Source organism: Triturus cristatus, chromosome 7, assembly GCF_964204655.1.
Source record: "Triturus cristatus chromosome 7, aTriCri1.1, whole genome shotgun sequence".
NCBI lineage: Eukaryota > Metazoa > Chordata > Amphibia > Caudata > Salamandridae > Triturus > Triturus cristatus.
This window is the reverse complement of record NC_140590.1, coordinates 785555119-785699297: the sequence shown is the minus strand read 5'-3', so window position 1 is coordinate 785699297 and position 144179 is coordinate 785555119. Positions and strand designations below refer to the sequence as shown.

General features: G+C 47.4%; 1 protein-coding gene across 3 annotated transcripts; it reads left to right on the top strand.

Annotated features, from left to right (window-relative positions):
* Positions 1-74732: 74732 nt before the first annotated feature.
* On the top strand, positions 74733-133496 carry THG1L (tRNA-histidine guanylyltransferase 1 like). 3 transcript variants are annotated; one of them, XM_085617600.1, is made up of 6 exons: positions 74733-74943; positions 93174-93350; positions 94160-94329; positions 94746-94834; positions 95583-95690; positions 133233-133496. In XM_085617600.1, the coding sequence occupies exons 1-6, from the start codon at positions 74759-74761 to the stop codon at positions 133332-133334; spliced, it is 831 nt and encodes a 276-aa protein (XP_085473726.1). In that variant the 5' UTR covers positions 74733-74758; the 3' UTR covers positions 133335-133496. The 3 variants fall into 3 exon arrangements, with proteins under 3 accessions (XP_085473726.1, XP_085473725.1, XP_085473727.1); XM_085617599.1 differs by lacking the exon at positions 133233-133496 and adding an exon at positions 99877-101026 and having other exon boundaries at positions 74735-74943; XM_085617601.1 differs by lacking the exons at positions 74733-74943; positions 133233-133496 and adding exons at positions 75672-78784; positions 99877-101026.
* Positions 133497-144179: the final 10683 nt, after the last annotated feature.

Sequence of the window (144179 nt, the reverse complement as noted above, 5' to 3'; positions counted from 1 at the left end):
AGACAGGTAGTTTGCCTTTGTATTAATTTGTCAAGATTGTTGTCCTACCAGCAAGCCCCAGAACGCAAATATTTGGAGGTAAATAAAACACATGGTAGCATGTGTGTATACAGTCCAATGGGCAAGGCTGCACTTTCAATCTCTGTTTGGCATTTTCGTAAGTACTGATATCAAAAGACTCACTCAATGGATGTTTCAATTCCGGTGACAGAGGAGAACTTATCACAGCACCAACAATGGGTGATTACAGAGAAGCTCTCTAATGGAGTAAGGATGCACCTTGATTCACTGAGAGTTTTAACTATGGATTGCATTTCGTTGGGTTCGGAGCAACTCTGGATTCTCTTATTGGTGTAAGCTAAGTGGTCCCTGGCAGAAACGTTGAGATCATCGAACTGGAGGGTACACAGTGTAGTGTTTCAAGCCTTGTGCCACTTCCGGAGTTAAGTTCATCAACGCAATGTGTTGGTAAGATCAGACAATATAGTGGCCATGGCATACAGTACTTGCTGGAGATCCTTGGATGACGTAGTAGACACTCTAGGGAGATGGGCAGAGAATAATCTACATGGAATCTCCGCAATTCACATAAAGGGTCTAAATTAAGTGAAAGCAGTCAAGTTAAGCAGAATCTTTTTTCCAACTCAGGAAATGTCATTATCCTAGATAGTGTTTCTGAAGGTGTGCAAGACGTTTTGTAGCCCTTACCTGGATCTGTATGTGTCCAAGAACAACTCTCTACTTCCCTGATTTTGCTTCTGTTTTCTGGAGAAGGGAGCATAGGGATGGATGCTCTATTGATCAGATGACAAAAGAGACTATTGTTTGCATTCCCTCCATTTCCTTTGATTTGAAAGATGCTTCTGAAGATTAAGGAGGAGGAATCAGAGGTGACAGTAGTGGTTCTTTATGGGCCACACAGATCATGGTTCCATATTCTGAAATCTCTTGCAGTGTCTCCTCCTTGGATCGTTACTCTACTTCCTTCTCCTCTGAAACCATTCAACCTTCCTCTTCCTCTTAGGTCAGACACTGGTCATCTTTTAATAAATGGTGTTTATCAAGTTTGGTATCTCCTTCTACTTGTCTTCCTTCTTTGGTGTTACAATTACATTGGTATGGGTTTGTTTTGTTTAAGTTTGTCGCTTTCTACTCCTAAAACCCTTTGCCATAAAAGCTTTCCACAAATTTGGTGCCACTTTTAAAGAAGTAGCTTCTTTGCTATCATGACTGCTTATGAGCTTTTCCAGGACAGTCAAATTTGACATCTTGTTCTAGACACTGGTCATCTTTCATAAATGATTTTCATCACATTTGGTATCTCCTTCTGCTTGTCTGCTTTCTTTAGTGTTGCAATTCGTATGGTATGGGATTCAGGTAAGTATGTCCCTTTCTACTTCTAAAGCACTATGCAATAAAAACTTTCCACAAATTTAATGACACTTTAAACAAAGTAGCTTCTTTGGTATCATGACTGTTTATGAGTTTTTCCATCTCCAGGTTCATTTCTCATTCTCGGACACCACCTTGGGATCTTCGATTGCTGTTAAAATCTTTACCCAAAAAACAAGAACGGTGCCAATGCTGCCCTTAACTCTAATAGGGATTGGACCATGAACTGAATAAAACAGTTTCACTAGCAACCACTTTTTCCGTTGGGTTTAATCCAAAATATTTTCATACAATACATTTATCTTTTTTCTATTAGCAAAACATGATTTCAATATGAAAATTTTAACATATTCCAACCATAATGGCGCCGCACGCCCGGAATGAGGAGTTATGATTTTTCACGATCTTCTCGAGAGTCTACATAAATAATTATAAAGATCAAACCTTGCACCAAAGGCTCGGTGATTGCTGGACTGGCAACACAGCAGTTTCAAGACTTTTCAGACTCTGACGCCATAGAAGTAAACCAGTATTTCGACACCACAACAGCTTGACAAGTCATTTGACGGTTTTAGAAATAATTTTGAAAGTCTCCCTTGCAAACATTCAGTCGCAGCAAGTGTTGGTCCTGATGAGAATCCCCACATGTGAAGGGATTCGAAACGCGTAGACCTTTTTCGCTTCTGGCCAATCATTTATTAACAATAGAATACAGTGTATCATAACTGCGTTAATCTATGCTTGTTGATGGCCCCATGTCCATTCACTGCATTTAATTATTTTCTCTGTCATAAACAATGTCTACTGAGCACGTTTGATGAGTGTGTTTGATGAGTATGTATGAGTGATTGTTGTATGTAAGTGGTGGTGTCGCGTTAATGTTCAAAAATCAGTATATATAAATGTGGATATTAATGTTGTATTGTTTTTTCCTCTCTTTCGATATGTTAAAATTGTCATACTGAAATCATGTTTTGCTAATAGAAAAAAGATAAATGTATTGTATGAAAATATTTTGGATTAAACCCAACGGAAAAAGTGGTTGCTAGTGAAACTGTTTTATTCAGTTCATGGTCCAATCCCTATTAGAGTTAAGTGCAGCATTGGCACCGTTCTTGTTTTTTGGATAATATGAGGCTTGGCCTTGCTGCCATATAGCCAAAACCAGAGTTTGTTCTTCAAGTTAAAATCTTTACAGCGCACTCCCTTGGAGCCATTTGTGTACAGATTTGACATTTTGTTCCCACAAAGTCACCTTTCTGGTGATAATCATTTCAGCATGAGGAGTCTGTGTGTTTTCTGTGTTGCTTTGTTGTCTACGATTTTTGGTGGCAAGAGTGATTCTGAAACCTCATCTTGCCTTTATTCCCAGCGTCAGCTATTCCTTTCATGTTTCACAAGAGTTTATTCTCCCTCTTCTTTCACCCCGCCTTCTTCAGATTAGGAAAGATTAATGCACTGCCTGAATGTTAAAAAAACATTGTTATTTTATCTTGAGAGATCCAACTCATTCATAAAGTCATACAGTCTTTTTGTCACTTTTGTTAGTGCTGAAATCAAATAAGCATCTAAGTTAACTCTGAGCAGATGGATTCAAGTGATACTTTGTTGGCCTATGAAGAGCAAAAGAAGAAGCTCTAAAGAATGTACAGGCAAGATTGTTACTGGGGGTCTCTGCATCTTGGGCTGAGATTCAGAGAATTTCCCTCCATGAAATTTGTACAAACATTTATAAGGCATTATTGACTCCAAAGTATCTGTAATATGGAAGAAAACTTTGGTTCTGGTGTTTTGCACTCTGCAACAGTTTAATTGTATGATATTTTTCTTTATGTTTATCTAAAATATGTTTTCTGCTTTTGGGGGGATTTGTTGTTCACTTTTATGTATTAAATCAACAAGTGTTGCATTATTTTGTGAAATCATACTTTAAAAACAAGCCGATCTTGCTTTGACATAACTCATGAAGTAATGACTGGGATGAAGATGAAGGATATACAAGTACTGGCCATATTACTTACCAGTAATATTCACTACTTTAGTCCTACTCGTTCTCATCCCAGTTGTTATGCCCCACCATACCTCTTAGATTCCATGCCTTTCACAGGATTACAAAAATATATATATTCTGTTTATTGAAGATATAGTTCAATACACTATGACAGCAGCAATAGTACAATAACATCTTGGTATTGTTCAAAGAGAATGAGCGCCTTAAATTTTCTGGATCGGATCTTCAATTGCCAAAACACTATATCAACGCAGAACATGTATAAAAGGCAATTCTATTAACTCCACGACTCAAAAACTAGGAGAGGGAAAAGGAAGATAGCAGTCAATAGGGGAAGAAAGAAGGGGTGACATAGAGCCTCCTCAAACTGCATCAAGTGCAAAAGGTGTCATCAATGTCAAACATCACTCATTCTGGTAGCAGGTCATCGCTCATGGGGGGCGGGGACTGCGTCCCATCCTGCATCCACAACCGCAGGTAGGTCTGACGTGGGCCCCAGATATCTCTGGGTCGTGCCTGAGCGGGCATTAAATCCCATATGCCCCTAGCTGGCTATGGCAATATGCTGCGTCCTTAAGCCAGTACTCTAGACGAGTGATCCAGCGAAGGCCCCAGCACATCACCATCTTCTGCTTGCCAAGCAGTAGAAGCAACAAGATTAACTTTCTGCCGTCCAAGGGCACTTCCTTAACATACCTGTTAGATTTGGGGGTCTCTAGTTGGCAGAGGTAGGTACCTTTGACCAAATAGGGACCCTTGCAGTCTCTCTCTCTGGTTCCTCTCCTCAGCAAAGGTTCTTCTTGTTTCCCAGAAGTGATCTAAAGTCTTGGGGTCTGGGTCCCAGTATTTATACTCATATTGTCTTTGTTCTCTGAAGGCAGAGAGGCCTCTGCCTAGTCCAAACCAGTTCTGGTCCGTCCTGGAGCTCTTTGTTGACAAGACTCCTTCTTTCTTTTGACAGTGTGGGCCAGGGACATCAGACGCACCACAGGAGGTGGAGCCAGCATTGTGGAAGGCAGGCACAGCCCTATTCAGACCCAGGTGCAACACCTCCCACCCATCTACATGCAGATAGCTCTATTCAGCCCTGTGCTGACTCACCCTGTCTCCTGGAATTTCCTCAGCCCCTGTCACTCAAACTCCAGACAAGGAATACACAACCTAGCAGAGGCAGGCTTGGATAGTTGGGCAAGAAAATACCTACTTTCTAAAAGTGGTATTTTCAAACACAGAATTTTAAAACCAACTTCATTAAAAGATGTATTTTATCATTCTGAGTTCAGGCATACTAAACTCGAATTTCTACCATGTTCCCTGGGTCAGTTAGGATTATAGGATGTTATAATCAAACTGCCCATTCAGGCCTATGGGGAACAGGTAGCCTAGCAATAGTGAAAAACGAAAATGGCTGTAATTCACTATCAGGACATGCCACACACATCAGGGCATGTCCTACCTTATACTTACAATGCACCCTGCCCGTGGGCCTACCATAGGGGTGTCTGATATGAAGAAAAGGGAAGGTTTAGGGACTGGCAAGGGGGTGCACTTGCCCAGTCAGCATGGCAGTCACAGACTACACACAGGCCCTGCAATGGCTGGCCCGAGACACACTTTACAAGCTGCTTCTGTGGGTGGCACAACCAGTGCTGCAAGCCCACCAGCAGCATTTGATTTGCAAGCCCTGGGCACACGCAGTGCACTGTACTAGGGTCTGACAGGTAAACCAAATAAGCCAATCATGGAGTCACAAATCCATACACCAATTTACCATAGGGTGAGCATTTGCACTTTAGCACTGATCAGCAGTGGCAAAGTGCCCAGAGTCATAAAACAGCCAACAACAGGTCAGAAAAAGTACAGGAGGAAGGCAAAAAGTTCAGGGATGACCCTGCAAAAAGGGCCAAGTCCAACACAACCCCCTTCCAGCCAAAACGCAGGGTAGACCAATCACTACCTTGATGGGCTTTCCTGCTGTGGGCGATAGAACATGTATCCTGGCCCGCAACAGCAGGGACATATTCCAGTTCTACGCCAATCTGACCCCATTTGGATCCCTCTGTCCATACTCTCAGGGCCCACCACGCTAACCCATGGGGAACCCTTCTCCTCACCTGTGGACACCACCTGTGCAGCACCTAACCTTATCTTGCTCACAGGTGTGTCCCAACAGACAGACAGCAAGCCACAGTGCCACTGACAGTAGTCAGTGATGAGACCCAGGCCTTATGCCTCGCAGGGCTCTCAAACCTCAGTGGCGCCAGAGAGCGGAGGGCACCCTTTGTCCACTCTCCCTCCTGTCAGGTCAGGTATGACATCCTGATGCTGACCTACCAGCCCCGGGCCTGTACCCGGCAGCTGGACAGGAGACTGGGGTGGGCTTTCCCACACCCGGTCCTCCTCCTCCTTGGGGCTCTCTACCCTCCCACTTGGAGTGGTACCCCCTTCCAGAATTGTCAGGGTGCCTGTAGCAGGTGTCCTGAACAATTCACCCACCAGTTCAGGGGTCCTATCCTGCAACTGGGCTTCCAAGGCAGGGGGGACACCCTGAACCTGGCCCTCCAACCTAGGGTCTTCTAAACCCTCCAGTTGAACCAGGGTCAGAGGCTAGTACTCCCTCCCTCTGCAACCCCTTCCAGAGTACTGCATCCTCCCATCAGGAGCAGTACCCCCAGAAGACAAACCGGTCAGGACACTGTTTACAGTTGTCCCACCCTCCAGGTCAGACAACACCTGAACCTGGCTTCCCAAACCAGGGACCAACCCCTGCGGTTGTGCACTTGCCCGGCGCACCAGGACTTCATTGGGAGCACATATGCCCCCCCGAGCACATATGCCCCCCCCCCGAGCGTGATACACAACTCATGTGTCATGTGACAGTCTGCCTGGCGCAGGTATCCCGACCCCTGTCCATCTGACAGCGGGTGAAGATCCCCCAGGACAGAAGTGGTGTCACCATAGTCATTCATCGGTGACTCAGCCCTTCTGGCTGGCCCCTGACCCACTGGTTCTTCCACTGGGGACTCTCTTCCCCTCTCACCCCTCACTTTGGACTTCTGCACCCTCCACTTAGGAGTGGCACTGCCAGACACCAGAACTGATGGAGGCCTGTTTACAGACACTCCCAGTTCACTAGAAACTAGGGGATCCCCCTCAACGGGCGGCCCCTCAGGACAGACTAGGTTCCCCACCTGGCATCCCTTAAAGAACCATCCAGGCTCTGAGACTAGGTTTCAGGCACCTTGGGACACGCAGCCCCACACTCACTCTTTCTCCATTGAGACAGGACGTGAGTCTCTACACCCCTACCACTACACTGAGACCTAGCCGGGCTACCCTGAACCTCTTCCCCCACTCTGGGTTGGAAGATACCTGAGCCACTCCCCTTAGGGTCATTCCCCAATGCCTCTTCAGACCCTCTGGAAATCTACCAAAAGGTCTGCTTCCAATGTGATCTCCGTGGGGTCAGTGAATTCACTCTCTAACAGTTGTTGGCATAGCTCTGGAAAACAGGGACTTACAATATGTTCTCCCACAATTGGATCACACAGCCCCCTGCAAGCGTTAACCAAACTATCCTTCACCTCACCATCCAGTGCCTCGCACACGTATTCCACACCACTAGCCTGAGATTGGCAAGACAGTATCTGACTGTCTCTGTCAGTCAACCCACACTCTTCTGGGTGGTCTTCACACTCACACACCAGGACTTCAACCATGGGGGAACCCCTCTCCCTGCACTTCTCATCTAGAGTCAGTAGAGTGTCCCTCCCACCACTAGGACCATGACCTCCTGGGCCAGTTCCCCAATCTATCTCAGGGACACTGTGCACTACCGGAGTTACCTCACGTCCTTGAACCTCCTGGTGTAAATCAACCACCTCCAAGTCAGGTGCCACATCTCTGGGTGTGTGCACTACTCCCTCAGCACTAGATAACTCAATATTGCTGCCACCATCTCAGCTGGATTCCAACTCAGCAAAACTCACTCTCTGAGATACACACATTCCTTGTTGCTGGGCTGAGACACTCATGGCCTCAAACCTCTCGAGCTTCAAATCAAGCTCCCTCATTCTCAACTCATGCTCCATTTGCATCCTCTTTTCCTCTAGGGCCAATTTCCTAGTTTGTAACTCCAATTCTAACTGCCCACTCAACTTGAGCTTGGTTCAGCTCCCTCTCATGCATCCTACACTTCTCTCTGTCCTCCAGCTTTCCTGGGGGGACAAAAGTAGGAAATCCCAGGAAAAACAATCTACCAAAATTTATGTGTTTGCGTTTGGTCTGCACTAACTAGTAGTGTCCACCAATCACTGTATATGAGTCACAAATGCAAGTCCAGACTCCTCACCGCTGACCACCAATGTTAGATTTGGGGGCCTCTAGTTGGCAGAGCTAGGTACCTTTGACCAAATAGGGACCCTTGCTTCTAGTCAGGGTAAGGGGGAACACTCCTAAAATAACCCCTGCTCACCCCCTTGGTAGCTTGGCACGAGCAGACAGTCTTATCTTATATGTGTAAAGCATTTCTGAACACATACAGTAATATAGTGACAACACTACAAAGGGACGCCACACAGGTTGTATTATAAAAATAGGTATTTTTATATAGATTTAACACAAGACCATAAACAACAAAAATCTACAATACTATACTTTAAAAATGGTAGAAATAGCTTAGTTCTCTTAAGATGGTATATGCGACACTTTATGTTCAATGTACCCTTGGATGCGTAACGCTATACAACAAAAGAGTTGCAGGGAAGGTGATGCATTGGTTCCTTACACTCAAGAATGGGGATGCGTTGGTTCCTTACTCCGGGGGAGGTGATGCGTCGGTTCCCTACTGCTGCATAGGGGACGGTGATGCGTCGGTTCCTTACCAGATGGGAGGTGATGCGTCGTTTTTTTTCTGCGCAGTGAGGTGATGCGTCGGTTTCTTACTGCACTTCTGTGGCGATGCGGCTAGCAACGCTGTGATGCAATGAAGATCCGGTTCAATGCAACAAAGATGGCGTCTTCTTGATGTTGCAACAACGAAGGGGTGATGTGTGCACGCACGACTCGGTGAATCTTCTTGAGCCGTGACAGGCCCTGCGACACGCTTCTCTGGCGATGCGACGGCGTCTGCTACGACGGCAACACTCTTCTCCAGGGATGCGGGGCACCTCGGTGATGCGATGCAACAGCGGCGGCACCCTTCCTCAGCAATGCAACGACAGCGGCTGCGGCAGCGACACGCTTCTCTGGTGATGCGACGGTGTCTGCTACGATGGCGACACTCTTCTCCGGTAATGCGCGGCGCTTCGGGCGATGCAATGGCGACAGCGGGGGCACGCTTCTCCGGTGATGAGACAGCATCTGCTGCGACGGCGACACTCTTCTCCGGTGATGCGACGACAACTGCTGCGGCGGTGACCCGCTTCTTCGTCTTGAGTCGCGTTTCCAGTTACCAGCGACACGCAGTCTCTCAGAAGGCCCAGCTCAACAGCAGGCACTTCAATTCCCAGCAAGGGAAGACAGGGGAAGTCTGGTGGGTGAAGTCTGTTGTCCCCGAGACTTCAGCAGGAGGCAAGCTCTAGTTCAAGCCCTTGGAGATCTTCCTACAAGTTGATGAAAGTAGCACAAAGTCCTTTCTCCTTTCTTTGGCAATCAGGTAACCACTGCAGCCCAATCCTCAAACAGCACACAGCATAGGGATAGTCTCCTTCTGCAGTCTCTCTCTGGTTCCTCTCCTCTGCAAAGATTCTTCTTGTTTCCCAGAAGTGATCTAAAGTCTTGAGAGACCTTTGCCTAGTCCAAACCAGCTCCTGTCAGTCCTGGAGCACTTTGTTGACAAGACTCCTTCTTTCCTTTGACAGTGTGGGCCAGGGACATCAGACGCACCACAGGAGGTGAAGCCATCATTGTGGAAGGCAGACACAGCTATATTCAGACCCAGGTGCAACTCCTCCCACCCATCTACATGCAGATAGCTCTATTCAGCCCTGTGCTGACTCACCCTGTCTCTAGAATTTCCCCAGTCCCTGTCACTCAAACTCCAGACAAGAAATACACAACCTAGCAGAGGCAGGCTTGGATAGTTGGGCAAGAAAATACCTACTTTCTAAAAGTGGTATTTTCAAACACAGAATGTTAAAACCAACTTCACTAAAATATGTATTTTATCATTCTGAGTTCAGGCATACTAAACTCGAATTTCTACCATGTTCCCTGGGTCAGTTAGGATTATAGGATGTTATAATCAAACTGCCCATTCTGGCCTATGGGGAACAGGTAGCTTTGCAATAGGGAAAAACGAAAATGGCTGTAATTCACTATCAGGACATGCCACACACATCAGGGCATGTCCTACCTTATACTTACAATGCACCCTGCCCTTGGGCCTACCATAGGGGTGTCTGATATGAAGAAAAGGGAAGGTTTAGTAACTGGCAAGGGGGTGCACTTGCCCAGTCAGCATGGCAGTCACAGACTGCACACAGGCCCTGCAATCGCTGGCCTGAGACACACTTTACAAGCTGCTTCTGTGGGTGGCACAACCAGTGCTGCAAGCCCACCAGCAGCATTTGATTTACAAGCCCTGGGCACACGCAGTGCACTGTACTAGAGTCTGACAAGTAAACCAAATAAGCCAATCATGGAGTCACGAATCCATACACCAATTTACCATTGGGAGAGCATATGCACTTTAGCACTGATCAGCAGTGGTAAAGTGCCCAGAGTCATAAAACAGCCAACAACAGGTCAGAAAAAATATAGGAGGAAGGCAAAAAGTTCAGGGATGACCCTGAAAAAAGGGCCAAGTCCAACAATACCCCAGTAATGCAGTTAAAGGGGAGCAATCTAACCGTAAGTCTGCCATTTCCTCTATGGCATCAAAGACAGCCCCCCAATATCGACTTATTTCGGGGCATTCCCAAGACAGGTGCAGGAAATCTACACAGGGAGCCATGCATCAGACGCAGAGCGCATCTTTGAGCAAGCCCGCTTTAGGCAACCATTCCGGCATCCGATACAGTCTACACAGACATTAAAAGTGCATTAGGCGCAGCCTGTTATTAGGTGACATTTCTCTGGCCTGGGCGCAGTAGAAAGTCTACTTCTCCTCTAGTATCAATATGCCCAGCTGGACCTCCCACTCATGCCGTGCATTAGGTACGCGCTTCGGAGTACAGCTGCGTTATCAATTTACATGGGGAAGGAGTCTTCAGAAAGCTCTCCAGCGCCTGTAATGTGGGCAGTGATGCGGGGAACAAGGTAAAGCTAGAGTGCAGGCAGCCCAAAGCTGATAGCAAGTGAATCTTTCAAGTACATTGGACTGCGCATTTCCCAGGGCCTGCTGAGGCCTGATAGACGAACCCTCCAGGAAAACAGTACCCATTGTGGTGAAGCAGAGTTTTCACAATCAATCGCAAGTACCTGCATCTTGGGAAAAGGGCAGGGCGGGGTGTTTGATTAGTGGTATAGAGGGAGCAAACAATACATCCAGTTGAGTCCTCCAGCGCAGCCCGTACCAAGCCCATACAGTGCAGCTAATAGTGTCCACTTTGGCCAGCGGCCTAGTTTGCAGCCTATACAGCACCATATCCAGCGGATAAGGCACAGCATGGTCATGTTCCGGAGCAGTGTGGGCCATGAACTGCGTAGGTTATATATCCAATAAAACCCAAATTGCGCCGGTAAAGAACTGTAATAAAGGTCCATGTCTGGCGCAAACAATCCGCCTTGCTCAAAGGAAAGCCTCAGAATCTCCCAAGCAATTCTGGGCTGTTTCTCAGCCCATGTCAATGATCGAAGTCTAGCCTGAAGCTACTAGCGAGAGGAAGATTGATGAACAGATAAAAGAAATTTGGGCAGAATAACCATTTTAGCAATGGCCAAGTGCCCCACCAAGGATAGCGGGAGCCGCGCCCATCGTTTCAGGCGGCTCTCCAGCGACTTCATCAGTCGGCCATAGTTCGATCTCCAAAGAGTATCAGCGTCCTGACTCAGCCATATACCCAGATATCTCACCGGTTCCCCTGTCCAGTGAAAGGAACTCCAAGCGGAACTGCGCAGTAGCCTCCATGAGTGAGAAAATCACCAACTTTGCCCAGTTAACGTATATGCCTGATAATCTGCCAATTCGAATGAATTCCCTGATCAGCGGATCTAGGTTCACGGCCGGGTTTAACATATACAGTAATATCATCCGCATACAGGGAAACCAGTACCACCCAGGGCGTGAAAGCCAAGCCTCAGTGGGAATGGTGCTGCTTGAGGCGTGCTGCCAAGGGCTCCATGGCCACGATGAAAAGGATGGGAGAGAGCGGGCATCCTTGCTTCGTCCCTCAGGAGACTTGAAATGGGGGGGGAGATCACACTATTAATCTGGAGCCTTGAAGTGGGCTTTGGGCAGAGGAGATTGGTCAATTGAATGAATTTAGGACTTATCCCCAGACGAGCTACCAACTTAGATAGATACGGCCATTCAAGGGAATCAAATGCCTTGGTGGCATCAAGAAAAATTGCAGCCTCCTCCAGCGAAGGGTTTATCTCCTGGAGTGTGGCAAAAAAGGTACGCAGGTTGTGTGTTATGGCTCTACCGGGAACAAAACCAGATTGATCTGGCCACATTATGAGGGGCAGTAAGGGAACGAGCCGTGAAGCAATTTGTTTGGCCAAGTTCTTTTTTTTTTAATAACAGATTTTATTTGTCAAGTAAACAATATAATGCAGAGCTCTGTACACCAGAAGACTTCTGCCACAATAAACTGACATGGTCATGACTTTGACATTTAGATTATACGTTCAAGAAGAAAAGAAAGGAAATATAAACAAAAGAACCACAACATGTGATACCCCTCCCATTGCACTATAACCTTCCCGTAGCCTGCTCGACACTCCTACATCTGCCCCAGAATATAAAATATATTGCCACACCTTTAGTTCCTTGTTGCATGTGGTTGAGTAGTCAACCTGGGTCCGTGGCACCTGTAGTAGATGAGGGCTCCAACTGCAGGCCCCAATAGTCTGCCCATTGTTTCCAAATTTTGAAATGTTTTTGTGGGCATCCCCTTGCCGTGAAGATTGGGATTTCCAACCCCGTACAGAAGTCCAGGCCATTCTTCCAAGCGGACAGAGAAGGCGCAATAGATGCTTTCCATAACCTTGCAATGTCTTTTTTCACCAGTGTAAATCCCAATAACATGAAATAGAGTTTTAGAAATGTTGCCCCCAACCCCATCCATAATATGTAAGAGTACCAGTTGTGGTGAAGAAGGGAGGTCCCAGCCCAATACTTCTGTGAGACAAGCCATAACGCCTCTCCAAAACTTTGCAAGGGTGGAGCAGTGCCATATCATGTGCATTAGATTTCCCTCTTCCCACTTGCACCGTAGGCATACAGGAGAGGCCACAAGGCCAGCTTTCCAGAGCCTGACTATAATATAATATACACGATGGAGGTACTTGAACTGAATGAGGGGCAGGCGCACCGCAATTGCAGCCTCCCGCGGGAAGGCCAACGCCTCTGTCCAGTCCTCCTTCTCCAATGGGCCTAGATCCCCCTCCCAAGCTTCTCTGAGTTTTTGGAGCATGGTGGAGCTATGTGTAACCAGTGATTGATACATTTTGGAGATTTTATGATCTTAGAGAGTTCCCATAAACACTTTAGCCTTGGCTGGGCTGAATTCAGGAAGGGGGTCCAATCCTGTTAGACTGGGGGAGATAGCATGCCGGAATTGAAGGTATCTGTAAAATTGAAAGGACTTCAGGACTGTACCCCGCATTACATCTCCCAGCATAGAGATACCAGATTCCGTGAAAAGCACATCTAGGAAATGCCAGTGCCCATCCCCAAGCCAGAGCAGCAGAATTGAGTTGAAAAAGAAATCAAGATCTGGAGGGACATGCAGCTGCGTTGCAATATAAAGGAAGGAAAAGAAGGAGATCATTTCCTCCTGCACTGCTGCCTAGGTCAAGGCTGGCTTGTTCTCAGACGTGCGGAGTTCCGCAATGTAATCACTTGCCCAGGGTTTTCTAAGTAGGCCTGCCAGGGTTTTGCCTGTCGGCTCTCCCTCCCCATGCCACCTGGCGCATGCCTCTATGCCAAGATAGTGTGTCTACCTCAAAGCTGCTTCTTCAAAGTCACCTATCTTGCCTCGTATGCAGCTCCGCACTTCTACACAGCCGGTGTAAAAAATGTGCGTTCAAGATCATGTAGCTCTTCTTCGATATGATTTAATTCTCTTCTGAATGTTCACAATACTCCTGCCTGCTTTGCTATGCACTCTCCCTTTATTACCGGCTTGAATGCTGCCCACAAGACAGAGAAGGATTCAACTGTGTCTGCATTAAGCTCAAAATACTCCACTATTGCAGCCCTGATGGCCTACCGAAAACACCTGGTCCCGCAGTACCCCGGGCGGCAGCTACCTCCTAAGCGCCCGACTCGGGCACTCTGGTATGGAAAGCTCAATCGGGTGGAATGGTCCGAGATAAGTCTTGGCAGATGGGTGGCAGTGGAGACCCAAGCATCCTCCTCCCAGGAAGCAAGCCAATAATCAATCCTCGACCAAGAGGGACCAGTAGCGGGTACGCATTACCCTCCTCCTTGTCTCCATTCCTACTCCTCCAAATATATCGACCATTCCATTATCTGCTATAACGGAACGGAGCTGCTCCGCTGCCCTGGGATGGGGGTGTCGGGGGGCCACCCAACCTGTCCCTCCGGGGGTCAAGGATCACATTATAATCCCCCCCCAAAGAATCGCGCCAGGCCCCAAAGTGTCTTATCAATCTTCTCCAAATCTCTGCAATAAAATCTGGGTCATCCATGTTGGGACCATAGATGGATGCAAGTCTGAGGGGGTGCCCCCCTCCCCAGTGTGCCAGCTAACATCATATATCTGCCTTGTTTATCACAGAGGGTCGCACTTATGCGCCAGGGCAATACTTTCTTAATAAGGATAGCAAACCCGTGGGCATAATTTGAGTAGCATGCCACGTGTTTTTCACCAATCCACTCCACCCGCAAGCGCATACTGGTATGTTGAGTCAAATGCAGTTCTTATAAAAGGCAGACATCTGCGCCATGCCGAGTCAGATGAGAGGCAACCAATCTCGCTTTGCGTCTGTCATTCAAGCCGCAAATGTTCTAGGTAATCACCTTCAATTGTGCCATAACTGGAACTCATACAGCCAAGCATGTTGCCTCAGGTCACACCTTGCACTCAAGAGCCCCCCGATGACTACAAAGGGGAGGAGGTGGTCAGGGAAGATAGAAGGAAGAGAGTCGGTGATAGAAAGAAGAAGAGTGAGCTTGTCAAAGTAACCAACCCAGAAGAGTGAGCTTGTCAAAGTAACCAACCCCAACATCCACCATGCACCCACTAGAGCCCCCAATCAGGCTGGGTAAATACTCCCCAACCCATACAAATCCTTTATGGGCTAACAGCATAACATGTTCGGGGAATCATCCCTGTGGGGAGACACTAGTTACCCAGCACTTCCCAGCTCAGGGTAAGCTGGGTTGCTGAAACAAAACATACAGCCAGCAGGTTCCGACCAACTATGGAGCAGGGACATCCACATCTAAATAGTCCAGAATAAGGAAGTTCCCTTTGGTCCCCCACTTCACCATTTCCTTTTGGACGGTCAAGAGTGTAGAACCCTGCCATGCTCCCCACCAGTAAACTGTTACATCAGTCATTGTCACTGATGCAGCTGGTTTAATTAGGTTCCTGTGCCGATCGGATTCCGACTTGGCTGGTCGAATGCCCTTCACAAGCCTTAGGTCAGTAAAATAGGAAGTTTTGCCAGTATAGAAGATACGCATCTTTGCAGGATAAAGCAAGGAATATTTAGAGTCAGTCTTTTGAAGAGATCTTTTCACCGGCAAGAAGTTGCTCCTCACAGCTTTTACGGCTAGTGTGAAGTCAGGATAAAATGACAAATTATTCCCTTGGTATAACAGTGTTTGCTGAGCCCGCACCAGCCTAAGCACAGTATCTTTCTCTCTGTAATTTAGGAGACGTGCAATAATGGGCCTGGCGGTAGTGCTCGGTGGAGGGCGAGGTCCCATCAATCTATGCGCCTGCTCCACAATGCAGACGTTTGACGACAAATCCCTGAACAGGGCTAGCAACATCTCCTCCACATAATCTTCGACGCGGTTCATTGCAGTGGACTCCGATAATGCTGATGTTGTTCCGCCTGGATGTAGCTTCTAGGTCCTCATTTTTGTTGGGGATTAGTTCAAGCACTTCTTCTATTTGGAGCAGTATCTACTAAGCAATGTTCCTTTTGTCCTCCATTGACGATGTTCGCTTTTCCAACTGCCCCAGCCTTTCATCATGACCGGCAGGGCTGGACTGGTCATTGCGGGCACCAGGCATTTTCCCAGTGAGGCTGAGGCCAGCTTTGTGCCCCTGGGGGCCAGTATTGTCACAGGGGGCCGGTTTTGAAGCAGTGCTGCAATATCAGCCCCCTGTAATAAAAGCGGGAGCTGTGTTTCTTACTAGACCCCCCTCCCTCCCGCTCCAAGGGCCGGTCAAGCAGCAATCTGCCAAATCTGGTTGCTGTTCTCAGTCCAGCCCTGATGACAGGACACATTTTCTTTTAGGCGATCAAACCTAACTGCCAGGGAGTAAATTTTACTGTCAATCGCCGTAAGGGACTGCTTAAGATCTATGAATATTTTCCTGATGTCGGGTTCCTGAGAGGATGCCCCGCTCATTTCGAATTCCTGCTGCGCCTCTTCTGGTGGGATCACTGATCCCAAGGTTGGCTTGCGCTAGTCAAAGACCAACATGGATTGACGGGTGTCAGTTTACCCCATCTTGACGGGAACCATATGGGATCCCCCATAGCAGTTGTTCTCTCCTTCTAGCAGAACCAATTCAGAAACAATGGGAGGGGACCTCCTTGTGGGATCTGTTGCGCTGGATATGCAAGGGTTCAGTAAGATGGCTGCCTACCAAGCCTTTGACTTCCCCTACACTATGCTGCACCCCAGCTCTGGGCAATTACTCATGCAATCGGTCCCCACTTCTTTGAGTACCAGCAGAGGGGGGCCGATGTCACACCTCATTTTACCTGCAGTTCTCTTTTGTCTGTTCAGCTCGCTGCTGTTTATGATGGTTTGACCTATTGAGCAGGACCCGCCAGATTCACACTTCTACTCTATGCTTGAATCCCACTCAGTTGTGCCAGACCTTACACAGGGCTTAATTCCTGCTCTGCCGGGGCCGGCTCACCTGTCTATCTCTGCCTATCCAGACGAATGACGCACACCACCCTGTATACCGCCGGGCCGCCCGCTGTCTTCAACTAGGCTTCAGGGAAGCCGCAGACTTCACCACCACTTCTAGCCCGGCCTCGGCCTCCTCTGCCATCTCCAGGCCTCTCACCAACAGACAGCCGGCTTGTCGTCGCCAGCCGCAGGGTCCGCTCTGCTCAGTGACTCCCTCCAGCTAGGCCTCAGACGCCACCTCCAGACACCCCGCGTATATTTTATGGTCAGCTGCCGCAGCGGGGGCAGCTCCTCTCGTTGGGCCCCCCTGCACCAGCCTCCTATGCTCTTCACTCTTCCGGCACCACTGCCAGTAGGGAACGCCTCAGTTCTCATGGAGCGCCACGCTCGGCTCATGGCATCAGGCTGTGATGGCAGCCGCGATCTGCCTCACCAAATCCTCCGCCCACGCTATCACTTAGTGGGCTCCACCTGTGTCCCTGCTTCGGGGTCACCTCAGCTAGCCGTCCCTCACCAATGCCGCCCATGGAGGCAAATAAATGATAGATATTCGTTCCAGCCTGCAGAGCCTCATCGGGTGGTGGCCATCTTGCGGCCGGGCTCTCTAGCGCCCCCCCATGCCTTTCACAGGACTTACAGATACTGGAAGAGGCTGGAATACTGTTGTTATAGTGCCTAGCTAAGCATGGGTGGGATATATTGTTAGTATTTCTGCTTTGTTTCCTGTCCTCAAAGTTGGGATTTACCTTATGAAATAATGACTGAGGCAAGGGCAAGTAGTATTAAGAGTAATGAAGATGACTGGTGAGTAATTGAGCCAATACCACATTATGGTTACTGTAAACTATACTAATTATTTTGTAGCTGAAGATCTAATTCTATGTCAGGCTCAGAGGTGAGGATTATGCCTTCTTTTCTTTATTTTGCATACTAAGCATCCATTTATTCACAAGAAAAGTATAAAAAGAACACAAGGACTGCATGCCTTATGCGTCTTCAGTAAAGCATAACACAACATTCCAGCCAAGAAGGACGTGGTGAGGTTCATAAAGACACGCTTTGCTAACCAATAGTCCTCTTTTTCCAACCACTCAGCAGGAAAAATAAGTATCCATCTTTATTTTTAAGTTAATCTTGTATGATGCGTGTACAGTCTTGTGCATTATTTACTGGTGACTGGGGCACCTTGTATTGTTTCTGAAGGTGGTGTGCTTCTTTTCCTCAGAGGCTGTCTCCCTCTCTTGTGACCCTGCTGTGTTACAGGTAGGTTTCCTGTTTCTGCCCTGAACTATTCAGCCCGTCTTCTTATCATTTGTAAGACACTGAAGGTGTGTGGGGCCACCATAGCCACTGCCGGTCTCTAACTCCACCTGGCACCATGAACACCAGTTTAAAATTATGCAGGGGACGGAGGAGTGGAATCTAGCAGAAGCAGGAGGCTTCTTGTGCACTGCCACACGTTGAAGGTCTTCTATTATACGCCTTCGGCGTGTGATGCAAAGGCTGTAAAATGCATTTAGCAACTTTGATGCAAGAAACAACAAGCTCCCCTAATCTACTATAGAATAGGCCTTAGTTCTTTTTTCAAGTGCTGGCATCCTTCACTGAGGAGCATCAGGCAGCAACCCCACAATCCAAAGGTGTGTTCAAGTCAACATCTGCCCTCTTTTATGGTGACTGCAGGCATAGTGGTTGTAAGGAGTTCCTCCTTACCTGAGTATTGTTCTGCTGCATGACAGGGACCGGGGCATCAGCTTCCATCAGGAAGCTTCCGTCTGCGGCCTCCACGCTTCCCCACTTCCTTCTTACCAGCATGGCTCGGCATCTCTGCCGAAGCTTGCCGTAAAGATTATAGGGTGAGTTTGCTTCCTTGCATGCGGAGTCTCTGTAACGCTGCATGCCAATGGATATTTGGAGTAAGATCTATAGCATCTCAGTGATCAGATAATATTACTATTCTATTTTTGTTTCTAGAAAGTTTTGGAGCCTTTATAATTATTTACAAGACATTCTTTTAAGTAATGGGAGCCTTTATAATCCAGGATGCAGGCTTAATTTCTTCCTGATTTCTTCCTAGGTCACATCCTGCAACTGCACTATATAAGAGAGCCCATTTTGAGTCTAGTTGCGTGCAATTGTGCTTTGTCTGAATGCTCGCTGGTTGGGCTCATCTGAAATGTCCTTGTTCTTTCTTTCCCTACTTCCACTCCTTACTTCTCACCTTGTTGTTTGGTCTGGACAGTAGGAGGGTTTTTCTGGAGTTTAGACTGGACTGGAGTTTCCCTTCCTGCTGTGGATTATTTCAGAAATAATATTAAGTGAATAGTGTAATCCTTGAGTCTGACGTTGCTTCTGGAGATAACAACCCATATCTACACAGAAAGAAGGTCCTTCACACCTCGCCAAGACCACCTGTTATTGACAGTTGTACCTTACAAGTAATCTCACACCATGAACAGTCCCTACCCAGCCTCTAGTGTGCATTTCTGAACATGACTTTCAGAGCAGGCTTTAATATATTGCAAAGTGGGATTGTGGAGGGAGAACATAACTACTTCATGGATAAGCACCTATCTGAAGTTATAAATTCCTCTGTCCAAGCCTCCATCGTCAAGGCTCTCTCCGCAACCCTGAAACAGTTCAGGGTTATCTCAGGCCTATTTACTAGTTCCCACATATTTTACCCATGAGGCAATCATTAGGTTTGACAACTCCTGCAGGTGCTGGCAGGCCGAAGGACCTGAGACCCATAAGCACCTCAAAGAAATCCAATCACCTGGTGCATTCGGAGGCTTATGGCAAAATAAGGGCAGCCTTCATGGCGAAGTCCAAAGAACTATTCCCAAATAACATATGTTCATCGGAGCTAGAGTAGAATGACTCCGAGATAGCTCCTTTGATGATTACTCAGATGAAGGGGCTTAGCATTCCGAAGCTCATATAACCTGGGGTCCGACAACAACTCAGGCAGGTATTGGCGGTTATCTCCATCAGAACCACATGGTTAGTGACCTTTGGACAAGGGGATAGATGTAGGTGCAAAATATTCTGGTGATACGACCAAGCATGAACTTTTACAGATAAAACAGGTGTTACAGATGTTTTCACCTGAAGATTTGCAGCATTTCAAATCTGTAGACAGGACTCTCTTCCCTAGAAAAGCACTGTACATATAATCTCGATTCGGAAAGGTCCTAGACAAGGGTGTCAGAATAAAGCTACAAGCGCAATAGCCTGGGTCATCTATGTTTACCAGGAAAAGGGGCAGGAACACTGGACATAAACTCACAGATGTCTACTGTTAGACCTGTCAGCCCTAGGGTGGTCTTTCCCTGTATTTTTGCCCTTGCCTAATTTTTTCCACCCTCTTTTTCGTTGGCCTTAGGTCTCCAAGCGCCTTTCGATTGCTAATCAGTGTTAAGGTGCAGGTGCTCTCTTCCCCCAATATGGCTGCCACAGGCCCCTGCTACTGCGGAGTGGCCTTTTTAGTAGCACCCTAGTTGCCAGGAGCTGGCTGGGACCCTACAACATTGTTGCGACACCAGCCCGCCTTTTTGTCCTATAGCTAGAGTGGGGAAGCTCCTGGAACTTGCTGGAACCTTCTAGAAGAAGGGTGGGGTTTACTTTTGCCGCCTTAGAGGGTGGTCACCTGACCTAGGGATACTTAAGGAAAGGAGGGACCATTTTTAGTCAGTTGGAGCGACGCAGACCTGGGGGAACCTACGCAGGAGTTTTAGGCGGGAGGGCCTAGTCAGGAACCTATGCCACTGAAAGTGACAGGGCTTAGGTGCTGCCTTTTAAGTTGAGTGAGGGATCCTGAACTAGCCCACTGATCTGGCCCAGCGGGAGGGGAACCCAGGGGCAACCTACCAAGCCTGACTGAGAACTCCCTTCAGTCACCAACTTGTCCTACCCCCCCACCCCAAGGAACCAAACTGCTTAGGGCGCCAGATCCAACCAGTGCCAAGAAACTTACCAAAGAACTACCAAAGAACTTACCACAGAAACTTACCACAAAACTGCTGGGGGATCGACCAGGTACCTGCGCTGTGCCACTCCTGCGCTCTCTGACTTAACCTGGGCCCCTCCCTAGCTTGTTCTGCCACTGGCGTGTGGCCTGCCACCTCCCAGCCTATCTGCCCTGAGCTGGGGCGTCTCTGGGGGGAAAACAGGGCGCCGGGCGCCAAACCCATCGCCACCCCCCAAGCTGCAGGCCACCTCTTAATTTCTCCCACCCCCGTTGGGATCCCGAGAAGGGAACACTCACCGCTGCGGCCTGAGGCATCTCCAGGGCCCGCGGGGAAGACCGGGGCCCCGTCGCTGTTGTCGCCGACCCTGCGACGCGGCCCTCCGCAAGGAGAGGGCCGCCAGAATCCCCGGGAAGGCCTCGTGAGGCCGAGCCATTCGATCGGGGCCGCGTAGGCCTGAAGCCGAGGCCTGCACCACCTGACTGGGGCGGACTGCCAAACGCCGCCCCCGCCGCTGTACTATTTGTCGAGTGGGCCGCGCCCCCGCAGGCCGCGCTGTCATTGGCGGCTGCGGGCGCGAGCCTCTGAAGCCGAGGCCTACACCACCTGACGGGGGCGGACTGCCAAACGCCGCCCCCGCCGCTTTGCTATTCACCGAGTGGGCCGCGCCCCCGCAGTCCGCGCTGTCATCGGCGGCTTCGGGTGCGCCGGGCCCTGACCTCCGGCGGAAGAATTCCCTGAACCACAGGCAGCCTTCGGCCCGGACACCGCCGGGCGGCGCGCGCGGCTGGCGGGAGATGCTCTAGAGCAAGTGAGCCCCCGCACCGCCGAGGATCGTCGAAAGTGACCCGCGAGGGGTCGTAGACCAAGGTAACCCCTGGGAAAGGCGGGCGGCCAGCCGAGGAGAGGCCCTAGACTCGCCCCTCCCCCGGGGAATTCTATCGTCGGGCCCGCTTGGCCCTCCAACTACCCCGGAGAGGGGACTGGGCCGGCTCATGGCCCCCCCCTTGACTCGCGCCCGGTAAAGGGCTAAGGATTGCCTGAGGGACAGGATATTTTGGGAGACACAGGTTAACTTATACTCCTGGATGACGGGGTAGTGCTCCAAGTGAGGGCCATATCAGAAGCACTTTTGATTTACCAAGTGCAACGCTATGCTTGAGGGCCCTATCTGAAGCGCTTTGGAGTTGCTATGTGCAGCGCTATGTTAAATGCCCTGTTTTAAAGCGCTATTGAATTGCTATGTGCAGCGCTATGTTAAATGCCCTGTTTTAAAGCGCTATTGAATTGCTATATGCAGCGCTATGTTAAATGCCATGTTTGAAAGCGCTATTGAATTGCTATGTGCAGCGCTATGTTTACATGCCAAGTTTGAAGCGCTAATGAATTGCTATGTGCAGCGCTTTGCGTAAAGGCTGTGTTTGACGCTCCCCAGGATCACCAGGTGTCGTGCTTTGATTCAATGCCAGGTTTTGATGTTTTAATGAACTGCCAATCTATTCCTAATGAAATGCTTTTGATCCTAATGTTGATCTAGATAAAACTGATTGGTTTTATTCAACCTACTGTCTGGTGTCAATTATTGTGTGCGTTTCCTGTCTCAGTGGATGTGTGTGCTGTATGGTCACTTTACACGTAAGCCCTTGGATGCCTACCTGCTCGCGCCACTCTACCCCCATAGGGCCTGGTGACCCCCGGTCCTACATTGTTGGCCAGCGGTGGAATAAGGACCTGTGACTATAAAGCAACCTCCAGTGAGACGGAGGGCACCGCAATTAGACGCCTATTGTGTATTTTAGCTCTGCATCTTTTATTGCTGCATTAATTGACCCCCACTGTCTAGACTGAGTGTGTGGAGTCCTGGTTAGCCCAACACTGTTACTCACATCCTAGTATTTTTCTTGCCTTGATGTCTGGGTCCCCACCTGTCACAATGGAGTTCCAGTTAGCCAACCTTGAAGGGTATACAGTAAGGCAGCTGAGAGAATTCGGGCAGGGGATGGGGGTGCCAGGGGTGCGGAGAGCCAAAGGACCGGAACTCCGTGCAGCCTTGAGGGCATGGGTAGAGGCCCATCTAGAGGGTAGAGGGGATGGGGGACAGGAGGGGCAGGGTGCACCTCAGGAGGAGAGCACGCAGGAGGAGCTAGACCTGCTCAATATTGATGTATCTGAAAACTTGCCACCAGGGAGACGTTCCGGGGCAAGCAGTAGTGCAGGGTCTAGGAGGAGTGCGTCGCCAGAAGAGTATGAGGACATGAGGGAGGAAAGGCAGTTGAAGTGGGAGCTTGCCAAGCTAGAACACGAAAGGGAAAATAGACGACTAGCGATGGAAGAGAAGAAGCTGGCCCACAAGCTTCAGCTTAAAGAGTTGGAGCTGCGAGCTCTACAGTTGAATGCGTCAGGTAATGATAATGGTGGCAGCGTACCAAAGGCTCATCAGGAGCCAAAATGCTATCTACCCAAGGATGTGATTGCCAGTTACACGGTGGGGGATGACATCGCCAAATGGCTGGAGGCGTATGAGGTGGCCTTGACAGCCCATGGGGTACCTGAAAGCAACTGGGGGGGTGGCCTGTATTGCTACATACCTCCTAATGTCAGGGAGACCCTTTTGTACCTAGCAAAGGCGGATCAGGTCAGGTATGCCCCCATGAAAGAGGCGTTACTTAAGAAATTTGGCCTCAACCCTGAAAGGTATCGGCAGAAGTTCCGTGGCAGCCATAAGCTGTCCACGCAGAATTGGGTGGATTTCTTTGATTATGCCCGTAAGGCGCTAGATGGTTGGGGGCGTGGCAGCGAGGTGCAGGATTACGAGGGCTTGTATAATCTGTTTTTAAGAGAGCACCATTTGGATAAGTGTTTTCCGGAGCTGCGCCAACATCTGGTGGACCGCAAGTTGACTGATCCCCATGAGCTTGCGGAGGAGGCGGACATTTGGGTTAGCATCCGGGTGTCTCACAAGGGCCCCGGGGGAGATGGCCCGAAAGGCGGACCGGGTTTCCCCCAGAAGAAAGAGGGGGGAGATAAAAAGGTGAAGTTCTCCAGAGGCCCACAAACTAGACAGTTTGGGAAAGGAGTAGGGACCCCACCTCCGTCCAATTCCCCAAAGCCCACTTACCCTGACAAGAGTCAGCAGCCAAGGATTGTGCGGTGCTATGAATGTGGGGAGATTGGACACTACAAGGGCGATCCTAAGTGTCGCAAGAGACCCCCAGCCCCAACGGGCGGGAAGAGCCCCGGGGTGGCTAGTGTAGCGCTTGGGGTGGAGCTGCCCCTAGATAGGGAAGGGGAGTGGACAGGCCTGACCCTGGTTTCACTCGGGGATAGAGAGATGGTTCCAGTGGTGTCCCTACCCCCGAACACTGCTAAGTACCAGCAGAGGGTGAGAGTTAACGGGAGGAGGTGGAGGCTCTGAGGGACACAGGTGCCAGCATGACCACCGTAGTGAGGCGGCTGGTGTCCCCTGAGCAGGTGATCCCTGAGGAGTTCCATCCGGCCGTGTTGGCTAACGGCAGTGTGAGTCACTATCCAAGGGCTCAAGTTCCCTTTGAGTGGGGAGGAGTCAAAGGCCTATTGAGAGTTGCGGTGAGCCCTGCCTTGCCTGTGGAGTGCTTACTAGGGAACGATCTAGAGCACACCGACTGGAAAGATGTGGAATTTCGAGCCCATACTGAGATGCTGGGGTTACCAGGATGGACTTGCGTAGTCACGCGGTCCATGGCTGCCCGGCATGGAACTCAACCCGGGTTGGAGCCTGGGATAATGGCCCAACCCAACGCCGATTTTGGAGAGGAGAATGTGGTGGAGGACACGCCCCGTGTGATGGATGGGGAGCCCGCGGAGGTACCCCCGGAGTCCGAGGAGGTGGATGTCATTCCTGTGGGGGCTTGCCGACCCTTGCCGACTGGCATGTGGAAGGAGGGCCTACCCGGGAGGAATTTTGTCAGACGCAGAGGGAGTGCCCCATGCTTGATGGCATGCGGCGGCAGGCCGAAGCCCAAGCGGCCAATCAGGAGACTGGAGGTTATCACGTGTATTGGGAGGATGGCCTCCTTTACAGTGAGCCTAAGGTTCCGGTGCATGGATCTTCGAGGGCCTTAGTGGTCCCCCAATGCTACCGGGCCTTCCTGTTGGAGTTGGCGCATGAGACACCCTTAGCCGGACACCTGGGCCAGGACAAAACCTTTGCGCGGTTGATCCCACATTTTTATTGGCCCAGGATGAGAGTTGCCTCGGACACCTATTGTAAGACCTGTAAGTCGTGCCAGGCAACTGGCAAGACTGGGACTAAACTGAAGGTCCCTTGGGAACCGCTCCCGGTGGTTGGGACCCCTTTTGAGCGGGTCGGAATCGACATTGTTGGGCCGTTGGACCCTCCGACTTCAGCGGGACACCGGTTCATTTTGGTATTAGTGGACCACGCCACTCGGTACCCGGAGGCTATTCCTCTGAGGATCATCACTGCACCGGTGGTGGCGCGGGCCCTGTTGGGGATTTTTACCCGAGTGGGATTCCCCAAGGTCGTGGTGTCAGACAGGGGCACAAATTTCATGTCGGCCTACATGCAGGCCATGTGGAAGGAGTGTGGGGTGACCTATTGGTTCTCCACTCCTTACCACCCCCAGACTAACGGGCTCTTAGAGCGCTTTAACAAAGCCTTAAAGGGGATGATCCGGAGCCTGCCAGAGGACTTGAGGCGGAAGTGGGAAGTCCTCCTCCCTTGCCTGCTGTTCTCCTACCGTGAGGTGCCGCAGAAGGGAGTCGGGTTCAGCCCTTTTGAGCTGCTCTATGGCCATCCCGTTAGGGGGCCCCTCAGCCTAGTGAAGGAGGGGTGGGAGAAGACTTCGAAGAAGCTTCCCCATGATGTTGTCAGCTACATGCTGGCATTCCGCAGCCAGATGGCCAAGCTGTGGAAGGCAGCCTCAGAGAATCTGGAGGCTAGCCAAGCCGTCATGAAGGAGTGGTATGACCGCAACGCTCGGATGGTAGAGTTGGACGCTGGACAGAAGGTGTGGGTCATGGAGCCTGGGGAGCTTAGCGCCCTCCATGACCGGTGGACTGGTCCGTACGAAATTGTGGAGCGACGAGGCCAGACTACCTATGTCGTTGACTTGAAGACCCCCCGTCAGCCCCATCGGGTGCTCCACGTCTACCGCCTGAAGCCGCACCATGAGCGATCTGAGCTTGCTCTCCTCATGGAGACGGATGGGAGCGAGGAGGAAGAGAGTGAGACTCTTCCTGACCTTCTGGCGGCCCAGGAGAAGGATGGATCGGTGGAGGGCATGATCCTCTCCCCATCCTTGATCCCAGAGCAACAGAGGGACTGCCGCCAGGTGTTGGGGCAGTACGCCTCGTTGTTCTCCCTCACGCCTGGAATCACTCATTTGTGTACCCATGATGTGGACACAGGAGACAGCCCACCGGTAAAGAACAAGTCTTATCTGCTATCGGACAGAGTGAAGAACAGCATCCAGAGTGAGGTGGCAAAAATGTTGGAGCTGGGGGTGATCGAACCTTCCAGCAGCCCGTGGGCTAGTCCGGTGGTGTTGGTGCCGAAAGCGGCCCCACCGGGCACCACACCAGAACTGCGGTTCTGTGTGGACTACAGGGGATTGAACTCTGTCATGAAGACAGACGCTCATCCGATCCCACGAGCAGACGAGCTGGTGGACCGGCTGGGAGCAGCCCGGTACCTCAGCACCATCGATTTACGTCTGGGTACTGGCAAATTGCCATGGCCGATGGAGCAAGGGAGAAAACAGCGTTCTCCACCCCCGAGGGCCACTTCCAGTTTAGAGTGATGCCCTTCGGGCTCAAGAATGCTCTGGCCACTTTCCAGCGGTTGGTGAACCAGGTGCTGTCTGGCCTGGAGTCCTTCTCAGCGGCATATCTGGATGACATAACTGTCTTCAGTAGCACCTGGGAGGACCATCTGCTGCACCTCCAGGAGGTACTGCAGGCTCTGCAACGTGCTGGACTAACTATCAAGGCCAGCAAGTGCCAGATTGGACAGGGATCTGTCGTTTACCTGGGACACCTGGTGGGCGGGGTAAGGTGCAACCCCTCCAGGCCAAAATTGAAACCATCATGGCCTGGGAGCCCCCAAAGACCCAAACTGAGGTCTGAGCTTTCCTCTGCCTCACTGGGTATTACCGCCGGTTTGTCAAGGGATAGGGTACCATCGTAGCCCCCTTGACAGAATTGACGTCCAAGAAGCAGCCACGAAAAGTAATCTGGACGGCTGCTTGCCAGGAGGCATTCGAGACTCTGAAACATGCGATGTGTACCGCTCCGGTGCTTGCGACACCGAACTTCGCAAAGGAATTCATTGTACAGACGGATGCCTCAGAGCACGGCATAGGTGCGGTGCTTTCGCAACTCAACACCGAAGGCCAAGACCAACCTGTGGCCTTTATCTCCAGAAGACTCCTCCCTCGGGAACAACGGTGGAGCACCATCGAGCGAGAAGCCTTCATGGTGGTCTGGGCTCTGAAGAAGTTGAGGCCATACCTCTTTGGCTCTCACTTCCTGATTCAGACGGACCACCGCCCCCTTTGCTGGCTCATGCAGATGAGAGGCGAAAACCCCAAGTTGCTAAGGTGGTCCATTTCCCTACAGGGGATGGACTTTCGGGTGGAACATCGGCCCGGAGTTGACCACGCCAATGCTGACGGTCTCTCCCGGTTTTTCCGCCTTAGCGATGAGAACTCCCTAGAGGTTGGGTAGCTCTCCCCTCTTTCGGCTGGGGGGGACGCGTGTTAGACCTGTCAGCCCTAGGGTGGTCTTTCCCTGTATTTTTGCCCTTGCATAATTTTTTCCACCCTCTTTGTCGTTGGCCTTAGGTCTCCGAGCGCCTTTCCATTGCTAATCAGTGTTAAGGTGCAGGTGCTCTCTTCCCCCAATATGGCTGCCACAGGCCCCTGCTACTGCGGAGTGGCCTTTTTAGTAGCACCCTAGTTGCCAGGAGCTGGCTGGGACCCTACAACATTGTTGCGACACCAGCCCGCCTTTTTGTCCTATAGCTAGAGTGGGGAAGCTCCTGGAACTTGCTGGAACCTTCTAGAAGAAGGGTGGGGTTTACTTTTGCCGCCTTAGAGGGTGGTCACCTGACCTAGGGATACTTAAGGAAAGGAGAGAACATTTTTAGTCAGTTGGGGCGACGCAGACCTGGGGGAACCTACACAGGAGTTTTAGGCGGTAGGGCCTAATCAGGGACCTATGCCACTGAAAGTGACAGGGCTTAGGTGCTGCCTTTTAAGTTGAGTGAGGGATCCTGAACTAGCCCACTGATCTGGCCCAGCGGGAGGGGAACCCAGGGGAAACCTACCAAGCCTGTCTGAGAACTCCCTTCAGTCACCAACTCATCCTACCCCCCCCCCCCCCTCCCCAAGGAACCAAACTGCTAAGGGCGCCAGATCCAACCAGCGCCAAGAAACTTACCAAAGAACTACCAAAGAACTTACCACAGAAACTTACCACAGAACTGCTGGGGGATCGACCAGGTACCTGCGCTGTGCCACTCCTGCGCTCCCTGACTTAACCTGGGCCCCTCCCTAGCATGTTCTGCCACTGGCGTGTGGTCTGCCACCTCCCAGCCTACCTGCCCTGAGCTGGGGCATCTCTGGTGGGAAAACAGGGCGCTGGGCGCCAAACCCATCGCCACCCCCCAAGCTGCAGGCCACCTCTTAATTTCTCCCACCCCCGTCGGGGATCCCGAGAAGGGAACACTCACCGCTGCGGCCTGAGGCATCTCCGGGGCCCGCGGGGAAGACCGGGGCCCCGCCGCTGTTGTCGCCGACCCTGCGACGTGGCCCTCCGCTAGGAGAAGGCCGCCAGAATCCCCGGGAAGGCCTCGTGAGGCCGAGCCATTCGATCGAGGCCGCGTAGGCCTGAAGCCGAGGCCTGCATCACCTGACGGGGGCAGACTGCCAAACGCCGCCCCCGTCGCTGTACTATTTGTCGAGAGGGCCGCGCCCCCGCAGGCCGCGCTGTCATTGGCGGCTGCGGGCGCGAGCCTCTGAAGCCGAGGCCTACACCACCTGACGGGGGCGGACTGCCAAACGCCGCCCCCGCCGCTTTGCTATTCAGCGAGTGGGCCGCGTCCCCGCAGGCCGCGCTGTCATCGGCGGCTGCGGGTGCGCCAGGCCCTGACCTCCGGCGTAAGAATTCCCTGAACCACAGGCAGCCTTCGGCCCGGACACCGCCGGGCGGCGCGCGCGGCTGCCGGGAGAGGCTCTAGAGCAAGTGAGCCCCCGCACCGCCGAGGATTGTCGAAAGTGACCCGCGAGGGGTCGTAGACCAAGGTAACCCCTGGGAAAGGCGGGCGGCCGGCCGAGGAGAGGCCTTAGACTCGCCCCTCTACCGGGGAATTCTATCGTCGGGCCCGCTTGGCCCTCCAACTACCCCGGAGAGGGGACTGGGCCGGCTCATGGCCCCCCCCTTGACTCGCGCCCGGTAAAGGGCTAAGGATTGCCTGAGGGACAGGATGTTTTGGGAGACACAGGTTAACTTATACACCTGGATGACGGGGTAGTGCTCCAAGTGAGGGCCATATGCGAATCGCTATTGATTTACCAAGTGCAACGCTATGCTTGAGGGCCGTATCTGAAGCGCTTTGGAGTTGCTATTTGCAGCGCTATGTTAAATGCCCTGTTTTAAAGCGCTATTGAATTGCTATGTGCAGCGCTATGTTAAATGCCATGTTTGAAAGCGCTATTGAATTGCTATGTGCAGCGCTATGTTTACATGCCAAGTTTGAAGCGCTAATGAATTGCTATGTGCAGCGCTTTGCGTAAAGGCTGTGTTTGACGCTCCCCAGGATCACCAGGTGTCGCGCTTTGATTCAATGCCAGGTTTTGATGTTTTAATGAACTGCCAATCTATTCCTAATGAAATGCTTTTGATCCTAATGTTGATCTAGATAAAACTGATTGGTTTTATTCAACCTACTGTGTGGTGTCAATTATTGCGTGCGTTTCCTGTCACAGTGGATGTGTGTGCTGTATGGTCACTTTACACGTAAGCCCTTGGATGCCTACCTGCTCGCGCCACGCTACCCGAATAGGGCCTGGTGACCCCCGGTCCTACATCTACATTCATCGGAAATCTTTTCTTGGCACCTGAGGAAGGGTGCTGATAGGGCATGGAGAGGCTGCAGGACAAACTCCTCAACCTGGCAAGAACGCTTACCAAAGTTTTAGATGTGTCAATTAGTAGCAATAAATCTCACAGTACTGGTGGTATGGGCGCAGAGGGCCATTTGCGTTCCACAGAATGCTAACTGCACCATATTCCTAATAGAATATATCTGGTGCACACCTCTTTTTATCAACTAGATGCTTCCCTCCTGTTTTAAGAGACTATATGAGTGTGCTATGCTGTGATGTGTGCTGTCTGCTACATGTGAAAGATAAACTGAAAGTAGACCCATACAATAATGATTGTGTGGAACAGCATGCACTACAATATGAATTTATCAAAAAACACATTCACAATGAAATTCATTTTCTTCAAGTTGTGCCCAATGCATTTTGGAATTCGATGATTCCTTCGTCAGGGGCAATATGCTAACTATTTCTCAGCTCCTAGAGCAACCTGAAGTTCCGCATCGGTACCCAAACGGTGACTTACTCACCTCAATTCTTAAGAGGACTATGGTGTCTAATAGATTTGTGAGAAATTTTGTTACTCTGGATTTTTTGTCCTATATTGGGAATTGCGTTAGAAATTTCCCCTGAGGAAGGAATCATCAAATCCCGAAATGCATCGGGCAAAACGTATATGAAGCAAATATTCATGAAGAACTTGAATGTAATTGTAAAATGAATATTGCCATGCGGAAAAGTGTACTTTGAAACATGTATGACCATTAAGAATTAAATGTATACACTGAATACGTTGATAAAACTTGTGAATGTTTTTTTGATAAATTCATATAGTAGTGCATGCTGTTCCACACAATCATTACTGTATGGGTCTACTCTCAACTAGACCACATTGGCAGAATGGCAGTGCTTGATCCTTATTAAAGTTAATTATAAGATTGTTCATCCTGGCGTCCTCTAAAGATGGACCTGGAGCAAAGGGCCACCGAGATCCAACTCTTTTAAAAAAAGGCTCTCAACCTTGGCCTTTTTGGGAGGTCTGGTCACATTCAGGGACATTTGGCTGGTCTCTTTTTGCATCAAGGTTTCCCCATGAGGCACCAGAACTAGGATGAGAAATATTAGGGACGCCCAGAAAAGATTTTCCAATTTCTTTCCCTACCGGCAAAAAACACAGACAAGGGAATTCCAGAGAAGCCAACAGTGGAAGCTACAGTGAAGGAATTACATGTGAAACGTATTCCCTACTCTCAAGTTTGTATGGGAGGTTGTGTAATCATGTTTGTAGAACAGTGTTACAATCTGATGAAGGATGCATAGATCTTGCAGTTCATTGCATCAGTCCTGCTGCTCAAAACCAATAAGATGTGCTAACCCTCAGATGAATATATAATGTATGAAGAATTCAATCATCTCCTCTGGAAAAGGGTTTTTCAGATGACTATTCCTCACCCAGCAGGATTTCTCAGTAATATTTTTATCATTGGCAAAAAAGCAGTAGGTCTCAGGGTGGTAATTAATCTCAGGGAGCTCAAATCCTAGCAAAGTACTGACAGGTCATTGGATGGGTTTATGTTGATTTGAGTGATGTTTACTTGGTCGTGCCTTTTTTTGACCCAATTGCAGATTCCTGCAGTTTCAGTGGCTAAAATGAACTTACAAGTTCACAACTCTTCCATTCAGCCTCTCCTTCACCCATGGTTCTTCGCCAAGCTGAAGAAGCCAGTGGTGGAAACTTTAAGAACTATGGGGATTTGCATAATAGTCTACTTGGATGAGGTCCTACTGATGTCACATGACCAACATCTTTTCAGTCAGTAACTTTCTATGACAATCAGTCTCTTCCAGGATCAGGGGTCTCTGATCAATGTTCAGAAATTAGGTTGCTCCCGACTCAGCAACTGCTTTTATTGGGATTCCCAATCAAGTCAGTGAAAGTTTCTATTTCTCACACCAATGAAAAGATTAATTCAATGAAGAAAGAAATACAGCAAGTCTCTGAGACAGATGGCAAGGATCATAGATCGTCTCTCTGTTTCAATCAAGACCATTGTTTTCAGCCCTCTACACTACAGAGCCCTCCAGTTGATGAACATAGCACATCTGCACAAAAGACTATTTTACGGAGACATATTGCCCTGAAGGAAGAAATCAGACAAGAGATGCAGTTTAGACTGAATTATATCACCTGGAGGATTAAAAAAAATAGATGGCAATTGTCAAGACTTTCTGACAAAACTGCAGAGTACATCTTGGGCAAATAGGCAAACAACGCTTGAAAATGATACAGTTCTTCATGGAAATGCTGGCATTGCTGGTGTCTGGAATGGGATCTTGAGCCCATAAAGGCAGATAGTGTTTTCATCTTAAAGGCCTGCTAAGAGTTAGCAGAATCTGGTATGGCATTGAGTCTTTAAATAATTTTAGATCTGCCATCTTGGTGGCTCATATCCCGATCTCCCAGTTGGGCAACATGTGTTGGTGTGTTAGATTTTCAGCATTACTAGGTTTATGGTGCCCCTGCAGCTGTGATACAATAAACTCAGGGATGACAGTAGTTTTGCGGTTCTTGTAATACTGCCCATCCAGTAAGGATCATTGCACGAAGCAGCTATCTGCCAACTTGGATGCAACTTAGTTTCATTTCATATAGAAGGGTGTCAGATGTCAGAGCCCATGAAATTGTTTGTAGGGTTTTTGCTCCTGAAGGTGTGACTTTCAACACTTGGAGAAAGACCAAGACGTCCTCTAGGTCTATATCTTACCTGAGCTTTCCTGAACAACAAAACCTGTGTTTTGTTTGATTATTGCGACTATGAATCTCACTCAGGTGAGTACAGGCTATAGAGTGCCATTCATCTCTTGATCTCATTTCCAAGTTCTTTTCCCAAGTGCAGGAAACTAGGATCTGCTTGGTGTCAGTGTGTTTTTGACTGTAGTTTGCTGGGATCCTGCTAACCAGGACCCCAGCAATAGTGCTCTCTCCTTAAATTGGCTCTGGTAAGTACTTTGGTACATCCAAAATTGGCTACTGGTGTACCCTTATAAGTCCTTAGTAATGGGTACTGTGGTACCCAGGGCATAGACACACCAGGGGTCTCCCATGGGCAGCAGCATGTATTGTGCCACCTATGGCAGTCCACTTCAACTGTGACTACAGGCCTGCCATTGCAGACTGTGTGAGATGGTGCTCGCACCTCCCATGACAGATATAAGTTTTCTTATATTTGCGGTTACTGCACTTAAAACCTATAAGTCACCCCTATGGTAGGCCCTTCAGACCTGAGGGCAGGGCACTTGGTCATAAGTGTGAGGGTGCCCCTGCATGAGCAGAAACCCCTACAAAACCTCGGAGTCAATTCTCCTGGCTTTGTAAGTGCGGTCAGCCATTTTAAGACATACAGTGGCCATCAGTCATAACAAGATGTCTAACTATATAATTGCTGCACCAAACCTTGTCATGTTTGGTATCAAACATGTTGGATTCATACCACAACACCGATTTCGTTGTTGGAGGTATGATCCCATGTACTGAGGGGGCTCCTTAGAGGTGTCCCCTGTACTTTCAGATTACAGGCTCTCAGGGTCTGACAGCAAGCTAGTGCTGCTGCCGACCACAGACACTGTTTTGTCCTCCTGCTGCTGAGCTGAGCTTGAGCAGGGGAAGGTAGAATAGGTTTCCTTTCGCAGGAAGGTGTGGTCACTTCCCAGACAGAACTTAGTGTATTGGGCTGGGATGGGTGCACCTTCCAGCAGCACCAGACTGCATTGAAGGCAGTGGCGTAGCTAAGCCCTGGGCCGCCCACAAGTCAGGTCAAAACATCGACGTTTGCCCCCAGCAGGCCTGGACCACATGTCCCTTCCCCTACCACATTACAGATGATATTTCTCTCCATTGTTTGTGAATCATGTTGAACCAATTAATTGTATAATTAACCATTATTGGTCAGGCCTTTTTTGATTGATTTTTGTTATCAGTCACACCCACAATTATATCAATTCTCGTTTTCTGATTCCATTTGGGATTCCTTCCCCTTTTTCTTATCTTCACTCACCTCACACCAGATCACCCCTTTTCTTGCACGTTCCCTTGGAGCAAAAACTGATAGTTGTTGCACATCAAAGTACTTTCTCTATTTTGGATCTGTGTAACCATGTGCTGACTTTCTGCATGCACCAAGTACTAACTGAATGACAACTAGTCTCAGAAGTAATTTGTGTGAAAAGAAAGGTCCAGGACCATTGTTTTCTGTACCACTCGACACCCAGGTCCAAGGACTTTGTTTGGATTACCCCATTTTTCTATAATGGCTACCTTGTGCAGGTACTACCTGCAAGGGTTTATTTTCACATTTGTTAATTGTTATAAAAAATTGTAGTCATTTTGTGTCGCTTTTGACCTTATGTTACAATTTGCCATAACACAGTTCACTTACCCTGTGTATGTTCCAAGTCTATTTTGTTGCCTTTGGTATTGATGAATCTAATCTAGGATATGTCTGAAAGAGAAACCTTGTCATATAGTGAAGAGTACATTGACTGACTTTTGCAGGCCCAGGGCGGCAGTAGTTTCCTAGGGTCAACGACACCAAACATAGATCTTACACTGAATGAAAAAATAAATAAATTGGAAAGATTCGAAAATAAATTGATCAAAACTAGACTTCATGGGGGGCGTGGCTTAGGAGCCGAAAATGTGGGGCGCGTCTTGCTAGAGCTCCGCCGTTCGCTCCATCCAAGGGCCAGAATCCTGCAACATCCTTGACCCCAGCCACTAATCCCAGGGTCTCCTTGCCGAGGTCCACGCTGCGGCTCTGCGGGCGAAGTTTGGCATCGGCAGAGGGCCGGAACACCGTGACCGACCCTCGATCAGCGGTGGCAGTACACGCGGCTGAGGGCGGAGGAGGCGTTTCCACGGAGGAGGTGTGCCTTCCTTGTCGGTGCGACAACGACAGAGTGGCGGCCTCTCTCGACGCGATCCTTGGGATCGTGGGTGTCAGAACAATCCTGGAGCGCCACGGCAGCACACGGACCGGCCCGGAGGTCGGACAGTCGGCGCCGCCCACGGGGCTGGTGTAGCGCCACCACCCCCTCTTCCTTCGACGTCAGTGCTGGTGAGGCATATGTTGCGGGCCGGACGGGGCTTTGTCCGGGGCCCCCGACTCATCTCCCCACAAACTGCCTGGCCTAGACGACAAGGGGACCTGCCTATCTGGCTGGGTGCCGCGGGGTTCCCCGGAGTAGGGCTGCCTGCGCGGAGCAACATCATGGGACCTTGGCTGGGTGCGATCTGAGCCCAGCCCAGGCCCAGGCCACCCTACGCCCAACGACTGCGTTCCTGAGTGGAAATACTAGACGAGAGGCCGGAGTCCCTGACACTGCCAGCTTTGTGACCGTACTACGCTGTTGGTGCCTGGCCCCCTTCTGTGTGAAGGCCACCCTGGGCCGCTAGGCCGTTTCGGGAGTGGGCCCTTTTGATCCGTAGGCCTCAGGGAGTGGATCCCGTGGGTCCGCCGAGGGCCTCAGTTGGCCGGGCCGCGGAGGTAGTTGATACGGAGCCCTGTCCTTAGTTCCATAGAGGGGTGCTACCCAGGGCTGGTGGCTTCACGTCCTCTCTACTGCCCCCTCACACCAGCCGCAGGAGCGACCGACCTGGTACCGACATTCACGGTTGGCACCTCCAGCCACCATGGGCAGGGATAGGCAGGGTGCGGCGGCCCCTAAGCAACACACGATGGACCGTTACACTACCAACACCCCACCTGGGGGGGAGACCGCGAAGGGCCTGTCCCCAGACACTGCAACGTTGCTGGCGGTGATTAATCAATCGTGAACTGCTCTTGAGACCCAGATCAGGGCCGTAGGCTCAGAGGTGTCGTTTCTCAATCAAGATCTTCAAAGGCTGTGGACCGCATCACTGAAGCAGAGACTAGGGTCTCCACTGTGGAAAACACAGTCTCCATCCTTCAGCAAAAGGTAGAAAAACTGACCAAGAACTCCCAGGAGCTAGTGGCGCGGGTCGAGGATGCTGAAGGACGGGCCCGCCGCAACAATATACGCCTGGTGGGCTTAACGGAGTGGTGCGAGGGGACATCTATGGACAACTTCATCTCGGGTTGGCCCAGGACGCTGCTGCCCCCGGGAGACATGTCCCCCTGCTTTGTTGTCGAGAGGGCCCACCGCGCTCTGACCAAGAAACCGTCACCAGGGGAGCGTCCGAGGCCTGTGATAGCTCGACTCCTCAACTATGCTGATCGGGACGCCATCCTTCATTACGCCCGGCTACATAAAGACAAAATGGTCTTTGATTCACATCCCATAATGGTCTTCCCTGATTATACTAAGCTGGTGCAGCAACAACGCCAGTCCTTCATGGCAGCCAAGAGACGCTTACGGGAAATTAACCTATCATATGCTTTACTGTTCTCTGCCCGGATAAAAGTGATATACAACGCAAAATCCTTTTTCTTTGATACCCCAGAAGAAGTCTTTGTTTGGACTGACGAGTGACGTAATCTTAAACCTCACTCGCCGCCCCCGTTGGACTCTGACTCTTCCCAGGGCTCACATCAGAGTAGTCGACAGGGCAGAGACGTGACCTCGAGACGCCACAGTTCCCACTCAAATTGGAGCGCCCAGGATCAGACGGGTGATGGAGACTGAGGTGGTCTGGGGCATGTAGATGCATATCTTTTCTTGATTCACCTTCCGGGTGGGACAGGGTCCCTGGCAATGTCGTGAACTGCTTTGCCTGGGGGTTTCTTTGAGGTTGGGGCCTCTAATGCCTGCCCTGGAGGGAACCGGATTGGACACGCCCTGAACGTTTTGGGTAATGTTGGGTGATGTTGGGTGGGGGTATCCATTGGAGGAACCGCTTGGGCCATCATGTTGGGGGCCTGTGGAGAGATTCCACCGCGACAAATACTTCATGTTCCTGGAAGTATGGGGTTGGGGGGGTTTGGAGAAGTTCTTGTTTGTTTTTCTTTGTTACATGTTTCACACACCATACACACGTCTCACTGCTCCGTCTTGCGCGCCCCTGCCATCATTTTATACCCTGAAACCTTGCAATGGCCCACGTAACAGGTAATTCTCCATTGGGGGAGCTGAACATTCTCGCCTGGAATGTCTGAGGCTTAATCAATAAAGTCAAACAGGGGGCGGTGTTCCATCAGGCAAAGCGCTATGCAGCGGATGTCATACTGCTCCAAGAGACGCATCTTCTGGGCACTAAAGCTCCATGCCTTGCCAGATATGGCTTCACTACAGTGTTCCATTCGGGCTTGTCACGGGGCGCGCGCGGCACAGTAATACTTATTCACCGCAGAGTACCGCTCCAGATCTCACGACAATGGTTGGATCCCGGTGGCCGTTTCACCGTGATTTCGGGTACTGTAGCCGGTGAACAGATCACACTAGGTAGCATTTACGCCCCTCCACCACTGGGTCAGATGTTTGTGAATAAGTTGACACAGATCTGGGCTGATCTCCCGGGTGGCCTGACAGTACTGGGTGGCGACTGGAACGATGTCATGAGTCCCATTGACAGATAGCGGGCCAGACCACCAGATACACCACCCGTTAAATCTAAACTGAATATTCTAGCAAACACACTGGGTTGGACAGACTCGTGGCGGGCCTTTCACCCTTCCGAACCTGGGTTCTCATATCTGTCGTCGGTCCATCCCACTCTCTCACGCCTCAACTATCTATTCCTCCCTCATAGCTACATACAAAGGGTGACGCATACTTCCATACTGCCCCGGGGACTTTCTGATCACTCGCCGATCCAACTTAAGCTGCGCTTGCAGGCCAGCCAAGCCCCCCCCCCCTCCCCATAGGTGGCACATGTCCCCATGGCTGCTCCGAGACGCGAGGTATCGAGAGATGCTACGTCGTGCAATCGCGGATTACCTTAGCTTCAATGCTGGAACTTGTCCGTCCCCAGTCATCCTCTGGGAGGCATTCAAACCCACGATTAGAGGGGCCGATATAAGCTATCGTACAGGAGAGAAGCAGCGCCGCTTGGCTCCGGTACGGGACCTTGAAGACAGGCAAACCGAGCTACAGTCTCTTGCGGTGAGGGGCTCCGATCCCAATGCCCGTCGAAACCTTCTGCATGTCCAGCAGCAACTTCACCAGGCACACACCGACTGCGCCAAGGAGGCCTGGTTGGCTACCCAGTATAAGATCTATCAATGGGGCGACAAGTCCAGTCAGATGCTCCATAGGCTCTGCCCGGCCAGAGCGTCCCCGACGCAGGTCCCCCTCTTGAGGTCCCCAGATGGTGCCTTGTGCGCCTCTCCCAAGGTGGTGGTACAGGCCTTCGCTGATTTCTACGCGGCGCTCTATAAGTTGCGCGAGGTCATTACAGAACCCCTTCTTGATGCCCTTTTCACCGATATCCCTCCCCGCCGCCTCTTGGATGAGCAATGCAACGCCCTATATGAACCCATCTCCATGGACGAGTTGCAGTCAGCACTATCCAACACACACCCAGGACGCGCGCCGGGCCCGAACGGGTTCCCGTGAGACTTTCTGCGCCCTCATATGGTGAGTCTGGGCCCTCATCTGCTCTGGGTGATACACGACACCTCGGAGCGACACACTCTGCCTCCAGATTGGCGACATGCCAAAATTGTAGTCTTCCTTAAGCCGGGCCGCCCACCCGAAGAGCCGGGCTCGTATCGTCCCATTTCATTATTACATTTTGAGCCTAAACTGCTCGGGTACGGGTTGAGTTGCAACGTGTATTCAATCTACGTATTGCGGCGGGATAGCGGCGGCCGACGTTCAGGCATATTATTGGCTTTGCATCTCCTAGTGATAAACAAATGGTGGTATGGCCCATAGGCAGACCCGGCTTATGCAGTGGGGAGACTTTTCATGGCTGATACCCCGCTGCTTCATCTCCTATATAGCTCCTCGTCCCTGGTGAAGCTTCCCCCAGCATGTAGGACAGTCATTCGAATCTGGAGTCAAGCAGTCCGCCAAATGGGTTGGTGTTGCAAACTGACCTGTGCAACGCCACTTTGGCAGGGCTCCCACCTCCGCCCGGTCTCTACATTGGCGGGGTTCCGTAGATGGTACAACATAGGGATTACCTAACTGGGAGATATAATGCAGGGGTCCACGCTCAAATCCTTTCAGAAGCTGCAAAAAGATTACGACCTCCACAAAACACAGTTCCACAAATACCTGCAGCTCCGGCATGCCGTGTCTTCTCTTATACGGGGACTAACTACTCTTTCCGAGTTCCACCCGTTAGAGGGTCGGTTACTTATGGGAGATCTTGGTCCCCACAAAATTAGACAAATATACCAAACTCTCACTACACACTCCAAAACTACCATACACCGGACCCGGGCAGTGTGGGAAACGAACATGCCAGCCCTTACAGACGATGATTGGGCCGAGGCATTTGCTAGCCCCAGATACTCCGCTGTGTCCACCCGCTATCGTCTGATTCAGTTCAAGTATCTTCACAGAATTTACTACACATGCCTCCGCCTCTGGAGGATGGGGGCTATCCGGTCTCCCACCTGCCTCCGTTGTGACTCTGAAGAGGGCTCGGTTCTCCATACTGTGTTGAGCTGTGGGGCACTGCAACACCTCTGGTCGGGCGATCTGTCCTTCATGGGGCGGGTTTTGGCATGGGACATTCCTGCAGACCCTAGGCCAGAGGTCTTCAAACTTTTTGATGCCGAGACCCCCTTGCCAAACCTTTTTAGGCGTAAGGACCACCTTCTGACAACATTTTCTAGAAACTGGTACTCCTCATCATCATCTATCGACAACCATAAATGCCCATTAGACCTGGCATCTTTTGGCATGTTTTGTTCCTTTCTGAGCTCCTAGTTTTGACTCTTTTTTTCTGGTTTAGAGTCTCTGCGCACTATCTCACTGCTGTTAAGTGTTAAAGTGCATGTGCTCCTATTGTAAATTGTATTATGGATTGGTGTTTCCATAATTGACATGTTTGACTTACTAGTAAGTCCCTAGTAAAGTGCACTGAGGGTGCCAGGGCCTGTAAATCAAATGCTGCTGGCGGGCCTGCAGTACTGTATGTGCCACTCACCCAAGCAGCCCTGAAAAGAGTTATCATACCTGCCACTGCAGTGTCTGCGTGCGGTTTGTAACTGCCATGTCGACCTGGCAAGTGCACCCACTTGCCAGGCCCTAATCTTCACTTTTCTTACATGTAGGTCACCCTTAAGGTAGGCTCAAGGTACCACTGTGGGCAGGGTGCCGTGTATATTAAAGGTAGGACATATACTGGTGTGTGTGATATGTCCTCGTTGTGAATTACAGTGTGTTTCATTTTTAGGTCTCGCTGAGCCAGCGCACATGCGCTGCTCGGAGAGACATTTAGTATACAGGTTTTCAAAGTGCTACCCACATGATTTCAGGCCTGAAGCTTGAGTGCACAATGGCGTGCACGTGCACAGCTGCTGCTCGCACTCCCTCCTCCCTTCTCCCCCTCCCTTTACGTCAGCTTTAATCAGGATCCTGTACTGCTGGCATTCCCCCCTCCCTTCTCGCCCAGCCCTTCTTGTCACCTCGGCTTGCACTCACCCCTCCTTTCTCCCCTTTCGGCCGCTTTGATGTTCTCAGTGAGCCGCGCGGCCAATGCTTGTTTAAGGAATCATCTACACGACCGTTTACAGCTGTTTATAGGCAAGAGCTTCTTGTTCCCCTTTGTCACTCGTTGCTATTCCTCTGCAGAAGCCCCATTGCTCACCCTTTCTCTGCCCCCCCAGTCTCTCTCCCTCCCTTTACATCACTGTTGTCTCTAGCTCTCCGCTTCTCCCCAACCCCTTATCGCCCGACTTTGTCCTGCCAGCTCCCAGGGGGTGCCCCCCACCTCTCTATTCTATTGCACCTTCATTCCTAATTCTTTTACGTTCTCTGAGTTGTTCTCCGTGCCTTGCACCCCATCTCGCCCCCCACTGCTTTCTGAACGATTCTCTACTCTTCTTTCTCCCTTTCTTGCTCCCCCCTTGCTTCTCCAATCTCCCCACCCCCACCCCGCCGACTTTATGTTTGGGCAGTCTCTATTTCTCTGTCATCTCTTCATCATCCTCTCTTTATGCCGTTTCTAGCTCAGCCTCTCAGCGCTACGATCTGACGGGTATCAGATGTTTGTGTAGCGCCCATTCCACCTACAGGCTGTCAAGGCGCTGGGGCTCGCTTTTAACACTCATGTATGGTAGTGACATAACAAAGTTTTTTAAATGCATGTTAGGCTGGGATTGCAATCTGTAAGTAAAACATCGATGTCCATGGAGACCCCTTCACTATTTTATTTTAGGTCTCCGCCAACACCCTCTCCCCTCCCCGATTTCTTCTACGTTGTCCTTTTCTCTCTGCCTTTATTTCCACCACATGCTCTAAGCTCCCTCCCTCTCCTCATTTTCAACATTCCTTAGTCTGCCCCCCCATTGTCTTCGTCTCCCGTTTATTCCTCTCATGCTCTTTTTCTTTCTCTTCTTCACTGTCGCTATCAGCCTCTACCTCCTGTCTACTTTTAATTCAACCGTACATCTTTACCGCTCTCGGGCCATCTCATCCTTGCTTCTGTGTCCCGCCACATCCCTTCTCACTCACTTTGTTTTCCATCTCGCTGCTGCTTTCAAGCATCTCCAAAATTCACCAACACTTCTTGTCTTTTCTTTTTTCACCCGCCCCTTCTCGCCTGCTCTTCGCATCATCTATCTTTTTACCTGCCTTTCCCATGTCCATTCCCCTCTTTCCTACCCTGTCCCAGTTAGCTTCTTCTCTCCCCATTATGAGCCTCTGTCCCGTTATTCACCTTGTGCAACTTCCCGGGTGCTTGTGACTCGCTTTCAGCCCCAGCCGCGCTGGCCTTCTTATAACCATGTCACATCAACATTGTATTTAGTTAACATTTGATTTTTTCAGCAGCGTAAACCGACCCAGTCATAATAACTTGTTTCTGCATAGCGCTTCACAATGAATCTTTCTGTTGCTAAACGCTGTAGTTGACCTAGTGAAAAATAACCAGACCCCCTGTCGTTGGGTGTTACGTGGTGGGCTGAACAATTTAGAAAACAGTGTGTTGTTCCACTCTCTGTGACACTCAAAAAATCCGTGCTAGCCAGGCATGTGGTAGGAATCATGAACAAACACTTTCTTCCTTTGATTTTCTCTGCACCCGTCTCCCATTGGCAAAACATGCAGGTCTCGCCTGTGATGCTGTTTGGCATGTATATTACATATTTTGGTGCTTGTATTTCCCAAAGTCAAGGGTAATATGCTGCATGGGCTAAACACTTATAAGGTCCCAAATTCAAGACCTATTGGCTATACCAAAGCTTGTTCAGTATGGAAAGGCTATCTGTCTCACAGGATAGCATGGAAGTTTACTAATAACTTGTTTTAAGTATATCTTCCCATTGGGACAAGATAGAGAAATGGGGTTTAGTATGCCTGAACTCAGAATATAAAAATGCATCTTTTAGTAAAAATGATTTTTATGGTCTGGATGAGTCAGGGATGAGCTGAATAGACCTGGGTTGCATTTAGAGTAGTGGGAGAAGATTTCCTTGCACCTGAATGGGCTGGTCTGCCTTGGACAATGCTGTCTCCATCTCCTGCCAGAAAGCTGGGCCAGAGAGGATGGAACTGGTTTGGGCTGGGTACAGGCACTCTCTGCCCAGAAGCACAAAGAGAAACTGAGTATAAATATTGGGGCCCAAACCCCAGAACATTGGATCTTGGTGGAATCAAAAAACCTGCCAAGAAGAAGAGCTGGAAGAACTTCCAAGAGGAGTGCTGCCCCTTTGCTGTGTTGTTGCTTTGTTGGGTTGGCCTGCAGTTGCTGCTTCTGCCTTGGGCAGTGAAAGGACTGGACTGAACTTTTGTTACTTGTGCTGAGTATCTTCAACGGCTTGAAGTAGACCTTGCCTCCTGTTCTGAAGTCTCAGGGACCGCAAAGACTTCACCTACGTCTGGTACCACCTCTGGAACCATGGTTTCAGTTGCCACAGACGGGGGAAAGTAACCAACTACGACTCAGTCGCTGGCTCCCTGTCTTGAAGGCACCGCAGAGGGCATCGCTGCACCTCGCACCGCAACCCCAAGGGAGAGGAGTTGGCCTAACGGTTAGGGCGCTTGACCTCGGACCTGGGGAAACTGGGTTCGAGTCTCGGTAATGACTCCAAACATTCTGTGATTCTGGGCAAATCACTTAATCTCCCCGTGCCTAACAAAAAAAAAAATGAATGTGTGTCCTCATGTAACGTAACTGGTGCTATGTAAAGCACTCTGATACCTGACTGGATTCGGGTCAAGTTCGCGCTATATAAAACTCGGCAAAAAAAAAAAAACCTGGTCTCACTGATGACGACCGCCGCTGCCGAGCTGCTGCTTGCACCGTGACCTGTGGGCACTGCACTCAGCACCGCCTCGCTTCATCTCCCCACCCTGGTCTCACCGATGCCGTAGCTGACTTCGACACGTGACCGCACCGTGGCTTGGAGGCACTGCTCGTAAGTCTTGCGACACACCGCCCCGTCCCACACCGCAGTCCGGACTGACCGATGCCATCTCCCCACAACCGGCACTGTCTCCTGCACCGTGATCTGTTAGCACCGCAACGAGCACCGCCTTCACTCCGCACCGCAGCCCTGGTCTCACCGATGCTGGATGACCATCAATGAGCCGCTGCCGGCACTGCACGCCGCAACGCCCCGCTTCACACCACAACCGTGACAGTGGCCACGAATGGCTCGAACCAACGTCATCGGCCGCAACAAAAAGGTACTGTTTACAAGTCTGCGTACACCCTGACCGACACGGTCAGGCGGAACTGTTGGATTCTGTTGTTCTCAGAACCACAGTAGCACCACACGGAGCTACCAACTTCAAGAAACTGCATTCTTAACGTTATTCTTGCATAATGCATATTTTTAATTATTGTATGTTGGATTTTTATCGTTTTGGTCATCTTTTGAATAGATAAAGTATGGGATATGTTTCTAAACTGATGTGGTGTCCTTTTGTAGTGTTTTCAATGTATTACTGTTGGTTATGTGCAAATGCTTTACACACTGCCTCTGAAATAAGCCTGAGCAAGACTGCTCATGCCAAGCTACCAAAGGGGTGAGCAGGGGTTATTTCAGTAGTGTATCCCTCTTACCCTGACTAGAAGGAAGGGGCCCTACTTAGACAAAGGTGCAAACCATTGCCAACCAGAGACCTCCATTTCTAACAGCTCCTAATTACCACAGCAAATATGTTTTATGGTGGGCAAACGATATTAAACAGTGTTTAGCAAACCAAAGGTCATTGAGCGTAGAGGTGTAGCTAAAGGTGCAGCTAAAAACTAAGGGCCTCATTTATGAGGAATTGGCATAGGGCAGCGCTGCAAGTCTTCTTGTGGCGCTGCCCTATGCCAATGTGAAAGGGCAGGAATGCGCTGTATTTATGAAATATGGTGCATTCCAGTCCTTTTCCCTTGCGTTGGCGCACAAATTGCTGCCTAGCACCAACATAGGCAGGATTGTTTTTGTACCGGAAGGGACACCTTCCTTCACCAAAACAATCCAGAGGGGCGTTTTCCTATTTCTAGGTGAGCTGCAGAATGCAGCACACATGGAAAGAGGAAAAAACAAGGCGAAATGAAAACATTTCTCCCCCGTTACACCTCCACTGGGGAGGCATCCGTTTTTGGAGCTGCCCCAGGTGTACGTGATTTTGTACATATGGGGCAGCATCAAAATCCATGGCCTTTGCGTGGGAACCCCACGCAAAGCCCATGGAACACCTCCTTGAAGCAGATTAAGGCACCACAGTGACTTGTGCTGCTATGTCTTACTCCATATCTATGAGGCCATGAAAAGCCATGCAGGGTGACTTTGCGTCACATCATAGTATGGTTGAGACGCTTGCGCAGCCGGAGCATCAAAAAAAGTGATGCTCCGGTGGCGCAAGCCTCTCATAAATAAGTCCAAAATATTCTGTATGTTTTTAGGTCTTTCACCTTCAGGTATCTACATATAAAATAATGGGCAGCGTAAATGAAAAACAAATAAAAAAAGTTATTGCTCAGTGAGAAATACACTGTAGTACATTATGAAACCTCTATTAGTTAATGCACTGCAGAGGTCTGTGTGTAACCAGAGAACCATAGAATTAAATCTTGATTGGTGCAGTGGAGAATAGTGATGTTCATTTTTAGTACTACGAAGTCACAGCCTGTGACAGAAAGCACTGCGAATATGTAAGTCAATTTTTTATACTTGCAATACACACAGGGTAAAATAGAATGCTGCAAAACGTGCAAATAGTTTTACCATAAAATGGTGCTTTCAAAATATAGATTTGAATAATACCAGACCGTATGTAATGCAATTTTTTTTTTTACATAACTGTCCCTTCAACACCTCTTTAGCGGCACTAAGGGCTGTGGAAATGCAGTTAAAATTTAAAAGCAGAAACTTTCCAGCCCAGTTGTTAACTCTTTGCACTTCCACTCAAAAAAACAAATCTTTGTCATCACAAAGAACCAGGACTGCTCCCATGCATCTTTTATGCTTGCAGATTAACTGAAAGGCACATTTGCCTTTCATTCAGGCAAGCAGCTGATAACGATCTAAATTAGCCTTCCCAGGACGGCTGTCTTTTTGCAGGGACAAGTGAAGCTGGGGAATCTGCGACCCCCTTCCCAGGACTCCACGACCCCCCTGGGGGTCGCGCCCCACAGACTGAAGACCTCTGCCCTAGGCTGACCCTTCTGCATAGCAATGAAGACATAAGGGGGGAACAGATATAAGCGACACTTATTGTTCTTGGGCCTTACATTGGCCAAACGCGACATCACACAACACTGGAAGGCTACATCTCCACCGAGTTTGGGAAATTGGAAGAAGGCCTTGGATACATGTATGTCGGCTGAAGTGGCGGTGTTTCAGGCGCGTGGCTGTCCGCAAAAACATGGGAAGATTTGGGCAAGGTGGGCCAAATACCGAGGCATTGACCTGTCCCTCGTTGGACCTCGGGCAACCCAAGACCCTATTGAAAGACTGATAGTGAGCGACTCACCGGTCTAATGCAACGGTGCAGCACATTCATGTCACAATTTGTTTTATGTGTATGGTGTGGGGCTGGTGGGGGGGGGGAGTTGTAGGTCTAATGTTCGGCAGACCTTCACCAGGGATAGATTACGGTGCCTAGAAATCTTACAATGTGCCTTGTATTTGTCCGATATTTGCTGGGCTTTGCCCATTTGGTACTGTGGAAAATCAATAAAATCTGTTGTTGAAAAACTAGACTTTTTGGGCATGTCCTAACTAAATATTTACAGTCTAATGTCATCCCCGTGGGATTGCAAGAGAGGAATGAGCCCGCTATTTTTGTTGATAATCCAAAGTTTAAAGAGAACTTTAGTTTTGTCTCTAATAATTGTTCCCGGCACTGGATGGTGCTCGTGATTGAGACTGCTTTGGAGGAGGAACAACGTTTGATGAAAGAGATAGCGGAATTGAAGAAAGAAATATCTGACGATAAAGCACTAACTAATGCCAAGGAGGCATTGGAAAGGCTTGAGAGAACTTTCAAGGACTTTGATCTGTATATGCAAACCAGTAAGCTGGACAAACTGGCAAAAGACATCAAGTTTTATAATAAGAAGGCAACCTACCCCTATTTACAGGAAGGATATTACGTAAAGGAGTCTCAAGGCAGATTCTCAACCAGAGGAAGGGGGGTTTTAGGAAATACACCAGTTTTTCAGACTCGTCGCAGCAAGTGGGTCTGACGGTGAATCAGACACAGCGGGCCCTAGCACAGGCACACACAATCCAGGCCAGTTATACTCAGACCAACAACCTTTTTTAGTGGAAGGACGATGGTGGGAACTCAGAGGGAGATGGAAACCCAAGGGGAGACCCAGGGGCATGAGAGAACCTACTTGGAACAGGGGCAGAGGGAGAGCCAAGAAACAGGCAGACTTCCAACAGGAGACACACAAGGAGATACAAACCTGATGCCAACACCACAGGTGGTAGTATACAAACCTGCAAACCCAATGGTGAACTTATTGGGATATGTCTTGAAACCAGATGAACAAAAGATACTTGAAAAAGGTTTATCATTTGTACCCACAACTTTGCCTAACACCTTTAATTTAAAGGTTGAGCTACATCAGTTCTTTAGGAAGGTACGCCTTTTACATTATTTCAATAAAATTCCCTTCCTACCCACCTTCTCTGGCACTGGTCTACGACCACCATCGAAGTTCATCCCTCCCACGCAGATAATGTCACACAAGATCTTGGCTTATGAGCAGGTGGTCAGGCGGGACTTTACCAATTCTTTGTCCCAGAGACAGTATGTGAAGTACAATACCACTAAGTCAGAACGCCTAGCCTTAGAATCTCCAAGAGTAATGCCAACATAGTCATCAAACCCGCCGACAAGGGTAGGCGATAGTCATTCAAAACACAGAGGACTACAGGAAAGAGATTCTAGCCCAATTGGGAGTACAAGGCAATTACAATAGACTGAGATCTGATCCTACGAAAGAGATTGCTGAGACCATCAGGCACATTACCCTCAAAGGATTAGAGGAGGGATTCATAAGTAAACATGAGTATGAGTACCTCAATAATGAACATCTCAGGATGCCCATCATGTATACACTCCCCAAGATCCACAAACGCATGCAAGACCCACCCGGAAGACCCATCATCTCCGGTTGTGGTTCAGTTTTAGAGCCACTACGTAAATTTATAGATGTGTTTCTTAAACCCATCGCTGAAAACACAACCACATACCTTAGAGACACCATGCAAACCATCAAACTGGTGGATAATCGACCATACAACCTTAGTAACAATCTTCTGGCCACTATGGACATAACATTGCTGTACACAAATATTCCCCAGGGGGCAGCACTCACGATTATTCAAAAAGCCCTGGAAGAATGTCCCAAACCACACTGGGTCCCTACTGACTTAATAGTAGAACGTTTAGACGTCGCAATTACGAAAAACGTCTTCAGTTTTCAGGGGGATTTTTACCTCCAGATCAAAGGAGTAGTGATGGGGGCTAGTTTTGCGCCCAATCTATATGGACAATTATGAACATACTTATATACTTGGCGAACGAAACACCTACAGCGAATGTATTGAACTGTGGCGCCGTTACACAGACAACATCTTGGTTATATGGAAAAGTAGTGAGGAACAATTGATGAATTTTCATACCTGGCTCAATACTTGCTCTGAAGACATGCAATTTTCATTAGAATTCAGCAAGCTGTTGGTCAATTTTTTGGATATCACAATTAAGGCTGACCAAGATAGAATATACGCATGTCTATATAGAAAAACCAGTGAAAGAAATACACTTTTACGTTACTCCAGTCACCATCCTCGCAAATTTAGGGATAATTTACCATTTGGTCAATTCTTGAGGTTGCGTAGGAACTGCTCTAGGAAGGAGGATTGCTTTGAGGAATCTGCGGACCTGATGACCCGTCTCACTGAAAGAGGCTACCCTATAAAACTACTGAAGAAAGCACGTAAACGTGCGTAGTTTAACCACAGGGAGTTCCTTCTTGAACCTAAACAGAAATGTGCCAATGACCAGGAAAGCTTAGTGTCTGTTACCACTTTCTGCACGAAAAGCAACATGATCAAGAGGATCATAAACGGTCATTGGCACTTGGTGGCGGATGAACTTGGGAGTGTGTCACCTCCCATGCACTCTCGCTTTCAAGAAAGGAAAGAATGTGAGGGACTATGTAGTTAAATCTCTATTGCCAACCGAAACAAGGGCCAAACAGTCCACATTATGGGATATCTTCCCAGTGAAAGGACACCATAAGTGTGAACAATGTAAGGCGTGCTCCATGGTTAGGGAGGTGAACCAATTTACTCACAATAACCACACGCATACATTACAAGACCACACTAACTGCACTTCCACAAGAGTAGTTTACTCAATAACATGCCCTTGTGACTTTATGTATATTGGTCAGACCATATAAAAAGTTAAGACACGCATCCTGCAACACTGCATTCGCATAAGCTGCCAATTACAGGGCACACCCCTCGTGGAACATTTCAGAGCCTTTGGACACACACCAGAAAGTCTCAGGTGGTGGGTTATAAAAAAATTGAAGGTTAACCCGAGGGGAGGAGACTTTTCCAACATCCTTAATATTCGTGAGTGCGGGTGGATCCACCTTTTTGACAATGTGGTGAGAGGCCTTAATGAGTATGAGGAAATCACTAGGCAGGTGGCCTTTCTGAATAATGGATGATAAGCACGATTTCTTCTGCTAGTCATAAGATCCACAGGACGATAACCTGGGTAGCGCACTCACATCAATAGAGTAACGCTATCCTCATATGGCCACAGCAGCAATCAACATCTACTCGGCTGCCTAGACATGAATTACCACATGCAATTCTTAAAATTTTTGTTTTTACATGTTTTGGTCTATACATATGCCCGTGCACAATACCTATTACCACCGTGTGGTTAGTATTACACCTTTAACAGCTGTTACAGGTTGCACTCAAGTTTACCAATTTTATAATTTTGCTTTCGTTGTACATATTGTGCTCTCACTCTCTTCACATTGATGTAATGTACATTTGTATAATGTATTATATGTGTATATTATTTGTTGTAACATGTTTCAATGTTATTATCTCTACATATGGTGATGGTAATTGTTTATGCCTGCTATTGTAATGTAACTGGAGATTTATGCCCGCACTTCTATTAGTGAGTACAGTCTTTTTTCTTTTTTTTGCTCTCATTAGGTTGACTGACCCGCCACCGCTGGGAGGTTTATCTATAGAAATATTATTGGTAATTGGACATGCCAGTTAGTAGATTGTGGCCGGCAAATTTTAGGCCCGTACAGGAAATAGAGTCTTTTTTCATTTTCATTTATCTCAGCTTGACTGACCCGCTCTGCCGGGTCGGTTTGACAACGTCAGGCAGACGCCTCAGGCGCGCCCACTTGAACGTCCTCGCCTTACTAAGCATGTATAAGCATCCTTGGTGGCTCGGCTCAGTCTGACTGTGACGCGTTGGAATGAGGAACTTGTACTACGCTGCTGTATAGAAAGGTAAATGCGAACTGGATGACAGAGGCATTCAATTGTTTGCAGTCTGCCCTTGGAGCTAAAAAGCCCCCTTTTTAGGTCTCGCCTGACCCAGCGCATGCGCTCGTCTGGCGAGACTTATTGAGAGGGCTCCAAAAAGTGCTACCAGGCCAGCCTAGAGCCACAGTGCACGTGCGCGGGCGCGCGCGCCGCGCTTTACCGCGATTACTTTCACTTTCACGGCCGCTTTGATGTTTGATCGTGATCGCGATCACATAGCCAATAGGTCTCGCTTTTGGGACCTTATAAGTATTTAGTTATGCAACTGTTGCATGGCTAAACACTTATAAGGTCCCAAAGGCGAGACCTATTGGCTATGCCAATGCTTGTTGTTTTTATTATAGTCACTGATTGAATCACTTAATTGAATACTTAGCACACCGAAAGAATTACTCGGTTCTTACACCGCAACGCAAGTGCGGGTAAGCCATCTTTACTATTTCAGTGAGATCCCGTGCTCTAACGAGACTGGGCTGTTACTTTTCAAATCACTAAACACTCATACTTGTTTGCAGATGAGGATTACTTCTCCTTCGTGATACATGGACAAATAAGGAGCCAACCTGATATTGAACCACAACATTGAGGCGGGTGAGCCCTCATTCAACTATTCTATTTCAATATACTCCAGTATTCAGAGCAGTCTTCTGATGTGCAACCCCTCCCGGTCTTTTCTCTCGCCCAACTTCAGGCGGCCATCTCGGGAGCCAGATCTACCTACATCCTGAATAGGTTGGTAGAACAGGCATGTTCACTTTTTATAATTTTTAGATTTGTTTAGCACCATTAGGCCTTAAGTAACTTGCCATCCCCTTTATCTCTAAGGTTGCTTCCTTGCCCCTTGTCCTGAAGAAGACCCGCAGGCTGAGGCTACAATTACCCTCTATACCCGCAAGTCAGATCGAAACATCGACTCTTACACCCAGCAGGCCTGGACCACATATCCCTTCCCCAACCTTATTACAGATGATATATCTCTCCATTGTTTGTGAATCAAGTTGAACCAATTAATTGTATAATTAAACATTATTGGTCAGGCCTTTTTTGATTGATTTTTGTTATCAGTTACACCCACATTTTTATCAATTCTCGTTTTCTGATTCCATTTAGGATTCCTTCCCCTTTTTCTTATCTTCATTCACCTCACAACAGAGCACCCCTTTTCTTGCACGTTCCCTGGGAGCAACCTTCTTCTTTCTCTTTTAAGCTATAGGAAAAGTAGGGTGTCTACCATCTGTTGATTTAATTCTGTGATTAATAAATACCTGCTTTTTCAAAACTGATAGTTGTTGCACACCAAAGTACTTTCTCTATTTTGGATCTATGTGACCATGTGCTGACTTTATGCATGCACAAAGTACTAACTGAATGACAACTATTCTCAGAAGTAATTTGTGTGAAAAGAAAGGTCCAGGACCATTATTTTCTGTACCATTCGACACCCAGGTCCAAGGACTTTGTTTGGGTTACCCCATTTTTCTATAATGGCTGAGCTGAGCTTGAGCAGGGGAAGGTGGAATAGGTTTCCTGTCGCAGGAAGGTGTGGTCACTTCCCAGGCAGAACTTAGTGTATTGGGCTGGGGTGGGTGCGCCTTCCAGCGCCACTAGACTGCATTGAAGGCAGTGGCGTGGCTAGGCCTTGGGCTGCCCGTAGCAGCCCCTGCGTTTGCCGCCTGCGGCGGTCTGATCGAAGAGCAGGGGTGCATGCGAGTCATGCAGCCGCGACTGCCACAGGTAAGAATGGGGGGGGCAGCCCCCCCAAAAAGAACTTATGCCGCCTGAAGCAGTCCGCCCCCACCGTCCTCCCCCCCAGCTCTACTGATTGTAGGGCACATTTGGTGCCCTCCTTGCATACACCAGTGTGACTCAGTTCAGGAACCCTTCGCTACCACTCTAGCGCAAACTTGAACAAAGGACAGAGGAGTATTCTCTCCTCTGTCCAGCTCTGGGAGGGATCCTTGAGTTGTTCCAAACCTTTCTTAGGGTAGTTAAGGGCTCCCCCATGGGTGGGTCCTTGTATTCATTGTGGGACAAGACTCACCTCTGAAACCAAGACACTCTTCGCTGGACTTCACCTGGAACTGAGACTGTATCAAGGAAGACTCCTGCTGGTCCTGGTCTTCCTATTCTGCAAGTATTCTGTCCTGTCTGGGCTTGTCTCAGGCACTCCAGGGACCTGTGGGTATCAATGACATTCAAAGTAATCTCCCTTGGAGTGAAGGAGTCACTCCCCTGAATCTTCAAGCACAGCAATGAAGCTGACCGGTCTCCCTGCAATTTGGAGGATAGTATCCCTCAACGGAACCACTGGGTCCAAATCCCTGTGCACCTCATCAATTTGCCGTAGCGAAGGCTTGTTGGCTCTGCACTCTAAAGATCTTCGGGCTACAAAAAGCTTCAGCCTTCAGCATCTCATCCCTCAAAACACGTGCATCGTGGGCTGCATGGGGTCCACTTGCAGCTCCTGTGCGGCTCCTATGCTGTCTTCTGCTTTGGTGGGCTCTCCTGCTTGCTCTGGGCCTGCTCTGACTCTCCTGCATGTGGTGAGTTCCTTAGACCTTGTTGCATCTTTTCGTCTGCCACGTCAGTTGCGCTAACCAAGGCTTGTTGGTGCCCCCACCGAACCCCAACCACCTGGACACCGACATCTTACGTGGGGCAGCTTGTGTACGGCTCCTGGTCTTCCACAGCATTGCCGGATCCCCACAGCTGCAGCGACAAGGTCCTTGTGAACTCTTCTAAACTTCCTGAAACAGGTGGGCATTGCGGTGCCATGCCTCCTGGTCACCTTCGAGTGGCATAGAGTTTGTTTCCTCTGCTTTCAGGTTCACCTCTTCAAGAATCCATCCTTGGATTCTATCGAACTTCTTCACAGATTTCTCCAGAGGCATTTCTTCCTGAGTCTCCCATTGTCATCCACAGGAGGTTCCATCTTCACTTCACCACAATGGACCCAACATCCCTGGTGCAGGTAACCTGGTTCCTGGGGCATCCACGGTTGGAGTAGCTCTCCGACTTTCAGTCCTCCAAAGGGTTTCTTCTGGGTCCTCAGGTGAGGGTCCTTTTTCTTTAAAACGGCAACCATGACTTCTCTATTGACTTCTATTGAACATGTGGCTGTGTTTCCACTCTGCACACAGCTTCCTTGGGGTTCCGGGGTTCTTACCTTGGGTGGTTCCTGGTTTTCCAAGCTCTTCTGAGTCCTTTGGTCCATGTACCATTCTCTTTTGCAGTTCACATTCCACTTACTTAGTATATGGTTTGGTCTCCCCATGGAGACCAGTGTAAATGTGTGCTACTTACCTGATTTCTTTGAAGTATTCTTATGTGTATTATTGATATCTCCAGATAGGAGATACACCAAGTGATAGTTATTGGGTTGTGTGATAAATAGACTTATTTTTCATAAACACTGTGTGGTTCTTTCTCACCTAATCTACACTATTGTTTAAATGTGGTAAAACAAGCTGCTTTAAGATAAGACTGAAGGATGCTCTCCACAGCTACCCCTTTGAGAGCTTTAACATTATCAAAGACGACTAAAATCACCATAAGGGTCGCCTGGATTAGTGCAAGGTGCATCACTCCTTTAAGTGTGCACTATATACTTTGCCAGCCTCCTACAGGACCCCTCTAATAGGTTCTCTGAGTGCAATATTTAATACATCTGACACTGAAATCAGTAAATGTTTATAATAACGAGATGTTTGGGACCAGGCATCCCATAATTCAGTGAAGCCATCATGGAGCTGGGAAAATTGTAATGACTAGTGTCCAGCCCATGTACTCACTATGGCTTCTTTATTTACTTACAATATCCAGGAATCAAAATGGATATTTCAGTGGGCATATCTGCTCATGCACATATCTGCTCATGCAGATATGCCCTCATAGGAGATACAGTGCACCCTGCCTTGGGACTACAAGGCCTGCTTACCCATATACCATGCAGTGGCAGTGACTGTGGGCATGGCACACAGGGATGTCAGAGTGCAGGGCCTAGGTGAGGGGACCCTAGGGCGGCACAATTCATGCTGCAGCCCTTGGTGTCCCTCTTCAATGCCAATGCCCTAGGTACCAGAAGTACCATCTACTAGAGACTTACAAGGGCCACTAAAGTTATACCAATTGGGAAACAAAGGGTACAGTTTAGGGAAAGAGCACTGGCAAAGGGACCCTGTGCAATTCCAGTCAAAGTTACAACATTTTCACAGGAAAAAGTGGGGGCTACCCATGCCCAAAAGATGCACTTTCCTGCACTTAGCGATCCACAATTAACAGTCTGCAAAACCAACCAAAAACCTTCAGACAGCAATCTTGCTTGATCAATCTCCAACATCGCAGTGACAGCTCCTGCCTTGAAACCGATACTGAAACAATCTGTTCTGGCAATCATGACTACAGCAACCGTCACCATAAAATGGTATGATATAGTTCGACCTTAATCTGTTTCTGTTCACTTCCTTTGAAAGATAATAAGCCATTACATAATGTATAAAAACATGCCATAAAACATCATAAGGGGGGGTTATACAGTTAATTTATATTCTACAGTGTACATACCATTCCCCCACAGACATTCCACTGCCCACCCTGTTGTGGCTTACAAATAGTCCAGAGCTAAGTCCAGTAAACAGAATCTGTTGCGGCAATGGCCTCAGAGGCGTGGCCTGCGAGGTAATTCAGCAATGGTGTCCAGTTATCCTTAGGCCAAGATGTTTTGAGGTAGCAGGGTACTAGAGAGGTCAGTATGCACACTGCACTGTGCCAAGGCGCAAAGCCATTCAGACTCTTTAGGGAATGTGCCCTTGCCCCAGGACCTGGTCACCTATCTTTTTCCCAATAGTAATCCTATACCAACCAATTTTCTATGTTTGAGCACCCTTTTCACAAATCCCAGAAGGGGCAGCATTGGTTCAACCTGTAAGGACAGTTCAGGTAGTCTGTGCCAGTATTTGGCAGGAGGGGGGCATAGTCACAACAGGTGTATAAAATCAGTCTCTGGAGATGCGTATCATTCACAGTTGCCATTATCCCTCCCACCATATCTATATATTTTAGCCGATGTATATTAAAATTGATGTAGAAAATTATAATGTGTAAGGTGATGTCTACCATTCCTTGACACCTCTTTGGTATGTTTACCACATTATTCCCATTGCACATCTGATGCTGGAGTTGCCAGAACTTAGGACCAATTGTCACAGGATCGACAGTTTTTTTGTTGTGTTAAAATGATTGCCCGTAGCTACTCCTGTCATATAATGCCAGTGCTACAACATCGAAAATAGGGTATTGTCAGGAAAATACCTCATATCTATCAAAAACAGGCCATGGTACCAAATGATGTAAGGTAGGAACTTTAGTCAAAGAACTTGGAACAGTTCTCAAAATAATTCCATCTTCCAAAATCCTCAAACCATCAGATTTACATGATAAAGTTCTTAATTTACCCATCATTCTAGCTGGCATGATTGCAGCTAGGAATACAACGTTAAAGGTTAGCAAATTCATCTCCACCAAGGATAGAGGTTGAAAGGGAAAACACTGCAACCATTTAAGTACCAGTGGTTAATCTCAAAGCGGACCTAAGGATTGTACCACAGGTCTAGAAATTGAAAAGCTCTTAAGAAGCCTAAAGACTAAGGGCCCAATTTATATATGGAGATTGGGCAGTCCTCTGTCAGGGTAATGGAGTAAATTACTCTGTTGCCCTGGTGGATGTCCCGACAACCACATTTAGAAATGTCCGTCTGGCCTGTGAATGCACTGTAACTTTGGAGTATGGCTCTGTCAAACATGACAGAGCCATACAGCAAAGTTCAAAACTTTTATTTTTATTTTCAAAAAGAAATTCCCAAAGTGGGGTTTTCTTTATGAAAATAAAAAAAATAATACCCCACTCGCCATAGCAGATATGTCCCATGGCGAGGGGAACATTAGACAGTTTTCATTGGCCCTTACCAGTGACAGGCAGTGAAAAAGGAACTGTTTCTCCACCCATCCAAATTAGATGGGCAGACATAGTGGCGAACTTCTGACGGCCCTTACTTTGTTGGGCCATCAGAGGGGTGTAAACATGGTGGAGACGGAGTAGATTCCACTGTGTTATATCAAAGGTCCATCAGCATTTAAATCGGGTGGATGGACCATTATGTTGACGGTAAAAATACAATGTCACGACGGAGTATCCTTACTACCAACATCAAATCAGCCCCTAACTTTCCATTATCAGGAAATCCCCTCAACTCCGGATTCCTAAAGGCTCTGCCCACCGAGCTCTTAATTTTGCTACTGAAAGACCTTTAGTTAACCTTCTAATAATCTTACAATTAGAAAGTAAGTTTTTTTTTTTAGCACACCATCTTTGACAAATCTTCCAGTGTCTCGAATAAGAATACTATGTGGAAGTATGCCTAGATTGTTTGAATTACAACTTCTAGATGCTTAGGAACTTCCTTCTTCCTCAACCCCTCCCTTTGAATGTCCAGGCCGAAAGAGGTAAATGAGTGAGAGATAGAGATCCCATAGTTACTACAGGTGGAAACAATAGTATTTTCCAATGAGGAAGTAGAGACATAGACAGAGGAGGAAAGAACCATGATCTTTTGGGCCAGAAGTGGGCCACTACTATTACCTGCGGCCCCTCCCTCTAAATTCTTGCCAACAATTTGGGAATAAGAAGAAAAGGGGGGAACCATAACGAAGTTTCTGATGCCATAAAATGGATAAGGCGTTGACTGCCCACTCCTCGGGAGTGGGTGTCTGGGAGCAAAACCTCTCCAGTTGTGTGTCGTCAGGAGAAGCAAAGAGATCCAGGTTAAGATTCTCCAAATTTGCAACATATCTCGCTAAATGTCTGCCGCGACAGACATAGATCTCAAGATGTCACAAGCTTTCAGCTCGGACAGTCCGCTCAAACATTGTCTTTCCCCTAAATAAAGGTAATTGCTTTGCCCAGTTCCCTATTTTCACTGCTACCAAATTCAATGTGGAGGATTTTGATCCCCTCTATCTGTTGTTGTAGGTGACCGCTACACAAATGTCCGTTTGAACAAGCACATGATGATGCTGTGGGCATTTCTGGAATGACTTTAGAGCTTCCTAAATTTCAGACAGTTCTCTATCTAGTTCGAGGAGTGATGTTTTTGAATCCATGACCACTGTCCCTCAGCTGAGAATTCCACTACTGTTGCTCCCCATCCCACCAAACTGGCATCCGTAAGTAGGAGGGGGACTGAGAGTCAAAGAAAGCCCCCTGGCCAAGGAAGACTCCCTGAGCCACCACTGAAGTTGTGTTGATACTTGTGTAGTTACACAAAACAGGATTAGGTAGTGAAGAGGTAGTGCCCTACGCGGACACTGGAGGTGGATACGTCCTCCTATAAGAATCTATGACAAAACACAAGGATCCACCTGTAAGGAGGGTTCTATCGATTGAGTTTCTCACTATGTCAAGAGAGGTGTGTTTCCTACCTTGGTTGGACGCACACAGTGTTTGCTTAAATACCCCTCACACACCAAAAGGGCCCTTGGTGCCGTGCTTCATCATAGGGGTCTTCCTGCCCCGCTGTGGGATGGGGCGTGCTACGACCTGCGACTATGCGGGAGCACTGATCTTTCAGTACTATGTGTGGTGTATGGGTAGTGAGAGGAAGGGTCAAGGGTGAATGCAAAAGGTGAATTAAAAGGGACCTAGCCACATGGACTTAAAAAACATTAATAGGTCACTGAGGCTGGTCCTGTTAAAAACGGTGGGTTGGAGATGTCCTGCGTGTAATGTGCAGATACTCCTAATCAAGTCAACATGTTTCGAAGCATCTGGGCTTCTTCATCAGGACTGAAAATGATCCCTTCAGTACTCACTATGTTGCTATCAATGAAATTAAGTTAGTGATATATACAAAAAAGTGAAAGATGCAAATTATCGTGCACTTTATACAAAACCCATTGGTATTTCTAAATGTTAATCTGAAAAGAGAAAACACAATTCATTTTACAATTGCGCCTCCTAATGCGCAAACATGTGTTACCTGTAAGAACAATGCACAACAAGGTGACTGTAGTGTCATTAGCCATAGTCGTATTTTGTAAACATTACTGCTGTGACCTGTGGAAAAAAAAATGACGAACTGGACACACATACATAAAACAGAAAGCACACACTCTATACTAGCATCTAAGGGAATGGAGAGGAGAGTTTTTAAGTATGTAGAATAAACAATGAGTAGGTACATACTAGGACATGTAGGAGACAATGCTCCATGAGCCTCTAAAACGGGTGGGAATGGTGTTGCCACTGCATTCTGTTCGATGGAAAACAAAAAGGAGACAAAGGTCGCTGTCCATTACTGGCGGCTAAAGAGCGGCAAGGGGGTCTGGAAGAAAGTGTAAATCACTGGTTATCTCAGAAGCGGCTAAGCCGTACTTACGGAGAAGTCAACACTGCCTCGTTCAAGGTAACGCCATCCCGCGACTCCGTGGTGTAATGAATCTGCGGGGTGGGCTCTATTTATGTTGCCGGTAATTGGCAGTCAAGTAGGAGAAAGATTGCACCTATGTCAATGCTGGTTGTCAACCGGAAGTGTTTGCCTGATCACTTCCGGCGGCAGGGAGGTGACGAGCGCTGGAGCGGTAACCTGCCAATTAGGGTGTCCCACAGTAAGTGGGTAATCTGTGTTGGCGATTTAACCATTAGAAGGAAATCAAAACGGAAATGACCGTCTAACTACAAATGAGGCAAAAATAAATAGTTAAAGGTTAAAATTGAAAAATTGGTCATATTGCACGGTGGTGTTACTCGTAACTATCCAGAACAGATCATAAAAAGAGGGTTGAAACGGGCAAGGAACAACAACAGAGACGCTCTCTTGGAAAACCGCATTCCAAAAGAACAGGAAGTTAGACCCATTTGCGTCACCACTTTTAACACTCACTCCAATCCGTGTCAAAGATAGTGAATAAACACTGGAGAATTCTAAACTGCGGGAGTCTCAACTTTCCAAAGCCCATGTTCTACGACAAGAGGGGCAGAAACCTGAAGGACATCCTGGTCCATACCAGACCACGCGTAACACCTGTAAGGGACTGTGCTACCACTATTCCGAATACTACACTCCCACCTGTACAAGGTCATTACCCATGCAGCAATTGTAGCACGTTCTTACTTACAAGAAAAAGTAAGAACATTACATTCTTGAATGGCTCAGTCTGGGAACAAAGAAAATTCACAAACTGCAATAGCAGAAACGTGGTATATATGATCACGTGTCCGTGCAGACTGGAGTACGTCGGAATGACGACGAGACCGGTGAGGATACGCATTGGCGAACACAAGAGTAATGTTTGCTGCAAAAAGAACACCACCAAGATGGCAACTCACTATCTAACCATGGCCTACAGCGTGGACGATTTGAAATGGACTATAATTGAGCAACTCAACAGTGAGAATGGCCTACTAGAAAAAGAACAACAATGGGTGTTCCGTCTGGGCACCCACTTGACTGGTCTTAACGACGACTTACCTTGGGCACAACTGTCTTGTATCATGAAGAAGTCACCTCTGAGGCCCTGTCTTAAAACGACATTGTCTTTATGGCACACTACTCCTTGGTCCCTGTGAGTCCTGACTACTCTACGACCTTGCATAATCTTGTCTCCCCATCAACCTATCAACCTATTTTATTTTTGGGCCTGGGATACGCCTCTTGAATTGCTCATCATGCCACCACGCACGTGAAGGGGCACTGAAACATAGCCATTGTAATGCACCACCTTGATATAAGCTAACCTCCGCTCTTTCTCTTTATATAGTATTTTCCAAGACTATGGGTTTCATTAAAACCCAGACAGTTTCCACCTTATTTTGGCGACCGGCCGCATGACCATCTCAGCACACCGCTCTGCGGTGTGAGGGCAAATAGACTACCATGGTACGACTTATTACAACTAAACACCATCATGCAATATGACCAATATTCATTTCGAATTATTGGTTTTTATGTTTAACCTTTAACTTTTGCTTCGTTTTAGTTACACGAACATATTCATTTCAGTCTCCTCCCAATGGTCAAATCGTCAACAGATATTACCCACTTCCTGTGGGACACCGATATTGGCAGGTTACCGCTCCAGCGCTCAACACCTCCCGGCCACCGGATGGGGGCAAATAAACTGCCATGGAACTATAGATTACAACTAACACCACCATGCAATATGACCATTTTTTTAATTTTAACCTTTAACTATTTATTTTTGCCTCGTTTTTAGTTAGACGGTTATTTCTGTTTCGATTTCCTTCTAATGGTTAAATCGCCAACAGAGATTACCCACTTCCAGAGGTACACTCTTATTGGCAGGTTACCGCCCCAGCGCTCAGCACCTCCCTGCCACCGGAAGTGATCAGGCAAATACTTCCGGTTGACAACCAGCATCGACACAGGTGCAATCTTTCTCCTACTTGACTGCGAATTACCGGCAACATAAATAGAGCCCACCCGCAGACTCATTACACCACGGAGCCGCGGATGGCGTTACCTTGAACGAGGCAGTGTTGACTTCTCCGTAAGTACGGCATAGCTGCTTCTGAGATAACCAGCGATATACCCTTTCTTTCACACCCCCTTGCCGCTCTTTAGCTGCCAGTAATGGACATCGACCTTTGTCTCCTTTTTGTTTTCCATCGAACAGAATGCAGTGGCAACACCCTTCCCACCCGTTTTAGAGGCTCATGGAGCATTGTCTCCTACATATCCTAGTATGTATCTACTTATTGTTTATTCTACATACTTAATAACTCTCCTCTCCATTCCTTTACACGCTAGTATAGAGTGTGTGTTTTCTGTTTTATGTATGTGTGTCCAGCTCGTCATTTTTTTTCCACAGGTCACAGCAGTAATGTTTAAATAATACGACTATGGCTAATGACACTACAGTCACCTTGTGGCACATTGTTCTTATAGGCAACACGTGTTTGCGCATTAGGAGGCGCAATTGTGTAATGAATTGTGTTTTCTCTTTTCAGATTAACATTTAGAAATACCAATGTGTATCGTATAAAGTGCATGATAATTTGCATCTTTCACTTTTTTGTATATATCACTAACTTCATTTCATTGATAGCAACATAGTGAGTACTGAAGGGATCATTTTCAGTCCTGATGAAGAAGCCCCAATGCTTCGAAACATGTTGACTTGATTAGGAGTATCCGCACATTACACACAGGACATCTCCGACCCACCGTTTTTAACAGGACCAGCCTCAGTGACCTATTAAAGTTTTTTAAATCCATGTGGCTAGGTCCTTTTTAATTCACCTTTTGCATTCACCCTTGACCCTTCCTCTCACTACCCCTACACCACACATAGTACTGAAAGATCAGTGCTCCCGCGTAGTCGCAGGTCGTAGCACGCCCCGTCCCGCAGCGGGGCGGGAAGACCCCTATGATGAAGCATGACACCAAGGGCCCTTTTGGTGTGTGAGGGGTATTCAAGCAAACACTGTGTGTGTCCAACCAAGGTAGGAAACACACACCTCTCTTGACATAGTGAGAAACTTAATCGAAAGAACCCTCCTTACAGGTGGATCTTTTGTGTTTTGTTATAAATACTTGTGTAGTGACTGGTATTTTCATACTTTAATCCATGGATGCTGGTTTCCAAAACTTGAGGAGATAACAGTGGCCTCATATGCAATCTCACCCATTGTACCAGTAAAACACCAGAAGCCATGTGGCCTTGAACTTTCAGCCACCACCTCACTGAAGCCTTGTTGTGTCCAAGCAAAAGAATTTGGGTATGTCCCATCCTGCTCTGTCTTGAGGGACATAGACCATACCTTCCTGAGTATTGAAGATAGCCCCACTAAAAATCCTTTCTCTTGGGGGCGTGGCCAAGATGGCAGCAGAGTAGCACCTTTTCTTCGGAGCTCCGCTCACCAGGGCCGAGAAAGGCATTCAAACGGCAATTTTGTGACTCCAGTGGCAGTGAAATTGTTGCCCTTTGGTCCCGGACACTAATTGGCTGGGCGAAACTAAAAGCGCCTTCCTGACTCAGCCGATTTCGACATCGTAGCCACTGAGGCTGCGGGCAGGTGTGGAGGACGAGATAACACGGCGGCTGTCACACTAGGCCGCCGACGCAGGAGGAGATTATCGTTCTGTAGTGATTGCGGATAGCGGCGCAGATGGCGCCCCAGCCGCGGGTCTGTGAAAACGGCAACACGGAGTGGTGCTAGTGGCCCTGCGGTGACGCGCTCTGGAACCTGTGGTAAGGCCTGATCGGACCCTGGGACCGTGAGGCGGTGATTGCGGAGGAGGCCTAGTGTCTTGGCGGGGTTGCTGGCGCACGGCCACAAGTAGTGCCCCCGTCCGGGTGGGCGGGTGAAGGCAGTCACCGAAGGCAGAGGAAGCGGTATTGGAGAGCAGTGGGGCCGGCGCTACGCAGATGTGGAGCCCCTTGTACGGCGCGGGATCTATGCGGAGGGATTGGCGCTCTTGCTGCCCGCCGGTGCAGCGGCCTGTGCTAGGCCCAAAAGACGATTCGGAGGCCCACATTAACCGGTCACCACCGCAGATACCGGCAGCCACGATTAACACGCAGGCCCTCCCTGGCAGGAAGGCCGAGCCAGCTGGGGGCTGGGTACTAAGCAACTTAAGCCGGGAGACCGCGCTGGGATCCAGACACTGGGAACCGGCTTGGTGCTCAATCTCGGGGGCCTACACTGACCCGCCAATAACCCCATCTGGACTAGGTCACCCTATTGAATACCAACTGGAGGCATAGGAGGGCTGAGGGATATAGAGGTCTTTAGGAGGCCCCTTTAAAGCTCAGAAACCGCATGGTGAATCGACCATTTTGACTGACACATGGAGGCCTGGCTCTGAGGCTGATGGAACACCCCCTGGGCCCACGAGGAAGTTTGTGCCGGCGAAGTTGACCCCCGGGGTCTGGTGTATAGTCTTTGACTTACCCCAACACCCCCCTGGTGACAGGCATCATTTGACAGTGAGTCGGCAACAAAGGTCACTGACGCATGGGCGGGCTGGAAGATGACAGTTCTCGCCTTGTAACGCTTCAACTGAGAAGTCTCCTGGCCCGCGTGGCGCTGGCCCGCGTGGCGCTGACCCACAGCAGTGTCTATGCCACGGGCTAAGAAAGACGCTACGATCAAAGACCTCCTTCAGAAGCCAGGCACAAAGAAAACAGGGGGTCTTGGTTCCGAACACCAAATGGCCCAGCCCTCCGAGAAAGACGTGGATCTGGATGGAGAACAAGCAGACGATTCGATCAAACTGAGCTTTATGGAGAAATTGTTTAATACACTCAGGGAAGACTTCGCAAGCCTACAGCAAGATGTAGCTTCTGACATCAAGCAGCTGAGAACGGAGATTCAAGAAGTTGGGGATAGCGTTGACTCCCTGGAATGCAGTGGGGACCGCAGGGAAGAAGAATTCACAGAACAGGCCCGGGAACTAATAGACCTTCGGGAGCGCAACGAGGAGCTCTATCTCAAACTGGAAGATCTTGAAAATCGCTCGAGTCGATCTAACATCCGAATCAAAGCCGCGCCACTTCAAGCAGATGGTGGCAAACTGGAGGAGTGGGTACTCCGCTTTTTCCATCACGTCGCACCAGTACTCGGAGATCATCTTGGATCGCACCCACCACGCCGGGAGGCCCGCCTCTTGCCCGGGACAGCAGCAAGACATCCTCAGCTGTCTTCACTCATATCCGCAGAAGGAAATTATCAAGAGTGCCACCCACGACCAGGTAACCATGGCGTTCGAGGACCTCTCACACTTCAAAGCCGCAAAAATCTGAAGCCAGTCACAACATACCTTCGAGACCAAGGTGCTTGCTACCAATGGGGACACCTGTTCAGACTGTCTTTTATCTGGAATTAAAGAGCTGCGAGTGGTGCGAACTCTTAAAGAAGCGCAGGAATTCCTCGGGACTGTCCTAGAGGAAGAAGGAGGCTCCGAGCTGCTAGAGGAAGGCCCACCATCTAAATAGCCACCCAAGCTGAATCGGAGACGAGGTCCCAGAAGGGGAAACAGCACAAGACCCTCTGAAGAAGAACGCCATTAAGAAAGGGAAGCCCTCTCCAGGCGGCAGTGTAGCAGATCCGTGAGAGCCACCCTGGGCGCACCAAGAGCTGACTATTATCCCATAACATGTACTATCACCAGGGGCATTGAGTGGGGAGCGTAGGACACGGGTAGGTCCGGGTGGGTTGGGAGAAGTAGTGGTTGATGTCCCAAGGCGATAGACAGGGGGCGAGGAGGGGGGGGAGGAGGGAAATGGCGGGTAGGTCTCCCTCAGTGAGCTGGGTGAAGGGAGTTGAGGGAGTTGGGGATTGTTAGCGGGGGATCCATTGGTGTGTATGGTCTTGGGCTCCACGTTAGGAGTATCAAACCTGCAATACCGCGACAGGTACTTCAATGGTTTGGAAGTATAGGGTGGGGGTTCTGGGGGGGGAGAAGAGGGGGAGCGACTAGGGAGTTGGGGAACTTTAGATGGGGTAGGAGGGGCGTCGCATGGTTCACGGGGAGGGCACACAGAAATGGAAGGGGCCACACCACGGCCCGCAGAGACGACCTACACAATTGATGTTCCCTGATGGCGGGCTCAGAAGAAAGGTCGACAGGACCTAGTAGATCCCTTCGAGTGCTCAGCTGGAATGTGCGGGGGGTCCTGGACAAGATAAAAAGGGGTGCAGTCCTGCGATTCGCTAAAAGAATGGGAGCTGATGTCCTTATGCTACAAGAGACCCACCTACTGGTCACAAAGGTATTATGCCTACAGCGCTTCGGTTATTGGCAAGTCTTCCATGGGGGTTTTACTAGGGGCTCTAGGGGAGTGGCGGTGTTAGTGCACCGCAGGGTCCCTTACGTTCATTCCAGGCAATGGATAGACCAGCAGGGCCGCTATGTGTTCATTAGCGGGACGTTGGGGGGGAAGCACTGATTCTGGGGAGTGTATACGTGCCGCCTCCCTTGCAGGGGTCCTTCGTGGAGAAATTGTTTGGAGTATGGGCAGAGGTGCCTGAGGGGCTGGCGATTGTAGGGGGGGACTGGAATGACGTGATGAATCGCGGGCAGGACAGGTCCCGCCACAGTGGCACGTCGGAGGGGACAGCTTCCACTAAATTGCATGACATGGTACGGGGTATGGGCTGGGTTGATATGTGGCGCTACCTCCATGGGAATATGCGAGAATACACATACCTCTCGGCTGTCCACCATTCATTCTCGCGCCTTGATTACCTCTTTGTTCCAAGCGGGATGTCGCATAGAGTGCAGGCGGCGGACATCCTACAGAGGGGCCTGTCGGATCACTCCCCCGTCGCGGTTACAGTCAGTTTAGATGGGCGGCGGCAGCCGCTGCGGTGGCGTATGTCCACGTGGCACCTACAACAGCCAGATTATCAAAAACACATGGGGGAGTCCGTCGCGAATTTTCTGTCAGAGAATGTGGGGTCGGTCACCGATGCCGCGATGCTGTGGGAAGCTATGAAACCTACACTGCGGGGCGTGGATATAGCTTGGTGTGCGACTGCTCGAAGAAAGCGTAGGGAGACCATGGTAAGGGCGGCGGCGGAAATCGAGGAATTAGAGCGCAGGGGTGGGGAAGACGAGGGGACCCCGGAGGTGGAACGACTACTACTAGCGCAGCAGGCCTATGCCTCCCTCCAGATGGAGGAGGCGAAACAGATCTGGCTCGCAACGCGGAGCAGGATCTATCAGTGGGGGGATAAGTCGAGCGCAATGCTGCACCGGCTATGCCAGGGTATACTGCATCCCCAGGCGTTGCCGGGGATATTAGACGCGACGGGGACCCCGGTTACGGAACCGGCGACACTAGCGAAGAGCTTCGCTACATACTACGCGGAACTGTATACGCCCCATGACTGCCTGTCGGCGGATGTGGTGGATAAATTCCTGGCGGACTTCCCACCCCGGGCAGTGTCAAACGAGACGCGGGAACGATTGGAGCTCCCCCTGACTGCAGAGGAGTTGGGCACGGCGCTGGGCGAGTTGAATACGGGGCGCGCCCCGGGTTCAAATGGCTTCCCTAGCGAATTCTACAAGAGGTACCACTTGCAGCTAGGAGTTCACTACAAGGCGGTTGTAGAGGAGGCTAGAGAGACAGGAGTTCTCCCTCCGGACTGGCGACATGCGGAGGTGGTGGTCTTTCAGAAGCCTGGGCGGCCGCCAGAACAGCACACCTCATATCGCCCGATATCATTGCTCAATGTGGAGGCCAAGGTCCTGGCGAAGGCTTTGGCCAACCGGCTGCTGCCCCATGTAACGGATCTCATTCACCCAGATCAGGCCGGATTCATGCCCGGCAGGGCCACCCGACATAACATTCGCCGGGCACATGTGGCGATGGCGGCGGCCGAGAAAGCGGGAGAGTCGGCGGCCCTTCTCTTAGCCGATATGGATAGGGCGTTCGACTCCCTGAGCTGGATCTACTTATTTGCGTTGCTGCCCCGCCTTAATTTGGGCCCTCACTTTCTGGCCTATGTTCGCCTCTTATATACGGATCTGACGGCCTCAGTGCGGGTGGCAGGGGCGGTCTCTTATCGGTTTGCGATTGAGCGGGGCACTAGACAGGGCTGCCCCCTATCGCCATATCTGTTCGCGCTGGCCATGGAGCCCCTTGCAGCATGGGTGCGAATAGACGCACAGCTGCGGGGATTTGAATGGCCTGGGGGACCATCGGATAGAATTGCACTGTACGCAGATGATGTGCTATTCTTTATTACAGATCTTGATCGGTCTGGACCGCGCATCATGCGGATCTTGCAAATTTTCGGGGAAACCTCTGGGCTATATCTAAACCCGCGCAAGTCTACGCTGTGGGTGTTGGGGGGGCGCGGGGTACCTGGAACCTGGGCGTCTGATCTGCAGATAGCGGTCGACGGGATTAAATATTTGGGAGTATTCCTGTCGATTGCGCCAGAGCTGTCGTGGGAACAGAATGTGCTGCCGGTCTGGAGGCGAGTCAAGGCGGATATCCAGACGTGGACTCGTATGCCGCTGACAATATTTGGCAGGTCCGCCATCTTTAAGATGGTTGCCTTACCCAGACTGCTGTATCAACTGCAGAATCACCCCTACCCAATTCCACCCGCATGGTTTCGGCAGGTTGACTCAGAATTGGGTCGGTTCCTTTGGGCCGGCGGTACGGTCCGGGTGCCGCTCCGTACATGTTTCTTGTCCACCTACTGCGGTGGCTTGGCGACCTCGGATATACTATCCTACTATCAGGCCTCTCATCTTCTGGTCCTTAACGAGTGGTGGTATGGGGACAGAAGGGACCCGGCCTATGCCCGGGAGCGCTGTCTCATGGAACCCCACTCGCTACATACGATACTCTACGCGGCGACGATACGAGGGGCGCTTCCCCCCGGGACGCAGACGGTCTTTCGGATTTGGAGGCAGGCCCTGCGTCGTATGGGATAGTGGAATACCCTAACTGGGGAGACTCCCCTCTGGGGCAATGGACGCTTGCCGGAGCTGGCGGCTCTGCGGGGATTCATGGGTTGGGATAACATTGGAATATCATCGCTGGGCGACGTACTGTCGGGAGTTACGCTAAAATCGTTCCAGGAATTAAGCCGGGAGTATGACATGCCACAAACCCAGTTTTTCCGATACCTGCAGTTTCGCCACGCCATTGCCCCGTACTTGGAGGGTCTGGAGTCCGTGCCGGAGTTCAGCCCCTTGGAGGCGAGGGTGTTTATGGGTGACCTGGAAACCAAAAAAATTTCACGCATTTACCAGTCGCTGGTCGTTCATTGCTCCCCCTCGCTACAGAAATTACGGGATGCGTGGGTAAGGGATGTGGGAGATCTAGACGAGGATGACTGGAGGGAGGCGTTAGCGGCCCCTAGGGAGGCGGCCATTGCAATGCGGCTGCGTCTCATTCAATTCAAGTACCTGCACCGCACATACTATACTAGACAGCGGCTGTGGCGGGCGGGTCTGATCGCCTCCCCAGATTGTCTTCGATGTGGATCGGAAGTTGGGACACTTCTACACACGGTGTGGAGCTGTGGGTCCTTATCTCGCTTCTGGAAGGGGGTATGGGATAGCCTGTCGGAAGTCCTGGGATGGGAGCTCCCTCGTACGCCAAGGTTGGGACTCCTGCACGTCATGGAGGGAATTGGGGGTAATATCCATAAGCGACACTTGCTGCTACTAGGTCTTACCCTAGCCAAGAGAGACATTGCACAGGCCTGGAAGAACCCGCGGCCCCCTTCGGTGCTAGCCTGGAAAAGGGGACTTGATTTTTGTATGGGCATGGAGCAACCGATCTTCGTAGCTCGGGGATGCCCGCGTAAACATTTTAAAATCTGGCAGCGGTGGGCAAACTTCGGAGGCATTTGGTTGGAGCCGCCAGGGGACCAAGACCCAGGGCAGGAATTCTGAGGAGACAGGGCAGGTCAGGAACACGCCACGTTACGGATGGGGGCCGAAGGATGGGAGGGGGGACTGTAATAGTGACCATGCGATGGGGGGGGTGGGAACCGGGAGGAGGGGGCAGGGGGTTGGGAGGGGGAGAGGAGGGTGGGGGGATAGTTCAGGTTTGAAAGTAGGTGTAGTATGTTCTTCGTTTAACAGTAAAACAAAATGGATTGTGCTGTTGTTATTGTGATACATCTGCCTGGCTGACGTACCTGGCGGTCAGGGCTCAGCAACTGTAATGCAATCATTTAATAAAATTTGTTTTTAAAAAAAAAGAAAGGGAAGCCCTTCTGTGACAGATATAAACCCATGCACGATGGTGCGAATCATTGCCGACAGACGGCGGATCATCTGTTTAATTGCTTTTTCTTGCTATGTCTCTTTCTCCTCTTTCTTGTTATCCTTACTATATTTCTGAGGTCACAGGTCTTCACATGCTTAGGCAGGGATATATCTCGGCACAGGGGTTCATTCATATCACAAGGGGGCCTGGGGAACACCCCCCCATGTCCTCGAGGGGTGGGGCGGCATGGGGGGTTACACCTGAGCACCTTGTGCCACTAGCCAGACCAATCCTAGTGGGTGTTATAGCTCCCCATGGCGAGCCGTTAAATCAACAAATGCACCACACACGGAGAGCTTACTTCAACTCACCCTGCAGGCGGCATGTGGGGGTGGGGGAGAAGGAGTCGGTGGTGGTGTCTGGTCCTCTGGACGGATTTTACAAGATGCTGGGGATGGGAAGAAGCGCATAGTTCGGCCCACTATCCTGCACCTAAGTTCTGCCATGGCTTATGCCCACACACTCCCCAATGACAGGTCTTAAGGTCCTTATCTTGAGCTTTAATGTCCGGGGTCTTAACTCCCCCATTAAACGACGGGCGCTCCTTGCTATGCTAAGAGATGCTAAATGCGATATCTGCCTCTTACAAGAGACTCATCTCTTGTGCGCAGATTGGAAACGCCTCAGGTCGAAATGGTTTGACAGACTGTATTTTCAACCTATACCGGGAAAGGACCCCCTAGACTGCGCATCGTATCACCCTATATCCCTCCTAAATGTGGATTTGAAGATTTTTACTATTATCTTAGCGGCGCGTCTCACCCCGCACATGCCAGGGCTGGTGGACCCGGACCAGTCAGGATTTATCCCAGAACGGGACCAGGCGACTATGCCATCCTCTGGATAAGATGCAGCGCACACAGATCCTGGCAGTGCTCCTGTCGTTGGACGCCGAGAAGGCGTTTGAGTGGGTCCACTGGCCCTACCTGTGATAGGTCTTACACAGATTCGGTATTGGGGAGCGATACATGTGATGGGTGAACTGCATATACAACAGACCGAAGGCACGAATCAGGGTAAACGGGTCACTCCTAGTCATTTCCAGATTGGGAGGGGCACTAGACAGGGGTGTCCACTCTCACCCCTCCTTTTTGCGCTCTATATGGAGCCGTTTGCTGAAAGAGTCAGGCAGCTCCCCGCCACCACCGGGATTCGGATGGGAGATAGAGAACACAAGATTTCGCTCTAGGCGGACGGCATGGTGCTCTTTCTTACACAGCCGTTGCTTTCCCTGTCCCTTCTTTTGGCGGAGATAGAGGCCTTTAGTGCCATCTCGGGATGCTAAATCAGCCTTCGGAAGACACAGGCCCTTAGCCTAACCCTTCCCAAAGTAGAGTAGCAACAACTAGTGACGCAGTTCCCATTCGCTTTGGTTACGTACCTAGGGCTGCAGGTTTTCCCAACGGTGGAGAAGATAGCTCAGGAGAACTATTCAGAAATCCTAGCTAAAGTACAAGGGGAGCTCCTTACCTGGAAGAAGCACGTAATGTCATGGTTGGGCAGAGTAGCTGCAATCAAAATGTCTCTCTTACCCCGTATCCCATACATAAGGCAGACACTTCCATTACACCCTCCGCTTAGAATATTGGCCCAACTTCAGCAACTCATTGAAGGTTTCATATGGGGCGGGAAGAAGGCACGCATGGTTCGACACCTGACGTACTTTGAGGCAGCGCAATTACTCTGTATGATAGAGTGATACAAGTTGGATTCGGAAAAGCACTGGTGCTTTATTGACCGCGCTATTGTAGGTATTCACATTTGGAAGGTTCCCTGGCTTTCCCAAACAACACCGCCTGCCTGCAGTGTATATTGCCCTGGTCTTGAGGTCCACCATGAGAGTATGGGACTGTGTGCAGGAGAAGTGTGGGCTCTCGACCGCTATGTCACCTCTGACTCCCTTCATAGGCAACCCGGACTCCCCCCTCTCCCCCCGCTAGCAAAGGGAATGACTACCTGAAATGGCAAGAGGCCTATTGCAAACGAATAGGAGACCTTTTCGACGAACAGGGTGTTAAGAACTTCCCCCAGCTAGTGTTGGATTTTGGGCTCCCCAGAGAAGCGTACTGGCAATATCTGGTGGTGCGACACTGGGTCACCCATCCCAGGTACAACCCCATGCAGGTCGCCCCCTAACTAAATTTGAGCTCTGGTTCATCACCCGTAACTCAAACAAACACCTACTGTCAGACATCTACACTTTTTTGAACAAAGCTAAAAACAACACTAAATCCCTGGTGCAGCGCAGGTGGGAATCAGAATTGAAGCAGGAATTTTCTCCGAAGGAATGGCAGGACATTATTCAAAGGGCCAGAGCCTCCTCCTGTAGCACTGCAGGCAAGGAAAGTTTTTTAAAATTGCACATTACTGGTACTACACCCCAGCACTAATTGCACGGTGGAAACCAAGAGGGTATGATCTCTGTTGGCGCAAATGTGGACAGCCAGGCACACTAACCCACATTCTCTGTCACTGCCCCAAGACACAGACCTTTTGGGACTCAATCTTACCGGACATTGACTGCATCTACCACACTGAAATACCTAGATTCCCCAGCTATATTCTACTGGGACTCCCGAATCCCCTTACATATCCCCTTAGATCTTGCAGGGGCACAGTGATCACCTTAGAATTAGAAGCGGCTAAGCAAGTGCTATTATCCAGGTGGGGTACGGAGGACATCCCAACAAAATTTGACTGGCTACACAAAGTCTGGGAGGTGGTGGGCATGGAGCGGCTCTTCGAACGCTACCCAAATTTGAGACGACATGGGGCTCCACTGGTGCCTATTTAGCCTCTGAATTTGTAGAACTCACATGCCCACGATACTTGCGGGTTCTCAGGCTTCCCATTACGCCTCCCACCGAAGAGAAACCCACTCACGAGGAAGGGGTGTCCCCCACTAGATAGAACCCTGCCCAATCGAGATATGGTCAATACATAGGCCTCTGACTATCTTCTTCTCTATTGCTTTGATTCTCTTCTCTCTAATGTCTACAGTATTCTCATAACCTTCATTATTCCCCACCGGCCAATGGTTGTAGGAGGGAGTTTTGTTTAACTTTGACACCTAAGGGGGAGAGGAGTTGGCCTAACGGCTAGGGCGGTCGACCTCGAATCTGGGGAACTGGGTTTGAGTGTCGGCAATGACGCTGAACATCCTGTGATTCTGGGCAAATCACTTAATCTCCCCCTGCCTAACAAAAATAAATGTGTCCTCGTGTTATGCAACTGGTGCCATGTAAAGCGCTCTGATACCCGATTAGGGTCAAGTTCGCGCTATATAAAACTCTGTAAAATAAAAATAAAAAATACAACTGAAATAAAATTATTTAAACCATGCAAATTCTCTCTTGGGGACTAACTCAACTCACATTTTGCATAGCTGAGAATGAGACCATGTGCTTTCAGACACTTCTCCATCAGTCTTACTCCATCTAGGATTCCCTGTTTTGTTTCGGACACCAAGAGTCAGTCGTCCAGATATGGAAACACCTGCAGATAGACAGAAGCTACCAGGGGCACAATCATTTTTGTGAACACCATGAGGGCAGATTTTATTCCAAAGGGCAACACCAGGAACTAATAGTGGATGCCCAAAACACAAAATCTCAGAAACTTGTGGTGCTCCAACTCAATTGGTATGTAAAAATACAATTCCATCAGGTCTATGATAACTAGAAGGTTTGTTGGGAAAACCATCAAAACAATTTTCTGTATTATCTCCATCTTGAAATGTACATTTTTCACCTATTCTTTCAAATTCTTCAGGTCTATGAGTATGAGAAGACAGAAGTCTCCACTTGCCTTCGGAACCAGAAAAGTCCCTGGGTAAGTTCCTTTTCCCTGCTGATCTTCTGGAACTTGAATAACCGCATTCTTCTGAAGTAGCACTCATATTGATGATTTCATCTAACTTCTCTTTGCATATAGGATCTTAAGTAGAAGGAGCAGAGAAAAACTCTATCCTGTCGCCGTTCTCCACTATCTGTATGAACCAAGAATTCATACTTTCAGAAAGTGAGCAATCCTCCCCCCTACAGCCAATGGGCCATTTCTGGCATAGTCGGGATCTCAGTTTGGTATTCCCTAAAGGAGATCTGCTCTTAAAATCATTCTGAGGTTTGAAGGACTATTGCTTCTGTCTTTTTGGTCCTTGACACTGAGACGGTTGACAAAAGGATGTATTGGACTTAAAACTAGATGAAACTTTAAGGCTGAGATTGGCTGAAAGAAGAGAAATATGTCTCCTCCCTAAATATTCTGGGAAACTTCTCATCTAGCTCAGGACCCAGCAGTTTATTACCTTCAAAGGGCATTCTTACAGTTGTGTTCTGTAGTGCATAATCTGTGTCTCAGAGAACAACATTTCTTCTTGCAGCGACTGTCGCTCCATATAAAGCTGTACCCTTACTACATCAAAGAAGATGTTTGACATGATTGCTGCTTGTTTTTCCAGACTTTCAATCAGACTTGTGCATTCTTCTCCCTCTTAGACTGCTTTAAAAAGCTCCTTAAAGTAGGCAGGCATATATTGGGTGGTACATGCCCCATACATCCCTGCACTCCTTGCCAAGTTGGAACCTGCATATGCGTTTTCAAAGCATCCTTTTTTATAAATGGGATATTCAATCATGTTTTCCACAGCCATTGAAGTACTCCCTACTAAACTGGCAACCAAGGAGTCAACTGGAAGAGATTCTGGAAACTTCGTATCTATGTCTTCCAGAGGGTAGAGTTTAGACATCAAGTGAGGAATTGCAATTATGTCTGGGTCTTTCCCTCTCTCTCAGAATAGCATTGTGTACATGCTGATGGCTAGGTAACAAAGATGTTTATGACTTGACAAATTAACTCAAAACTGGCACTGTAGAAGAAGACTGGAGATCCAACAATGAAAACCTCATATTCATCTGAATCCTGGATATTATCTCAGGCAAAATGTATTTATCAATGCCTTTAAACTCCGATGACCAGGCGTGCTCTTCCTCCTCTTCATCACTATTAAAAGAAGATGACAAGTCTTTTCTTATCAGACTTCTTAGGCATATCTTGTAATCCCATCAATGTATCTAAGAGTATTCTCTTTACTCCCTAATCAAAAGACTCATCCTCTGGAGGGTCTCGTGATTTTCTGGATCTCTTTCTAGGGGAGAGTCGTGAATCTGGAGGTGGAGTTCGAACTCACAGAGGATGATTCCATATTTTATATTTCCTGTGGTACTTTCCAATACTGAAGAAGTAGAATGCAAGTGCAGAGGAAACACAAACTGAAAACAAAGCCAACAGTATGCACTTAAAGATCAGATCTGGCAACCCCAGTCTAGATGACAATTAATTTACCTGGTTCCAGCACTCACTTAAATTACCTGGGATCCTTCTTCTACCTCCCGCTTCAGCATATTTTAGACTACCCCTAATCGAATGGGATTAGGTAAAATAAGCACCTACTTCCTGGTTTTAGTCCAGTTAATGAGGTGGTTTCACCTTACAAGTATTTGACTGGAAGAGACTTAATTAGGTAGGGATCATATAGCATGCATTCATTATACACATATACATCTCAAGTCAGGGAACTACATAAACGTAGCAGATACACCTGAATGAAAAGCACTCTTCTATCATTCTAAAACTGCATGCTTTACATAATAAATAAATAACTAAGGACAATAAAACATATATTTGTGTTCTACACCTTCCTTGTAGCGATGCTATGTATTTCACAATTTGTGTTCCATGTTTCCTTATCTCTATGAAAGTCGTTTCTAGTTCTACATTATAGGTAGAAATGTATGCTCACAGCATGCACCATTGCACGGTTGGGGAAGAGCTTGTCGGCCAGGCCTGTGAATGACTTCGTCTTTAACACCCTCGTCTCATCCTTATACTCCTGGTTTAAAAATGTTGTGATTCAACAGACTGAGCCAATCGAAACGTGCTACGTGAATATCTCATACTTGTTATATAATATTCGCACTTTAATACAGTAGAACCTGAACACCTCTCCCAACACAAGATGGCACCATCACATTTTAAGTTCACCGAGTCCGTTCGTTCGCTTCCGGTTCAGTTCTTACAGGATGCTGTGCAGCACGCGCTCTACGCTTTTGCATTTTCCCTTACTGTACCGCACATTCCGCACAGGAAGTGACGGGCGTATCATGGCGAAAAGCAAATTTGAGTATGTGCGGGAGTTCGAGGCGGACGACACGTGTCTGCGGAACTGCTGGGTGGTGATCCGGCTGGACGGGCGCAACTTTCACCGGTGCGGGAAGCATGGTCTCGGAGAGGGCGGCGGGAGGACCTATTAAGTAGTAATTAGCCGGGGCGGGGCTTTAGGAACGAGAGAAACACACAGGGGAGAATCGCTTGGGATAGTCGAGAAGAGGAATTGATTTTTTAAATTATTGAAATGGATGGTGACCGAACCTAGAGAACGTTAAAACTAGCGTCCAAGAAGGAGTAAAAGGTGTGGCTAATGGGTTGAAAGTGTCGTAACGGTGATGGATGTGAACAGGGTGGAACTGAGAGGCTTTGAAAGGAGCTCCACGGAAAGAGCGACTGCTCGGTGTGCGTTTAGATTATTGAAGGCCTGCACTTGTATAGGAGAACAGTGTTTTCCTATACAAACACAATAGCTGTATTGAACACATGACTGGATGGTGCAGGCAACTTTCAACTGGAAAAGAGAGTAGGCTTGCCGATTGCCTCCATGTAGTCAGGTACGATACATACAGTTCAGGACCTTCTCTTAGAAAGTAATTTGGATTGATTTAATTAAACCAAAAGTAAACTTTAATAGAACTCTATACCCATCGGCACCTTCTCCTTACTGCTCTATCTTCCGGTGTCATGGCTAAGATTTAGATAGTTGTGTGGTTTGCTTTTTGGAGTCCAAGACTGGTGCGAGAGAAGTACAGAACCTTTTGTCTTAGAAATCTTGTATAACCTCAGCGCCTCAGTTTATATCACAATCAAATATGAGTATTGTTAATCTTCAGGAAAAGGTATCTACTGCTATGATCTTATTTTTATTTCACGACCGGAGGTGAGAATTATGCCTCATTTCCCCCATTTTATTATTCAGCAGCAGCTCCCACGTTCACTGTCAGAGCTGCTCTGTGTAGCAGAGCCTTCTAGCAGGTGGTTGGGGTGTCGCTGAGCCCGCGGCTGAAGGCTCAGCCCAATTGCTGCATTGACCCCTGGCCCAACGTCTCAGAAAGAAGTTCTTGGAGCACAATGGGCGTTGCATGCCCGGTGGACACCTATCTGGAAGGTGTACCATGATGCTGAGCAGAGTTTTCGCTTACCGCTCTGCTGATAGTGGTCGTGCGTTCTCTTTGGAGTAGTGAGAGCTCTTGTCTGATGGGTTACTAGACTCTAAGGAGCTCAGATGAGCTTGATTTGGATATTGGCAGGCATTATCTACAACTAGACTCTGCTTGGGCAGTAGGACTAATTTCATATTTAGGCATTGAGGCGAGAGTAAAGCCTGAAGGATATTAAACAGTTTTTGATATATTAATTTCTGTGCCTGCCCACCCTGCATTATCTTTAGCGGGCCTGGTATGAAAGCTTGGGAGTACTATAAATTGAATACAAGAGAAGATGGGGACTTTTCCCCTGAAGAACCTTTGCATGTGGAGTTTGAACACTCTCTGCCTGTAGCAGTAACATTTGCCCTAAAGGCCATTAATGAACAACATATTCTTCAACAAAAAGGGGGAGGAGGAGAAAACACTTGGGAAGCCTTACCATTTCCCAGACATAAGAATTAACCAATGTAAGGCCCCTCTATGATAATCGAATCCAAGATTCAAGTTTCAAAACCCTTCTTACCTAACCATTGAGGTTCTAAAAGGGTCCCCAACCTCGAAACGTTGTGGCATGCTTCATCATTGAACCCTCAACCTATGAATGACCCTTAATTAGGGTGGGCTTGACCAGGGAGCATTAGATATTAAAGGGATGAGAGGAGATAGAATACAATTATCCAGGATTTAACCATATATACACTTATGTAATGATGGTCATCCTGATAAGGCTAAAACAGACAGTACAATAGTTCTTAGACATCTGAGGATGGTAATGGCCTCTGCTGTAGTCATGTGATCACGACAGGGGACTTGTAGACAAATATCTTTATCTGGATGACCACAAAGCTGTCTACCTTATTGGCGAAGTACTTGAAAGATCCCTAAACAGTTCTTGAAAGCTTGCCAAGACAAGCTCTGGGACGTGATGGGCCCCCCTTACCAGTTTCTTGATTTGATGGAAGAAGAGGTCAAGGCTTTGGGAGACATTTTGTCTCCAGGGATAGTTTCCAGTTGGGCACAAAGTGTTGTATGTATGTTGGTAATGTTAACTATGCCTTATCAGTGGAACAACGCTGGCCCTTTTCAATTAAGGTGGATGCAAAATTGGGGGAACTCGCTATATCGGCAGCAGGAGCTGTGGACCAGGAGTGTCCTTTCAGAAAAACTTTTGTGAAGGAGCAGGGGACATTTGTGGCAACCTTTTCTGACCCAGACAAAGCCAAAACTTTGATTAAGAAGATCTTTGGTGAGACAAGGAAAGGAGGCTCGTCTGATGCTTCACCCAGCAAGGTCTTCAGAGAACAGTGCAGACGGAATTATGGCTGGCAGGATAGGGGACCGTTCGGTGCCTTCTTCCCATCTGGAGAAAATGTCAGTGGCTAAGGAAGGATCAAACGCCTTAGAAGGTTATTTCGGTAACGATTATCTCTTTTTCAAAAGCTAGAAGGGTGTCTTTTGTACTTTAGGGCCCAATCGGTGCTGCAGCCCTCACTGGCCCGTGAATTCCAAAATTCGCTTAAGGGTTCCACTCAACTGAATCTCTGCTGGAACTCGCTTCCTCCAGGCACTCTTCTTCTCATGGGGTCCTGTGGTCTTTGCGGGTAGGCATATGCTGTTGCTCAAGGAGATGGGGTCTTGATTTTCTGGGGTGATGTATCCTTATCCATCTGGAAGCCTACCAGGCCCTGGTCCCCAGTCCTAGTGACAATATGCAGAACCTTACTGAGCTTCTCCAGGCTGATGTACAGCCAAAGTTTGACTAGTTGACTATTTGACAATTCAGGAGACTCAAGCTCCACTTTTTAGGTCGAGCCTAGGGGCAGCGGGCATGCCCTGCTCTGCAAGGCATGCAGTAATCCATCTGTGATGTTAGACCACACCCCCCCCCCATTCTATTTGTTGCTTAGTGTGCCTTTCTGTAGTTGTTTGTTTTTACTGGTTGAACACTGCCCTTTGTCCCGCCGTTGGGTGTGGTTTCCATTTCCAGGCGACAGCCCCTGTTACAAGTGTCATTACTCTTGAATTCTTTTATTGTTTGTTCGGGCACTCTTTAATGTGCATGGAATGGTCCCCCGCCAACTCTTGCTGGCCAGGGGCCGCTCTAGTTTCCCTTTAAGCATATCTGCGATATGTTCCTATTTGCGAGCGCTATCCATTGTCGTGTTGCCATTGCTCCTGCTCCCTCTCGTTGGCAGTGTTCAGCACCTCCCTAGTAAGTGTATTTTCCGATTGCTTGGTTTGTGTTAGAATCGCTCCATTCACAGCCCCAATACCGTTTGTGTTGTGAATGGATCATGAGTAGTGGGCAAATTCAACTTTTGTTTTCTTGTTCCGCCACTGCAGATAGAATGTGAGGCTGGGTTCCCTAGGTACAAGTAGAGCCTAATTGGCAATGCACTGCAAACATAAACAAGCCTTTACAGGGTTGTTGATGCGCCTGACTGGCATCCTACAGGATGTTTTAAATGTTTCTATCCTGCCTGCCCCCCTCAAAGGCATCGCTGCTGTTCAAGGCGGGCCCACCGGAAAACAACATATATGCAAGGGGTTCCCTAATCGCAGAAAACTGCCACCAGCCAGAGCGAGACACTTGAGGAGACCTGCCTGTAACTCGCTCTGTGCTTTGGGACAGCTTTAAACAGCAGCTGTTGACCATCAACCTCCTCCCCAGCTGAAGCCCCGAGACACGTCACAGCTCAATTCTGTGTAAATAAAGCTAGCTCGGGTGAAGCGCAGCCGCTCAGCTAAATTGAGACACACTCCAGGCACCTGTGGAATGGCAGCACTGAGGTGAGTCATGCATTCTGCCTGTGTTTGACACATTTCCTAGAGAAAATTTACAGTTCATTAGTTGTTGTCAAGAGTCTGCACAGGCCTGGCGATGACTGGTAGAACTGGAGACAAAATCGTATTTATTTGTTTGTAACATGCAATTTCTGTACGTTCAGTATTAGTAAATGGGTCAGCTCTAGTGCATATTTAAAAGTGCTTTCTATTTATACTTGTGACACAAGATGTAACTCCTTAAGAAAACACTGCTTCTATTGTTGCAGATCAACTTTCAGGAAACGGTAGCTGTCCCCAGCTGGCTATCGGAGGCCAGATCTGGTGCTCTCCTTTCTCTTAACCCCCGACCACTCATTTATCATCGCCGTGGTCGACGGCCCAGGCTTTTTGGGAAGCCCTTGTACAATGAAAGGGTCTGCGTTGGCCACCGTAGGAGTGACAGTGGGTGGGGGGCGGTGATGCCAGGCCTCAGGAAGGCCAAGCAGATAAATAGGGACTGTCAGTGAAATGATGAAGAAGTCTGGCCCTGGGGAAAGCCTAGCAAACGAGATTTAACAAGCATTTGCAATGCAATAGGTCTCACTTTTACGCAAGGTTGAGCTATTGGCATTGTGAATGACAATGCCTTTTTATTTATGTTTTGGTTTTTTAAACATAAATAAAAGGCATTGCCATTTTGTAATGATACGCTCGATCCATTCCATATGTCAGTAATGTAGATTTATTCAAGATCATAGCAGGAGCGATACAACAGCACCAACCGATCATCCATCGTCCGAGCTCTGGAGTGAATGATCCATCACACGATGCATCACTCCATTCCATGACGTGGACAAGATTCGGAACAGAAGAGACACACAGCTTACAGATCATAACACATCCCCCTCCCAATAAATAGAAAAGGAACAATAAAGAAAACATACGCAATAAGAGCTTATTACCAACAAGATAATAAAAGAATAACCATACAATAGAGCAACCTGTGAAAGAAAACACAGCATTGATTAGCACAGAAAAACAAAATAAGAACAGAGTATCAGTTCAACACATAGTCCTTCAATTTAACAGGCACACTCCTGCACCTTGGAGAAGAGTTGGAAATCTCTCCATCAAGAATATCCCCTCCACCAGGGTGACCACCATCAGATAAAGAAGATCCTGGGGAATCGCGGAATCCACCAGTGTATCTGACTAGTCTAGACATACTCCACCAGCAGTCCGTGTCAACCTTCACCACATTCTTTCTGATAGCAACAATGGTGAAGGGACCCAGAAAACCAGACCTGCCTTTGCAAGTATGTTTAGGATTTTTCACTAACACTTGGTCACCAACACACCACTTCTTGTATCTCACACCCATCCTGGAGTCATAACTTGACTTATATTTGTTCTGATAATTCGAAATTCTAAAACATCTTGTGGCTACAGCCTCTCACTACCTGGAGGCAGCCAACTAGGATTCAACTTGGAGGAGGCTTTCCTCCCTCTCAAAGCTTCAAAAGGAGATCTCAGAGTAACTGCATTAAGTGTAGTACGATGAGCCCACCAGGTATCTCTCAAAACAGTGCTGAAAGATAATTTTAATTCAAGAGCTCGTTGAGCACATCCTTTAACCACTCTATTCATCCTGGCCTGAGGTGAATATTAAGCTGTCTTTTGATGAATAATATTAAGATCTTTAAGAAAACTGCACATCTCATGAGAGACAAACTGGACTCCATTATCAGTGACCAAAAACATTGGAACCCCTTCAGAAACAAATACATCCTTTAGAAAATCTATCACCGTTTTTGTGTTAGCCACCGACACACACTTAGTGATCACCCACTTAGAGGTATAGTCCACAAGTAAAAGAACAAACCTCTCAGAAGAAGGCAAAAGTTCAAATGGACCAACTATGTCCAAACCCAACTTTGACCACACTTTATCCGGGACTTCAATAGGAGACAGGGGAGCGTTGTTGGGAGTGTGAGATTTGTCATTGGAAGCAGAAGACAAACAGTCCTTAACAACACACTCAGTCATATGATCCATACCGGGCCACCAGTACCTTTCCCTCTCTCGGACCTTCGTTAGACTTCTGCCCAAATGACCCTCGTGAGCAAGGTTGACTATCCTGTCCCTGAAAACATTGGAAGGAATTACTCTGTCTCCTCATGAGATTATCACAATAAAATGATAATTCCTCTCTCACAGCCCAATAGGGTCTCATATCATGATCCAAGATCTTATAATCAGGCCAACCATGACTTAACCATTCTCTGAGAAGAGAACAATCTTTGTCTCTTCCCACACACTCTTCAGACGGAAAGGCAGGCTCAGCAACCCAGAGTACACACTCAACTTCATCACAGTCTGAGATCTTACCGACAGGTAATCGAGAGAGACAATCAGCGGATTTATTGCTCAAACCGGGTATATACTGAACAATAAAATTAAACTCTTGGAGGCCCTCACTCCAACGCTTGAGCCTGGGTGTGGTGTGCTCATTATGGCGACATGAGAAGACTTGCACTAAAGGGCGATGATCTGTTCGGACCAAAAATGGAATCCCCCAGAGATAGAATTTAAAATGCTGCACTGCCCAAAACACACTCAAGGCTTCTCTCTCAATACACAAGTAATTGACTTCCGCATCCTTAAGAGCTCTGGAGGCAAAAGCAATTGCTCTGTCTTCACCATTCACCACTTGAGAAAGCACAGCCCCATATCCTTTAAGGCTAGCATCTGTTGTTAAAATAGTTTTGCGATTAGCATCAAAATGTCCTAAAGTGGGCATTTTACCAATTTCACACTTAATACAGTCAAAAGCTTTCTGACAATCATCAGACCAAACAAACTGTGTCCCCTTTTTGAGTAAAGCCCTAATAGGCTCAGCTACACTTGTAAATCCTTGTATAAATTTGGAATAGAACTCAGCAAGTCCCAAAAACGACCTCACCTGATCCTTGTCTTGAGGAGTGGGAGCTTTCACAACACTCTCCGCAAGTTCTAACTTGGGTTGAATGCCCTCTCCAGAAATCACGTGACCTAAATGCGTTACAGAGCTCAGTCCAACACGGCACTTTTGTCTCTTTACTGTGAGTCCTGCATCTCGCAACTTCTCTAACACACTATAGACGGTGGCACCATGTTCTATCTCATCCTTCCCATATATCAGGATATCGTCCTGAAAAAACATGACATTGGGTATTTTTTCGAGAACCATTTTCATGACCCACTGGAAGCATGCCGCCGCAGACGCTAACCCAAAGGGCATCCGCAAAAAGCGATAAGCCCCCAGAGGTGTCACAAAAGATGTGAGGTGCCTCGAAACTCTGTGTAACACAACCTGGTGGTAGACCGAAGATAAGTCTAATACACTGAAGATTCGAGCTCCCTTGAGAATGTTGAGAGACTCAGAGATGTTGGGTAGGGGTTGACGATCTACCCAAATCCATTCATTCAACCCCCTCAAGTCCACACACATTCTGACGCTTGCCCCTCCATCCTTAGGGGCAAGAACAATGGGGGCAAGCCACTCCGAAGCTTCAATTTCTTCAATAATTCCTAGGTTAAGCAGTCTTTGCAGGTCAGCTTTGAGAGGTTCGACCATCATATTGGGTACTCTCCTCACCTTGTGCACACACGGAATGGCCCTTTCTTTAAGGATAATGCGGTGTTCAAACCCCTTAAGGCACCCCAAGGTATCCGAAAAGACCTCAGGAAATTTGTAAAAATATTCACAACCCGGATTAATAGGGTCTACTAGCATGACTTGATCTTTGGGGTTCTTAGCACAAGGGTTAAGCATGATACCTAAGTCACGCTGATGTCTCCACCCAAGTAAATTGTCTCCTCTTTCGGCCACATAAACTTTGCCTACAGTATATCTGGCCTTGAATTTGATACTGGCTTGAACATAACCAAGAACATTTATCTTAGAACCACCATAACTATCAGGATTGATATCTGGTGGCGACAGTCATGTTGTCCAGGCCCACACACTCATCCCACAGTCTATTACCAATCATGGTAAAAGGTGAACCTGAGTCAGCCAGTACTGTGAAATCATAACCATCAAGTGTGATTTTACATTCTGGCATTATTATCTTATCCACATCTATTTCACCATCATCAGCCCTAACATTCAAAAGAACAGTGCGTACTACCTCAATGTTTTTCTGTGGGTTACGGGCTTTAGCAGAAGCCTTGCAAACTCGAGCATAATGCCCTTTGATACCGCATTTGTTACAGTCTGCTTCCCTGGCAAAACAGTGCGGGTAATTAGAGAAATGTGAAAAACTTCCACACCTCATACATTTAGGTTTAGAAAATGCCCTTGCAGCTTTGTCACCAGAACTACCACCCACATCAGTGGAACGGTGGTCACGCTCCACTTTGTTTTGAACACCTTTAGAAGGAACACGCATGCGTGTGTCCTTCTCAATAGTCTTGGTATTGTCAGAGGTGGAGATTTTAGCCAAACTAATGCAAGTCTCAGGATTGTCGCCCTCTTCTACGACGTGCACCTCACTGAGCTTCTGACTCTTATCTTCTCTATTCTTTCTGATTTCCTTCACCCACGTGGAAGTATTCTCCATGCCTTCAACGATAGCTACCGCCTCAACCAAAGAAGGATTTTTTTACAAAAGTTTCTCTTGAACACGAACACTGTTAGTGCACCTTACTAATTGATCTCTCGCCAGCGAGTCCGAAAGGTCACCAAACTCGCACGTACGTGCGAGAGTTTTCAAAGAAGCAACATAGCTGCCTACACGTTCCAAAGGATCCTGAATTCTGGTAAAAAACGTATGTCTTTCCAGGACCACGTTGATGCGAGGACCAAAATACCTTTCCTGCATAGTCAAAAGACATCTCGTATACATCAGCTGGGGAACCATCACCATTACCAATTGGGATCGGGTCCATGCTATCATAGATATTTCTTCCTTCCACGCCCAAATTATGAAGGAGAATGGCTTGTTTCCTAGTTGCCGAAAACTTCTCCCCACCTATGGCAACAATGTACGAGTCAAAAAGATTTTTCCATCTTTTCCAAGGGAGAATTGGGTCACCTTTCTCTGATAGAAAGGCAGGCGGTTGTGACATACAAGTAGATGAAGCCATTGTGATGTGAGTATCTCTTCTTTACTCTTTTTATATTTATAATAATGCTGTGACGTTAAAACGATGAATAACTCATAAAGGTCCTAACAGACTAAAAGTCTCCTAATAAAGACCAGTTCTTGGGGCATGAATCACTGTTGAAAATGTGCATAATTTTTTTTTTTTTAAATTGTCCCAATAATTAATTCATGTGCCCAATGAGATCGTGGATAATATCCTCGTTTTCTTCCCTTTTTTTTTATTTTTATAATATCCTTACCAGTTTATGAAGTCCTTACAAGTTCATGCAAGTCTGTAATACACGTTAATACAGTTGTCGTGTTCACATAAAGTTATTGTGAAGCAAAAAAAAACATTTCCTTCGTTTCTTCAGCGTTGTGAGGGTAACCGTTAACAAAATGGCCATCGGAATGACGACGCAACGTAAAGACGTGCGTATCAAGCCTAGCGTTCCAAGTCTTTCAGAACACGCACGTAGAATACCATCAGCGCTGAACTGATATCTCGCGGAAGCAGCTTGTGGGGCCCAATGGTAAGACTCGCTAATACATTGTGCTTTGCACGCGTGGGTTCGGAGCCCATCCTCGTCGCCAGTGTAATGATACGCTCGATCCATTCCATATGTCAGTAATGTAGATTTATTCAAGATCATAGCAGGAGCGATACAACAGCACCAACCGATCATCCATCGTCCGAGCTCTGGAATGAATGATCCATCACACGATGCATCACTCCATTCCATGACGTGGACAAGATTCTGAACAGAAGAGAGTCACAGCTTACAGATCATAACACATTTACAATGCAAATAGCTTAAACTCGTGTAAATGTGAGACCTATTGCATTGAAAATGCTTGTTATAATCTGTTTCAGACGCAGATGTGATTTAGTGTCTCTGTCTTTGAAATACGTGCTGTGGATGTTGCCTCCTTTGAAGTGCCTACTTGTCTGTCCTGCCCTTTGTACAGGAATCAGTCCGTCACAGTAGGAACGACTCCAGCCATGATAGCCCCACAACACAGGCCATGGGAGTGACTAGAATATCACATCTGGATGACGGCCTCACTGATGTATGCCTGACAAGTTAACAATGGACCTAGCTCTGCTGTTTAGGATTCTATGTCTACAGTGTCTCTCTTATTAATTCCTTCATCTCTCTCTGACAGTGTGCTCAGGCCTCACTGACCAGTGACTTCTCCAGAATCACAGTCCTTTTGAAATGCAAAGGAGAGCTGGGATTTCCTTTCTTCCAGTGTGCATGTTCCTCCTAGCTCTCAGGAATGCAGGCAGCCGACAAATTTGTCTGTGATGGCTCATCTACCTCCATATGCATGTCCAGGGCCCCGGGTTTCCATCATGAAACCCACAGGCCTTCATCTACTTTACCACACACCACAGGTAAAAAGGCCTGTTCACACTACCTGTCGCTATTACAAAACGGTATGCTGCCATCACTCATCTTGAGCAGTAGCCCTTCTCCACTAGGAGGGACTGCTCTTGAGCAGTTGCCCTTCTCCAGTAGGAGGTTAACTCTTTGTGTGCCCCTCCCAATATTACAAGACTGGAATCCTTGAGACCGCCCTAGGTCATGGTGCACATGCATGGTCGGTGTTCTCCGATTACCAAAAATTAGTACCAAGCATCTAGATACCGTTCCAGCTGGGGCACTCATGTCAGGGTGCACGTCCATCACCATACCAGGGACTTATCCGTCTCAACACTGATAGTCTCTATTTTCGCTCTTTACAGGAGTTTTGTTGGATGGGACTGGTGTATGGATTTGTAGGGTTGCGTTTTGGGCTTTTTGTCGGCCCCATGGTGCTTCCTTAAGTTACAGTGTTCCGTAGAATACCTGAGAGTATGGGACATGAGACTGATAATTTGCTTGGATCACATTCTGCCTGGCAACTAAAGCACAATCTGTACTATTGCATTGCTTCAGGATCTGAGGTTCCTGCTCAGTCAGATGCTGAACTACTTCCAAGTCACTCGGGGACTCTTCTGGGTTTTCTAATAGATTCATTGGCTTCCACTCTTAGCCTTCTGGCTAAGAAGATGGTCTGGATCAAAAGGGAGTTAAGGAAAGCCCTTCGAAGGGACATACTCTCACTCAGACAGCTAATCACAATTTGGAGACTTCTCTCGCCATCCATTCATGCCATGCTTCTGTGTTCACTCCATTACAGGGCACTTTAGATACTGTAGGCCTTTCATCTTAGAAGAGATATGACATACTTGGAGTTGTCCACCCAGTCGTAGGAAGCCTGAACGGAGATCCAATGGTGGCTGGATCACATAGAGACTTGGAATGAAAGGGCAGTATTTGGTCCAGCCCTGGACTTAATGATCAAGTTAGACACCACTTGTTTGGGTTGGAGAGGCAGATGTGGAGATATTTCCATTGATGACAGATGACAAACTGAATCTCCATATCAATCACTTGGAGTTTTTTTTGCAGGATTATTAGTAATCCAGTGGTTCACAAGGGGCAGAGTTTCCTACTTTATCCTTCTGAAAGTGGACAATGTCTCCATGGTCCAGTAAATCAACTAGCTGGGGTGTACTTGGTTCAGGAGATTGGCGGAGATGACGAAGGACTTCTGGCATTTCTGTCTGGAGTGTTAGATCTCCGTAACTGTAGAATACGTAATTGGACACCATGACTTGGGCAAATTGGAATTCCAGGTTTATTCAGGATGTGAGCAACTGGACGTGGTATTGGCTATAAGGCTCAGATGGGGTCCTTGCGCAACAGACCTTTTTGCATCCAGATTTAAAAATCAAGTACTGGAATATATAAGCTGGCTCCTAGGTCCAGGAGCGAAGGCATTGGATGCATTCGTTCAGAAATGAATGGGGGCTCAGAGGTACGCCTTTCACCCTTTTTCCATGATAGCTAGAGCCTCGGTGAAGATGAGATGTCTGGCAGTGTATCTGATTCTGATGTCTCGGATATAGAGATCACAGGCTTGGTTCTCAGCAATGCTGGAGCTGTTGTAGAATTTGTCAGTGGTGCTACCTCAATGTCCCTTGATTCCGACAGATTGTTAAGCCGGCCCACATCTTCTGGACTTTGAAAATACCTTGAAGTTAATGGCATGGAGGATTGCAGAGAAAGCTGAACAGTTCCGGGCTTGCCAGCATTTGCTGCAGGCTTTATCCTACAGGCATGGGCGGAGGGTACCTTTAAGAGGTGCTCTTTAGTATGGAGGAGATTGTTACATTGCTGTGTGGAGAGGAATCTGCATCCTGTGGGGTTAGTAATTGTACATGTCCTGAAGTTTTTATCACAGTTGGGAGAAACGAGATTATCATACACAGTGGTTCACAAATTTAGATCGGGCATATTTTCAGGACATCTTCCAATAACGTAAGACTAAAAGTGGGAAAACACCTTGGGTTTGTAAGTTGATGAGAGGCATTCGTCTTCCTAGGCATCCGGGCGTAGGTATGCCAGTCTCTACTTACTGCTTTATTGGAAGGATAATGAATTCTTGGGAAAACTAGTAGTGCTGTTGTCTCATGTGGACCTGTGTCTGATGTTACGGATTTGAATATTTCTGCCACAATGTTTGCTCGATAGGTAGTCACATTTACTATTGCCAAGAGGAAAAAGATGAATAAAAGAGACAATTTCATATCTAGCGTTGGCAGAGAAGGCTGTTGTGCATAGTCAGATGTAGCAAGGCTTTTGAGATGACCAATGAGCTGATTTTGGTGGGTAGGTTTTTGACATGCATTAGCCTTGCCTCCAACCCTAACATAATGTAAACCTTATTTGCTGTTGATTGAGAAGGAAAGTTTTGATTCTATTAAAGACCGAGGTGAGAACCGCATGATCTTTGGAAGATCACTCCCTCTGATTAATACTTCGTTACTGGAGTATGTAATCAATGTTTGATCTTTTGATTTTATTGGAAATGTGTCATGTTGATGTACAAAATGATTATTGTGGATAGAAGTATGTGGTGCTGTGATGCATTTATATGAATTAGGTAAGTGTTTACATTACCTCCTCTTAGGTGTCGATCACAAGAATAGACAGTCATTTAGCTGTTAGGATGGAAGGCTCCACACATGAAGGAGAAATAGTTTACATTGAGGTTTATAGTGGATGTAGACGTGACTTTTGGTGCTGTTAACTTTGGCAAAAGCTGTTTTGTTAATGTAACAGCAGTAGCGAACTTGGGAACTGCTACTGAGTAATAAAACAAAGAAAGATGATGCATAATCCCTGCCTCTGTGTCCTCAATAGAATTAAAACTTTCCTTCTTAAAAGCTAAGATTTTTTTTTACATTGGTCCCTATCCTTCCTCTTAAATCGTCCCCAAAGCCCACACCCTTTCCCTTTTTTTCTCTGTAACCCATTCTGTGGGTATCTCAAGCATCTTCTCTGTTACACTTTTAAAAATAAATTCTTTGAGCCTTTAGCCTGAGTGAACCGTTCCCGTAAATTTTTTATGTATACAGATAATACACAAGTCCCCCTCTGGATAAACATTATGACCACTGCTTGTCACCCTCAAACCGTGCCTAATGTAAGTAATGGATTGGGTGGGTAGCCATTGGCTCGAACTTGGATATAATTGAGAATTTGCTCGCTGACGGGGGGGGGGGCGGGGATACTGCTCACTCTACGTCGATTTTTAGCTCAATAACTTGTCCTTCACCTTCTAAATCAGTAAACAGTCTTGATTTCAAACTTCCTTTTGCAACGTCCAGCAACTTTGCGTTATGCCATATGTGACCAACAGTAGTTGGAGAGCATATGCAACCCTTGTGGCACAACTTGACTATGGCAACTTTTTATACCTGGGCCTGGCAAAATTCATCTAGACATGTTTTCAACTGCTGTAAAATGCTGCTGTTAGTATAGTGGTAGGCGTCATTAAATTCTGCCAGAGCACTCTATGCCTATAAGGCCCCATCGGGTTCCTCTTAAAAAAATAGTAAATCTCTATTATTTTGCTCGCTAGCTATTGATTCAAAGTCGGTTTTCATAACTAGTTTCTACAGATGTTTATAATATAGTGTTTGATTAATTTATTATGTGATTTGTGTTCTTGTTTAGGTCCTGAAAGACAACTCTATGGTATACATACTGCATACAACGAGATAGAGAATGAGATAGTAGCCGGTGGGTGAATTGTAGACTGAAGATACTGACTTTTCTATGCAGATCACTCAACTGCACCTCCTGTCATTGTAACATTCAACATCTCATCATAATATAGGTCGGAGTCTGCTAGACTCATTTATAGGTGGTTTCATATTGGTAATTTTTTAGTAGTAATTTTGACCTTTCCTATACTGCATATTGTGAACAAAATTGTCACTTGTGTGCTGTCAAGACATTCTGGGGATGGGATATTCTTCCTAAAGTTTTCTTTGTTTATGTTTAGAAGTTAATAAAACTATCAAATGCCAGTGTAATGTACCAAACTGCAATACTTAAACGTGCTATCAAATAACGGTGAAGACTTATATTTTTTGATGTCCTATTTGCTTGATTTCAATGATCAATTAACAGTTGGTTCAGTTCTTGCGTTAGTCCGTAGGCTCAAACAAGACCCCTGGCTCAGCTCTCTATATAAATAAGCCGGTTTGCTCACCTTTATTAGTCACCTAGTGTCTAAAAGCTTTGGAGCCGCTTGAGTGATTAACTCCTTGCCTGGGAATTTGCAAATGTGACTATGAAGTTCAGAGTTGTGAGGGTGAGCCTGGGACAGGATGGGCTGTGGGAGTGGTGCCTGAGGATGTTATTTGGAATGTGATGGATGGTCTTTAGGAATGAATGTTTGGTTGTTTTTGATAATGGGGCAGGCTGCGAGGGTGAACATGCTACGGAATGTGAGTATGTTGCTGTTGTTAGACATGCTGAGCATGTCTGTGAATTGCTGAGGATGTAATTTTGAGTGGGTGGGCACTGACCTGCTTTTTGGGTGCTATTGAGTTCTGGTTTCTAAATCTTTTGTCTTTCAAAGACCGGTATTAGTTTTCAGGTCTCGCCTAGCGAAAGCAGCGCATGCGTAGCACTCGCTATTGCGAGTACCTTTTAGGAATCGATTCTCCGAAAGCCTTACATGCACACGCAGAGATGTACAAAGATGGCTGCTCTCGCCATTTGTCCAAACCTAACAGCATGCGCGTGCATGTAAGGACAGTGGACAGCCAGCCGCCATCTTGTTTAACACTCGTGCTTTCACTTTAAACACGGCATGCTTTCACTTTAAACGCAGTTTAAAGTGAAAGCACGCCGCCATGCGCGCGTGCACTGCGTGCCAGCCCGGCCGACCTCCCTTGTTTTCTTGTTTTACTAGCATCAGCAGAGGCTGCTTGAGGCATCCTGATTCAGCTCCGGTTGTCATGGTAACGCAGCACCGGATTTGAAATGTATCTAGTTCTCATTTGCCTTGGCTCCCTGCGCGCCTTGGCATTCTCTGGAGTACTCCCAGGCCCTGTTCATCAGATGGGGGGCGGGCAGCCGGAAGAGGCTGCATCTGCAGAATAGCGAAACTGTGCCTAAAATTCAGAGCTAGAAGGGTCTGCTTAGACCATGATACCCTCTGCCCGCACTGATGCCAGAAAGCCTGTACCTCCGGCTCCATCTTTGGAGAAATGCTACATAAAGCATCCACGCCGATTAAAATGCAGAGAGATGAGGCTTCTGGACCCATTGCATCTAACAATCTTCATGCCTGCACTGCAGACGTTTCACTAGTGTTCGATTTGACAGAATCAAGTAATGTGCTGATTGCGATCGACAGCACAGCAGCCTAGTTGCATTGACGGCGAGGACAGCATGGACCAGTCTGTGCTGCAGGAACTAATGCTATAATGTGATCAGGTCTCTGGTGATGGAAGCCACAGACCGTGTGATGCACTTACAGGGAGGGTACCATGGACTAGTCTGCCGAACCCCAGGCGGATCTGCAGGAACCAATGCCAGAATATGGTCATTGCCCGATAAAGGGATAGTACAGAACAAAGGTACACGCAAAGAGAGTAATCTACAGCACTGCAAGAAATTCTCCTTTGCTACATTCAGGGTCAAAGGAGAGATGACTTACAATCCTTTCTCGCACTGATGGAGGAGGTTGCTATACCGCTGCCTGCGTCTACTGCCTAGTTCTGTAGAAACAGTTCAGATACTGGGTTGCTCCTCAGCTGAGAGGCATCACATGATAGGTAGAGTGACGTGCACCACTATTCTCAACAACAGTCCTACACCACTGCTCGCCTTGCTTGAGTCAGAGCTATCAGAAGACTATGGAGCCAAGAGGCAGAGGCAGGTTTGCAAGCAGCTGGAGTGAAGATCTGTGCAGCTCTAGGGACCTGAACAGAGCTGGGTTCAATAACTAGACTGCGATCCTAGTGGAAGTACAAGGAAAGACAAGCGGCGCAAAGGCTGTGGATGCCTCTCCCAGCTCAGTGCATTGGAGGAACCAGCCTGTGAACCTGCAAAATGTTTGGAAGGGGACTCACCCAATCAGTGAGAAAGGTGCCTTTGGGGCAGCCCTGACAATTCATGCCTTACTCACTTCTCTGGTTTGATGAACATGCAGAAAGGGTTCGCTGAAGCCACCTCTTTTCTTTATTCATGTATTCATTTATTTATTTATTCTTTGCGTTTTTCCTCTCCTATGCACAAATGGGGCCAAGATACTAAGCTCTGGCTTCTTAAACAGAACACATTATTGCTTAACTACTTGAACAAGTTGTGAACTCTTGAACAAAACTCTTTATTCCCTGTTACTTGTCATAAGTGCCAGAAAAACAGAGATCGAGAAACGCAAATGGCCTCTTTCTCAGCTGTTTAGTTGTGGGGGAAAATAATGGAGAAATTGTGCTTTCACCTAATTTTGCAATCAAGGGTTTCTTGAAAGCTGGTCACTCACAGGAGTTTCCACACACAAATTATTCCTGGAGGAAACTGGGCAGGCAATATTGTGCAGTATGTTGGGACATTGTGTTGAAAACACAGACACAAAGACCGTTTCTGTAGATTAGCCCCTATTTGAGCGTGAAAACTTGCTAGAAGGTGCAAAATCTTTCCCAATACCATGCAGGATTTCCCTGGGTTTTATAGTGCCTGTCTCAAATGTTGCACTCAGAAATAGGCCAATAGCATTTCGCAGGACACAACACAGTTCTCAACAAAACTGCTCTTACTACCTTCTGTTATCTCACAATTGTGTGCGCTTAACTTTGGTAAAACACCTAAGCATATGGTTTTTATAAGTAGTAATGGCGTTTTTCTGTCCTCCCTGGTTAGAATACTTCAATGGAATTGAAAGTTTCACTATTTCGATCATACCTTGTGCTTAATTAAAAACCACAATAATAAGTGCAAGAACCGAAACATGTTCTTAGGAGCCTGACACTGAGATTTCTGAATACTAATGCTGCCTAGGTTTGATTACAACTCATGCCTCTTTCACCAATCTCCCTACACGTCCTGTCTCTTTTTCTCACTCTTGCAGGTTTTTTTCCATCTCTCCTTTTACTACTGTTCTTTAGTTTTTAGGTCGAGCATTCGAGACGTCTTGTGTATATACTTTAGTATATACTTAGATGTGTATGTACTTTCCGGGCTCTGGAGATCAGCCCTAGGACATGTCTGCTTCTGCTTAGGGACTTTTTGTTGTTGTTCAACTACCTCTATTTAACTGTCTTGATAGAAAACGACCAGTAGAGGTCAGTAAAATACAGAATTGTGTTCTCCTTGTTTAACTGCCTCTATTTAACTGTCTTGATAGAAAAGGACCAGTAGAGGTCAGTAAAATACCAGAATTGCTTTCTGCTGAGGGTCTTTCTTTTTCTTTATTTTTCTGGCAACTGCCCCTATTTAACTTTCTTGATAGAAAACCACCAGCAGAGGTCAGTAAAATACCAGAATCACTTTAGCATTCTCTAGATTCCAGTCCATAGAAATTGTCTTCCACGAGCACCCAAAGACCATATATTTTTTAATCTTGTATTTTCAGTGATATGACCATCCAAAACCCTGATTTTATATTGAAAACAGAGCTTTGGAATATACCATTTACGGCTGAAAGGCAATATTTCTCTCCATGTGTTCCCATACCTGGCGTGTCACGCAGTTTGGTGCTTACTTTCCCTCCATGTTAAAGAACAGTAATTGTTTCAGCACCCAGGCTAATGTACTGACAGCATAGCTAAATACATATAAGGTCCCAAAGGCGAGACCGATTGCATTGCAAATGCTTGTTCACAATATAACCGTGCCTGTTCGTAAACCTGATATTTATTTTCTGTGCAGGTTTTCTGAGCAACACAACTTCTCCAAGCCCAATGATGCACGGGCCCTGCACTTGATGAACCGCTGTGCACAGAATGTAATGCAGGAGCTGGAAGACATTTTGCTTGCGTATGGCCAGAGTGACGAATATAGCTTCGTCTTCCACAAGAAATCAAATTGGTTCAAGAGGCGGGCCAGGTGAGTAAGGTGAAACTACAGCAAGAAGGAAGAAAACTGATGTGTTGCCACTTTTCCGTAGCTTTTGAAAAACATTGTCCTTGCTTTGTGAGCGTGCACAGTTGTCTGTGCTTGCCCGGTGACCTGGAAGTGCCCGTACCCTCTTCCCCTTAGCATGCAGTAACTCGAGATGGAATAGTAAATTATGCTTGCAACTAGGTGTGGCTTTCTCACCTGTTACCGAAAAAAGTGACATGAAACCTGCAGGAAAAAGCCAGATGGGTAGGCTTGTGAGCTCTAATTTTGAGTCAAAAGTCATTACATTGATTTTGTTTAACCCTAGCTTGCCTATATTTCTCGGTTGCAGTTTTGAAAAAACTACCAGTGGGAAACACATATAGCCACAAAGGTATTTTAACTGACTGCACAAAATTATTTCCTCGTTCAGAGACCTAGGTCTGAGCTCATAGATAGTATGTGTGGGCTCCTTTGTGTGTCTACAGTTTAGAGTCTTCAAGTAAGACCAAGTCTGAAAAGCGGTGGTACGATTTGCTCAGATTGCTGGTATATGTTCTCTCTTCCATCCTTTGCTCCTTCTGTACTTCTTTTTTTTTTTCTCCCAGTTTTATGGTAATTCTTCTGCTATGTCCATTTTTGTCTTGCTTCCTTTCTCCTCCTTTTGTAATGCTCCCCCATGCCCTGCCGCTGTTGATACTTTGTGTACTATTTAAATAGTGTATTTCTGTGATGCTGCTTTCTAATGCTATTTCTCCTCCCCTCCCCCACTTGTAATCATCTGTTTACTATTTGCGTTCCCCTCTACCCATCAGTAAATTCATGACTCACGTGGCCTCCCAGTTTGCATCGAGTTTTGTCTTCTACTGGAAAGATTACTTTGCGGAGCAGCCCCTCCTCTACCCACCGGGGTTTGATGGCCGAGCTGTGCTGTATCCGAGCGACCGAAACCTGAAGGACTACCTCAGCTGGAGACAAGCAGACTGTAAGCCCCGTGGGAACGCCAGCAGGCCACTGTCAGCAGCTGCGAGCTGACTTTGACTAGGAGACTATTGGGGAGTGTCAGTAAGGTCACGCTGACCAGTAAAGAGTGTTTGATGATGCCGAAAGAGATCAGTGGCGCGGATGACCGGAAACTCGAGGAGAGGGGGCCCTTTCAAGAGAGGTGATTGGGCACTGGTGTATGATAGTAGGAGAGTGGCAGAGGTTGCAACATTTTCTGGGGTCCAGGGGAGGCGGAGTAGCAAGATTGGTTGTGGATGACTGATTTTATTTGCTTTCGATGTATGTTACGCTATCTTGTATTCTGTGTAAGCTGGCATCTTGAGTGAGTAGCACTCTGACTGAAGGCAGAACGTCTTTTCAGCTGACATTGAACTGTTACTTGCATTCCTTCCTCAGGCCACATTAACAACCTGTATAACACTGCTTTCTGGTCACTCGTCCAGGGAGGAGGTCTGTCACCGGCGCAAGCGCAGGAGCGGTTGCGGGTAAGGATGCAGGAGCTGTGTTGTGGAATGATTGCCTGCAGTCCATAACAAATAGTGATTTAATTGTGTATATTACTGCTTGCACTCTGCGTTGGCCATGCAATCTTTTCAGGGCGAAGGGAGACGAGATGTCATCACTCAACGCAGCGGGGCCTTGCGTTCTCATTGGTGGGAGGATGTAGGACCTGGCATTCTCCATGGCGAAGTGCAGGGCACAGTGGTGTCAGTGGCAGAAAGATTCTATAAAAAGAATGTAGCGATGCTGCCAGCATTTTGGTTTGATTTATTCAGCAGGGTCCTCTTAATTACAGTAGGGATCCTTGATAACTAGTCCCAGCTGTGCGCCTTGATGCGTCATCGTCACTCCTGTGCCGTCGCCCAGAGGCAGGCTCCCACGCGGAGCCCAGCGCCCCCAAGTCAATGAGGCTGTTCTGTTTCTTTCGAACACAGGAGGCAGGATCACCTGACGCCATTCGGCCTGGGCCCTGGGCCTTCACTTGTTCGGTTGGGTATTTGATCGATAATGCAGACCTGGCACCAGGGCACCGCAGAGAGCTTTAATGTTGTATCTGGGGGATCCCGCAGTATGAAATCCACCTGAGACAAGTACAGAAACTAGGATGTGACTAAGAGGACGAGACATTTAATCGAACCCTAATAGACAGTACACTGTGCGTTTGTTTTTTACTGAGCACGTATTTACAGTTTGAGACACTGCAGGTCTCATGTTTGTCTCCTCTCCTTTCAGGGTACAGTTGCTGCCGATAAGAACGAGATTCTGTTTAGTGAATTCAATATTAACTATAACAACGAGCCCTTATTGTACCGGAAAGGAACTCTCCTGCTGTGGAAGAAGGTAAGTGGATCAGCCAGTGTTGGAGGACGTACGTCTGAGAGCGAGTGTCGTAAAAGAGACTGTACTTGTGTGGTACACCCTATTTGGCCTGAGCCAGTAGTGAGAGACTCTATCGTCAGATTCACACTGCTTATGCAAAAAGGCGGATAGTAGAGAGGTTGGTCCTGGAGCTCAGGATAACAGTCTCCCGTCAGACAAAGATTAGGGCATACTGGCAGAAAAAAGTGACTACTGTAGAATAAAATACTCTGAAAAAAAAATTGGCTGAAAAAACATCCCACCTTGGAAGGCATGCATGGTTGAGGGAACAAGCCCAAGATTACTCAATGTGTCCGTGATGGTGCCACAGTCTCCAGGAGGTAACTAGATGGATAGAAAGGGAGCTGTCTGAGTATTGTACCATTGACGGGCACTTCTTTGGCTCTATTTGATTGTGGGCTCTACACCACAAAACACATTTCACAGTTATTTACTCACATACATTTTTTAGGTCTTGGCTATAAAAGACCAATTATGGTCTTACCAAAAACTTCCAGTGGGCTTAGTATTGGGTGGCTTGTCATTCTCATTAGCTGGCGTCTTATTCTTGCCCCATCTTGTTCATCTAGTTTTTGTTACTGCCCTGCAACATAGCTTTTTCACCTTCCTTTTGACTTGCTGACTTGTATCTTTCCGCTGCTGCCTTTTAGGGAAATACTTTAAAAAAAAAAATGTAGGTCAGTACTCTGAGACTGCATTTGTTTTCCAGCTCGCTCCTTCGTGGGCTTCTCCCTGCCAAATATCTGCCCCCATGCTCTCTCCATCGTATACTGCTTGATCTCTTGTGCGCTTTTCCTCTTCCTCCGTGTTGCTGTCTCCCTCGTACTGCTTTTCTGCTATCTCCCCCTCTAGCGCACTCTCCATTGCTTCCCCTTCCCACCCATTCCTTGTTGCTTCCCCTTCCCACCCGCTCCCTGTTGCTTCCCCCTCGCTCTTCCGTTGCCCCAACCTTTTTTTACAGTTGAAAAAATATCATTTTTTTTTAGATCTTGGCTGCTGCAGTTTGCTGCCAGGCAGCTCTGAAATTAACTGGTGCTTGTGTGCTAACAATTGTGTTTTTTTAATTTACTGAACCAAGTGGCACCTGCCTTCTTGGATCGATTATAAAAAATAAAATAAAAAAAAGAGAGAACATGCTGCTTGCATCATTGCATTGGCACACATATATGTCATCATGAGTTCGCGCACCAGCCTAATGAAGTGAGTTTCAGTTTCAACTCGACATCACGCCTTTACAAAAAAGCATTTTGTCTTAAAGTCCAATGGGTAAAGAAGGCGAGACCTCTTGGCTTTGCAAATGCTTATTTAGTCAGGAAAGGGTTCCCAATCTCCAGAAGCGTTACAGTACCATACAGTTGGTAGAAGTGTGCTGCAAAATTGTTGATAAAATAGCAAACCAGTGTGTACTGCTAGGAACACACAAATGCAAGGGAGAACTGAAGCGAGTTGTGTGAGAGAGCAGAGAAGCTGTCATCATGACACAGGAAGGATGAGAGGTGTGTGCGCGTTTGTGTGAGGAGAACAGAGACACGGCCATAAATAAGTACAAAGATCTGTGGCGAGTTGTACTAGGGGACGTAATCTTTACAAACTTCACTTGGTTTGCTTTGCAAACAGAATATTAAACATAAATACAGTTAGTGTCGTTTGTTAATTGTATTATTTTTGGCTTTAATTTGAGAAACCTTCATATGCATTTTCATCATTATATGAACAGAATTCGGAGGTTTTCTTCTCAAGTTTTCCTTCCTTGCCCAACCCCTCACAGAAATGTGAAAATATTTCGTCAGATTTTCTCATATTTTACTAAGCCATGGATTACATGTACCTGTAGGGCTTGCAGCATGCCTCGGGAAACATATTTAAAGGACGTGTTGTGTTATTTGTCGACTTGTATACTGAGTCTGATACCCACCCTTATTTTAGAATTTCCTTGGCCCTGTAGAACCTTGACATCTGATGCCGTGACATATAATGGGGTGGTTAACTCTAGTAACTCCTGTGTGAAGTGTAGAGCAATGCTTTCACTCCTCCTTGCTTTACTGTTTCCAATCACAAGAGAAACCCGTGGGCGAGGGGAAAGGGTAGCGGGCAGACACATTTGACAGGTTATTTGACATACCTTGTTCTCTTAGGAAGTACATAAATAATCAGCAGCCCAAACTGTCACCATACATCGACATTAAGTCTTTTGGACCGTGTGTGTTAGATGTATATTACTCATTCTTGGCTAAGTTTCCCGCAGTGGTGTTCAAAACAGTGAACCAACGGGTTGAGAATAGTGCTATTAAAAAAAAGTAGAGGCAGTGATGGGCCTACTGACTTTCTGATAAATAGTTAAAAGTATATTAGAGCAAGATCTGACTCTGAAAACTATGCCTAGCTGAAACATGTTATGCATAGAAGATTGTTGTGACAGAAGTCTGTAAGAGAATGGTTGACAACAAATAAAAACATTAACAGAGCATCTCTACCCAACATAACATCTGCTTATAAAGATGCATAAATTGCTATGTATCTTTCATCGTTTGGTTTATCGTACAGATTACTCGACCTTATGCAAAAGAAAAATCAACAAGCATTGGTAATGCATCGGGTTCACCTACGTAATAAATAAAGAGCTGTTTTCATCAATCATCTGGGAGAAGGAAAGAGCTCCCTGACAAATAAGACGGGAATGGCGAGGATGTGGCACAGTGGCTAGAGCCGCTGACTCAAGAACTTGGTATCCCGGTTCGAGTATCGGCAGCGCTGCGCAACATCCTCTGATTCTGTGCAAACCACGTGATCTCCCCGGGTGATAAATTGATATATAAATATGCTCCAAGAGTAAAAGGCAAAACTTTATAAAAATATAGTTCCACCAAAGCGGATTTTAACAGTTATTTCCGCGGTGGGAAACTGATAAGAGAAGCAGACGAGGAACAAGCATTGGTAAATGCAGGAAAATATATTACAGCCAATAGCAATGGAGGAAAGGTAAGTTGTTCGCACTGGAACCAGTGAGAAGCCAGGAAAGAGAGGAAGTGGGATGTAAGTCTCTTAAGTTTATATTAAAAACAATAGATTTCACATGCCCTGTGCAGGCGAAGCCTAAAAAGTAATCTTTATCTGACATTATTAGGGCTATACAATGTACACGTGTAAGGTGTTGACCCATCAGTGATAGAAAAAAAAATCCACTTATCCAAACAGCATAACAGAAATATAATTGAGGATCGTGAGTTTTCATTGACAATAGGGAAAAAAACACACGTGAACAAATAATACTAAGTGGAAAAGAAAGAAAACTTATTATCGAAAGCCTGGGTCAAATATGAGTAGGGAACATATAAGGTATTAACCAATAGAACTATGTAATTCCGATTTTAAATTGATTACTTAAGAAATCCTGCAAACACATGGAGAAGTTGGATCCAGGGAATAGGCAAGGAGCATGCAAGTGAAATCGTGATTTAAACTGGAAGTCGTGTAGTAGAAGAGTTGGATGTGGAGCGACACTGAAACGGGACATTGACCGGAAACAAGTTGGCTCCAAGATTCCAGAGCAAGCAGCAAGACTCCTAAGGAAGTGATTCTATCTACGAAACAAACCCTTTCCAGGCGTGATTAAAGTTGAGGAGTGGAAACTAATTTTGTAGGGTCTGACGTTCATTGCTTCTATGGACTCATCTCTGGCTCTGATCACTGGAGAATATGTCCTCTATCCTGATACTGTGTTTTTCATCCCTTTTGTTTGGATCATCAGAGAATACAGACGGGATGAGGTAGAGGGGACCTTAAAATTTGGAATGAATCTTCTCGATTAAAGCAATTCAAAATGGTGACATATTGTATGATGTAGAAAGAAATGCTTGAATGTTTGGTTTTAGTCAAACTTCATGGGGTTATTACGTCATCAGACACTGACTAAATGATTAGTACGATTGCTAAGGCTTTTGCATGTTCCATGTATATGTACTACACTTGTGCACCTGGTTAGTTATAGATATTAACTATTCTCAGTTGTAAATGGCAAAGTAGTGCTTAAGTGAGTTTCTAAATCTACCACTGTCTTTTGATCTTTACGAACACTGATAACACCCGTTTTGTGAAAAATGAACGCTCAGGATTTGAAACGTGAGTTTGTGCTTTTACTACCCCGCAGGTTAATGAAGTCACTGTGAAAAAGATAAAAACGCCGCAGGACGCTGAGGAAAAGGAGGTGCAGGTGACACGAAGCAGAAGCCAAACTGTGCCACTACACTGTGATATTATAGGCGAGCTGTTCTGGGAGGAGCACCCTGAACTTCTCTCTGACACAAGCTAACGGCCCAGTCTATTATTTGGAAAGAGCTGAAGCTGATGGGGCTGAAGCCGGAGAAGACTAGGTTTGAAAAAGCCTGTGCTCTTGCAGCTAGTATACACTCGTCTGAGGCTCCATTCTTTTTGTGTTCATTTCGAGGAATTCACAAGGGACCGCACAGACCTCTCTGATCTCAACAGCCTTGGCATCACACACATAGACATCAGTAGCATTGTGAGATGACAATTAAAAGGACTTTGGTCTCCATGATTAACACATTTATCAACATGCTACTTTCTTCCTTAAATCAACTGCTGAAACTTCCTTAGCACAAAAATTAAGAAGGGTTGGGTATTGAATATATATTAATTATTTGTCCGAGGAAGAACATTTAAGCTCAAAAGACCTTTTTTTCTTTCAGTTTAGTTTTTATTCGGGTTAGAGAGTAGTTGCACAAAAGTACTGCATTTATTCAAGAATACAGAACACCTCACATCGAGAATTGATTGGTTTCGACAAAGCAGTCTAGTCTTTCAACTCTTGCACAGGAGGATACAGAACGATATCGCATGGATACAGAACTGGGAAACCCTTGGACTGAATGTTTTAGTGGTTGGTGCTTTACACATCTAGCACTGAATTGAGTCAATGCTTGCATATTAATTTATCCTGAGACTGACATTGTCAACAGTTCAACTGTAGTTAATGATATTGGCAGGAATGTGGAGAATTTACAAATCAGTAGGACATTTTATTTGTGAAACCTGAAAAACATGAGGGAGGTATTTTGGAGTTCTGATATAACTAACTTTTTCAGTCCAGCGTAAAGAACCTAGGAGTAAAATATTGTGGTTATCCTCAAACTGCACATGTAAATGGTAAAAGGTTTTAGGTATAATGGTCATGTGACACTCAAGATTCGGGTGTCTTTTACGGATTTAAACATGTGCGGGTATATAGCAAGAAAATGTTTAGCAATTTCATAATAAAAGTGGATGTATTTTTCATTTTATTCTAAGGCCTAATATTTTGGTAATCTGACCAATAAGATTGAACATTAGGTTAATCACATGCTGCTAAGATTTGTGTATAATATGCAAGCGGCAGTTTTGTATCCTGACAGGTTTATTGTGTCTTATCTCTTCCAAGTCAATGAAACGAGGAGTATTCAGTCAGGAGAAAAGCATACCGAATGCATGTGGCAGTAAACACTGCATATACATAATAATGCTATTGCTTCCACCTGTAAGCCGATCAATGTCTCAACATATATCTTAATGCTGATATTTTCGTGTAGTGGTTCAATTAAATGCGTGCATAAAAATACAGCACGTTGAGAATATGCAACATGCTGCTTGCTCTTGTGACAGTCAAACTCTCAGTGAGACTTTATTGTGCTAAAGCGAGTTTATTTTACAGGCTCATCGAAATGTTCTTTTTATCTTTGTTTCACTGCTTGTGCATTGTGTATGTGTGAGGGTTTAGACTAGCTAGATCAAAATAGCTAACATGAACTGGTGATAGTGAGCATTGTGTGAGTTGTTGCACAAGACTTTGGGAGATTTGAGAGCAGGCAGTACTGTGATCTGTGGGCATTCTTAACAGGATGAGTGCAAATTAATTTATGTAGGTGGATGCAGAAGTGTGGTTGTATTTAATATATATACATATATAATTGTGGGTACAAGCTTTTAATGTCCTGGCATTTAATATTGTTTTTGTCACATCTTTCCCATGCTTATTTGAAGGCTCCGGGTCGGTGTACACACGATGATGGTATGGATCTCTATCCCTTAACGATGACATTTTAAAACGGGCCAATGTTTTTTGGGAAAGTTTGGGCAGAAGAGAAGTTTCTGAAAGCATAATAGTGTTGTTTTTCCAAGGTTAAAAGCGAATTGGCTTAGATAAATGTAATAGTTGTTTGTAAGAGTTGAGATATCATTCCTCATATTGGTGTAACGAAGTACATTAGTAAATTGGGCTGCAACAATTGTTTGGGAATCTCGGCTAATTAATCAATGAGAGATCGGTTTTCGTGGCCTTCATGGAAGTGGAAGTAGAGTAGGTATTGAGGAAGTATCAAGATGATAAAACCCATGGTAATGTAGAACTGCCATTTTGTTTTGTCAGAAGGTCGGTGGAAAATGTGAGGCATCAATCTTATGGGGCCTTTTACTATTTTACCAGCATGTTCAAGCAATTATCTTGGTTGATAGTTTGCTAATTGGTGAGGAGGCAGAATGGTTGGGAAAGTCATCACTAACTTAGTGATAGCATTTTTGGAAGTTGTATGCTAGAGAAGGTTTCCCTTTGGAGATGGTGTTTGACATTTGAGTGTTTGTGGTTTCATAGAAAATTAGCATCTTATGTTTTTCTTGCCTTGCTCTACTACATTTCATTCATTTACTGATGTAATCCATTTTTGATGTATTATGTGTTGGGTAATAGAACTCAAGAATGTTTCCACCATTGTTGTTCGTGAAAAATAGTAAGCATAGAATTAGTTCTAATTAAATTCTGCAAATTGAGTCTTACGCTTTCTTTCCTGGCCTTTTTAGGTCTCGGGACCATCGGGTCTGCCGAAGGCAGAACCGGAAGTCGAGAGATTTAATGACTTGGAGAAGAGGGGCTTGAACCCTCCCCTCTTCTCACCTGTTCTCCATTGGCTGGCCTCTTGAATGCTGGCCAGCCATTGGAGAAGAGGTCAGTCATTCCGATCAGGCCCCGTCCTTTTCGGATCGGGGGGCGTGTTTTTTGCAAGAAGTCTCATTCTCTCCTCCAGCCAATGGCTGGAGGAGAGAAAAGACAAACACGCCCCCGAATCCGAAAATGCCGCTGCCTTTCTCCGAGGCATTTCTTCTTGACCTCGGAGAAAGGCGGCGGTGTTCATGGCGTCCTCTCCCCCTGCTCGTGGCTCCCGTGTTGGCTGCTGCTCTGGTATCCTCCTGAGCTGTGGAGGGCAGGGTCTTCACAGAAGAGACCTTTGTGGAGAGCCGTAGGAGCCATTTCATGTGGTCGGGTATGGATGTAGACGATGTGAGGCTTCAAACAATCCACGCATCCACTTGAGTGAGTAATTGGCGCCCGGGTTGTGGAATGAGCGCCTCCATTTCACGAGCGCTTCTCCTTGCTTCTGAATGCAGTCATCGGCTTCGCGGCAGAGGGTGCTCTATTGGCGGCTTTGTTGGCCTGCTACATTCATGCTGCTCTGTGCGGAGACGTGCGCGTGGGAGGAAGGAACAAAAGCGCTCAGGCAGGAGGTGTGCACTTACCTGCCAGGAGTGACAGGTCTGCTTCCAGCTGCTCGCGCGCTCGCTGGAGCGGAGCCGGTGGCATCGACCATTAACGTCACGTGCCACGGGCTTTTATAGGTTTTTAGCCTTTCCTTGTGCCCATATCCTTGAGGTTGCACGGTATCATAACTCGTGCACTGCATCGGTGGGAAGAGATACACCAGTGGTCGGTGACTATCGAAGAGAGTGTTTCTTTGATTGACAAAGCAACGCCTGGCATCGTCCATTTCGCAAGTACAATGTGTGCTCGCCTGAAAGAGTGAGACATGCTAGAGATAGGCCGTTTATGGGAGGGACATAATATAGTCGTTCATTGCCATAACATGACGCAGCACAACGCTGTTCTTGATCGAACCGGGTCTGATGCGCACTGACTGGGTGTGATGAGCCTCGCACGTACGATTTCAGTGCTGAAGTTTTGTCACCGTTCTAGAGCATTAATCCACTCAGTAGCGCCCAGAAGCGGTTCACCTTCGGCCAGGCACAGTTTGTAAGGCCACCTATGTGCCTATTCTTTCAGTCAACATCTTTTACATTTAAAATGTCTAAAACTCCACAGGGGGAGGTCTTCTCTTTGGCAGGAATGTACGAGAAAGTTAACATTTTAGCTGGCAAGACAGCTCAGTGGGTTGAGTCACCACTGCAGAAATCTGCCGGTTCCGTAATCACATCACAGTAGTGCGTTGTGTCAGCCTTTCACTCATTTAAAGTAGATGAAATGAGTAACACTGAGATGGGAAATAACTCTGTTTTAAAATGCTGGTGACCCATGAATGCCCAGTGTTAATGTTGTCACCGTTCCGTGTGGAGGGGACACGTTTACCCTGTTGGCGTAGGTTCTTTTGAGCATCAGACATTTTTTCCGAAAGTCATTTAAATACCACAGAGGTTTCTGACCGGGAACTGGTAGTTTGACTCTCAGGCAACACACAAATGGTTCAGCGTTTAGTTTCTTTTTATTTATAATGTCCAATCATAGAGCCTGAATCCGATCTTCAAGACCCAGGAACAAAAATTACGAAAGTAAAAACTAGACACCATAAAGGCAAATACATAGTAACAATGAAAGAAAACAAAAAGCATTTACAATGCAATGGTCTCGGCATTGTTAGAGTTAGAGCTATTGGCATTGCTCGTGACAATGCCGTTTCTTTAAATGTTTTAAAAACAAAAACATAAACAAAAATAATGTCATGAGCAATGCCAATAGCTCTAACTTTACCAATGCCGAGACCATTGCATTGTAAATGCTTGTTGGGCAACCTGCTAGTGGCCAGATTAGCAAGAATCAGTCAAGGTGCCTTGCGAACGCTTGTCAAACAGTATAAACAATCCTTTTCAGATTTCTAGTCGACAGTCAGTGCAACACAGGAAGGACGGGTCTCAGTGTAGTGCAGGAAACACTGGTTTATCAGGGAAGAGATGGCAATTTTCTCTCTACCCACTAAATAGCTACAGGTTTGGGGTAGGGTCCCAGGAACTGAGGACACTCACAGAGAGCAGAGTCAAACTTAGTGAGTGTCCTCTAGGGGCACTAGTCATTCCATTCATGGTCCCACACACACCAACTCAAAATATCACACCACAAACTCTCTGTGGTTGACAAGAACCCCAGTTATGAGAGATGGGTTTGTTTGGATTGCTGTTAAATACCCCTGTACAGCTGATTTAAACATCTGTTCCGCCCCCCTATTGCCTGTCTCCTTGTGGACTAGGATGAGGGGGCAGTAATGACCAATGACTTGAGTTGGGGGTTATACAGCTGCAGGCCCTAATAGGTAGAGCCCAAGCTTCATTGTTGACAGCCATGTAAAACATCCACATTTTGTTAGTAACTGGACACTGGCGAAACCCTGCTAGGGAAGTCTATTATTATTATTATTATTATTTTATTTTTATAGAACGCGTAGTCACCCGTAAGTATCCCAGCGCTAGGATCAGTACAACTGGGGAGTCAGCGGGGGCAGGGAGGGAAGTCGGTTAGGGGAAAAGGTGGGTTTTCAATTGCTTCCTGAACCGTAGGTAATTAGGTTCAGTTCTCAGAAGGTGAGGTAGGGCGTTCCAGAGGCGTGCAGTGTGAACCGAGAAGCGTCTTCCTCCTGTTCGTGCCTTCTTCACTCTGGGAGTGACGATAAGATGTTCCTGGTCGGAGCGGAGGGATCTAGGGGCTTTGTAGGGTTTGATAAATTTTTCCAGGCTTGGGGGGCCATTGTTTTGAAGCAGTCTATGTGCCAGGCAGAGGGCCTTGAACATCACACGTTCTCTCACCGGGAGCCAGTGGAGACGCTTCAGAGCTGGTTTGACCGAAGCTCTGGCAGGGGTGTTAGTGAGGATCCGGGCAGCTGCATTTTGGACCCTTTGTAGTTTGTTCATGGTTGCCTCTGGGGCCCCTAAGTAGATGGAATTACTAAAGTCGAGCCTGGAGAGAATCAGGCCTTGAATCAACAGTTTCTGGGATTTGTGGGGGAGCAGGGGCAAGATCTTTCGAATTGACCTGAGCAGCCCAAAGCACGTCCCGGCTACCTTTTTTGCTTGTGTTACAAATGAGAGGTCCTTATCAAGCCAAACACCCAGGCTTTTTACCTCTGGTTTGGGGTCTGGGAGCGGGCCTAAACTGGGTGGCCAGATGTTTTGAAGTGGAGAGGGTCCCTTCTGACCAAGGAGGAGAATGTCAGTCTTTGAACCGTTAAGTTTCAGAGACGATCTGTTCATCCATCCTTGTATCTGTGTCAGACAGTTGTACAGGTCCGCAGGTTGTTGTCTGGGATGTGAAAGGGACACCACTAACTGTGTGTCGTCAGCATAACTAACGATGCTCACCCCGAACGGAGTAACAACCTCCTCCAATGGGGACATGTAGATGTTAAATAATGTGGGGCTAAGGGAGGAGCCCTGAGGCACGCCACATTGGAGGGGGGTGTCGGAGGAGCGGGTGTTATTCTCCCAGATTTGAAAGGACCGTTGACTCAGAAAGGACGATAGCCAGGACAGGGCAGTTCCTTCAACACCGACACTCCTGAGTCGTTGGATAAGAAGCTGGTGATTGACGGTGTCGAAGGCCGCACTCGGGTCGAGGAGGATCACTGCCACTGATCCTCCTTCGTCTAAGAGTGCTCTGGCCTCTTCCACCGCCATGAGGAGGGCGATGTCGGTGCCCTGCCCGGGGCGAAATCCCGTCTGCGAGCTTTTTAGACAGTTGTTGTTCTCCAGAAATTGTGAAAGTTTTCTGTTCACGAGCTTTTCCGCGATCTTGCTAGTTCCCGGGAGAAGGGAAATTGGTCTATAATTTGCTAGGTCGGCAGGGTCAAGGGAAGGTTTTTTTAAAAGTGCCTTGACGACTGCCGCCTTCCAGCTGGGGGGGACGACTCCTTATTGAAGGGAGGCGTTAATAAGGTGGGTAAGGGGGGGAGCGATCGTAGGTGCTACCTTTTTGAGAATACGTAAGGGTGCCGGATCCCTGGGAGACCCGCTTTTAATGATGTTCAGCGTATCTTTGACCTCTTCTGCCGTCACTTGTCCCCAGGAAGTGAGACATGGGGGGGTAAGAGAGTTGTAGGCTTCTTTTTCCTCGCTCGAACTTATGGATGGAATGGAGTCGCGGATTTTTTTGATTTTCTCCTTGAAGAAATTCGCTAACTTGTAGCACTTTTCCTCATCAACTTTGGGGTCTGGGGGGTCTCTCGGTCTCGGGTCCGGGATTTTAAGGAGTTCGTTTAAGATGGTGAAAGATTCCTTACTGGAGCTAGCGGATTGTTCTATTCTTTCTTGGAAGGATAGAGTTTTGGTATTGCGGAGGGTGATTTTATAGTTTTGTAAGGCGGTGTGATAGGCAGCCTTTTTTTCGTTAGATTTATCCTTTCTCCAGGAGCGTTCTGTTCTCTTACATTCCTGTCGAAGGGATTTGAGTCCTAGAGTGTACCAGGGGGCAGGAGTCACTCTTTTGGTATGTTTAAGGGTGATAGTATTGGGGAGGAGTTTATCTAGTGAGGATGTGAGCCAAAAATTGAACTGTTCGTCGGCCGTGACCGGGTCCGTGGAGAGGATAGGTATAGAATCTGAGAGCAGACTGGCCCATTCCACCGGTTCGAGCTTGTGCCAACGTCTGTCTGTCACTCGGATTTTGGGGGGTTGGGGAAGTGCAATGGGAAGGTGCCAGAAAAAGGGAACAAGGAAGTGATCTGACCAAGGGAGAGGGATGGGGGGACCCGAGGTGATATCCCTGATGTTGGTCAGGACGGGGTCCAAAAGGTGACCCTTGTCATGGGTAGGTTCGTTGTTGATCAGTCAGATATTGAAAGACCTAAGGTCCTGAAGAAGATCCGAAGCTGAGGAATCTGTGGGGTCATTAAGGTGAAGGTTGAGATCGCCCACAACGAGAAAGTTCGAGGCGGAGGAGACTGATTGTGACGCCGTGTCAGTGAGGGCGTTGAGGAAATTCCCTGGTGTCCCCGGAGGGCGGTAGAGCAACAGTCCTGAGAGGGAGTGTGCCGGGGAAATTTGAAGGGCAAAGTAGCAGCTTTCGCAGTCTTCAATGTTGGCATTGCTAATCCTACAGGCAAGATGTTCTCTGTAGATGATTGCCAGCCCTCCTCCTCTCCCTTTAGGTCTATGTAAGGTTTGAATGAGATAGCCTGGGGGTAGGGCATTGACAATGTCCGAGTCCGTGCTGGTGGAGAGCCAGGTTTCTGTGAGAAACAGAGCGACCAGGCCATAATCCTGTATCAGCAAATTGATTTCGTGCGCATGCTTAGGGAGGGAGCGGCAGTTAAGGAGGCCCATCTGTAGTCCCGGCTTTCCCAGGCCGTATTCGACTGAGTTACATCGTGCGCAATTGACAAAGGGTTTACCTTCGGCATGGACATAGTGACAGTCCTGAGTTTTTTTCTGGTGAAGGGCCCGAAGCATGTCACTTGTGTACACCAGGCGATCCTGCAGCAAATCCGGCAGGGTTCCTGGACCTGGGTCCGGCTGGGCCCGGACGGGCCCAGACGGGCTTGCCTTTGGCGCGCCTTCAGCGCGCTGACGGCGCGCCCGCTGCGCCCGTCCGCTGCGCGTCCGAGTACTGTGCATAGTTTTATGCAGAAAGAGGACGTAAGGTGCGTGGCCTGGAAAAGTGGGCGTGGCCTGTGAACTGGCTCTGTCGCTGATGGCGGTGCTTGCGAGTTCCCTACCCCGTGGCAGCGTTCAGATCGGCTGCGCGGGTAATTAGGTGCAGGATAGATGCCCCAACCAGTCTAACAGGTAAGGGAGAAGTACGCAAGTTTTAAAAAACAATTTACATAAGTATTTAAAACGATCCGATTTCTAGCAAAGCTCCCGGCTGTGCCTCAGGAGTACAGATACTAGAGTCTAGACTCTGTACAGTCCACATCCCCTCTGACTATCTAGTTAAACCCTATCTTGAGTTACGAGGATGTGCCCTGCACCCCATGGCCTGAAAATATATATATGAAATTGGAACAGGTTTGGCTGTTGCTTTGAACTAGTACCTCCTGAACTGAATAACAAATAGTAATTAAAAGCCGAACCCTTGTTTGCGCCTGGATTTACGAAAAGGTTCTGCAGCACTATCTAGAGAGGGAGATGTTTGACCAGAGTAAAAACTCCAGACGTTGCCATTTCCTATATAGCTAAAAGCTAACCTAGGACACAGAGACAAACTTTTGCGGTGCTCTACTGTATAGATTAGATGGGCTGCCTCCGAAGGAGAGGCGCTGCCCTGATTTGAAAACCAAGAGCAAGGTTGAGTTGACAGAGTTCATCCTTGAGGACGTCGTGAAGAAGTAAAACTGCATTTGAGCCACCAGAATCTGCACCCAAGTGGTTGTGAACTATCCTGAGAAATCTATTGGGTTGTTAATCTGTGGGTCAAAGAAGTGATTGTGGTCATTAAAAGAGGATGTATGACGTTACAACGTATGCTGTTACAACGAAAGTTTTACAACGCGAGTGCATTGACAACGCAGGACATTACAACGCAAGTCTTTACATCGACTTGCACTAGATGGCGTGCTAACATTAAAAAAGTGTAATTTACTATTCCAACTCCAGTCCACGTAACAGTAGGGAAGGTGTTGGGATAGTAAACTACACTATTTTTAATGTTAGCACGCCATCTAGTGCAAGTCGATGTAAAGACTTGCGTTGTAATGTCCTGCGTTGTCAATGCACTCGCGTTGTAACAGTTTCGTTGTAATGGTAGTGCGTTGTAAAAGTTGCGTTGTAAAGGTTGTTCCCCTTAAAAGACTGTTGCTGATCTTGAACAGTTTATAAAACCATCCAATTTTGGGACCCTGTATCGCAATTCCCTAAGCCTTATAAGAATACAAGGATCTGTACATTCCTTGTAGGTTCTTAAGATATGCCCTAATGCCTGATGCTCGTTGCCCAGATTCTAGAATAGATTTAACAATCTATATACATCGTATCATTCTGGAGATATAGCATTTTAAAGATTGGCACACCTATGCTACCTTCCTTTTTGCCCTTGCTTTCCCCGAATTCTTTCCTCACGCTCAGCTAATTAATAACCCACATCTAGTCCTGCCAGCACCTATACAGCAAATTGTTGCTATCTTATATTGATCCTCTTTTTCTTTTCTTCCCCTGAGGGGACCACTCCTGATTATCGTGTGCACCCCATGAGTATTTTAGGAGACTAGTTTTTCTAGTTTTCACAGGCACATGCCCAATAATTGCCTGCCTGTAATTATAAAGATCAAGACACTGTATCTTTGCCTATCCAGGTAGTGGCATGATGACAACAGCATATCAATAAACCCTCATCTCGCCTTAATAGTACAGGCTGCCTGACACGAGTTACTCCTGATTAAACATAGTCTGCAAAATACAGGGATTAAGTATGCCCTGCTGTATCAGGTAATGCTCAGTCATAAACTCGCCAGAAAATTTTTCAGGCAACTTCTATGTTTGCGCCCTGGTCTTGATAGTTAAGTAGTATCACCACCATGGGTCCAGGCGTAGCCCGAGGTTGAGGGTGCTGATGCGGGACCCTGTGTGCATGTTTGATCGCAAAATACAGGGAGTGTAGTGAGCTCATTATCCTGTTGTATCCCGCGTTCCAGGAAAGAGATCGGGTCAGACCCCTCTGTGCCCCCCCGGTAGGCCCATAATCCGAATGTTATTATGGCGGGATCAGTCTTGCGCATCATCCAGTTTACTCTCCTCTATACAAAGCTGTTCCAGGGTCAAATGCGTTTGTCCTGCGATGTTTTGAGTATTTGGTCGTAGTTCCTTTATGGCTTGGGTAGTCGTGTGGGCTTTTTCTGAAACATTTTGTTGATTTTCCTGAAGGATCGCTGTACCATCGGTGAAAAGAGACTCCGATATGGCCGCCAGTATTTTATCCATCTTGTCAGAGGGTGTTCTCTTTTCCAGATCCAACTGCGCGGGGGGGGGTCTAAAATAGGCGCTATCGGGATGCCCTGTGCTGTCATGCGGCAACGGAGAATGTGGCATCAGACGTGGTGGGTCTGTAGAGAGTCTCTGCATTGTGCGAGCATTCCCTTCCATTTGCCCATGCAATCTTTCTTTACCTAGCACGGAGTGGTGCACGTGATGGGATAAGTGGCACCAGGAGTTCAGTGGGATTTTCCCCAAACAGCTGTGGCTGCAGAGTCCTGCTTCACCCATGGATGGTAGTCTAAGAGACATATGGGGGCAGAAGCATTCTTACTAGAACCAATCCGCCAACTCCGTGCAGCCGAGTCATCGGAAATCTGGGCCCTCACCCCGTCCCCATGAAAGTTCTAGTGAATAGCCAGGAGATGCAGCAGGTTAACTCAACAGTAAAGTCTTGGATAAAAAATGTCATTGACCTTCCCAGTATATCAGGGTCTCCTTCTATGGAACCTGGAAGCCCCCCCCCCCCCCCCCCCCTGGCCGTCCAATGACAGCGCGTCAGGCTCGCCCATCGCTGCTGGGGGAGCAGCAGCCTAGACTGGCAAAATGTGAGCACCACTGGGCGTGGGCATCCAGGCCTTACTGTCTCCTCAGAATGTGGTCCCTACCAGGTCTCTCGGGCCTCGCACTTGCTGTGCAGCAGTTCTCAGCTCACACATTCACACCCAGCTGGGGGTGGGAGGAGAGGGTGCAGCCACAGGCCCTAGCCAGGCACTGCCTCCGAAGATGCTGTGTCCATGTTCAGTTTTTTAAAGTCCCTGTGAAACTTTGGGGACTGTTGCAGATGGATTGTTTTTTACCACAGTTTAAGATGAGTTAATAAAGATTTTAAATTGGCGGACAGAAACTCTTGCAATACATGACTCCCTTCCAAACTAGTTGAAAATGTGCTGTCATGCGCTGTTACCATTCTCTAATTCTGAGGTTATGTTGCAAATGAGGAGTCCGTCAGGCTTTGTGATAGATACACACATCGTGTGGAATAAGGTTTCAACACTGCAAAAAGCTGTGTGGAGCAAGGAATGACTTGTGACTGTCTGGCCCTGTCTGTGACTGCTGAGGGTGGCCAGCACAGCGCCAACAGGAACCACTTGCATTTCATCATCTGCACTTCTGGGTCACAAGTGAAAATATCACCACATGTTGCACTGGCTCCAATAACACTTCACCCAGTAACTTTCAATGTTAAATGCTCTCGTTGCTCCCACGTACAGACCAAACCCATTTAAGCATCCCACAATGTTTTCCCCTTCTCAGATCCTTGGCTTAAACACCATGCTTTGCACTAGAGTTTGGTGGTTTGTTTCTCTGTTGCTTATATTGAATTCTCCCAGTCCTTTCGGTTCGTGGGTTGGTATCCTGGTGTTACCTTGGGATAGTTACAGCCATTGCAAGAAGCCAGTAAGCAACGTTTCACTTATTGTATTCATATGTTGTATATGCTTACCAATTGCATTACCTGTTTTCAGTTCTGTAATGTGTCTCTGTGCCTTACATTGAAACTTTAAACAGTAAAGGCCTAGAAGGGCATTCCCAGGGGTTTGTGAAGTGAAAGAGAAGACTGTGTCTCTCTGTGTTTGTCGCTTGTACTTCTATCGCCTTTCCCCCCGTTTAGCTCTTTCCTTGATGCCACAGTGAATCTGGTGCAGGGTAGACCTGTGTTGTGATAATTAGGACCTGATCTGGATTCGACTGCCAGGCTTGATATATGGCAGGGCGTGGTCCCTCTATGCTTTGTCACACTGAGAGCCAGTCCAGTCATAGTATTCATCTGTCCTAGAATTGACAGTGAAGATTCAATACTTATTGTATGAAGTTAATATCCTGGAGGAATGAGGAGGACCAGGAAGATCAATGACTTTTCATACTTCACGTCACTTGTTGTTTAAGTGAACAAGTAAAAGGCAGAAATCACCTACAAGTCCAGAGAAATGTATTTGATGAGAGGCCCCTAAAATTAGACGGCCTAACATATACAAGGGCCTTGAGCTTAGCAGAGGCCTCCTGCTTGGAGCCTCACTGTGGAGTTTAAAGACCGTGAGAATATTCAATGGAACTGCTCATTCCTGGGAGGTTGTTAAGTGGTCCAACATATGCAAGCTTTGGCTGTCCGGTACCTTTAGCTGGATTACATTGACTTCTGCTGACTTGGCTGGTGCTTCCTGCTATGAAAGCCGCTGATCTGGAATATGCTGTGATGTAGGTAGGAGGTGGCGGCTGGGCCTAGGTATATGACTGGCATTTTCAGAGTTTATCAGAGAACTCTAAAGGAGAGGGAGGCATTGATTAGGTCTGCAATGAATGGGACGGGACCTAGAGAGACCCAAAAGACCTTCGGTTTGCATGGCTACGTTGAAGGGCACATCATTTTTTAAGCAAGCCGAGTTTTTTTATTGATGCTGTCCTATTGTACAGGGCTAAGCTTGTGGAGGGGTGATAGGCATTGTAGTTTAATGGTACCAGTGGGTCAGTGATATTTTGTCTCCCTACAGAATCCATTTAATTACAGAAAATGGTGATTATATGGCTTCAACAGTCTTTGAAAGGGCAGGTGCTTACTTTGTAGATAACCGATGTTTATTTGCTCTTTTTGACTTCATGCTGGTTAACTTGTAATACTGAGAATGCAAGAAAAAAATCTTGGTGTCTGTTAGCAGCTGAGTTTTATTCCCAATCGTCCTTGCTTTTCAATGGGCAGATCCTCTGTGACTTTTTAGTTACCCTTCTTGGGTTGGGCTTGTGAGTAATAAAAGGCCATTTTTTGAGAGAGGCTGGAAATTGGCAAAGATCACTGTGTGGAAATTCTTGTGTGAATGTATCGGTATAGATTTTTCTTCAGTTTCTTCCAAGGATGTACTGCTTAAGGTTGGGTCACAGTTTAGATTTAGGGATCTCACATGTTCAGTGAATGAAGAAGCTCACTTGAGTGTGACCATGCACCAGTGATGCTGTCACTAGATAGCATCCTGGCCCACCCAATCATGTCCCAGAAGTGAAAAATGAATGAGTTTTCTGTTCGTAACCCAGTCCTTAGAACAAGCATGTTTGAAGCATTAGAGAATTATCTGTAGGAAGATTTAACAGAAGGTAAGCCTTGGTTACAGTGTGGGATGCAGCAAAGGCTCTTATAAGAGGATAGCTCTTTGCACACAAAACAACCACTTAAGTGAGGATAAGAAAAGCAAAAGGGCTAGACTTAGAAGTTGTAATTTCCATACTGGATACTGAACATAGAGCTATAGGTAAATGTGAAGTCCTAAGGCAACTCAAACAATTATCCCATTATGTGGATAGGTCCAGAGTACACATAAAATCGGCAAATGCATCTACCAAACGTTGCAGGCTCCTTGCCGTACGGGCAAATAAAACATTGGAATGTTGGGAGCTCCATTGAAAACAATGGTGTGCTCCGGGCTTCTAATAGCCGGTAGAAGCCCAGAGTTCCAACATTCCAATGTTTGTTCACAGCTGTTTTTCTGTGAACAAAAGGCCTCACAGCCCGAGGGGATTTTAGTCCCCTTGGGCTCCGTGAGGCCTTTGTTTTTCAAATTAGAACATTCTGCCCTCTAAGGGCAGAATGTTCTAATAGCCCTAGAGCCCTCCGTAGCAGGCTTTACCGGCCATTAAAGGCCCACTCCCTTTTTAATAAACGCTGGACTGGGCCTTTCATAGCCGGTAGAGCCCGCTACGTCAGGCTCTAAGAATATAACAAAACTGCATCGTTGGCGTATAATAGAACTGGTATAGCTCTTCCCCCTGCTTTAGGGACGTCCGCTTCAATATCAACTAAAACCTCCTCTAAGTGATTAATGTACATTATAAATAAAAGAGGAGCAAGAATACACCTTTATTTATTTTATTTTAAAGGGCTAAGTACATTCCCCATCTTGACCAAATCTAAACACCCCAGTGAGATATCTTTGTAAATCTCTCATAAACATTTGTGTGAGTCGGATCCACACCCAGGGACCCCAGCTCAGCCCATAGCCTGTTTTTATTGACATAGTCAATGGCTGAGCTGATATCCGTGAAGGCCAAATGGACCTAGCCCCCCTTAGCCCTTGTGTACTTCTGGGCCAAAAGTAACATATTTAGATTTTGTTCAACTGTGCCACACCCTGATCTAAAACCTTTTTGCAGGTCATAGAGGATCCCTTTCTCATTGGCCCAATTGGAAAGCCTCTCCAAAATTACTTTTCCCTTTTATCTTCACCTAAATATCGATTAACGATATTGGTCTGTAGCATTCAGGGTCTTGCCTTTACCCTTTGTTAAAAAAAAAAAATAGGGATTTATTACAGAACACTTCAAGGCCTCTAGGGGCGGGGCTCTGATAACCGTATTTATATGTAATGTTAGAACAGGGCACCGTAGATCCACCAACGATTTTAGCAAGTCATCCGGAACACCATTCGCAACAAGGGCTTTACCCTGAGGGAGCACCAGTATGGCCTCTTTGAATTCTGGCCACTGAAAAATAAGTGTAGCCGAATCAGAGGTGGAGTTTATCCAAGCTTGTGCCGGCAGAGAAACCACCTGTTCTGAGAGCAGATGATCCTTAAAGAAGGTATGGTTTAAGACCGCCAAAACATGGTGCTATCATTGGAGGCACTAGCCTCTACTAGGTCTGACCATTGCTCCTCCTTAATTTGCAGTTTCCTAGTTACAACTGCTGATTTATAGGCCAATCTGCACCTTTTAATTCTGCTTCTATTGCTGGGAATACATTTAAGAAAGGACAACGGCTCTCTCTTTGCCCTTGTACAATTTTTATCGAGCCACCTACAGGCTTTGGGTGGGCCTATGGGTTCGGAGCGAGTGAGGGCCTGCTTGAGATACAAATGTTAACCTATCAGATCGCTCCCTTTCAGATGCAGAACAATCGATCCTCAAAAAGGGCCTCTCTTTTGTTCCCACAAAAGCAACTGACCTTGTGAAAATGAAAACCGAGGTTATTGAACTTTGTAGAAAAGTGAGGTTGAAGTCCTTCTTTCTGGAAAACACCGAAGTAACAGGATTTAGAGAGAAATCCACCTTTTGTCCACGCGCGAATAAAGTTCCAAAAGACATAATAACCTTTGAACGGACAGTTTTATCTGCTATTTCGCAAAAGCTGAAAAGGAAGCAATATTTTCAATCAAATCTGACAATTCTATAATAATAAAACCGGTCGACAAAGGTGGCTAAATAGTGGTGATGAGCACCGCAGACTATCATACAGAGGTCCTAAGACAAATTCAGGATACACGATGTAATCGGAAAATTGAGATGGATCCAACATTAGACATTCAGGAAGAACTGTCGTCACGCCTTAAAAATGCCTTGGAGCAAGGAATAATCAGACAAAAGGAATTTGGTTTTTTGAACAGAAAATACCCAAGGATCCCTTTGTTATATGTTCTTCCAAAGATTCACAAAAATGAAACCCATCCACTGGGCCGTCCCATCGTGTCCGTTTGTGGATCAATATTGGAGCCTATCTCAAAATATGTGGACTTCTTTTTAAAGCCCTTCTTGGATAAAGTACCTTCCTATCTTCAGGACACAACAGACTTTATAAACAAAATTGAAGCCCAAGAATTTTCACCTAGCAACCAACTACTGGTGACTTTGGATGTGGTGTCATTATACACCCAGATACCGCAAGAAGAGGGCCTAAACGCAATTGAAACTTTTCTTGAACTAAGACCAAGACCAGTGAGGGTCCCTAGCGAATTCATAATGCAACTGGCTAGTTTTGCATTGAAAAAGAACTATTTAAAGTTTGACAGTAACTATTATTTCCAGACAAAAGGGACCGCCATGGACTGTCCCTTTGCGCCGGAATTGGCCGTTTAATACATGGCAAAATTCAAAGAAAGATTTGTCTATAACAACAACCCTTTTTCTGATCAGATTTCCAACTGGGTGCGTTATATCGATGATATTTTCTTAATATGGAACGGGGCACCAACTGAACTCTTGACATTTCACGACCTGGTTGAAAGAACGCTGACCAGATATTAAATTCAGTTTGAATTACAGTTACTGCAAAATGACATTTTTGGATGTGGAGATTTATGTTTCCCACGGCACAACATTACATGCATAATCAACGGATAGAAGCAAATCCCTCCGTTACACAAGTCATCATCCACACAGTTTGCATGATAATTTCCCCTTCCGACAGTTCCTCAGGGTGAAACGCAACTGTACAATAAAAACTGAATACCATGCAAATAATTTGCTGGAGAAATTGAAGTTGCGAGGTTACCCAAAAAAACTCTTAAAACATGCGATGAAACAAGCTTGGTGGATGCCAAGAGAAACCCTTTTACAGAAAAACAGAAAAGACACCACTGAACGTCTTGTATGTGTGACAGATTATTGCTCGCGCACAAACTTTCTCAAAAAGGTGATCAACCATAATTGGCACTTGGTTCAAAAGGTACATACATCTTTCAGCAAACCCTTGTTTGCTCTTAAAAAGGACAAACGCGTCGGCAACCTAATTATTCACGCAGCGGTACCCAAACCACTGAATAAGAGCACATTAAGGTCACAATTGAGCCTACCACCGATCATTGGACACCATAAATGCGGCACCTATGTGTGCTGCCCTCAAACAACTGAAGGAGCACTTTTTTCCTTTAAAAATATCAAATGGACACATGATGCCTTTACTAACTGTAAAACAAAGTACGTAGTTTATGGGATTATGTGTCCATGTCCTAAACTTTATATTGGAAAAACCTACCAAGAAGACCGCCAACGCATAATAAGATGGATCCACGAGGTGGAGATCTGGAGAGATTATTGATGCAAAGAGAAGCCATGCTGATTGTGAAATTTAATACTGCCTTGGATGGGCTAAACAAATCATCTGAAATTTACAACCTTTAACACAGTTCCTTTGCCCACTGTTTTCACTCTGCAAACTTTTTTGTCATCAACTTTCTCTGACAGAACAGATCCTGTTCTTTCTGGTGATAGCTCGGCAAAAGAAATGCCACAGTACACAGAAAGCCCAGGCTTCCCATTTCAAAACAAGAGACACTTCCTTTTCAGATAGAGAAACTGTGCTTCGTATATTATGATGGATGGGGCAAATGATGAACCTCATTGCCTACAAATCCCATATTGCACCACATTTATCAACTTTAACACACCCCTGATCAGACTACAAATAACAACGTGTGTAGCAACAGTTTTTAGATTATGATAATCCTCTGTTGACCGCAGATGTAACTGCTTAGTTCTTCTGTTGGTTACATCTTTAATTTGTTTTCTCCAATGGGACACCATAACACTTTTTGACACATTTAGCTTCAAGTCAACGCGGTCACGTGATCATTCATGAAGCGCATACTGATGTCGTCATAAATAGGCTGCCCTGGGATGCCTCGGTGCTGCTGGCCGGGAGACACGAACGCGCAATCAGTTTACAGACGGCATTCTCGAAGAAATTGAATCCGGTATGGGAAAAACAGTTCCTTGCAAAACTGTGGTCCAGCCCCCCCACTGATGCAGTTTTATTCCTTTTTAGAGCTATGTAAACGCAAGATAGTTGGCTGCCGACTCAGTGATTTACACAAGAGGCGCTCGGCTAGGACGACAAACGTCCTCCTTAGGTATGTAGAACCGCGTCCATGCCATTAACCACAAGCGTATTGGTGCCGGTTGGGCCATTTCTTGACCTTTGTTTTTCCTGGATTCTTTCAATTATCTAAAGATGATTCACCTTCAACAAACATCGTCCCCACCAGCTTACAAAGACTTTGAAGCCATCCTGATGCGAGCCACTGCCTCGCATTTTTTACATTTTTATTTCAAGGTATTATTATTAGCATTTCTGTTACACGGTTAGCCGAACGTAGTTTGTAGAGCAGTGATTACAGGCACTTTGAAATATATGTTTAGCTAATCCTCTCTGACTTGACTTGCTGAAAAATTAGGCAAAGGATGATAGCAGCAGGAAAAAAAGGGGTGAGAAGAGGATACAAGAAAGGTTCTGTAGAAATGAGACTAATAAGACTTATAGTCGCGCGACAAAGCCATCACACCACTGGCTTGCTTGTGGCGAGAGAGGTAGCCAAGTAGCCCACCCATCCCCCCGTAGGGCCATTGTAGTAGCTCTGCATCTCCCTCACCCTACCGCCCATCGAGGGGGGGGGAGAACAGGGGGAGTGTCGTCGATAGGAAATGGTTTCATGGGGGTTCGTAAGAGTCTAGGTACGTGTAGAGTGATTTCCACATCCCCCTGGTTGCTGGCCTCCAGGATGAGTTCTGTAGTGCGATGTTATCCGCACCTCTGAGGTGCGTAACCCAGTTGACCCAGCCTTTGTATGAGGTCTTACTTGTGTCTTTCCAATTGGCCAGGATAATTTTTACCGCTGCGGTCAACAGCAGGTCTAGTAGGTCTTTGTCCTACTCTGATCTTAGTTCTATAGTCATGAATGCGGTGTCGAGGGAGGAAAATTCAGATGCTAGCGTGCAGCCCAGTGCTCTATTTATGAAACCTAAGATTTTGTCCCAGAATGTTTTGAGTGTTGGGCAATGATAAATAAGATGTGCTAGGTCCCCCTTTTCCTTGCTACAGTTCCAGCATAGTGCATCTTCCCTGAGGCCTAGTGAGAATAAGCGTGCAGGGGTCCAGAAAGCCTTATGAAGTAGCCAGAATTTTGTTTGTGAAAGTACCGGGGAGATTTTATTGCGTCCGGTAGAGGTCCATAATGTAGCTAGTTCTTGCTCATTAAGTGTGTTATTGCTTTGTTTTACCCAATAGCTAATTGTCTTATCGTTCAGTGTGGTGGTTTTTGGGCGTAGAAGTTTGTAGAGGTGTGATACCTGGTGTCCTAGTCTGTTGATTTTTGTCATGTACTGTGAGATTGACAGTTTCGCGGGCGATAGTTTACCTTTGGATAAGGCTATTTTTATTTTCAGAAAGTTGTAGAGCTCAATGTCTGCTAGGTTATGTGTAGATTTTAGTTCGGCAAACGTGTTGGGCTGTCCCCCTTCTTCTAGTTGGTCTGGGTGGGAAATGCCTTTCTCTATCCATATGTCTAAGGCTAGGCATTTCCCCTTATATCGGATCTTGCTATTGGCCGAGAGTGACTCCAACTTCGAGCCCTTTAGGCTGTTCTCCATTTTCTTAATAGGGCAGTTTTTGTGTTTTTAAAAATGGACCTGGAGGCGTGAAGGTGCTTATCAGCTGTTAACAGCGCTATTGGGTTTAAATTGTTCAGTATGGCTCTCTCGACTTGTAGCCATACCGGTGTGTATCCATTAGGTGGTGATATCCAGTAAGACCCCTGTTTTGCCAGAAATGCTGTTTGGAAGATTCTGAAGTCTGCTAGATTAACCCCTCCCAGTTTTTTCTCCAGTCTTAGGTATTTTTTATGCTTATCCGTGCCTTCTTCCCTCGCCATAGGAATTCAGTGATCAGGATGTCTACTTTACGGTGGAAGTCAACTGTGAATAGGAGTGGGAGCATGCTGATCAGGTAGTTAATCATTGGGGTGATCATCATTTTGATCGTTTCAATTCTGCCCCACCAAGTTATGAATTTCGGGGACCAGGCCTCCAAGAGTTTCTTTATTTTGTCTAGCAGTAGTTTCTCATTGTGGTTTAGTGTGCTCATGAGGTCGCTTCCAAAGTGTATACCTAGATATTTGATAAACCCTGTTTGCCAGGCTAGGCCTTATCCCCCTAGGATGTCCCTAGTGCAGTGGATGTTCAAGGGTTTGCATTCTGATTTGTCCCTGTTGAGCTTATATCCTGCGTGTCCGGAGTATACCTCTATGGTGTCTATCAGGGCCTCAATTTTGGTCTTTGGTTGCTCCGTTACAATTAGAATGTCGTTCGCGTATGCTGCTAGTTTTATTTCAACGCCATTAATATCGACCCCTTTTATTTTCGTGTTTACCTTGATGTCAGTAATCAGGGGTTCCAATGCCAGGAGAAAAAGTGAGGGGGACAGTGGGCAGGCCTGTCTAGTGCCGCGTTGTAGCGTAAGTGGTTCGGAGAGTGACCCCTTTAATGACAATACGGGCTCTTGGGTCCCCATACAGGGCCATCACCTTCCTTATATATCCTTCTCCTAATTTGAAGGATTGCGTGCATTGCTCCAAGAAGGTCCATAAAACTCTATCGAAGGCCTTCTCGGCATCAAGGGTAATAGCTACTGCTGGCCCTGCTTTTTTGGCCGTATGCACCAGTATGTGGCAGAGAAGTCTGGTGTTGTCGTTAGACATCCGGGTCCTTAGGAAACCCACCTGGGAGTTGCTTATTAGGTTGGGTAGGACGGAATTTAGTCTGGCTGCTAGGATTTTTGCATATGTTTTGCAATCTACATTAATAAGGGATATTGGTCTGTAGTTCTTGGGTGACAAGTTGTCCTTACCCTCCTTTGGGATGACTATTATGTTGGCTTCCGCCATAGATTGTGAGACCATCCCACTCTCTGCACAGGGTAGGTTTCAGCTGCTCTAGAAAGGTCTTGTAAAAGTTGGCTGTGTACCCATCCGGCCCGGGGGCTTTGTTATCTTTCATTGATTTGACCGCCATTTCAATCTCTGCGTTGCTAATCTCTTACCATAATCTCTGTGCTTCTGCACTGATTAGCTGTGGAAGACCGAGTCTTTTGAGGTATTTTGTGCGTGTGAGGTATTTTGTGCGTGCCTCCAGATCCAAGGTCTGGTCGTTTTTAAAGAGTTCCTGATGGAACTCTTGAAAGGTCTTGAGGATGTCTTTGTGTCTTGTGTGGGTTTTGTTGTTTGAGTCTGTGATGGATGAGATGGTAAATTGGTTATGTTTATGTTTCAGGTAGGAGGCTAGTAGTTTCCCCGCTTTATTTGCTTCGCAGAGGTTAAAGGCCTTGTATTTATTAAACCACAACCCGGCTCTCTCACTCAGGATCTTGTTATATTCATACTTTTTTTTTGTTAGGTCTGTTAGGAGTTTGGTATCATGTGTGGCCCTGGCATGGGCCGTTTCTAGGCTTTTGATGTCCTGCTCGAGCTGAGTCAGCCGAAAGTTTGTGTTTTTGTTTATTTTGGATTTAATGTCAATTATTGTGCCTCTGACGGTTGCCTTCAATGTGTCCCTTAGGGTGGTAGTGCTAGTCCCTGGTGAGTCATTGTGTCTGAGGTATTCCGTTATGGCCTCCTCAATCTTTTTTTTGTACTCTGGAACTGCTAGGACGTCGCTGTTTAACTGCCTCCTCCAGGGTATGGCTTTGTTATGACAGCCGCTCAGTTTTAGGCTGATACATGAATGGTCTGATACTAATCTAGGCGCTATGTCGGAGTGTTCTATTAGATGTGTGTGGGGTCCTGTGATTAGTATGTAGTCTATTCTGCTGTTCGAGTTGTGCAGGTTGGAGTAGAATGTAAAGTCCCTAGTGTCCGGGTGCTGGAGGCGCCATGGGTCCTTAAGGTTGAATTTGGAGCAGATATTCTTGAGTATAATGTGTGCATTCGTGGGCTGGTATTGGCAGGATGACTGCCTATCCATTATGTGATCCAGAGGACTATTAAAGTCCCCCGCCACCACCATAAGGTCGTTCTGTGGGAGGCTATCAAGCTTGTGTGACACCCCTTCCCAAAAAGTAGGGTCGTCTGTGTTTGGGCCGTATATGTTAGCTACGTGGATAAGCTCCTCCCCCCTTCTCAGATGTGTTATCAAGAGTCTACCTTCTTCATCATGGTATTGCGATTCTAGAGTTAGATTGGATCTTTTAGATAACAGTGTAATGACCCCTCGTTTCTTTCTTTCTGCCGGTGAGCAAGCCACTTGTGAAATCCAATTACCTTTCACTAGCCTGGCATCCCCCAGGGATAGTTTGGTTTCTTGTACAGGATCACATCTCCTTTAGTGTTAGCTAGGTAGTCTAAGATCTTGCTGCATTTAATGGGGTGGTTGAGCCCTTTGACATTGAAGGATACTATCTTTAGGTCAGAATCCAGGTTGAGATTGTTAGTGAAGGACATTATCTTGGGTGGGGCATGTCTGGTATACCTACTCGATGTCCCAACTCATGCTTGTGCTATCTCCTGGCCATTGACTGGAGGGTGGTGGACTCTCCCCCTCCCCCCCCCCACCACCACCACCCGCACGGCTACATGATGTGGGACGGGTGTCTGCCCCATGTTAGCACCTGTGTTAGGTCTCTCTCTTCTATCGGTTAAGAGTGCCCGGCTGAACCTTCTTGTCAAGAAAAAAGAGGTGAAAGTGGAAAGAAAGATAGAGAAAAAAGAAAGCAAAGAGCTTAGCGACCCGTCCCTCCCCTCCATCAAAGACACATCATATGCTGGACGTGCAACAGGGTTGTTGTTGGTTTGTAGTTCTGTGTCTCTATGATCCCAAGAGAGTCTACATTTTCAATTTCTTAGCTGTGCTATTTCTGTGTTAGTGGTCCCCCCGCCCCTATCCATTGCCCTTGTGTCTTTATAGGAAAAAAAAGGATATGAAGATTGACTCTGCATCTGTGCGTGATACCGGATATGCAGATTGTGCTGATTGTCCCTCCTTCAGATTTCTGTGTCGATGGTCGAGGTGCTGCCAACGCTGAGGTGAGGTAGTTGCTGATGTATCTAAAGAGGTAGATAGTGCTGTTGCGGTAGGTGCTGGTTGTAAGTCCTTGAGCAGGCTTTGAGTCATTCCCACCCCCCTGCATTTTTAACCAAACTGAAGTGCTCAAAACTGACCCTTAGGACAAAAAAAACTTTTTTCTCATTATTCTTTTTAGTCTTACTAATTAAATGTTCTTCCTTGCTTTTGTATCGACATTCGTATTTAGTACAATCTATTGAGGTGGCATAGTCAGTGTCATTCAAAGAAAGCCTATACAAGGTCTTCCTTGTTCCAGGTCCTGAAGAGAACCCTGCTTAAAGTATATTAGGGGTTTGAAACGCATCGACCTTTTTTCATTTGACCAAACAAGCGATCTTTAATTTTGAGTATCAGTTCCACTATATGTCGAATGTATTCTTTGATTAAATCTTGAAACATAGAAGAATATGTCTAACTATGGAGACCTGAATACGATACTGTTTGGCCATTTTCCCTACAGGGTTTGTTGTTTTTCAACAATTTGAAGTCACCTTCTTTCAAATAATTTCTCAACCTTTCCCCTGGGTCTTTCATCTTTTTTTCTTTCTGTCTGTCCGTTCATTAATGTTTTTGTCTATGTAAAAATTCTTTTGGAACTTGAGCTCGTTCATGCACTAAAAGGTTTTGTCTAAATGTGATAATTAATGTCTTGTCATACATGTGACCTAGGATTAATGTCATATATGTTTGTAATTCAATGTGGTTCAAGCAAAATTGTTGAGATTGTTCATTGAAATAAAAACATGAACTTATAAAATGATTTTTGATTAAATTGAATCAAAATAAAAATAAAAAAGAATTCAGTCACTATGATTGTCACCTGTGATTGGTAGCAGTTAGTAGCAGAATAAGGATCAATATTGGCAATTGTGTTGTTGTTACAGTACTGACATACACATGAAGCACTTACTGTATCCAAATCTGGGGTCTCGTCATCAAGACAAAGCCTAAACTGTACACGGTACAGAGCACATATCCCCCCAGGCTCCCCCCCCCCCCCCACAAAAGAGGCAATCAAGGGATTGTGACACTGTGCAGATTCCATTTTGAGGCGTAATCTATCAGGGAGGAGAAGAGCCCCATAGATACAAAAATATAATCAATAAAACATCTCGGTCCCTGACCTTTGAAAGTAGGGACACCATCCAGTGGCATAAGTGCTTGCAAAAAGAGTAGGTTACATAAGTTAAAATGAGCAATTAGATCATTTAGGCTAGTCCCTTGGGCAGAGTGTTTAACATGTACCTGGTCAACTAGGAACCCCTCAGAATCCTTAGGATCGTATAAACAACAGACCTTACATGAGTGTAAATTAAAATCTCCATCTAGGATCAGCTCAATATTTTTTATGGGTAAAGAGAGACCGGCATCAAGAAACCTCCCAATTGATTTAGAGCTTTATTTCTGTTTCTCCTGATTATGGTTTATACCTTTCCCTTGGAGTCTCATTACTATTCCAGCCACTCCAGATTAGAAGCACAGTACCAAGCTGTAGAATTCAGGAGCACCCAGCGTCTTTCAAATTTATGTGAGACTAGGCCTCAGATTAACAAACATTTTGCTCTGGGTTTACCTGCGCCGAATTTGTTTAATTTTATTTACTTTCCAGCACAAAACTTATTTTGTGCTGAAAAGTTATCACTAAGCCTAGTGACTAACTCTGATTTGTATTACTCTGCATCAAGGGGGCGTTCTATGGGTGTTCTCATGCAACACCCATGGTTATTGATTCAAAACTCTACCTACTAACAATATTATACAAGGTTTTGCGCCAAAAAAATAACACCACTTTGAATCAGGCGTTAAAAGGAAAAATGCTTGTATTTCTCTTAACTTTTCTCACTTTGCATGTGTGCTGCCTAGTACAGCACACATCCAACGTGGGAAAAGTTGTAAAGTTAGTCTAAGCATCTTACTTTGTCCTGGAAGGGTTCCCTTCCAGTACAAAACCTATGCTATACTCAAACGGACACCCTTGCACTGTGGTGCAAAAGTGTGTTTGTGGCGCTTGGCAGCCTGATTGTGTGCCGGCACTAGGGAGGGAGGAGAGAGATTGCCATATCTCTGTAGATATGACGCTTTCCTGTTCTCACCTTGTCACACAATGTGCTGCGCTGCGTTGGGTGACATTTTTGATAACCTGGACCCTGGCCTTCCATGTAGTCCTATCTTTCGGCGGTATCTTGGTCTCATGTTTCTATCTGTTGTAATATTGGAGATGCACGTACAGGTGGGGAAGAATTTTAGGCAAACCTGAAGAAAGCATGTTAGAAAAGGGATTATAGTTTGTTCCAGTTCAAAAAACGTATTTCCCCCAAGTAAGGGTGGAACTCGCACACTCCTGCAAAATGCGCCTGCATGAATTCTTTGAGAGAATGGATACTAGCCCAGGAAGGAGTTGCACTGACCTCTACAAAACGTCCACATTTTGCCCTCCTGCCCAAAAAATGCTTTTGAAAAGACTGTTTTTAAGGAATTGGATAAACACCTGAAGATTAGTAAATACACAACGTTCAACTGTCTAAAGCAGAGACGGAACCCCCTCCCACCCTCTTTGTCTAAAATATTCATGCCATATTATCATAAAACCAACTGACTAAGGAGGAGCTATTGTGATCCCAGATCGGGACAGCTCTGAACAGGAAGTGGAAAGAAAACTGAATCATGTGAAACATTAGAGAAGGATTAGTTATGACCCTAAGAAGGGAATCTTGCTAGAGATTAAAACACTAATTCAGAGTGTGAAGAGTGACTGCTGGCTTTCGAGAAAAAAGATAGTGTACTTGCTTAATGAGAATGCATAAACTTCAGTGTTGTACACATTTCCTAAGATATATGAGAATCCTGTAACACCACCTGGTCGACCTATAATTTCATGGTTCAATTCAATCTTGCAACCTTTGACAAAGTACATTGATGTCTTTTTGAAACAATTCATATTGATGTACCTTCCAATGTCAAAGACACAATGAATATAAGTACCCAGATTGGAGTTTTGGAGTAAAATGAGGAATGTAAGACATTGGTAACCATGGATGTAGAAAGCCTCTACACCAATATACCATACAATATAGCTTTAAAAACATTGGAGTGGAATTTGGAAAGTAGACCTCACCCGGTACCAACTGACTTTATCTTAATTTGGTGAAGATCTGCTTGTTTTAAAACAATTCAACCATGAATTTTATATTCAAACTAAAAGAACTGCAATAGGATATCCTTTCACCCCGGAGCTAGCCATACTGTTATCGCTAAGTAAAAAGAAAGGTGTGTTCATACAAACCACCCCTTCAAAGAAAAGGTCTCAGTCATTATGGCGGCGTTACATTAACAATGCGTTGTTGATTTGGAAAGAGGGCGTGAATGAACAAATGTAATTCCATGAATGGGTCAATTGTCGAATGGCCGAGATGAAGTTCTCTATGACCCACAGTACTTTAGAGATTCATTTTCTAGACTCAACAATCAAACATCATGGGGGAAGAGTTTTTGTAGTGTTTAATACAAAATAAGTGAATAAATATTTTCCGTTAAGTGGTATTTTTTTAGAAGAAATATTGAAATAAATATTATTTGTGTGAATTTAATAAATATAAATTAATTAAATATTTAATTCAAAATTAACTTAATAGCGCTGAACCATTTTTAAAATTTTGTTCTACATTTAAAACAAATATATAAATGTACATTATTATTTAACATAACAATATTTTTTCTAATTCTTTTTAAAGTTTAATCAACTTTTTAAAATGTCCCTATACTTTACTAAATGGACATTTCTGCCTGGTGTTTGCAAACTCTGTCCACATTTGAAAGTTACTAGTAGTAACTTTACACTATTAATTTAATTTAATTTTAAATAAAAATGTTATTCATTTAACTATATTACTTTAAATTAATTTCTTAAAGATGTAAAATGTTTGTATTTACTTATTATTATTCTAAATTACAAAACCTCAAGTATAGAGCAAATTTAGATTAGTTGTTGTAAAATAATTTGACATACAATTATATACTTTGTATTTTATATATTTTAACATGAAATTAATTTACATATAGTTTTAAAAGGTTGAAATTAATTAATTTGAACATTATTTGATATTTGGTTCTATTTTAAGTCCCTGCCTCTAATTTGTGAATAGCCAAAATTAGTCAATTTACTACATAGTGAAAGAGCACATTGACACATGTAGTTTTACCCAAGTGTAAAGTTACTTTAGTTAATTGGCCCCACTTTGAGGTGATCACTGTGTATTTCTATGAGCCCACGACATTTGTGTCTTCTCTCTGCACTGCTGTTGCCACCATTACACAACCATTATCCTTCAAACTGTGAAGCTATCTCTGTGTACTTTGAACTGAGACACAGCCATTGATGACATCAGTGGATTGTAATTCAAGCCTTATTGAGCTTGCATGTGCACTGTGATATTGCTACTAAACACACGTTGCTCCTACTGAGCTTATTCTCAGCCTTCATTTTGTAGTATGTTTAGTTGCTCTACAATGGTACAACTAAGATACAACGAAACGCTATACGTTTAAATTTACTAAAAATGTAATTAAATATGTAATTAATAGTGCAGTTACAATTAAAATAAATGATTCCACATTCAAAATACATATATCATTTTACAGCTTTATATGAGTGTGTAATAGCATCTTGCCCAAATCCAGTCCAAGTTGTGATATTTGCAGGGATATGCTGCTGTTCCGTAGTACAAAGGAATCATGGGCTGATCCGGGAAACATGCACAGACAATTGTGATGTACAAATCAGTAAGCAGACAACTTTCACATGTATTGAATGTAAGTGCTTCCGATTCCGATAGACTTGCTCCCTGGCGTGTGGTGGCACTAAGGCAATATGTGTGCCATCAATTGCTCCAACCACATGTGGTTGCGACCATATAAATCGATCTCCACATTCGCAAAATCCTCATGTCGTGGAAACTGGATGAAGCTTTTGACGAGTCTCATCATTGATGAAAGAACTTCTTATATCACACCACTGAAAGTTGGTTGTGACATTCCACCAGATACTGCCACAGTGTATTAGAATCATCCTGTGGCCACAAAATGAAGTACTGCCATGAGTTTAACAATTAGGGACCGATTCCGGCCGCAAAACGTACCAACTGACACAGACCTGGAACGGAGACCAACCGACACGGACCGGCGCTGTATGACCCGTGCAGTGCGATGCAACGCGTGTGAATTACAACTGACACGTATGGAATACAAGCCGTACGACCGAGCCGTAGGGAAAACAGTGATTCGCACGGAAACCGGACGCGATTCGCACCGAACGACAGGCACCAGGAATGAACCCGACGGAAACGTACCCGCGATGTCCGATCTGCGCAGTACGATGCAATGCGTGTAAAACCAGACCGACTCGCACGGAGCCCAAACCGCATGACCGATACGCACAGAAAACAGGGACCTGAAGCAATAGAGATCTCCGCGACCGACGCATATAAAACACAGAAGAAAGTCAGCGTGAAAGACCCGGAGAAGCCCGCACGAGCCAACTTCAGCGTCCGTCTCTGTCAGAAGAACATCTCCTTCATGCCTAGAAAACCCAAAGGAAAAAATACAAAAAAAGGACCAAATAAGAAATGACAAAGTCAATAAATATCAACAAAAAAAAATAGGAACTAAGACACACCCACAACTCCACCTATATAAAGGACACCAATCATTACCATGATCCTTTGCAAATTCAAGAGAACAGCCAGCTGAGAACAATCAATCAATCACAAGATTTGTAAAGCGCACTACTTACCCCCGAGGGTCTCAAGGCGCTGAGGAAGAGGAGCGGGGGGGGTTGCCGCTACTGGTCGAATAGCCAGGTCTTGAGTTGTCTCCTGAAGGTCAGCAGGTCTTGGGTCTGTCGTAGGTTGAGGGGAACAGTGTTCCAGATCTTGGCGGCGCGGTGGGAGAAGGATCTGCCTCCGGTGGTGGTTCTCCGGATGCACGGGACGGTGGCCAGGGAGAGGTCGGCGGAGCGGAGGTGACGGTTGGGAACGTAGAAGGAGAGTCGACTGTTGAGGTAGGCTGGGCCGGTCTTGTGGAGTGCCTTGTGTGCATGGATCAGGAGTTTGAAGGAGATTCTCTTGTTGACGGGGAGCCAGTGCAGGTTTTTCAGGTGGGGGTGATGTGGCTCTGGCGTGGAATGTCGAGGATCAGGCGTGCAGAGGTGTTTTGGATTCTTTGCAGTCGTTTGAGGAGCATGGTCGGGGCTCCTGCGTAGAGGGCGTTTCCGTAGTCGAGTCTGCTGCTGACGAGGACCTGGGTGACAGTTCTTCTTGTGTCTGTCAGGATCCACCTGTAGATCTTGCGTAGCATGTGAAGGGTGTTGAAGCAGGAGGAGGAGACTGCGTTGACTTGCTTGGTCATGGTGAGCGTTGAGTCGAGGATGACTCCCAGGTTGCGTGCGTGGTCGGTTGGTGTCGGGGTACCCCTAGTGACGAGGGCCACCAGGAGTCGTCCCAGGCTGATGGGTTGGAGCCGAGGATGAGGATCTCCGTCTTGTCTGTGTTCAGCTTAAGTCGGCTGCACTTCATCCAGTCGGTGACGGCTTTCATTCCTTCGTGGAGGTTGGATTTGGCGGTGGGGGGGTCCTTGGTGAGGGAGAGGTTCAGTTGAGTGTCGTCGGCATAGGAGATTATGTTGAGATCGTGCTGTCGGGCGAAGCGTGCGAGTGGAGACATTGAACAGTGTCGGGCTGAGGGAAGATCTCTGGGGTACGCCGCAGATGATCTCGGAGGCTTCGGATCGGAATGGGGGGAGGCGGACGCTCTGGGTTCTGCCAGAGAGGAAGGAGGTGGTCCAAGACAGGGCCTTGTCTCGGATCCCTGCGTCGTGGAGGTGTGTGTGTAGTGTGCGGTGGCAGACAGTGTCGAAGGCGACAGAGAGGTCCAGGAGGATGAGGGCCGCCATCTCGCCGTTGTCCAGCAGGATCCTGATGTCGTCTGTGGTGGCGATGAGGGCGGTCTCGGTGCTGTGGTTGTTGTGGAATCCTGACTGGGAGGGGTCCAGGATGCTGTTCTCTTCGAGGTAGCGGGTGAGCTGTCTGTTGACGATCTTCTCAATGACCTTAGCTGGTAATGGAAGCAGGGAGATGGGCCGGAAGTTCTTGAGGTCGCTCGGGTCCGCCTTGGGTTTTTTGAGTAGGGCGTTGATCTCGGCGTGTTTCCAGCTCTCTGGAAAGGTTGCGGTCTCGAAGGAGAGGTTGATGATCTTGCGCAGGTGGGGTGCGATGGAGCTGCTGGCTTTATTGAAGATGTGGTGTGGAAAAGGGTCTGATGGGGAGCCGGAGTGGATTGTGCCCATGGTCTTGATTGTGTCCTTGGTGTTAAGGTTGACCCAGGCTGTCAGGGGGTCGTGGTCGATGGGGTGCGGGGAGTCTGATGTGTCGGGGCCTGTTGGGTTAGTCCGGGAGTCGAAGCTGTTGTGGATGTCGGCAATCTTGCGGTGGAAGAAGGTGGCGAGGGAATCACACAGGGCTTGCGTCGGCAGGATGTCGTTGGCGTTGGAGCTGGTGTTGGAGAGTTCCTTCACGATGCTGAAGAGCTCCTTGCTGTTGTGTGCGTTGTTGTCGAGGTCCTTCTTTGAAGGAGGTCCTCTTGGCGGACCTGATGAGGTGGTGGTGGTTGCGGATGGCGTTTTTGTGGGCTGTGTGGTTGTCCGGCGTCTTCTTGCTGTGCCATTTGTTCTCCAGTTTCCGGCAGGTGCGCTTGGATGCTAGGAGTTTCCGGGGTGAACCAGCTGGCTCTCTTGTTGGTGTTTTTGTAGGTTGGTTTTTTCAGCGGGGCTAAGGTGTTGGCGCAGTCGTCCATCCATCATCTGAGATTGCAGGCGGCGGCGTCGGGGTTGGAGGGGTCGGTGGGTGGGCTGAGTGCGAGGTTTGTCTAGAGTTGGTCTACGGTGACTTTGCTCCAGCATCTACGGAGATCTGTAGGGTGCGGTGGTGTGCGGCGGGTTTCCGGAAGGTGAAGTGGATGCAGTGGTGGTTGGTCCAGGTGAGTTCGGAGGTGTGGCTGAAGGAGACGTGGGAGCTTGAGGAGAAGATGGCGTTGAGCGTGTGTCCGGCGATGTAGGTCGGCGTCGTGACGAGCTGTTTCAGTCCGAGGTTGTCGATCAGGGTAGAGGAGTTGCTGTCGTTGTTGTTCTCGAAGTGAAAGTTCAGGTCTCAGAGTGGGATGTAGTCGGTGGAGGTCAGGGCGTGCGTGCTGATGAAGTCGGCGATGGAGTCGACGAACTGGGGTCGTGGTCTGGGGGGTCTGTAGATGAGGGTGCCTCTTACGGTGGTGTTGGGATCCGTGTGGATCTGGAAGTGCATGTGTTCGGCGGTGCGGAGTGTCGTCGGTGCTGGTCTAGACCCTGATGGTGTCTTTGTGGACGATGACGATTCCTCCTCAGATTCCGTTGGTACGGTCTCTGCGGGTGATCTTGTAGCCGTCGGGGATGGCTATGGCGATGTCGGGTGCGAAGGATTCGTTCATCCAGGTCTCTGTCAGGAAGGCGACGTCCGGTGTTGTGTCGAGTAGGTCCCAAAGCTCGACGGCGTGTTTGCGTGCGGAGCGGGTGTTTAGTAGGATGCACCGGAGATGGTTGAGGTCCTTCTTGGCGGGAGTCTCGGGGTCTCCAAGGCAGGTGAAGCTGCAGTTCCGGCAGGTGAAGGGACCATGGGTGCGTTTCGGGGTGGCTTTGAAGCAGGTGGAGGTCCGTCCTGGGTTGAGAGCGATGAGGGTGCTGGCGTCGTATCGGAGGCGGTCTTTGTGGCGGATGCGGGGGCCAGGGGTTCTGGCGCTGGGCGTGGTCCAGGCGCAGACGGGCTTGCCTTAGGCACGCCTTCGGCCGCCATATATGGGCAGGTGGGAGGGAGGAGCAACTGGGAGGCGGGAGGCAGGGGCAGCGAATGGTCAGCGAGGGGGGCGGGGCGGGGCTGCAGGGGACACGGCGGCGGGAAACGGGAGGGCGAAGGGGTACAGAAATCAGAAGGGCACTGTTGGACAGGCCACATGAAGGGCTTGCTCCCTCCCCGCATGACAGGGCCCGAGCCCCGGCCCCCCAGGTGTTACCCACAGAAGCAACCCGCACCCCGTCCCAAGACGGGATTCCTGCCCCCGGACATCTCTGTATCATGGGGCCGAACCACTACCGGCTCCCTCGCCCGGCCCGGCCGCCATCTTGGACACTGCACCACGAGGCCGCATGGCCTCAGCTCGACCCTAACCCTGGGCCTGGCCAGGCCCCGACATCCCGGCACCACCATCCACCCAGGAGGTGAACGGACCATTTGGCAGGTCAATGGGAGAAAGGCTCTCCCCCGCCAGGTGCCGATCGCCCCCAGCTCCCCCGGGCGCTGGCTCCACCCCCCTGCTGGGTGTCTGGACTCCCTCATCCCAGACCTCCCGACCTCCAAGTGCGAGGGTCCGGACATCATTTTTTTCTTTAATCCCATTTAGGACCAAATCAATCATACAACGTGGAGGCAATAATGACTTTATATGCCACTTATAAAGAGGATATCTGAGTACTGTTTTGATTCATGCTTTAATTTTTCACATTTATGTATGTCGTTATAATGTTTTGTTGGAAAAGTGAAAATTTGTCTATTGTCACACTGAGAAACTTATATTTGTGATATTTGTGTTTTGTTGTCACATTGTATTGTTGAAAAAGTGGAAATTTGGAGATTTATGATTGTCACACCGAGAAAGTGTTCACTAAGGCATCTAAATATATGAAATTATATTCAACTCGCAGTCAATAAATAGATCTGCTGAGACTAAAGTGATACTGTGATCCATGGTGTCAGAGGTATTTGCTGTTATAAAAGTATTACCCAGATTCCGGCCTCTGAAAACCTCATTGAATCCCCCCTCTTATTATATACAGACCTATAACTGGGGCAGCTCCAGAGCAGGAAGGCAGTTGTATCCTGGAGTCGAGAGACACCGTGAAGAACTCATCCTTGACGGACTACTGGCGCTGCCGTAGTCCTGCCTTGTGAACTATCATCCTGCCTGCTGGCGCTGCCGCAACCTTCTGCATCCTTCATCCTCGTCGGGACCTGCTGGCGCTGCCGCGGACCGTTGTAACTACCATCCTCGTCGGGACCTGCTGGCGCTGCCGCGGACCGTTGTAACTGCCATCCTCGCCGGGACCTGCTGGCGCTGCCGCGGACCGTTGTAACTACCACCTTCACCGGGACCTGCTGGCGCTGCCGCGGTCCGTCCATCTCGAACGCCGAGCTCGAGGATTGTGAGCTATCCATCATACCATCGCATCTACCTGATTGGTAACAAGACTGTCCCGCTACCCCCTTTCCCAACCAAGAGACTAGAATCGAGGGGACCCCTGAGTCCTGACCTCCTTGTACCATTCTATCGTACCTACAGATTGCTTATAAAGAACGTTAAACCTTATCATTGTGTGGTGTACCTCTGTGGGGGGGGAAGTTATTCGTCTGTACGATCGCTGGAGACGGCTCTCCCCGGAGACCTCTCCCCTTGTCCTCGGCCGACCCTCCCGGTCCGTCTAACATTGGTGGCCAGCGGCGCGATCCGAATCAACGCGTAATCGTACAGAGAGTAACTCACCCCACGACGAAACCACAATGACAACCAAAGAGAGCGGATCCACCGAGAAATTCCAAATGGAGAAATTGGAAGAGTACAGCCATCGTGAGTTGAAACAATTCTGCATTGAACTAGGCATTGCTACCACCGGTCTGAGTACTAAAGACGATTTCAAGCACGCCATTGAGTCGTGGGCAGAAACCGGGGCCGCCAGACCCCCGGACCAAAACATTGCAGCATCAGAGAGGAACACCACGGCTCCCGAGGAGCGAAGAACGGGCCTCTCGCAGGAAGAGATCCAAGAGAGAGAGAAAAACAGACTACATGAGTTAGAAATGGCACGGCTCAAAATGGACGGTGAACTAAAATTAGCCGAACAAAAGCTGAACCTAGAACATCTGCGGCTCCGAGAAGAACGGGAAGAAAAACAGAGGCAGAGAGAGCTTGAAGAAAAGAGATTAGCGTACGAGCACGAGCGCAAACTGGCAGAAATAGACCTACGGAAGCAGAACAAAGAACTGGAGGTGCCCGAGCAACCGCGCACCCCAGGAGCGACAGAAAAGAAAGTCCACATCCCCAAGGATGTCGTTCGAGAGTATGTCCGAGAGGACGACATACAACAGTGGTTCAAGGCCTACGAAATCGCCATGACCTCCGATCGATCAGGTGGAAGTGACTGGGGAGCCGGTCTATGGGGGAGGTTCGTCAATGAAGGCCACGATGCCCTGTTACAGCTCCCAGACCATCTGATGTCATCCTATGATCACATGAAGGCTGCCCTCCTCACCCGATATGGGCTCACACCCGAAATGTACCGCCAGAGGTTCCGAGACTGCACCCGGATCCCGGGTACGACTTGGGTGGAATATGTCAACTATTTCAGCCGAGCCTTCGAGGGTTGGATCAAGGGAAGCCACGTAACGACCTACGAGCAACTTTTTAATCTCATGGTGTGGGAGCACCTCTCTAACAACTGCTTCGTCGAGCTCAGGCAGCACCTCCTCGACAGTAAATTGACTGACCCACGGCAACTCGCCGCCGAAGCTGACCGGTGGGAAAGCACCCGAGTAGGCCGGAGAGGGCCGCACGAACAGAACCGGAACAATCAAGGTCAGCACCGTCCCCGAGGAGGAGGTCAGGGACGAGGAAGAGACACCGTCCCGGCCGCTCCCGCTGCCAGCACCCCGCCCCCGGCCAGCCGGGGCAACCCCCCGATGCGCCCGGGGTTCCGAGCCAATGTCACGTGTCACCGATGCCAGCGAGTCGGCCACTACGCCAATGACCCGAACTGTCCACAGAACCAAACTCCGAGACCCCGCCAGGTAGCTGCCGCCGCCCTGGGGGGAGAACAAATCTCCGAAGAACAGGAAGAATGCGAACAGGAACGACAAGAGTGGGAACCGGCCGCCATGGTTCTAGCGTGCCTAGGGGGAAGAGACATGGTCCCGCGGGCTCCCCTACCCGCCAACACCAGAAAATATAGTCAGTGGGTGAACATTAATGGACGCCGGGCCGAAGCACTACGTGACACGGGGGCCAGTGTGACGGCCGTCCGCTGTCACCTGGTAAAACCAGAGCAGATCCTGCCGAACATTCTCTGCCCCGTCCGTTCAGCCGACAACTCGGAGAGTCTATGTCGGATGGCCTACGTCCCCTTCGAATGGGGAGGAGTCTCCGGCATGTTGAAGGTGACGGTCCGAGATGATGCCCCCGTGGACTGTCTCCTGGGGAATGATCTTGAGAGTTCCCCGTGGGCCGCCGTAGAAAGAAGAGAGCACCTGGGGATGTTGGGCCTCCCGGACTGGGCGTGCGTAACCACCCGGTCCATGGCCGCCCGGGCCATCCCCCGATCAGAAGAACCAGAATGGCCAGCACCTCCTCCCCCGATCGCTCCAGTAGAGGACACCGACCATACCGACCCCCCAGAGCAAACCCCCGAAGGGCTCGCTCAGCCCCAGGACCTTCCCGACCTGGCTCAGTGGCGTCAAGAAGGGGGGCCCACCCAGGAACAGTTCCGTCAAGAACAGAAGACCTGTCCCTCCCTCGAGGGACTCCGCCAGCAAGCCCTCGCCCAGAGCGCAGGGGACACCACCGGAGCCCATTGGATCTATTGGGACAACGACCTATTGTACCGTGAACAGAGAATCGCAGAGTTAGGGGCCAGTCGAGTGCTGGTGGTGCCCCTCCGTTTTAGAGACTTCCTGTTAAATTTGGCCCACGATGTCCCTCTGGCTGGACACCTGGGCCAGGACAAAACCTACAGTCGCCTGGTGACCCACTTTTTCTGGCCAAAGATGAGAAACGACGTCCTCAACCACTGCCAGTCCTGCCCCACGTGCCAGGCCAGCGGGAAGAGCGGCCGCAAACTCAAAGCACCTCTGCAACCCTTCCCAGTTGTCACCACCCCGTTCTAGAGGGTGGGAATAGACATTGTGGGGCCCCTGGACCCCCGTACAGCACAAGGACATCGGTTCATCCTGGTACTGGTGGACCACGCCACCCGCTACCCCGAGGCTGTGCCCCTGCGAACTGTAACAGCCCCGGTGGTCGGCCGGGCCTTAATGGGGATCTTCTCCCGGGTGGGCTTCCCCCGAGAAGTCGTCAGCGACAGAGGCACAAACTTTATTTCGAAATATATGAAGTCCCTCTGGCAACAGTGCGGGGTCACCTACCGATTCACGACCCCCTATCACCCTCAAGGAAACGGACTAGTCGAGCGGTTCAACCGCACGCTCAAGGGAATGATTGGGGGGTTGGAAGAGCCCCTCCGTCGCCAGTGGGATGTGCTACTTCCGTGCCTCCTCTTCGCATATCGAGAAGTCCCCCAGAAGTCCCTCGGCTTTAGCCCTTTCGAACTCTTGTACGGGCACCCTGTGCGAGGGCCCCTCAGCCTAGTCAAAGAAGGTTGGGAGATGGCCCCCCTAAAGACCCCTCCAGACGTCTTCAAGTACCTCCTGACCCTACGCAATCAGACCAGGCGATTCAGAGAAAAGGCGAAAGCGAACCTTGAGGCCAGTCAGGAGGACATGAAAAAATGGTACGATCAAAATGCCTCCTCCATCGAATTCGAACCTGGCCAACAAGTGTGGGTGATGTCCCCCACCGAGCCATGTGCCTTGCAGGACAAGTGGACGGGGCCCTTCAAAGTGGTCGAGCGCAAGAGCCCCGTCACCTATCTCATCGATGTGGAATCTCCACGGAACCCCCTCCGGGTCCTCCACACCAACAGTCTCAAACCCCACTTTGTGCGCTCGGAGCTCAGCCTCCTGATGGCTACAGACAGTGGAGCGGAAGAAGACTCCGAGCCTCTCCCTGATCTCCTGAAGACTCGTGAGAAAGATGGTTCCGTGGACGGGGTCCGACTCACAGATGCCCTCACCCCGGAACAGTGCCAAGGCTGCCGGGACCTCCTGCTGCAGTTTGCGACCTTGTTTTCCCTCACCCCAGGGGTCACCCCCTGGTGCTTGCACGACGTGGACACTGGGGACAGTCCCCCTATCAGACACCGGGCGTACCGCGTACCAGATCGGGTACGGGCCTGCATCCAAGAGGAGGTATCAAAGATGCTCACGCTCGGGGTCATCGAGCCCTCGGACAGCCCCTGGGCCAGCCCGGTCGTGCTGGTCCCCAAAGCTGCTGCCCCCGGCACCACTCCTGAGCTCCGATTCTGCGTCGACTATCGGGGCTTGAATGCTGTCACCAGAACCGACGCTCATCCCATCCCCCGAGCGGATGAACTGATCGACCGCATGGGGGCTGCCCGCTACCTCAGCATCTTCGACCTGACAGCGGGCTACTGGCAGATCGGTCTCACACCCCGGGCCCAAGAACGATCCGCCTTTTCTACCCCCGATGGTCACTACCACTTCAAAGTCATGCCATTCGGCATGCAGAATGCCCCAGCTACTTTTCAGCGACTAGTGAACCAGGTCTTGGCGGGACTCGAGGAGTTCAGCGCCGCCTACCTGGACGATATCGCTGTGTACAGCCGCCACTGGTCCGACCACCTCCACCACCTCCGAGAGGTCCTGCAGGCCCTCCAACGAGCCGGCCTTACAATCAAGGCCGGCAAGTGCCAAATTGGTCAGGGGTCCGTGACCTATCTCGGACACCAGGTGGGAAGCGGTCTGGTGGCCCCTCTACAACTCAAGATCGCTGCCATCCAGTCCTGGCAGCCTCCAGTCACGCAGACCAAGGTCCGAGCCTTCTTGGGGCTCACCGGCTACTACCGGCGGTTCGTGAGGGACTATGGCAGCATTGTGGGGCCCCTCACGGGACTCGCATCCAAAAGCCACCCGAAGAAGGTCAACTGGACACCAGACTGTCAAGCGGCCTTCGAGAAGCTGAAAGCCGCCATGTGCACTGCCCCTGTGCTCCAGGCCCCCGACTACAGTCGGGAATTCCTCGTACAAACAGATGCCTCCGACCATGGCATCGGGGCGGTCCTCTCCCAGTTGAACTCCGAGGGACTTGACCAACCAGTGGCCTTCATCAGCAGACGCCTCCTGGCCCGAGAACAGCGCTGGAGCACCATCGAGAGGGAGGCCTTCGCAGTGGTGTGGGCCCTCAAAAAGCTCCGGCCCTATCTCTTCGGTACCCACTTCCGGGTGCAAACAGATCATCGGCCCCTGCAGTGGCTAATGCAGATGCGGGGGGAAAACCCCAAACTATTGCGTTGGTCCATCTCCCTGCAGGGGATGGACTTCACTGTGGAACACCGACCGGGTCAAGACCACGCCAACGCGGATGGCCTGTCACGCTTTTTCCGCCTCGACGAGGAGAGTCCCCAAGAGGATGGGTGACTCTCCCCGCCTTCAGCTGGGGGGACGCATGTTGGACAGGCCACATGAAGGGCTTGCTCCCTCCCTGCATGACAGGGTCCGAGCCCCGGCCCCCCAGGTGTTACCCACAGAAGCAACCCGCACCCCGTCCCAAGACGGGATTCCTGCCCCCGGACATCTCTGTATCATGGGGCCGAACCACTACCGGCTCCCTCGCCCGGCCCGGCCGCCATCTTGGACACTGCACCCCGAGGCCGCATGGCCTCAGCTCGACCCTAACCCTAGGCCTGGCCAGGCCCCGACATCCCGGCACCACCATCCACCCAGGAGGTGAACGGACCACTTGGCAGGTCAATGGGAGAAAGAAGTGTCGATGGCTCTCCCCCACCAGGTGCCGATCGCCCCCAGCTCCCCCGGGCGCTGGCTCCACCCCCCTGCTGGGTGTCTGGACTCCCTCATCCCGGACCTCCCGACCTCCAAGTGCGAGGGTCCGGACATCAAAGGGCGCCAGACCTATAACTGGAAATACCTCTGACACCATGGATCACAGTATCACTTTAGTCTCAGCAGATCTATTTATTGACTGCGAGTTGAATATAATTTCATATATTTAGATGCCTTAGTGAACACTTTCTCGGTGTGACAATCATAAATCTCCAAATTTCCACTTTTTCAACAATACAATGTGACAACAAAACACAAATATAAGTTTCTCAGTGTGACAATAGACAAATTTTCACTTTTCCAACAAAACATTATAACGACATACATAAATGTGAAAAATTAAAGCATGAATCAAAACAGTACTCAGATATCCTCTTTATAAGTGGCATATAAAGTCATTATTGCCTCCACGTTGTATGATTGATTTGGTCCTAAATGTGATTAAAGAAAAAAATATATTTTTTCAAAGTGATGATAAAGAGCATTGACTAGATGTTTGGTTTTGGCTCTTCAAGGGGCGTTATTGTATAATTTTATCCCCAATAAGTTCTCATTTTCTGTTAGCCGACGCGTTTCGACCTTTCCTGTTGTGGACCTTTTTATTGCCTTCCTAAGGTCTTCATCAGGGCTTGGTTACAATTCCATTGGGACATCTTTTTCTGAAAGAGTCAATGATATATCTTATCATAAAAGAGTGTGATATTGGGTAAGTTTTAAGTGTACTCAATGTATTTACTGAGCAATCTCTTGGTCATTTTCTTAAAAGCCTGGTTAAAAACTGGAACTTACGTGCTGTCAGGTAAAGGGTGCTTGCGCCTTCTTTTACCTGCGGAATATAAGGGGGACATTTCTATGTCACTGTCAGCTTTCTGACGTTATATATTTCATGTTTGACGAAAATATAACATTGCTATTTCTTTAAGTGTGGCTTTACGTACCTTCCCGTTTGACCTCTAGTGACGGGGTTTGATGTGTGGTTCTTTTAAACGATTAGTGACTTCTTTATAGATCTATTGGATACAAAAATGGTTTATGAGCTGTAGTGAGCGTTTGTCTGTAAACTGGTTGTTGTGACTGGTTCTCCCGTTTGTGTTCTTTCATGCGTGGGTCTGTGAACACCAACTTGTGCTCTAATGCGGCATTTGTATAACGTGCTCGATCCCCAATGGTGTGACAGTGTATACGGCGAGGTTTCCTGTCAAATTGCTATAAATGATTTACACGCATGCGTTTGGTGATTTAACTGAACTTTTTTATATACAAAGACTATGTTGTTCCGAGCTACCGTGCTTAATTTCAAAGTGACCAAAATTTGGTGATTAGCGGGACCATTTAGAACTTGTGTTGTTCAAAGCATCCGTGCATAATCTCAAGGGGACCACGATTTCCATCATCGCATGTATCATTCATACCGTTTTGTTTCTGTGTCGATCAGGGTTGTTTCTTCTCCTCCGTGATCTTCGTCGCCGTCCTTCGTTGTGCGAAAGATTCCTTTCTCGGAAGTTTGTGTTGATAGGGCGCGTTTATGCTAGCACTGACGTCACCGCGTTCGCGTTGCGTTGTTATGGCAACGCTTGATTTGTGGTTGTGCGACTGCTTCCTTTTTTCTTCGTATATTTTATTGACCACTGCGAATTGTGTTCGCTTTCGTATTTATCATGATTGCCTATGTCGGGGTACTACTGGTGTGGGGTTAACTTTGTTACTTTTTGTTCCATAATCTCTGTTGTGGTGTGTAGTGGAGTGGCTGTTTCGCTGCTAACTGGTAACTTGGTTTCTCAATAAAGTTTTGTCTCTACGGTGTTTTACCATTTCCATGCGGTAGAGATTATCTACTGTGGACCTCCAAGTTTGCTTTTGAATGGGGCTCCTCTTTGTGGCTCTTCCAAAAGTCGTCACGTGCAGGACGCCTTGTTGGATTGTTGAATGGCGACTTCCTGTATTCTTCATATGTGGTCTTGCCATCTACGAGCTGCATTTATTTTAGCTATGTGTCTAAATCACTTCTTTTATGCTCCTCTTATGGTTAAGAAAAATAGGTAGTTTTCCGTTTTTTGGTTTTTGGTTCGCAGTTTCGCCGTTCTGTGCACTTCTTGGTTTGTCATTAAAGTTTTAAAAAAATGTTGTCACCAAAGAAATTTACGAGAGAATCTACCCTTTAGCCAGTTCCTAAGGATCAGGCGAAACTGTACAAAAAGAGAAGATTACTTCAAGAATGCAACAACACTACTTGAGAAACTGGTAATGAGAAATTACCCAAAAAAACTTCTGAAAAAAGCGCTGAAGCGAGCATGGTACACTCCACGAGATGCGCTGCTCATCACCAAGAAAGAGGAAAAAAGTACACCACTGGTATGTGTCACCACTTTCTCAGGACAGACTACAGAGATGCAAAAAATCATCCGAAAAAACTGGCACACAATAAGAAGCATACCATCTTTCACACAGACTCCAATATTTGCCCTGAAGAAAAATACGAGCATCAGAGAAAAATTGGTACGAGCAAACACGACTATAAGGCAACCAGAAATCAATCTACGGTCTATGCTATCACTACCGCCCATCAAAGGACACAAAAAATGTGGCACTTGTACCTCATGCGACAGCACCATAGAAGGAACTAGATTCACGTATGGAGAAAAATACATCAAACACGAAGAATTCACAAACTGTAATACCCACAACGTGGTATACTGCATCACCTGTCCATGCCCACTGGCTTACATTGGGAAAACCACACAACCAATCAAAAACCGTATGTCCCAACATCGATCCAGGATCAAGTGTAAAGTATTGACCGCCCCTATGGTCACACACTGCATTGAAAAAAATCATGGCCCAAAAGATCTAAAATGGACAGTCCTTCGACACATACGAGGGACCAATATTGATGCAATTCTATCAAAAAGCGAAGCAAAAATGATAATGTTCCTGGGAACCATTGTTAACGGGATGAATGAAATGACAGAATTGACGCACATCACCTAGAAGGAGAATGCTATATGTTTCCTCTCAGAGAAGCGGAGTTGGAGGTTCATATCAGACACCCCGTACCTTCCCCGAACAACAAAAGACGAAAGTGACAACATTTTTTTAAAACTTTAATGACAAACCAAGAAGTGCACAGAACGGCGAAACTGCGAACCAAAAACCAAAAAACTGAAAACTACCTATTTTTCTTAACCATAAGAGGAGCATAAAAGAAGTGATTTAGACACATAGCTAAAATAAATGCAGCTCGTAGATGGCAAGACCACATATGAAGAATACAGGAAGTCGCCATTCAACAATCCAACAAGGCGTCCTGCACGTGACGACTTTTGGAAGAGCCACAAAGAGGAGCCCCATTCAAAAGCAAACTTGGAGGTCCACAGTAGATAATCTCTACCGCATGGAAATGGTAAAACACCGTAGAGACAAAACTTTATTGAGAAACCAAGTTACCAGTTAGCAGCGAAACAGCCACTCCACTACACACCACAACAGAGATTATGGAACAAAAAGTAACAAAGTTAACCCCACACCAGTAGTACCCCGACATAGGCAATCATGATAAATACGAAAGCGAACACAATTCGCAGTGGTCAATAAAATATACGAAGAAAAAAGGAAGCAGTCGCACAACCACAAATCAAGCGTTGCCATAACAACGCAACGCGAACGCGGTGACGTCAGTGCTAGCATAAACGCGCCCTATCAACACAAACTTCCGAGAAAGGAATCTTTCGCACAACGAAGGACGGCGACGAAGATCACGGAGGAGAAGAAACAACCCTGATCGACACAGAAACAAAACGGTATGAATGATACATGCGATGATGGAAATCGTGGTCCCCTTGAGATTATGCACGGATGCTTTGAACAACACAAGTTCTAAATGGTCCCGCTAATCACCAAATTTTGGTCACTTTGAAATTAAGCACGGTAGCTCGGAACAACATAGTCTTTGTATATAAAAAAGTTCAGTTAAATCACCAAACGCATGCGTGTAAATCATTTATAGCAATTTGACAGGAAACCTCGCCGTATACACTGTCACACCATTGGGGATCGAGCACGTTATACAAATGCCGCATTAGAGCACAAGTTGGTGTTCACAGACCCACGCATGAAAGAACACAAACGGGAGAACCAGTCACAACAACCAGTTTACAGACAAACGCTCACTACAGCTCATAAACCATTTTTGTATCCAATAGATCTATAAAGAAGTCACTAATCGTTTAAAAGAACCACACATCAAACCCCGTCACTAGAGGTCAAACGGGAAGGTACGTGAAGCCACACTTAAAGAAATAGCAATGTTATATTTTCGTCAAACATGAAATATATAACGTCAGAAAGCTGACAGTGACATAGAAATGTCCCCCTTATATTCCGCAGGTAAAAGAAGGCGCAAGCACCCTTTACCTGACAGCACGTAAGTTCCAGTTTTTAACCAGGCTTTTAAGAAAATGACCAAGAGATTGCTCAGTAAATACATGGAGTACACTTAAAACTTACCCAATATCACACTCTTTTATGATAAGATATATCATTGACTCTTTCAGAAAAAGATGTCCCAATGGAATTGTAACCAAGCCCTGATGAAGACCTTAGGAAGGCAATAAAAAGGTCCACAACAGGAAAGGTCGAAACGCGTCGGCTAACAGAAAATGAGAACTTATTGGGGATAAAATTATACAATAACGCCCCTTGAAGAGCCAAAACCAAACATCTAGTCAATGCTCTTTATCATCACTTTGAAAAAATATATTTTTTTCTTTAATCCCATTTAGGACCAAATCAATCATACAACGTGGAGGCAATAATGACTTTATATGCCACTTATAAAGAGGATATCTGAGTACTGTTTTGATTCATGCTTTAATTTTTCACATTTATGTATGTCGTTATAATGTTTTGTTGGAAAAGTGAAAATTTGTCTATTGTCACACTGAGAAACTTATATTTGTGATATTTGTGTTTTGTTGTCACATTGTATTGTTGAAAAAGTGGAAATTTGGAGATTTATGATTGTCACACCGAGAAAGTGTTCA

Bases quoted from the DNA above. Each gene is read 5' to 3' on its own strand.
- THG1L (XM_085617599.1), top strand. From the start codon at position 74,759: ATGCTGTGCAGCACGCGCTCTACGCTTTTGCATTTTCCCTTACTGTAC. The intron at 94,330-94,745 runs GTAAGCCCCGTG...TTCCTTCCTCAG, and splicing joins CAGCTGGAGACAAGCAGACT to GCCACATTAACAACCTGTAT. The intron at 94,835-95,582 runs GTAAGGATGCAG...CTCTCCTTTCAG, and splicing joins AAGCGCAGGAGCGGTTGCGG to GGTACAGTTGCTGCCGATAA.